We start from the raw sequence: 144,179 nt of genomic DNA on the forward strand, positions 1-144,179 counted from the left end.
CCTATGGTCTCTTTTGACATGGGTTTTTCCTCACAACCGGAGAAGGTCCGGATTCCTTATTTGGAGTCACCAATGCAAGTTTTATTCTTAATAGATGGTAATAATGTTCTAAATTACCGGTTACCGTATATTATTTAACGAATGTCTTTCGTCAATAAATAAGAATGATAGAAAATTCCAACAATTTTCAATAATATAAATTGTTAAAGGGACCACACCAGAAGCAACATTTCAAATAAAAAAAGCAGTTCCAATAAAAATAGAATCATTAGAATCTGTTCCCGCAAAAAGTTCTGAGGTAACGCGTATTCAATCGTCTCGTTTTTACCATCGCACCGCCCGCCACCGGAGTAGAGTTCATCTATTCTACCTGGAGCCATTGCGGTCATCCACAGTGCGTTTCCAGAGGTCTTTTTTGCCACGTACCATCCGGCTATGGAATAAGCTCCCCTTCACGGTGTTTCCCGAGCGCTATGACATGTCCTTCAAACGTGGCTTGTGGAGAGTATTAAGCGGTAAGCAGCGGCTTGGCTCTGCTCCTGGCATTGTTGAAGTCCATAGACGACGGTAACCACTTACCATCAGGTGGGCCGTACGATCGTCTGCCTACAAAGGCAATAAAAAAAAATTGAATTGCCAATTTCGTATATTTTTTAATCTGTCGTCGGGTCCTCGTGACTAGTCTATCTAGTATCTACAACTGTAGCGGAGGACTTCCTTTACCGCTTCAAATTGCCCGACGATGTTAGGGTACTCCTTAGAGCCAAGAGCGCCTCAATCCGAGCCTACGATAGGCATCCTACCGAGGAAAATCGTATTTGAATGCGTGCCCTACATCGCGACGTGAAATCTCGCATCGCCGCAGTCCGAGATGCCAGATGGTCTGATTTCCTGGAAGGACTTGCGCCCTCTGAACGGTCTTACTACTGCTTAGGTCGTGCTCTCAAATCGGATACGGTAGTAACTATGCCCCTCAGGCCGACTAGCGGCGTTCGATGATGACGAAAAAGCAGAGCTGCTGGCCGATGCATTGCAAGCCCACTGCACGCCCAGCACTCAATTCGTGGATCCTGTTCATTTAGAATTAATAGACAGAGAGGTCGAACGCAGAGCCTCCTTGCCACCTTCGGACGCGTTACTGTCCGTCACCCCGATGGAAGCTCAAGATTAGATCGAGGACCTACGTCCTCGCAAGGCTCCCGGTTCAGACGGTATTTCTAACCGCGTTATTAAACTTCTACCCGCCCAACTCATCGTGATGTTGGCATCTATTTTCAATGCCGCTATGACGAACTGTATCTTTTCCGCCAGGTGGAAAGAAGCGGACGTTATCGGCATACATAAACACGGTAAACCCAAAAATCATACGATGAGTTACCGCCCGATTAGCCTTCTCATGTCTCTAGGCAAACGGTTCAGAGACTTCGTCTCATCCAAGGGTATTCTCATCGATGAACAATTCGGATTCCGCGCAAATCAATCATGCGTAAAACAGGTACATCGCCTAACGGGGCACATTCTCGTAGGACTTAACCGACATAAATCATTATACACGGGAGCCCTTTTCTTTGACGTCGCAAAAGCATACGACAAAGTCTGGTACAACGATTTGATTTTCAAATTATTCAACATGGGCGTACCAGACAGTCTCATGCTCCGCAGGAAACCCGCTCCTCACCGCGATCGCTCATGGCTGGAGTCCCACAAGGCTCTGTCCTCTCGCCGCTTCTATTTAGCTTATTCATCAACGACATTCCCCAGTCGCCGCCGACCCAGTTAGTCTTATTCGCCGACGACACGACCGTTTACTACTCGAGTAGAAACAGGTCCCTAATCACGCGGAAACTCCAGAGCACAGCCGTAGCTTTAGGACAGTGGTTTCAAAAATGGCGCATAGACATCAACCCAGCGAAAAGCACAGTGGTGCTATTTCAAAGGGGAAACTCCACACGGATTTCCTCCCAGATTAGGAAGAGAAATCTTACACCCCCGATTACCCTCTTCAGCCAACCCATACTCTGGGCCAGGAAGGTCAAGTACCTAGGTGTCACCATGGATGCATCCATGACATTCCGTCCCGATATAAAATCCGTCCGAGACCGTGCCGCGTTCCTTCTCGGCAGACTCTACCCCGTGACCCGTAGGCGGAGAAAATGTCCCTTTGGAACAAGGTGACACTCGATTCGATACAGATTCATTCGCGAAACAGCTACTCTTAACTTGTTACGTCTCCTCTGGGGGCGCTCGGATAGCCACCTGTTCTGGTGAAACTGACGAGGCCTCCGGGACACCAGTAATCTCGCAAACATAAAAAAAAGGTATGATGTCCTCGGTCGTAAGCTCACACAACCTGCCGTCATAAAAAAAATAAATTACACGATGTTTTTTTTTCAAATTTATCAATAACTTTGCGATTGAACAGTGAATTTGATGTGAAAACAAAAAAAATATTTGAAGGTCCTTAATTAAAATGGATAGTTAAAAATTATCAACAGGTTTTGTCTTAAGATCGATTTATTGTTCGATCACGTTATAGCTTTATCAGTGTATATACATATGCATAGACATACATAATATTTGGGTTCCTCTGGTATACATACACATATATGTGTCTACTGATATTATTTCTGTCGTGAATCAGTCGTGCGTTAGAGCTTGGACGGTAGGACGTTGTGTCCTCTATGGACTCAGATAAACTCCAGATGGGATGTGAGTTCGATTCCGTCTATGAAATAAAATATAAAATTGTATAACAATATAGTTAGAATATAAGAAAGTTGAGCTCATATAGCCTCCACTGTGGTGGCAGCCATGATAGAACACAAATTATTTGACAAACGCCAGAATCTCGTTTACTGATTTCCCTGCAAAAATATTTGGACTGTTCGTCTAACGAGTAACGTCGCCAGATCTATGCAAATATTTCCCTTTTACATTCCAAAACTGATCGTAAGAAATTTAATAATAACGTCTAATTAACAATTACATAAAATGCTTATTTTAGCATTGTTCTCTTTAAGCTTACAACTAATCAAAACTAATCATAAACTAATCAAATGTAGCCAAGTTTTACATATATTTTTTTAATAATTAGCGGTAGTTCTATGTCTATGGGCTCCAGTAGCCACTTAACACCAGGTGGGCTGTGAGCTCGTCTACACATCTAAGAAATAAATAAATAAAGTTTTTATAATTTTGTTCCTAAAGTGAAATTTTGTTATTCTAGATTTTATAATTTTTCACATAATATATAAATATTATGTTGTCACCAATTGCACTGTCGCTTGTACCTATTTGTAATTGAGGTGACAATTATAACGTACCTTTTTGTCAATTCGTCGATGTTCTGAATTGATTTATAGTTGGCCCATTTATTTTAGATAATTAATTGTTTTTTTTTTATTGCTTAGATGAGTGGACGAGCTCACAGCTCATCTGATGTTAAGTGGTTACTGGAGCCCATAGACATCTACAACGTAAATGCGCCACCTACCTTGAGATATAAGTTCTAAGGTCTCAAGTATAGTTACAACAGCTGCCCCACCCTTCAAACCGAAACGCAATGATGCTTCACGGCAGTAATAATCAGGGTGGTGGTACCTACCCGTGCGGACTCACAAGAGGTCCTACCATCAGTAATTACACAAATTATAATTTTGCGGGTTTGATTTTTATTACACGATGTTATTAATTTAACAATGAGATTAATTTAATTTAACATTAAGAAATAATAGGTACTTGATAGAGACGCATGATAGTTATTAACTAAAACGCTTGCTTCTGGAATCTACTTATCTACGAGTTGTAGTGAGGAAACTTATTCTTTGACATTATCCTTTCTGGCAGACTACACTAGGTGCAAAAGTAGGTGAGTGTAGCGTTCGGGGTCACACGTCCGTGTCACGGTCAGAAACCATGTCACATGGTCCCGAGCACGCGAGCAGTATAATGTACTTCAACTATAACATTAACCTTGGATGGTTTTGCAGAAATCGCCAATCCTAGTTGAACAGCGCTTATTCCATTTTATTTTCAGTAGTGCATCACTCACATCAAAAGTTATATTGTATCGGCCTTAGTTTCCCATGAAGTTTGATCGGAACTAACTAAAAACTCACCAGGGAATCAGCAGGGACTTAAAATATATACGAACTAAATAAAAACAATTACTTTAAATCAGATTATTTTTATCAAAGTTTCATGAGAGCCTTCTTACAGTAAATTTAAGTCGTCGCAATGGCAGCTTAGGTTTTCTACTAAAGATACAAAAATAAATCATTATTTTTTTCTTAAAACAACACTTGGAGAATTACTTATAACCGTGTATAGGAAACACATTTGAAAATTGATATGCCGTGACGTAACTGCAGTTAGTGGCTATCGGATTAGGACCCTAAAACTACGGAAACAGAAACTCTACAGCTCTACGGAGTGCCCTCAACCCTAGAGAAATCAACGGGAATTAGTAATATCTTAAGGAGATTCACATGCGCTTCTTCGATCGATCGAGATTGCCGAATGATGCGAGTTCGAACCCTACCACTAGAGTTTGCCAAATCTTCAATATTCCCTATTTTATCTTTTGTTTTGTGAATTTTTTTTGTGTGAATCCTTGTACGTGAATGCCGATATAAGAGAGAGAGAGGAGTAAGAGTTGAGATGACGGCTGATAGAAGAGAATGGAATAGAAAAAATCGCTGTGCCGACTCCACCTAGTAGGATAAGGTGGAGTTAAGAAGATTGAAAAAAGTCTGAAAGAAGTTTGTGAAAAAAATTTACGAATTCCTATGATCGAAAATACGAAAAAAAATCAGCTGGTGAGGAGAAATATATATATTATTTATTCTGATTAATTCTGATTACTATATTCTGATCTGAATGACTTTCGCATAGGTATCTCTTAGTAGTACCTTCTTAGAAGCTTGATCTCTAACATTGTATCTATGTATCGACAACTTAAATACATTCTATTAACTTGAATATTTGTGTAGCAAGGACCAATGATAATACCATTATTTAATTACATTAACTTAATAATCTAACCGGAAAAAATATATTTAAATGTGTTTTTTTTCTGTTTGTTTTGAAACTGTAATTTTCTGATTAACTGTCAGTAAATTTTTCTGTGTCCGTTCTAGTCTCTGACATAGAACTGCTTCTCGTATATAATTATTAAATGTGGATCACAGTTAATATCCGCTAAGTGTGGCAATAGGTGTCTGTGTTTAAAACTAGTTAAATATTCTGTTTTAATATTGTTTGTGTATCTGACCGACGTGCAGTTTCATAACCACGGAAGTACATTGTAGCTTCACATAAAATAAAGGTCTGATTTCAATTTCAGCTTCTCAAATAGAACATTTTAAAATATCATTGTATTTTTTTTAAATTCTTCTATAATTTTATTATAAGAATCTTGGATCTTTAGGAGGAAATCGTTAAGTTGTGTATATATTGTTTTATTTTATTAATGTACTGTCTCCTCAGACTTGAACACGTAATAATTGTGGCTTATTAATCGTTCAGATTCCATGAAAGTGGAAACGTATGGAATAATTAATCAAAACTTTTGAATAATGCTTCCGGGGCTCTTCCAAAAATCCAGATAACTCTCAGTAAATGTCTACCATTTTAATGAAAATTTATTTTTTCTCATTCATCAAAAAAAAATCTTATTGTATTATTTCAGCTTATCTAATTTCATTTAATTTCATTCAAATTAAATCCATAATTAGTTTTCGTTCGATATCACTTTTCAAACAATAAATATGGCATAAGTTTTATTTACAAAAAATACCTGTATGCAATGCACGAATCAAACAAAAAATTATTAATATCGCCTCTACATGCAATCGAGAACCGAGAAAGATATTTTTGTAAAACAAGATACAACTTCACGCTTCTGACTGTCGTGACACTAACGAGAAATGTTGCCAAACAACTGTATGCTAATTTCAAGTAATTCGGACAAGTATTACGAGAAACGGATACGAATGAATGAATCACAAGACTGTTACATTTTGGTATAGGAACCGTTTCGTAAGAGCAGTCTGGTACACAATGAATGATGATGTCATTCGACCACATTGCTATCTCCGTTTTAGGTATTTTTTAATTGATATGTGGATCTTGAATCTGCACTATGACAAGAATTTTTATTGTCTGTTTTAATTAGATTTTTATAATTTTCACGGAGTTGACTGAAAAATGGCACGCCCTGATAGAATATGCCACGTTGTATTTTTTTTACGAAACACAAATGAGGGGTACAACAAGTACATTTCTTGTCGAGTCTCAAACTTTTGACCTCTCAAGCAAGTGTCAGAAATAATTGTTCATTCTGTTTAAATATTTATAGGGCTTTGGTGGTTATTTTTCGCGTTTGAAATCTCCAATTTAAGTAAGGGGTCAAAATATATCTATTTATTTCATGCATTAAAGTATTAATAAAATTATATGCTTTAATTTAGGTAAGCGACGACATTATTGATGGCATTTGAAAAACTGGGTGTGCTCCCAAACTTCTTCGTAAGCATAAAAAAAAGGCAATTTTGAGTAAAATTTTCTAGATTTATTTTTACGTTTTAATTGATCCTAGAGGTCCCGCAGTAGTCGAAATTCGACTATAATTAATTGGAATTGTATGTTTGTACACTATTATGATTGTATTTTATACTTCTATAATCACAAATTTCGTCAAGGCTACTCTATGAAAAAATATTAATAAAGACAATCAATATTTAATCTATTCTCAATTTGACCGCAGACGTCAAGAACAAAAGTTTGACAATACATAGGCGGCACTGAAAATTTCGGGAATTAATGAAGTGACACAACATTACTATTTAAAAATGTATTTATTGCTTTTCGAAGTATTCTCCGCGAAATTTGACAGATTTTTCTATACGATGGAACCAATCATTGAAGCAACCATTCCATTCGGAAGTTGGGGTCTCCAAAATGGCCGTTTTGTAGGCGTCCACAGCTTCTTCAGGTGATGAAGATCTCTGTCCACGCAATTTATTCTTTATTTTAGGGAAAGTATAGAAATCATTAGGGCTTAGGTCGGGGCTGTACGGCGGATGGTCTAATAATTCTATGTTTTCTTGCTCTAAAAACTCTTTTGTTCTGTGCGCGGTGTGAGAACTCGCATTGTCGTGATGGAGGATGATGCGGCGGTTGCAGTTCTCTTTACGGAGTTCAGAAACGACCTGTGGCAAACAAATGCTAGCATACCATTCTGCATTAACCGTTCTTTGTCCCTCAAGAGGAGTAGTCGTAACATGGCCGGTTTTGGAGACAAACGTGTCCACCATTTTTTTGCAACACTCCGTGAACGAACAATTTTTGTTGGCTTTAACTCATTTTCGAACACCCAAACTCGTGACTGGTTTTTTTGTTTCAGGTTCGTACGCGTATATCCAGGATTCATCACCTAATACAATGTTGTATATAGCATTTGAGGATCCTGCGTGGAATCTTTCGAGAGTTCTGACGCACCAAGTAACGCGAGCCGCTTTTTGTTCGTCACAGAGCGAATGCAGTATCCATCGGGAAAACAACTTTTTTACACCTAATTGTTCATGCAAGATTATTTGTATTTGACTCATGCCAATGTCTAAAGTTGCCTGAATTTTGCGGTATGTCACATGTCGATCTTCCTCAATCAGCTTACGCACAGCATCAACGTTTTCTTGGGTGACTGCAGTTTTTGGACGACCTTGACGGGGATCATCACTGAGCTTGACACGTCCACGTTGAAACTCAGCAAACCAGCGATAAATTGTGGTTTTGGATGGGGCTTCATTACCAAATGCAGAAATCATCCGGTCAACACACTGTTTTTGTGTTAAACCACTTCGAAAGTCATAATAAATCATCGCTCTTGAATTTTCTCGAGTCAATTCCATTTTCTCAACGACTAAACAAGTTTGACAAAACCTCGTGACAAGACCGAGAATCTTTTTTTAAATAAATAAATGGTATTCGATTTTTAAAACCAAGGAGTTTTCAATTAAAAAGATTTTAATATGACAGGAACAGTGGAAATATCCCATTCCCGATACTTTTAGTCGTCAAATACATGGTATGTAATGTGTGTAATGTTTTCTTTATTCATTTAATGTATCTTTTATGCATTATTTAAAAAAAATATTAGCATTGTGCACTTCTTCTCTATATTCTCTATAAGTGTGGAAAATTTCATACTCCTCCGTCGGCGCAATTTTCGTAAAAAGGGATACAAAGTTTTTGCTTCACGTATTAATATATAGATGACCCTTTTCTCAACTTTTTAGACATAAAGACAAAAATATTTTAAAGCAAAACACCAGCCAGATGGTCAGACCTAGTAAGAGAAGCACTTGGCGTCTGTACCGTGCGGTCCAAGTCACCCATGATCGAACACAGTGGAAGAACGTCACATGCGGTCGCGATCCTCAGTAGTGAGGGAACGATATAGAAGAATAACGCAGACCTTGTAGTAAATAGTAAGCCTATAATCAGATTTATAACTTATTCTACTACTTCATGGCAATTACTACTTCAAAATTAAAGTGCTTACGAGCTCTCCGCGGGATTTATGATTAAAGATGCAATAGTTTAAGTAGACATTATAATTGGTTGCTTCGGTGAGTTCCTGCACCGGATCGGAGCCGAGCCGACGGCAGAGTGCCACCATTGTGGTTGCGACTTGGACACGGCGGAGCACACGCTCGTCGCCTGCCCCACATGGGAGGGGTGGCGCCGTGTCCTCGTCGCAAAAATAGGAAACGACTTGTCGTTGCCGAGTGTTGTGGCATCGATGCTCGGTGACGACGAGTCGTGGAAGGTGATGCTCGACTTCTGCGAGTGCACCATCTCGCAGAAGGAGGCGGCGGGGTGCGTGAGAGACGTACAGGTCCGAAGCCGTCGAGCGGGGGCCAGAGAGGCGGGTCTCGCCCAAGCCCTGGCCCTCTAAGTGTTTCGGGTCTCCCTCACATGTCAGCCTGGGGACCGGCGAAGGGGGCCTAAGAAGACGACGTGAAAGCTGCTCTGCACGCGTTTTATGCATGAGCATCCGGGTGATGAAAGGCCGGCTATCCTCAACCCATGCTGGTTCTGACCCAGCGGGGTATTCCGTAGGATAGACCATTCTAACCGGCGCCATCTAGGCGGGCTTCGGATAGCCTGCCGACCGAGAGGGCTGGTGGTCGTGGCGCCGACGACCGCCAGTCCGGCGTCCCGAGGGGGAGGGTGATGGGAGAGATGTGCTCCGCACTAAACGCTTCACTTTCCCCCCTTTGCCTTTTCATGAGTTTTGTCTCATGCGAGGTTTGGACGTTGGTTGTTGAGAGACAGGAGGTTTTAGTCGGTTCGACTCCGACATGCCCCGCCCTCCATCCCCAGTGAAGGGCGGAAGTCCGGCGATTTCCTCATGACAAAAAAAAAAAAAACATTAAAATTCGGTAAATATTAGGATTTAATCAATATTTGGGTTGCTCTTAGAATAATGGATACGGAATCCGCCAAGTTTATTTTTATATTTTGGACGTCATTTATTTAGTGGTATTTAGCTACATTTAGGTTTATTTTCTCGGTGTGATGTACGTGTCGTATAAAGCATTCGTCATTGATACGCGGTCACAGAAAATGCTATTATCATTTATAGCTCATGAAACTATGTTGCGAGTAAACTTCTGGCCTTCCAAAACCAAAAATTACACTTGTACATACAAACGGAAAACAATGCGTACTTAGTTACGCCGTATCTGGCAATGTCAATAATTAAAACAGAATTGGATTTGTTTTAAAATCATTTAACCTAAAATAACTGCGCATAGTAACTTTTGACAAACAGTTCAGTTTATTCCTATGGTCATAAACTTGATTTTAAATTATTCGGAAAAACATTAATTTGCAAATTAAATACTAATCTAATCGTCTAATTCTTCTGATTGTGAATAATAAATATGTTAAATATTTGTAACTGGTATTACTGGTTATTAGTATAACTATGTCTGCTGTTAGATAACGGAACGCACACTCAATATGTATAAATTTTCTTACTAATGCTCAGTGGAATTTACGTTACAAATAAATATATACTTTAAGAAGGACGTTGCTAACGTATTTTGATATAAAAAGAGATGTATTTTTGGGTATTTAATTTCGTTGAATATATGAGTACAAAAATCATTGGATTATGTTGTTTCAATTGCATGAAATAAATGTTTAAGTATTTAATGAATAGGAGTGAGTCAACATGTTTTATTTTGTGCATTTCCAAAGTATTACCGATATATGAAAAACAATAAAACAAAAAGCACTGAATGTCAAGCCCAAAGTCATTTTTAAATATACCACAGATAACCGCATCGAATTGTTTCCAAAAAAACACATGCAATTATCTGCTTACTTAAGTAAATGCTATGTTTATAAACGTATATGTGAGTTAATAATTTTATTATAGTTGTCTTTTTCTTTTTCTCCACCTTATCCTACAAGGTGGGATCGACATAGCTAATTTTTCTTCCATTCTCTTTTATCAGCCGTCATCTCAACACTCACTCCTCTCTCTCTCTCTCATATCGTCATTCACATACTCCATCCATGTCTTCTTCGGTCGACCTCTTCCCCCTCTACCTGGCACTACCATTTCCATACATCTCCTAGTCACATGCATATTCTCTCTACGCATCACCTATCCATACCACGCTAACCGCTAATAATTTTAGTTAGCGTCAAAATTTCTATGAAATTAAAAAGTATTTGTACTAGAAATTTTCAAAGCGTTGTTTAATTGCGAGTGACATTGAAGAAGTTGCTCAACCAGCAATACAAGGAATGAATACTTTATGCCTAATTATCATTCAACATTATCAAGAATAAGCGAACAATATTTGGTTTTAGCTGTTCTTTCAATTTCAAAATTACGCATAGCATTTTACGGAATATTGTAGGTAACTGTTTCGTTTTAATAAAAGGAGTCTACTTTTTTTTTTTAAATCAAAGGAGTATTGTTGGCCCGCAGCCCTTTTCAGTTTCACCAGGTCAGAGGAGTTTTTTTATATTCCACAACATCTCATAATAATAATATAATATCTCGTCTCTCTAAAATAATAATCATCAGTCCTTTGACAGTACGATCTTTTATTAAAAATAAATATTTAAAGCTTGGTAATTTTTTTGATTATTATTATTGTGTTTGAGTAAAACTGAAAAAAAAGTGGTAGGGCATAATGTGAGTACTGGTAGGTGTACCATTTTCCCGCCTATTTTTGCCGCGAAGCAGTAATGAATTCTGGTTTTAGGGCAGCCGTTGCTATACAACGGGTACATAGAAATCATGTCAGAAAGTGGACAGTGAGCTCATTCATCAATCTAGCCGATTACAATTTTTTCGACCACTTGAAAATCACGCGTTGAATTTTGTAGAAATGTGAATAAGTCTATAAGTTCTGCTCTAATGACCAATCCGTATGCTTCTTTAGGCTAGACACCACATTACGCCTCTACACACGAAGGAGAATAGTATGTGATAGAATAAGCAAAAATATACTGTATATTTATAATAAACTAGCTGACCCAGCAGACTTCGTAGTGCCTCAGATAAATAAAAGACCTAAACTTTTGTATAAAATAAACTTAAAACAAACAAAAGGAGTCCGTCCGACGGGGGACACATTAAAGGAAAAACAAAATTGCTATTTTTATTTAATTCCTAGCATTTTCATTTTTATTTACCTTTTAAACCTTCTCTGGACTTCCACAAATCATTCAAGACCAAAATTAGCCAAATCGGTCCAGCCGTTCTCGAGTTTTAGCGAGACTAACGAACAGCAATTCATTTTTATATAGGTATGTATACAGATAATAATATATTTATTTTTCACTAGTATCCCAGAAATGTATCTGCAAATTCATCTTTATTTGTATTTATTGACATTTTATGAATCGTTTATTTTTGTTTATTCCGTCTAAGTTTACTAGATTAAATAAATAAAATAGTCTATATTTTATTTAATCCTTACTTAAAATACATACCAAGAGGAGCTCTGTTCCAACCAGGTGTCCTATAAACACAAGGTGTCTTATGACACCTCTCTCTTTTTTTTAATCCACTCCCTATGACGTCTTCGTTATTAATAAAACTGAAACTAAGTAACTGTCAAATTACGTATTGAACTGGATGTTTTAATGACGCCGCAGATGTTACGTGCACAAACTTTGAATGCGGATGTGATCTGTAAGTATGTATGTATTGCATTTACAAACTATGTAGGTATGTAGGAGTATAATCGAAAACGCGTGACAATCATTTAAGGTTGTCATTTTATTTTTACGTAGAGATTCTTTGTTGAAAATGAATAAATTTTGTCCATTCAAATAATTTATAATTGTTAAATTCTTGTTAAATTGTAAAAGTTCCTGTTTGGATTTTCGTTCTAGAAATACTTATATCACACAAATTTTCTGTTGAATTTATTACTATGTTAAATTGTTTTTAACACATTACTACAAATATAACCAACTAATAGCAGGTATATAGTTCAGTGTGTCATTCCGCATATTGTATTGAACGATGACAAATGTTATAATATCGCATTAAAACTTATTTACTTGAATTAAGTCGCGAAATAAGTCGAAATGAATGAAGAAATTCAAACCTCCTTCAATACGTTTGATGAAGTATCCAAATATCAACTGCTGGATATCTTTACATTACTTTTCTTAGAGGAAATACATAGATTTTAACTGTTTTATAGATTTTTCGTAGATAATTTAATGGTGGTAATTTAATGATAATTTCATGGTAATAAATTTAATGGTAAGCAGCGGCTTGGCTCTGCCCCTGGCATTGCTGACGTTCATGAGCGACAGTGACCGCTTACCTTCAGGTGGGCCGTATGCTTGTCTGCCTAAAAAGGCTATAAAAAAAAACATTACCTTTTACTGTTTTAAAGTGTACGATGAAAGTGAAGAACAGCTGTTTTAAATATGATTCACAACAGCTTCTAGATGTTTCATTTCCAGCGTGTTCCAGATCAATGTGTTACGCTATAACTATATTCTGATGTAATATGGAGAAATAATTAATACGAAATTATATAAACAGTAGGTAATGTAATTGAAATGAATGTCATACGACCTTCTTACTTATTTCTGACTCACAATAATGTGTATTGGAATAATAGCTGTTTTTGGTATGTCTTTGTAAGTTTTGTTTCAATTGACAGGAGACATTAAAGGTAATATGTGATGAATTCATTTACCGTCTGATTAAAGAAAAGCACTGAATAGGACAACCCTGAGCTCATCGCGTCAGTTTTTTGTGTGACCTCAAAGACGTCCGGTCTGTCTTAATTTCGATGACTGCCCTGTAATAAGACTATACATATATATTTTTAACTCGATGCATTTTATAGTCTACGATCGACTAACAAGGCTAGCGTTCTAATTATTTAATTGGAAACAATCAAGACATTATTGATCGATGATCAGACAAGAAAAACGACAGTTTATGAATTAAAAAAAATAATAATATTAGTCGTCTACTTCAAAATAATTTAATATATCTTGGCCATGAGCATTTTGTTAAATCAATTGTAACAGTTTAATATGTAGGTAATAGTAAAAAAAAAGGAATTTTTAGCATTAGGCAGAGACTTGATAGTGCCTCTGAGATTGTTCATCTATGTGAGCAACGCTGATTGCTCACCACAAAATAGGCCCTATATTTCAATAGTAATAAAAAAAAAAACAAATATGTATTATAATTTAAGTACAAAGAATACGCGAACAGAAGTGACTCAGCAGATTATGTCCGAAATAGGACGAATTGCAGTACGATGGCTCGAGTAAGGAGAGATGGCAGGACATCGTGAAACGCGTCAAGTCTGCCCCGTCCAACACCACCTGATGATAACGATCGCTCTGTCAAGAGTGACACGATTGAGAAGAAGATGTATTGAAAATCGTCAACTTCGTTTGTCACAACAACAAATGTGGTATTTATAACAGCATCAACAGCAGTGCTTACGTTTTGACATAAAAAAAAGTAAAAAAAAACAAACAAATACAATTCAAAAAAACTTAAAAAATGAATTTAGAAATACGAAAAGAATGACAGGCAATTAAACGAATAGCTTCGAAGTAAAATTGGTAATATGTACGTAGAAATCATTATGAACTAGTATAACATTGTATTTAAAATAGCATAAAGTCACGTTTTCTACATAATGTTAAACGTTTTTATTTCTAAACACATAGTAGTGTATTGTGAGTGAACGATTTTTCACGGAAAATCGGCGGTTTCGTACGACAATGTGTTTTGTTAATCTAGGAGCTCGATTTGAATATTGCAATATGTAAGTAGAAACAGTTGCAGTTTACTGGCCTTCATTTGTACCAGAAATTGTATGTGAATAATGCAACCAAATTAACAGTTATTTGGGGCCTAATAAAACATACCTAATTCTGATTTTTTTGAAATACATTTTCTCAATTATTTGTTAATAACAGCTAGCTAACTTATTTTTTTTTTTATTGCTTAGGTATGTGGACGAGCTCACAGCCCACCTGGTTTTAAGTGGTTACTGGAGCCCATAGACATCTATAACGTAAATGCGCCACACACCTTGAGATATAGTTCTAAGGTCTCAGTATTGTCACAACGGCTACCCCACCCTTCAAACCGAAACGCATTACTGCTTCACGGCAGAAATAGGCGGGGCGGTGGTACCTACCCGCGCGGACTCACAAGATGTCCTACCACCAGTCATTACGCAAATTATAATTTTTGCGGGTTTGATTTTTATTACACGATGTTATTCCTTCACCGTGGAAGTCAATCCTGAACATTTGTTAAGTACGTATTTCATTAGAAAAATTGGTACTCGCCTGCGGGATTCGAACACCGGTGCATCGCTCGATACGAATGCACCGGACGTCTTATCCTTTAGGCCACGACGACTTTTCAAATGGAATAGAGTTTTCACGATAAAACAATCTTGAACTATGAACAAATTTAAATCAAGCAATTGTGAATATTAGCCTACAATAATAATGTATGATGACATGACAGATTAAAAATAATAACGTGTGAAAACACCATAAACAAATGAATTATTCGTATTCAGATCCACTCTAGGTGATTTTATAAGTCGCTTCTCCGATTTTCATCAGTTTTAGGCATATTCAGAACTACTTTTACGACTGATCATCTATTTTATGACTATCATATGATCATATGACATATGATCATCTATTTTACGGACCATGTTCTGTTGGTATACATTTTATTCTGGGCTTGGCGTGTAGGCACTTTATACCCCTTCCATTATTACTTCTTTAGAATATTTTATTGCATCATCAATAATATTGATACAGTGGCATTAAATAAGCAAATAAATAAATACTTTGTTTTATCAGATTGTTCATAGTAAAATTATTATCAACACCCTGTGTAAATTATGCAGAAATTTTCTTTTTGTTCAACAAAAACTGTTCCATTGTTTTTCATAATATGAATATGTGCTTTGTTTTATTGTATTATATTAACCGTTATATACCTACAATGATGTGGCTAAGTGCGTCGTAATTATACTAATAGAAAAATATATTTAGTCATCACTTTTTAACCCTTTTTTTATTTAGCTTAGATGGACTTTTTTTTTTTTTTTTTTTTTTTTTTTTTTTTTTTTTTTTTTTTTTTTTTTTTTTTTTTTTTTTTTTTTTTTTATTATTGCCCTTGTAGGCAGACGAGCATACGGCCCACCTGATGGTGAGTGGTTACCGTTGCCCATGGACTTCAGCAATGCCAGGGGCAGAACCAAGCCGCTGCCTACCGACAGCTGCCTGATGATGACAGGGCACTTTGGTCGTTCGGTGGTATCCTGAATCTTGCCACCCATCTTAATTCAATTACTGTATTTATTTATTGAATATATATACACATATATCGAGGGGTAAAGGCTATTTGGTTTAAGCGCGTATTTCGCTTAGTACGCTAAATACGCTTAATACGCCAATCTTTGTAATTAAAGTTCCGTTTTATTTGGTATTAGCATAAACAATTCGATGTTTTTAATTGAACTTCAATTATGTTAACCACATACAAATAGCTGAAGAAGACTTTTAAGTCATGACATTTTTTCCAAATTTTAAACTTTAAACAGCTTTCCTGTAAAGTTTCAAAAATGTCGCTCATACGAAACTTTCACCTCCGACATTCACCCGTCGATATTATATAGGTATATTCAATTGTATATTGATTAGTTTACTCCTACCGTACTCATATCCAATATCCAATTATGTCACTATGCTGCGGTTCAAGTTCCTCAGGTAAATACTTTTTTTAAAAGAAATACACGCGTGTTCAAAAACGTGGTGGATCATGCTACTTTAGACTAACACGTACACTACCACCAACATCTGTAATTACTAGGACGTACCAACGCTTGCACGGGTGAGAACAAAAATTCTGCTTATTGCCACTCATGCCATCGTCGCCATTGTCATTGATCGACGGTGAATTTAAAGCGGAAACAACGAAAGCAACTATTCCAACCGTACCTAGTATCAATTACGAAAGTAATACTCCGGGACTACTATGGTGCTCGGTGACAGGGAGAGTCCAAAGGTCGCGACTTTTAGCAAATGGTACGATCCATTCGTCCATGACAATGACATTGTTGCCAAAGTAGATAATGATATGCAGAAACGCATACATACCCTGTCAACAGCGGAAAATTTTAACGACACCAAATGACTTCAAGAATACATAAAAAATTGTCACACGTCATTATTAATTGTTCTCGTGCGTATTTATTACATGATGATGAACGAGCATGGTCTCTTTTTCAATACAGTATCATTACAGTTTATTTTTCCGACGACGTTTAGAAGAAAAAGCATTCGTCACACTGTTTGAACAGCTTGTTTCATTACGAACAACAACTTATAAATAATACTTAAATCAGCAGTAGCCGTGTGTGGATTCAGTGCTTTACAGTTTGTTTCAAGAGTACTTTCCTTCCACTAGTCTGATAATGGCGTTTACGAAGTTTCTTTTTGTGGTTACATTAATTACAATCGCGAGCGGTGAGTCCTCATTTTGTTCAGTTTATGTTTCGATAACACTATTTTTCGTATTTAGGTTAATTCGATTATTTTTTTCGCCTAGCGATAAATCGACTTTACATTGCCTAATTATTAATTTCATCTAAATTCACAATGATATTCAACTGCTTATTACTAACTACTAATTTTAACAATACATGTCAGAATTAATTTTAAAAATTAAATTTGGGTTTATTCGTAACCAAATCGTATGCAAAAGTTTTTTTATATTATATTTTATTTATTATTGAATAAATGAGTAACAGTTGACAACCGACCTGAGTTTAAGTGATTATTTACGTTCATAGACATTACAAGGTAAATAGCGTCGAAATGAGAGATGTGTTCAAAGTCTCATTTCTCATGTATAACAACTGTCCCACATTTGAAAACGGTTCACATATAATAATATATAGATTGTGTTAGGATTGTTGCTTACAGTAATAAAACGAAACACTCGCATATCATTTAGCATTGACGTATCTTACATACACTTTGTATTTATGAGCTGTGATTAGGTTTGTTTGATAAGTCACGTTCACTTCACTTCTTCATATCTATATTATTATATTAATACGTGAAGCAAAAACTTTGTATCCTTTTTTTTCGAAAATTGCGCGGACGGAGGAGTATGAAATTTTCTACACTTATAGAGAATATAGAGAAGAAGTGCACAATGCTATTTTTTTTTTAAAATAATGTATAAAAGATACATTAAATCAATAAAGAAAACATTACACACACTACCATGTATTTGACACACACACGCATGCATACTATTTATTTATTGTCAAACTTTTGTTCTTGACGTCTGTGGTCAAATTGAGAATAGAATAAATATTGTTTGGTTTTATTACTATTATCTATAGTGTAGTCTTGGCGAAAATTATAACTTTGTAACTCACTTGACTGTAAAATGAAATTGCATTTAAAATCAAGATAGAACATTTGATATAATTCTACCACAGAAATATTAGAAATGATGTGATAATGATCTTAAATTAAACTAAACGTTGGTATATGTCGACTTTTGTTTATTGTGCTAATTAACGGCTAGTTATAAATAGTTTTAGCTGTGTCTACGAATTGCGAAAACGTTAAACGCGAAAGTTACATAACATAATTTTATTTCGAAATACATATTATTAAGTATAGAAATAAAGTTGACCTGTCAATTTATAATAAAGTCAATAATTATGTAAAATGACATTCAAATTGAAGCAAACGATACGCAAATACACATATCGTATACATATATGTATATATATTTTTATGGCCCTTGTAGGCAAACGAGCAATCGGCCCACCCGATGGTGAGTGGTTACCGTCACCCATGGACTTCAGCAATGCAAGGGGCAGAGCCAAGCACTCCGTACGGTATATTTATTCGTATATTTATGTAGGATTGGTAAGAACGGAACGTATGAAAAGAGAAGGGAAATGAGAGAGGAGAAGAGAATGACAGACAGAATGACAGAGAAAAGTTAGATGGTGAAGACGATTAAAAATGAGCAAGGCGTAATAAAAGTGTTAATTAATTTTTAAGTTATTAACATAACAGAAGATTTTGGAACAGTAGAAGTTTTATTTTATGCGCTGCGATCCCTATTCTACATTTATTTAAAAATACTTTTACTGCTTAATCACACGTTTATTATGCTCAAGTACATTTCATGGTGTGTTTTCTATGGGCTCTAATAACCGCTTTATATTTGATCCGTCGTGAACTCATTGACTATTAGCAGATTTTTTAAATCTAATACAATAAATTTACATTTCTAGCTGGCTTTGTATGGGAGGACGATGACGATATGTTCCCGGGGTGAGTTTTGACATTAACATATTAAATTAAATAGTACAAATTTGAAATCTCATTTCTCTGGATTCTACTAGGTAGTAAAATTGTTTTTTTTTTTAAAAGAATAGCTCGTCATCATTCTTAGCATCATTTTTGAAAATGAAAAGTTTCTTCTATTGAGTCCCAGTTTTATTGAAATATATTTGAAATATATTAGCTTCATTACTAATAATATTTTTATATTGTTCCAGATTTTCAGATGCGGTAAGACTCAATTTTTATACGATAACACATAGAACAGTTCGTCTTTGTAAGCACAACACACTGTCTTTGCCCCCCTTACACAGATCCCAAAGTTTCGCTATTCGGTTCTGTGTTTTCTTTCGTTGGTCTCCCATTCCTATATCCTATAAGCATTAAAAACTTTAGACCACTCTCTGGGCCATCGTTTAGCGGCATTTAGGTGGACATCAGTGAAGAAAGGGGAACTTTGGTTGCAAACATCAATGGGGAAGTTTTCGATAAAAAGAGTACGTATAAGTACCAACTAATACGTACTCTTCAATTTATAGAACATTCTAGACTATGTATCTAAATTTAGTTTATCTATTTTTTGTTGCTTCATCCCGAAATTATTTTTAGGAGTGCGAAGTCGTTATAATGATGTGAGTAGCATGCTGGATTTCTTGAACTCTAAATTAGATTTAGGTTTCAACAAATTTTGGACCTAAAATTTTAAGGCTTTGGACGTAATTTTAAGGTTTGAATATATTTAGATTTCTCCTAATTAAAACTACATACTTCCTTTTTTCGCCTAATTAATGAATAAATGGGAAGAGTTTGCATCTTTTAAGTAATATCCATTAGCTCCCTGATAATCAGCTAATTCAATGTGACGATTATTATAAGAAAATTTTACAACCACGATCGGTAAAGTGCCTTAAAAGGTTCCAGCCACAGAGTAAATCGCGCTGCAAACTGAAACAATGACTAATATCAGGATATATATTTTTTATAAGTCGATAATATTCTGCCGACCGAGCATTCTATATATTTAGATATCTACTTTTTGTTGCTTCATTTAGATTACATTAGATTCCTTGAGTTCTAGTCATTTGCTGGTCTTTAGTAAATTTGGAGACAAAATTTTTTAGACTTTGAACGCAACTTCTTTAAATTGTAACAAATTGTAAACGTTTCCTCATTTTCTTTGGATTCTGTTACTTTCAGTTGGACATGAATCTGACTAATGTAAAAGGTAGGTGTATTTAAATAAAAGTTTTCTGTTTGAGATCAAGGTCCATCTGGTGTTAAGGGGTTATCGGAGCGCATAGACGTGTCATTGCCCATACAGAGAAAGGCTCTTAATTCCTTTGGAATAATGACCATTGTTGCGGAACGTAGGGTTTGCTTTACGACAGAAATGGACATGGCAAAGTGGTGATACAAACGCGATCGGACTTTTTTAAAACAGACAACTGTGAACACGATCACGCACGATCACCATGTCTCAAATTAGGATTCCCTGTGTTATAAATACCAGAGATTGACATACATACTTTTAAACGTTTCAATATATACATAGATAGATAATAAACACCCAGACAAAGAGCAAGCAAGCAGGTTCATTACTCGAATGTTTGCCCGATGTGGGTATCGAACCCACGACCATCGGCGCAACAGTTAGGGGCGCCAACCACTGCACTACTAAGTCATAAATAAAATAAATAAATAAATTAAATAAAACATAAATCACGAATCCAATACTTAATTTATTTATTAAAAACATGTAATAGTAGTTTATTGATTAAATTCCAAGTATTGCAGCAATCATTAAATATAACGTGCATAATATGCATATTATGCATATTATATTATGCATATTATGACAACGTGCATAGCATCTTTTCTTTGGGAAGAAAAGATTGTTATTTTTTATTCGTTTTCCTTTCCTCTATTCCAGTTGCAGCGTACCAGACAAAAGATTTAGATTTAAGTAACCATTTTTATCACAGCACACACGTCCACACACACATTTTAATTTCATATTATTTATATTAATTTCAATTGAAATCAATGGAATAAATTAATTATAAAACTTTAAGGTAATTAAGGTAATTGAAATGTTAAATAAAGACGAACTATGTTGTAAAATACATAATATAAAGTTAATAATATATTCAATCATCAATATATCAAATGCAATCAACACTAACAATGAACCTAAAACAACAAAAAAATATTAAAATAATATTAATAATATTAAATAATAAATAATACATAGCGATTAAATTATCATTGCAAAGTCAGAACGGCTTGTAATATCCAAACTGTTTAATATACATTAAAGTATCGGATTACTTATTATGTCACGACTTTTTCTAAGACATATTGGTAATAATATATTATATTAAATTAAGTAAATTAGATGAATTAGTAAATTCATAATTTTTTTAACCTTACTTGTTATGTTTAACACACTGACATTTCTACTGCTGCAGCTACGCTTCTATTAAAGTTTATTTTATAAAGTCATTACGAAACATTAATTATAATAGTAATTAATAAAATTTAATTACGTTTTGTGAATATTAAAGTATATATTTTTTTTCTACAGTTCAAGATGCCAGAAATGCCAGAGATAAAGTCTCTTGAATTTGATGATATTAAAACTCACGTCGCGGGAGATAACGAGCAATATACCGGAGAGTCTAGGTCGACTTTCACTTCCTCATCCACGGTCAACGGCAAGACAGTGAGCAGCGGCGGAGTTAGCGAGTTGACAAATGACGGAAAAGCCGTCGAAGAAAAGGTCATGGAATACAAAGATGGCGATTAAATAAATCCAGCGATTATTCACGAATAAAAAAATTTAAGTCAAAAATATTATTTCACAAAAGGGGATTTTAAATTGTTAAAAATAAAACGTAAATGTTTTTCATCTCTGCATTGTATAGTCAAATTTACGTAATAGTTCTTTTTTTGTTCAAATTTGTGTTATTTTGTGACTGTTTGTGCGAGAATATAATTTTTTTTTCATTCACAAGTTTTAGATGTGAAGAAAATTAAAGTTAAATCAAGTCATTAATTGTCTTTTTTCAAAACGGACATCATTATTTCAGCAGTACTTACGACCTTTGAGCCGTGTTAGTAAATTAGCTAAGGAATTCAAGAAATGTTATCTGCGTAGTTTCTACTATTAAAATTAAATTAAATATTATTAAATTAAAATTCTACAAATCGTCAATTTTATTTTATTTTATGATCCGTAGCGAAGTTTTTTAACTTATTGTGTCATTAAGCCATATTTTATAGTTTAGAAACGTAGTAACGTAGTATCTTATTCATAATTAAACGCTTATTGAAGGCATAAACTCCTATTAAAAAAAATCGCCATTTACGCCTATCGAAAATGAGAAGTTTTCAGAAGAATTATTTAAGATTATCCCGCCAACTCCTTTTTAATATACTATACTACTTCGCTTTACTACTTTTAATTATTATTTTTGCAACGTACCATCATGTCTTAGAATGAATTTTTCCTGAAATTGAAAGAACAGAATGTTTCCTGAGGACTAAACCATATGCTTCATTTAACGAGGCTTGAGGAGAGACTTCTGCATACGTAGCAGTTTCGGAATGAATCGATATTGTTGACGTCTACGATCGATAGTGGCCAGTGACTATTAGATGGGCCAAGTACTACTCGTCTACCTACAAAGTCAATGAAAAAGTTCGATAAAATTCTGTGTGCATGGTCTTATTCACAATGGATTATCGAAGCTTTTTATTGGTGGTAGGACGTCTTGTAAGTCCGCGCGGGTAGGTACCACCGCCCTGTCTATTTCTGACGTGAAGCAGTAATGCGTTTCGGTTTGAAGGGTGGGGCAGCCGTTGTAACTATACTGAGACCTTAGAGCTCATATCTCAAGGTAGGTCCACCACCTACCTTGAGATATAAGTCCTAATGTACGAATAAACGAATCTCACTATATAGCTATCGAAAAAGGACACGGTGATATTACTGACGGCAAATTTATTTATATGTGAAGGATTTACTCTTTTTTAACCGGGAGAGGCAAACTACATAAAGCCAAGCCTTTGTTCTCTTCGCTGTCCAAGGTAGAAGGAAGCTTTGTTTTCCTACCCTGTATTAAGAAAGAAAGTTCTTGCCGGAAAATTGGACATGGACCGCCAGATTATATTTGCCTGTATACCCTTTAAGTATCTTTCATCTTAACTTCTTAGCAGCTGTTACAAAACAATTCGCTCATATTATAGATGGGGTTTTATGGGTGGTGGCATTTACGTTGTAGACGTCTATGGGCTCCGGTAAACACTTAACACCAGGTGGGCTGTGTGGTCGTCCGCCCACCTAAACAATAAAAAAATTAAAAAAAGCTTAAAAGCTCGTTATAAAAACACTGTCAAAAAATTATATACGTTTTATTATATTATACTTTATATACTTATATTAATAAGCGTTTTAACTTGACTTATATTAATAAGCGTTTTAACTCTATCGATAAAGTTTCTCTATCGATAAACTCTAGTCCGATCGATAAAATTTAAGTAACCATGATTCGTAACCACATAGTCAGCGTTCAAAAAATGAAAATAAAACAACGTGGACTTCGCTTTTGAATTAGTTATGATTGATAGTTGCAACTAGGGTTCCACTATTTGAAAATTAAAATCCGAGACAATGGTCGTTCGGTCACGGGAGACAATTGGAGTTCACCGTAAAAATACTGTTTAAAAGTACGGTTTAAGCTCAGGCTTGCCAAAGAATTAGCAAATTATTATATTATGAAATAACAAACAAAAAAATCGGTTGTCTGTAAAGTCGTTTTACTGACGACAGTTGAACGTGACAACGTCATAAGAAAATACTGATGGAATGGTTTCATTTTTCCAAAGAAAATTTTAATTTTGTTTGATAGATATTTTGTATGGACGATTGACACCAAATTCACTTTTCACTGAACTTCATACTTGACGAAAACATGTAAATATATTATTGTATAGCAGTTGTCCAGGCGGATGCATCGCTCACTGAAGTAGGAGAGAGAAAGAAGTCGAACGCGGAGGCCGATTGCGCCTCTTTATCGCTCGTTGCGCGCTCTCGCTTGCACTTCAAGCCTTAAATGGAACGGCTCAGAGCGAGGTAACGCCGCATGAGTCATGTTTTTTCGTGCGTGCAGCCGGCTCCATCGAATTATAAGACGTTGTCACATCAAAATACAGACGCCATATCGGAATAATATTCATTATATACCGCAAGTCACTCCCATATCTGAGACTAATCTAGTCACAACTTCTATGTGGAGCTCAGTGAAAAGCTTTAGGCTGCACAGCGTGTCAAACATTAAACATACTTTCAGAAAACATTACCATCTTTCGTTAATAGTATACTGTGACGTCGCAACTCGAAACAGACATGAAACATAGACTGAAGGTCAAAATGCCCACATCCGAAGGGATCACCTTCCGAATTCAGGCCCACGCCAATTACACACGTCCTTGACATGCCAGCATGGCCCTTGCGATCCGTGAGCTATTGTGATAGCGAGAGTATAGAAATAATTTCCTCTTCGGAGAACAGTGACAAAACTGTTTCTCGCAACTGCTCCTACTAAACTCGGTGACAAAGAGAATCAATTTGCAAATGTTACGGACTATATATTTTCATTCGATTCAAAAATACTATGTTCTCTAAGTGTATAATGTTAAGTTCCTGAATTTCTAGAAAAAAAAGAGTTATTCTCTCTGCTGCGGAAAATTTTAAGGACACCAAAAAAAATTTACTGGTGAAGGGCCTCTTGTGAGTCCGCACGGGTAGGTACCACCGCCCCGCCACTGCCGTGAAGCAGTAATGCGTTTCGGTTTGAAGGGTGGGGCAGCCGTTGTGACTATACTGAGACCTTAGAACTATATGTCAAGGTGTGTGGCGCATTTACGTTGTAGATGTCTATGGGCTCTAGTACCCACTTAACACCAGGTGGGCTGTGAGCTCGTCCACACAATCAAGCAAAAAAAAAAAAACTAAGAATATAAATTGTTACACATCATCAGCGTTCTCATGCATATGTATTTCTAGAAAAACGAGCACACTATCGTTCCAACACAGCATTAGTACTTCCATATTTCATTACGGTGTTATTTTTCAGACGACATTCAGTGCCCCGCATGAAAAGTATTCGTCACACTGTTTGAACAGCTTGCTTCGTTGCGAACAACAACTTATGAATAATACTTAAATCAGCAGTCGCCGTGTGTGAGTTTAGTGTCCTACAGTTGGTTTCAACAGTGCTACACAGCTCGATTTTTTTATTGTTGAAGCCTTTTAACCGCGTGATAATGGCGTTCACGAAGTTTCTTTTTATGTTGTCATTAATTACCATCGCGAGCGGTGAGTTCTCATTTTTTTCAGTTATTTTTATTATTGTGTTATTTTTGGTGGACAATTTGCTCCAAAAATACAATGAATTAGTACTTTTGTGGGCAAATGGTAACGTTTTAATTTTGCAGCTGCGATAAATGTCTTATAAGCATAATTACAATTCTCATAATAAACTTACTTTATAGTGATAACATGGCTTTGTAGAAATAAATTAGTTTAAAGATGAAAACCAAATTATATATAAGTCTATGATGTAGAGTACCAAAAAAAATAATTAAATCTTGTTGCTTGGACCATCCCTAATCAATACCTAGCCGGTTTTGGTGTTTACCTTTTTTATGATAGTTTCAAAAAACGTATCGATATACCCCGTAGCTCGACCTCTGGGTTGGCGGTAAGTGTGGAAATAGGTACAACCAAAAGGCTTTCTGATGCTGACCAACGCTCTGGTCCTTAAATTTCAATCAAGGCACAGGAGCATTTGTCGAAAAGTTCCGCAAAACGTATTTTTACCCTTACGACACATGTTTTTATTCTTTCAATACGGCCCACCTGATAATGAGTGGTCACCGATATTCATAGATATTAGTAATACTAAAGGCACAACTGAGCCATGAGCTACGGAGCCAAATACAGATGGACATAGCACTCAGGAAAATCCGTGGAGCGGAATTCATCCACAGTCGGATGGTACGTCACAGACGTACGCGAAAAATAGCCAGTGAAAGAATTTCAGACCACATACATACCTTTGTACGCCTTATGCCTTAAACGTATTTGATAGTATACAATATATACTAGGATTTGATTTTTTTTTTTTTTTTCCTACCTATGCTGATAGCCTTGAGAGGCTATTTCAGCTTCGCCCTAACGTTAGTAGGTGAGCTCGCGGGGCTCAACCGGAGAGTTGCTAACACTGACCCTAGCAAGAGCAGTGCTTCGCAGAATCTACCACCGGATCGGAAACGCGACCCACTGAGAAGATCCGGCGAGAAACTCAGTGGGCTGTGTCTATGGGTTAGTTCGCTCGTCGAACCCTTCGTCGCAAGCGACGGGTTCGACGAGGACGGTGACCGGTGCTTGTGGTGCCTAAAAGCACCGTTAATGGATCAGGAGGATCCGTAATGACGTGCTTTGGGCGACGTCGACGGTTTACCATTCGGTCTACTGGGTCGGGTATGTAATTTCCAGCGGCTACGATGAGAGGGTTCTCATGTCGTGCCGCCTTCTCAAAATGGCGCAGCGATGCCGACTGTAGATACTTACTAAGGGAGTCGAGCTCCAGGTCGTCGTGGAGATCCACATTCCTAAGGAACCAAGGCGCTCCGACGGCTATCCTGCAGAATCGTGATTGAATAACCTGAAGGGATTTCAAGTTGGTGCGGGCTGCGTGAGCGAACACTACGCTTGCATACGTCATGACGGGGCGTATACAAGTTTTGTAGAGAGTTACCTTATTACGGAGGGACAGTTTGCTTCGACTACAAAGCATTGGATAGAGTCGTCCTAGAATAAACGCGGCGCGGTCGCGTACCGTTTTTATATGGGGACGGAATGTCATCCCTCTGTCGAGGGTGACGCCTAGATATTTGACCTTCGAGACCCACGGAATGGGCTGGCCAAAGAGAGTGATGGGACTAACGGCGGAGGTGTTTGCGCGCCTACTACGGAGTGGGATGCTCGAAGTGATGTTCGGAGGGCGACCCCTTTTGAAGAGCACCGCTGCGCTTTTCGTGGGGTTGATGTCTATTCGCCACTTCCGGAACCACTGTCCCAGGGTGGCTACTGCGATCTGGAGTCGCCGATGAAGCAGCGACATCTTCCTACACGAGTAGTAGATAGCCGTATCATCGGCGAAGAGCGCTAGATGGGTCTCCGGAGACCGGGGTATATCATTGATATACAAACTAAATAATAACGGGGAGAGCGCGGAGCCTTGCGGGACTCCGGCGGTCAGTTGACGGGGACGAGAACGAGTTCCCTCTACTCGATATCGAAACGAACGGTTCGACAAGAAGTCTCGTATGATGAGCAAGAGTCTGTCTGGCACTCCCATGTTGTACAGTTTATAAATTAAACCGTTGTGCCAGACTTTGTCGAACGCCTTCGCGATGTCGAAGAAGAGGGCGCCGGTCGGGATTTGTTTACGCCTATTTAGTCCTATCAGAATGTGCTCCGTGAGGCGGTGCACTTGTTGTACGCACGAGTGTTTTGAGCGGAATCCGAACTGTTCGTCAATGAGAATTTTGTTCGCGGTAACAAAATCCCAGAGGCGTTTCCTAAGGAGCCGTTCGTAAATTTTTCCTATCGTCGAGAGGAGACTAATCGGACGGTAACTAGAAGTTTCGTTTGTCGGTTTGCCCGGCTTATGTATACCGATAACGTCCGCTTCTTTCCACACCGAAGGAAAGATGCAGTGCGTCATAGCGGCATTTAAAATTGTAGCCAACATTGCTATCAGTTGGACTGGCAAAAATTTTAGCGCGCGGTTGTGGATGCCGTCGGAGCCGGGTGCCTTCCTAGGTTGGAGGTTGTGGATCGCGTCTCTAACTTCGTCAGTGGTAATGGGGGGTAACGCGTCCGAGGGCGGCAGGGAAGCTCTGCGCTCGACCTCCCTGTCGACTAACTCGGTGTGTTCGGGGTCCGCGTGTTGAGTGCTGGTGGTGCACTGCTCTTGCAGTGCATCGGCCAGCAGCTCAGCCTTGTCATCGTAATCGAATGCCGGTGGTTGGCCTGAAGGGCGTACGAGGGGAGGCATAGTAGCGGTAGTTTCGGATTTGAGAGTCCTAGCTAGTCGCCAGTATGCTTGGTGGGAGGGCGCGAGTTGTTCTAAATAACTATGCCAATTATCGTTACGCGCGTCGCTTAAGCGGGAGTGGACTTCGCGTTGTAGACGACGTACCGAATCCGGTTTGAATGCGTGGGAAGACGATCGTAGGCCCGGATTGCCGCGTTCCTAACTCTTAAGAGATTCCTAAGATCGGGGGACAGTCTGATGCGGTGGAAGCTGTCCTCCACATCGACTTCTTTAGAAGATCTAATGATCGCGGAAGATAAGTGATCGGTAATGATGTTTATGGATTCGACGGTGTTCTCGGGGGATAGATTCGAATCCGGGCCGTAAGGGAGGATTGGCGGAGCGGTGTCGGCTAGGCACGTGCCCAGCTTATTCCAATCCACCATGGTCCTCGTAACAGTGACTGGGTTGTGGGGGCGACCGAGCTGCATAACGACAGGTCGGTGGTCTGAGTCGAGCTCTGACATTGCTTCGATGGAACGCAAGCGCAGAGTTACGTTCCTAAGCAATGCCAGGTCTATAGTGCTCGGACGGAGCGCGATGTTATACGGATAACATGTTGGAGTTGGGGGACCGACTATTTCAAAGGTGAGGTCGTCTATAAACGCGTCGAGACGCCTACCGTTAACGTTAGTACGATGGCAGTTCCACCTAGTGTGGTGGCAATTTAAATCGCCTGCCAGGATGACGGAGTCTCCCATGCCGAACAGTGACTCGATGTCACTGCTCAGAAGGGGCTTGTCCGGGGGGAGATAAACGGATGCGATGACGATCGGCTGGTGTCCCGTCAGCGAGATACGGCACACTGACGCCTCGATATGTGAGAGCGAGGGAGTATCGAGAGGGACAACGTGCAGGGCCCGCCTATAGTAAATGGCAGTCCCGCCTTTGGAGGCGGTGAGTCTGTCATTCCTAACCATGACGTAATTCGCGACTTTCGGGTCGCGACGCGAGGGCTTCAGACAGGTTTCCTGCACTAATAGAATATCTACAAGATTATCGCGGAGGAATTCGAAAATTTGATCGCGTTGCCGCGCGAGTCCGTTAGCATTGTAGAATGCTAACGTAAGGGAATACGGTTTTTCTCTACCTTTTTGCGCCATTGGTTACCGGTAAAGATTTTATAACGTACGCGACACGGACTCGTAAACGTCCATGTGATCGAAAGCGGCCGCGAGCCGCTGTTCGGGGGTTACCGACCTACGGATAGTGTCAGCGAACGATCGCAGACGGTCGAAGTTGACCGCGGTGACGAAGTCACGCACGAGCGCGAAGTCGTTGGCGGCAGAGGGTTGCGGGGGACGGAACGCGGGCGCGGGGCGAGGTGCGAGCAGGGGCTGGGGCGCGGGGCGTGTCACGAGCGGGGGCGGGGGTGCGGTTTCCGTTCCCGCCTTCGTATACGGCAGCGGTTTTTTCCACGCCGACACCGTGGGAACTGCAGCCGGCACGAAGGCGGGTTTCGGCACTGAAGGCGCCGAAGTCTTTGGGCCGACGGTTCGGGGGGCTGGGTGGGTCGGACGTTTTCGCGGAGTCCTAGGACATCCACGGTAGTTCGCGGGGTGCCCTTGCTTAAGGCATAGGACACAGCTTGGAGGTTCGGTCGCGGTTTCCCTAACACGCGAGCAATCTAGTGTGGCGTGGTCGCCGAGGCACTTTACGCAGCGGGGGCGCGCGTGGCAATTACGAGCCAAGTGGCCGTAAAGCTGACATCGGTAGCACTGCCCGGGAGTGCCACGCTTATGGGGGGCTTCGATCGAGATCCCGGATAGGCCGCAAATTGTCGTGAGACATGCGATCTTCTTTTTGGCCTCCGGGGTGGGTTCTAACGCCACGAGTATCATATTATAGGGCTGTTTGCCCCGCCCGCTGTGCATCCGGTGCACACTAACTATCGGGAGGGCCTGAGCGGTCAGATCCTCCTTAACATAGTCTATGTCCAACTCCTTGGGGACTCCGCGTACTACTACGCGGAGCTCGCGGTCCTCCTGAAGAGCATAGGTGTGGAAACCTATGTTCTCCTTTCGGAGGTATGCTGAGAGGGCCCTATGGTCGCCCGGCGTTGCGACCTTAATCTGAATCCCATGCGCGACGTTACGCGCATGGGTGTAGTTAATTTTATTTGCCTGAAGGGCCTGGGACACGCGATTCCACGCTGTCTTCTCTTGAAGTATCAGCGGGGGCGGGGCAGCTACTTTGGGAGCGGGCGCGGGCTTGGGACGCGGCGGCGGGGTTACGCGGCGAGCGGAGTCCGACTCCGGTGTCACGACTACCTGCGGGCGGGAGGCGGTCGCGGATTTAGTTTGCTTCGTCGTGGAGCTCCGGGACTCCACGGCGCGAGTACGCTTTTTTCCGCGCGTTACGGTTTGGAACCCATCCGAAGTTCCAGGCTGAGGGCTTGACGCGGATTCGAAATCCATCTCCGATTCGGTATCGGAGCCTGAACTCGAAACGATCGAGGTCGCGACGGATGAAGCGCGCGATGACGTAAACGACGCGGGCGCGGGGGTGGGGGTAGCGTTAGGCGCTACGTGAGCCGCATCGTGGGAACGTGCGCTCGAACTTGACGCGGCGGCGGGGGGCGCGCGGCGTGCCTCCGAGGCACGTTTGAGATATGCGGCGACGGACGCGGGGGGGGAGGTATTGCCACGGGCGGCCCTAACCTCTAGGTACTCGGCCCTAATTGACGGGTACCTATCCCGGAGGAACCCGACAATATCACTAACGTCTTCTTTCTCCATTCTTCGGTCTTCTTGCCCGGGGGGGGCGGCCCCGGGACTTTTGTTGAACTCGCCGAAAGGCGAGGCCCCGGATAGGATTTGTAACCCCCCTGTGCTGCAGGACAGCAAGGAGCAGGGGGGGGGAATGCCTATGCCGTGAAAACGGCAATCGGCGGGGAAAAGGAAAGGAACCCGCTCGGGCTGTATAGTGCTACAGCAGGCAGAATCGCGAGCGGGGGTCTAGTCTTGAAGGATTTGAAAACTATTTTATAACTATTATAGATATTTTTCTCTTTTGCTCAATGGGTGGAACGTATAACATGAAATAGCCTCTTAGGCTACCAGCGAATAGGTAGGAAAAAAAATGTGTGTCTCGATTTCTTCTCATTCGTCATCTCACAAACTGTTATAATTGAAGATCAGATACCAATAAACTTGTTACCTGTTAAAATTATATGATGATTATTAATTAAATTTATCTAATACAATATGTTTCCATTTTAGCTGGCTTTGTTTGGCAGGACGATAACTTCCCGGGGTGAGTTTTGACACTAATATCTCAAATTATAAATCACATAACAAATATTTAAGTTTTCTGGACGCAGTAAAATTATTTTTCATAATAATATATAAATTTCACAAATTATACCATATTCAGTTATGGTTGATGGAAGCAATTTTCTCAACTCTTGAGAATTCAAAAGCTTGTTGCACTAAGTTCAATTCAATTTTAATTTGCTTGCACGCTATGACATGTCCTTTTTCAAACGAGGCTTGTGGAGAGTATTTTAGGGCTTGGCTCTGCCCCTGGGATTGCTGAAGTCCTCGGGCGACGGTAACCACTCACCATCATTTGGGCCATATGCTCGTATACCCACAGCAAAAAAAAATTATATTTAAGTATTTAAAAAGGCCTTGACTTTTTACTTACTATTAACATTTTTTTATATTGTTCCAGATTCCCAAGCAATGTGAGGACCAGCTTTTATTACCATAACATACAGAGTAGTTAGTCTTTGCATACACTATACAACTCTATCTTTGCAGATGTGGCCCTCTATACAGATCCCAACGATTCCGCCATTCGATCCCAAAATTCCTAACTTTGCTTTCTCGTTCCCCTCTTCTGATAACATTAAGAAAACTAAACCACAACCCGGACAAACCTATAGCGGCGTTTACGTGAGCAGCAGTGGAGGGAAGGGAACTATGGTTGCAAACATCAATGGGGAAGTGATCGAAAAAAAGTGTACGTATAAGTTGGTCGTATGCTGCTTATAGAGCTATCTAGACAACCATATATACTTCTTATTATTTCATTCCGAAATAACTTCTTTGAGTGCGAAGTCTTAAAAGCGATGTGATGACATGCTGGATTTCTTGAATTCTAAATTTGGTTTATAGTTCAAAAAAATTTTGAATAAAATTTTTAGACTTTGGTCGTAATTTTAAGGGTTGAATATCTTTAGATTTATCGTAATTAAAACTACATACTTTCTTTTTACGTATAATTAATGAATAAATTGGAAGAGTTTGTATCTTTTAAGTAGTATGCAATAAGTGGCAATAACTTCCTGACAATCAGCTACTTAAATGCAACAATTATTATTTTGCAATTTTATAATTATGTTCTGAGGAATTGTTTGAGATGATCCCATTATCTCGTTTTTATCATCGCGCCGCCCGCCAACGGAGTAAAGTTCATTCATACTACCTGGAGCCATTGCGTTCATCCACAGTGCGTTTCCAGAGATATTTTTTGCCACGTACCATCCGGCTATGGAATGAGCTCCCCTCCACGGTGTTTCCCGAGCGCTATGTCCTTCTTCAAACAAGACTTGTGGAGAGTACTTAACGGTAGGCAGTGGCTTGGCTCGGCCCATAGCATTGCTGACATCCGTGGGCGACTGTAACCACTCACCATCAGGTGAACCGTATGCTCGTCTGCCTAAAAGGGCAATAAAAAAAGTATTATCAGAAAAATTTACAACCACAATCGGTAAAGGATGTTAAAATCATACAGCCCCAAAATAAATCGCGCTGCAAACTGAAACATTAACTAATATGAGGTTAACTTCGTTTATTTTTTAATATTCTTATATTTCTTATTTTATTTGGATAACATTATTTTCAGTTGGAGAGGATTCCAAAAAATCTAAGAGGTAAGCACATTTTAATAAAGTTGGAAGGCAAACGGCCCATGGCGCAACTGTGTCTGGGCGGTAGTAGGAGTGCAAAAACTGAGTGACTATACTGAGACCTTAGAACTATATCTCAAGGTGTTGGCGCATTTACGTTGTAGATGTCTATGGGCTCCAGTAACCACTTAACACCAGGTGGGCTGTGAGCTCGTCCACACATCTAAGTAAGTAATTAAAAAAAAAAAAACCTAAGATCGAAAATATCACCTAATTTGAGGCAATTAATGGCTCTCAATTCGTTTGGATTGGCGACTCTCTTACCATCCAAACCGGAGCGCAGTGTGGAAATTGACAGAACGGGTACTATACAAATCACAAGTGCATCAAAAAATTATATGCAAAATGTTCTTTTCATTACGTCACTCTTTCTTTTGTACGAAAGGAGATTTTTTATAATTACGTAAAATAAAATTTCTCGTTTTTCTGTTGCAGCAAGTCCTAGAAGATAGAAGATTTAAAATTAAGTAACCGTCATTTCTGACACCACACATTTCGATTTAATTTCATTTAAAATATATTTATGTTAACAAATGAATACATTCATTATTACATTACAATACACAATTTTAAGATAATTTAAATGTTATTTGATATAATTGAAATATTTTTTTCCTTCATTCTTTTACCGATGTATTACATAACACATACAAAACCCACACAATTAATTAATAATTTTTTTATTTTATCAACTTCAGGTCTACTTCAATGTAATTTATTATAAAACTCAAATGTTTTTCACCTCTGCACTGTACCGTGAAATTAACGTAATAGTTTTTTTTATTTCATAAAATAGAATTCATGATTTCATTTCAATGCATATTTTTACAACAACATACCATAACTAACCGCTAATGATTTAAATATAATAAAATTTCAAGTAACAATCTAAAAGTTATGAAACGGATTTGAATGTGAACCAATGTACACCTAATTTACAGGAAGAATATTTTTTTAAAAACAAAAATTATTTTTTCAGCAGTACTACAACCTTTGATCTGTGTTATCTAGATTATCACAGGAATTCATAAATTATTAACTGCTAGGTTTCATCTGAGCCTCTCTCCAGCTTTGATTTCAATATTCTAACATTATTTAGATTAGAACATGGTGACTACAAACACAGCAATCATAGATCTCTCTTCCACCATGGCGATTCTGATGTCTACTACGCCCGTGTAATTAAAAGTTTATTGATCGAGGAAAAAGGTCTAATGATGAACTACTATTATTCAGTTCTCACTTAATGTATGGCCATGTCGAATAAATGTGTAGTCAATGTTCGGAAAGTGCGGTTACTTATTTTGGATTTACGTTTTAAACGTCCGATTTCCGGGCTAATTTCAATTGTAATCTTAAATTTTATTTTATATGCCTTTCAAACATTAGAGAAAATTTAACTATTGTAATTCAAATTCCAACAATTTTCATGTATGTAATTTAAGTTCAAAAAGGTTTATATTGCAGTAATTAACATTAATAAATTCTACATACCGATATTATACTTTCATTTCAGTTCCTATAATAGCGATGTTATATTCCAATTGATATGTTTTAGTGTTTAAGATCGTCAAGCTAACGTTAAATATAAAACAATCAAATTTACCTCAAACAAAAATAAGAATTTGCAATTTCGACTCTTTGGTGGATGATATATTATTATATTTTTAAAAATTATATTTAAAAAAAATAACTACATACATACTTAAATTAACAAACTTCTAAAACCACTGAAAAGGTCTATGTCTAAAACAGAAATCGTAGTCAAGTTTTTAGCCAGGCCTTAGTCAAGCTGGAAATTAAAACGCTAATTTCCTTGTTTCGGATAATTAACTTGATGACTCAGTTATATCACATAATTATTTTGAGTCTAAGAAAGGAGAGTACAGTTTTCTTTAATTTAAATTTTGGCATTGCGATAAAATCATAGGCCATTTTTGTGTCTGCCCCGCAAACGTTCTGTCTCATATAGATTCGAACAGGGCTCTTTGATTTTGGCAGTTTATAAGTTCCCCAGAATGAGGCTTAGGTACTACTATCATGAACTATATACGTATATAGTGCCACTTTCTATTTACATATAGAAAATAGCACTACCGATTTTCGGAGATCCCCTGGTTCGGCCAGTACATTGTGCAAATCCTTGGCATTTCCTAACACATTTTTATCGCTGTATATATTGCTAAAATATAATAAGAAGGCACTACGTACATATTATATTGATAAGAAATATTATATACTAACAGGTGAGCTATAGCTAATCGTTTTTTTTTTCTCGTTAGTGATTTTGACTGACTATGTCACGTTGTTCAGTTTCGATTTCAAATTGGAATTAATTAGTGTCAAATATTATTTAAAAGGTATTCGGTATCAGGTATCTGGGTGGAACTGCTTGTCTGTTTGCCTCGTTTGTGTATTTGGTACACCATAAAACGTAATATGTTGAACATCTAGAATATAGTACATGGTATATAGTATTTAATATTTATTGTATATATAGACATTTAGAAGGGTTGAAGGCGACTTTATCTATAGGAAGCATAGTGGTTGTGATCCAAGAAGTTACGCATGCGCATGATCGAAGCCCTTCAAGAATTGTTTGCTTCTATACCATATACTCTTCTAATATATCTAGTAAAAAATTATCACATTGTATTACTTTCGACAACCAGAGATTCCTGAAAATAGTTCTATATAAGGCAAGTGACGGAAATCGATTTAGAGAGGGTAGATAAACTGAAAAAGGAGCGACAATCTTCAGCAATGACTGAATTATTCTCTGGTGGTAGGACCTCTTATGAGTCCGTGGGTAGGTACAGTTCCGCCTCTTTCTGCCGTGAAGCAGTAATGCGTTTTGGTTTGAAGGGTGGGGCAGCCGTTGTAACTATACAGAGACCTTAGAACTAATATTTCAAGGTGGGTGGCGGTATTTACGTTGTAGATGTCTATGAGCTCCAGTAACCACTTAACACCAGGGGGGCTGTGAGCTCGTCCAAACATATAAGCAATATTTTTTTTTTAAAAATGTTGAAGAGGAAGATACAGTCCTTTGTAATAAGCAGTACCTTGCACTGAGCTGTTGAATCAATCGAGAGTAAAACAGTAGTATCTTTAAATATTAAATGCATCGTACTTTTATCTCAAGCTGCTCTCAACGTATAACATATAACGTAACATTGATATAAAATAACTATCTATTTCATAAATATGACTTACTCTTAAGAACCTTTTCGAACAGAATTTGCCTCCATCCAGTTCTTTTACATTTAAATTTAAGTTCAAAAACACATTTTATTGACGGTCTTCTTGTCGTTACCCAAATCCAATGCCTACACACATGGTTATTTTTCACTGATAATTTCTATTGTTAGTTAAATGTTAATAGATATATCTAATTGGCGTAAAGTTTGGCGTGACGTCGTTCCATGAAAATACCCGCATCGATCAATCAATGATACTCATGTTATGAAAAATGAATTCGCAGAAGCTGCTTACGTCAATCCTTGGGAACAATATAGTTTTTAGATGACAGCCATACAATCGGAAGTCTATTATAGTGCATATAGTAAATGTAAGGATTGAGATGAGTTCTTATCTCGTGATCTGGCACGTGTAGATACCACCGCCTTTTCGCCCGCGAAGCCATTATGAGCATTGGTTTGAGCGAGAATGAGACAGCCTCATGTTTCTTGGTAAGAGTATTGACTCTGCGACATATTCAGGTTGTATTACACATAGTCAAATATAGCGCAATTAAAAATTATGAGCTTTGAAAAAAAACTGGTCCGTACTCAGACTTCGAAGTGCTGACTGCTAAGTAAAGGAGGCTTAAAAGCATTTGGTTTTTAACACACGCACGTTCACTGCTGGGCATAGGCCTCTCCCAAGGTTCGTCACAGTAACTGGTCTTGCCTAGTCCGCATCCAGCGGATTTCTGCCACTTTTAGCAAGTGGTTGCCCCACCTCGTAGGAGGCTTACGCTGCGCTTTGGTTCTTCTAAAAATCTCCTCATTCCTGATTCGATTTCGTAGGGGAACTCTGAGCGCATTATTAAACTTCTGCCCGCCCAACTCATCGTAGTGTTGGTATCTATTTTAAATACCGCTATGACGAACTATATCTTTCCCGCGGTGTGGGCGGGCATTATCGGTTTGAAGTGGTCGTGGCCTAAAGGATAAGACATCCGGTGCATTCGTATGTAGCGATGCACCGGCGCGGCGGCCTTCGAATCCCACCGGCAGGTACCAAATTTTTCAATGAAATATGTACTTAACAAATGTTCACGATTGACTTCCACGGTGAAGTAATAACATCGTATAATAAATATCAAACCCACAAAATTATAATTTGGAGTCGAGGGAGACCACTCCTCCTCGCACTCTCTCACGGCTGGAGTCCCGCAAGGCTCCGTCCTCTCTTGATTCCATTTTAGTCTGCTCATTAACGACATCCCGGTCGGCCGCCGACCCAATTAGGCTTATTTGCTGAGGACACGAGCTCTTACTACTCGAGTAGAAAAAAGTCTCTAATCGCGAGTAAGCTCCAGAGCGCAGCCGTAACCTTCGGACAGTGGTTCCGAAAATGGCTCATAGACATCACCCAGCGAAAAGCACAGCGGTGCTCTTTCAAAGGGGGATCTCACCCCGTATCAACTCCTGTATTAGGCGTAGAAACCTCACTCCCCCGATCATTTCCCTGGCCCAGGAAGATCAAGTACCTCGGAGTCACCCAGGATGCATCGATGACATTCCGCCCGCACATAAAATATTTCCGCGACCACGCCGCGCTTATTCTCGGTAGATGTTATCCTGTGATTTGTAAGTAAAATATCCCTTCGGAACGTCGACGTACATGACGACCTTGGCCTCGAATGGACCCGGAAACACTTGAAGTCAGCGTCGGAGCTGTACTTCGATAAGGCCATGCGTCATGATAATCGCGTTTTTCCGATGCCGCCGCTGACTTCTCCCTGAATCCTGCACAAGCAGGAGCCAGTCGCCGTCGAAGCCCTAAGTCCCTCCGTTTTTATGGACCCATCAGATCCAATAACTGTTGTATTAGACCCCTTCAGCTCTAACATAGGTAGTAGGTGCATTCGCAAAGCAGATGTCTTTGAGCTGTTAGGTCTCTTTCGGGGGCGCTCGGGCAGCTGTTAGCAAATCCCACCCCTCCTGGCTGAACCTTTGCTCGCCCACCTGTCCTGGTGAAACTGGAAAGGCCTCCGGGCCAGTAATCCTTCCTTCATAAAAATAAAGCTATAATGCTGAAGAATGCACACGGTCCGGCTCAAACGCTGTGCACGGGATATCCGAACGCTATGTTATGCTACATGTCACTTCAAACGAGGTTAAGATAGGTGATCATGAGCGGCAGGGGGTAGTTAAGGGCCGTCTATCATCCCTCGGTGACAAAAGTACATAAACCTTTTTTTTTTCCTAATAATTTTACCTGTTTACCGCAAAAACGTTTACCTCAAATTTGACAACACGGATCACGGCCTTCAAGTATCCCTGTTAAGATCTTCTTAAAAATCATTGTAAGTACATATTCTGTACGTATTTGTGTGTATTTGAAAGTCATGTAAATTTAGTTCTACTTAATGAATTACTGAGTAATGTTTAAACATAAATAACTTGCCATTTCTATGTACAACGTGATAAACCGAGGTCGCCATTCGTTTATCGACATTCAAGTTTTCGTTTCCGAGAAAAACAAAAGAAGATCGTTCAAACTAATACAATCACTCACTAATTGTATTAGTGTGGACGATCTTCCTTTGTTTCCTCACTCATACACAAAGAACTTTTGAAATTCGCAATTGTTCCAATTTTGAAATATGCTCGTCAGATTTCAGGCAGACAATATTTTTCAGAATGGCAGTGTCCTCTGAAAGGTTGTTTGTCAAAGCGTTTAAATGTTACCAATATTTATTTTATTTCTTTAGAAGGGTAGATGGACAGGCCAGCTGAAGAGAATTAATAGCCAGTAGTAAAGCAATGCGATCGCGTAAAGATGGCTATGGGTCCATCGGTAGCCACTTAACATTAAGTGGGCCGTGCGATTCTTCTACCTTTTGCTTAGGCAATTACAGCGGCCAACTTAGCCCATCTTGAGATAAAGGGCCAATAACATCATTGGTACTCTTATCTCCAAATGAGACATAATTATCGCTCTTACTCGAACATAAGCCTAACGGTGGTACAAATTTCTGTGACTGACACCTTACATCCAGAACTCTGAATAGTAATTAGAGGGAGATATAAGAAGAAATGAAGTGAGCAATTACATCGAGTTTTTAGAGTTGTATCTCTTTCACAATACTTATTGGGTAGACGAATATACCTAATTAATATACTGTGTTTGTATAATTGTTGTTCCACCAACCGAACTGTAATACATGAACTGCATCGTTGCAGAAAGAGGTGGGGTGTGCTACCGTACATCACAGATAAGAGTTTTGCTTCGAAAAATAAGCACTAACTAATTATTCTTCTTGGATTATTCTTCTCAGGTATATTTAAAATTCTCTGACCACAGGCGATTTACTTTAATGAAAGGTTTAAAATTTTAATAACTCTTTTATTTGACATTAGTTAAGCTTAATTTTAAATTACGATACCATTATAATTTAAAATCAATTCGACCAAAGTGAAACATATTATACTATCTTTATTTCAATGATTAATAAATTTGATACTTAAATGAAACTAGCACGTTAATTGTATGAAATAAAAACAACTTTATGCATGGACTCAATTTTGAAAGTAATACGAAAAATTTAATTTTTTCACAAAAAAAAAAAGAGCAATTATAGTATATATTTAGTCAAATACAAAAGAAACGTAATTTAAAGCAAACGAACACTTCAAGACGCGAAGTTTCAGTACAAAAATAATTAGTTACAGATAATCATATTTTTTTCCAAAAAAACAAAAACCCATTCAGGCTGATTCTCCTCTACTGTTTGAATAAGTCGGAAACAAAGCCGCGAAGGTCATCACGAAATATAAAACTACGTACGTTTTCATTCGTTTTTCAGTACTCGAAAATAGTTTGCACGAAAAATACGCGTAATAATTATTTTTGAACATACGCAAATAAATTAATACAATGACGAAGGTTGCAATTATTCTTTTGATTTTGGCTGCCGTGTACGGGTTAGAAGGTATCACTTAATGTGGTTTTAAAGTTGATTAGTTTTTTTGTTTATTTATTATAATAGATAGGTGAACGAGGCCACGATTGTGAGCTGTGAGCTGGGGCTTTATAACCCATAGACATCAACAATGTAAATACCTCCACCCAGCTTGGGACATGAGTTTTACGTCACAGTTTTTGCGACTGCCCCGCCTTTCAAACCGAAAGGCATTACTGCTCGCTGCTATTACGCACGGCAGAAATGGGTAGGTTCGTGGTATCTAGCCGTGCGGATTCACAATATTTCCTACCGTTAGTAAAGAAAAGTATTAGTATTAAAAGTCAAATGTTTTGTAGGTGTGTGACTGAAGTGAGTTGGAACTCATTTCCATATTTTCGGATAATCGTTTTAGAGCTAACATTTTAGTCGATAATCGATTATTATTTAGCTGTCTTTAATTTGTTCTTAATATTTTGGTACTTTTCTCTTAATTGAATAGAATTTACTAAGTTTCGAATTAGTATAAATAGTTACAGTTTTATAAACAATATTATTCGACACTAATTTTACGATTCAATCTCATGTTTATTACTTTCCAGTATTTATTTGACTTTTCAAATAGTCAATCAGTTTTTGTGGTCATTCTTCCGTTAAAAAAGCTGCATTATTTATGTGCCATTTTTATTATTATTTTATTATATCATGTATTTTGTTTCAGGTGCGGCCGTTCCTAACGACCCGAACATGTGAGATTACTTTGGTTTAATTTTAATAGAAAATAACTTAATTGAAAAGGGAACCGATTCCAGGATTATTTTCTCCTATTTCATCTATTAATTCATAGCTTTTGAAGAATCTTTTTCGATAAAGGTTTCGCCATTAACATACTAAAGTAAAGTTATAATAAAGTACTATGAATTCATGTCTATAGACAGTTTGCATTGCATGGCTGTAAGTAATTGCTTAGCCGCAGTTCATTCTCCCATCTTAGCAAAAAAACAAAATAAAGCTAATTTCTCAAAATATGTTTATGTATATCACTGATCAGTTCATTTTATTTCAGATTTCCGATAAACGCTAACAGTTTCTCGCCCGCAAGCTTAATGCAAGTAAGTTGTTTTGATAATACGAAATTTTAAACATTAATGAAAAAGAATCGCAACGTAGGTGAGTGTGCGCTTAAGATTGAAATGCATCAAAACTGTGTTGACCGAAATCAGGGTCTGCGTATAATCATATTAAAAAATTAAATGTGGTGTCGTTGGACACCAGGTAGGAACGAAGTTCCTTCGGTTAATGTAGAATCGACACAATTTACAAAAAAAAAATCGTGCTCAATTTTATGTAGGTTTTCTTGATTTTTCTCTTAAATTTTACTGATTCGTTTTTATTTAAGTACAGGAGAGTATTTAGGAAATTCAGTATTTTAGGAAATAATAAATTACGTAAAATAAAAAAAAAACGTAATTCAAATTATCAATTAAAATAACAAAATATGTCTTTTTATTTTTGTTTGACAACTAAAAATTACATAGAAATAGAAATAATTACAAAAAGAAGGAGAAAGAGAAAGGTATTAAACACTACTCGCTTGTGTATAAGACTGTCGTGCCTACGCACGTCTAATAAGACGTAATAAACGAAAGACGGAATAAAACTGTTAAATATAACAGTTTTATTCCACGGACTTTTTCTTACGGTTTTACTATCACATTTTTTTCAGTTCGGTCGCGAACCAAGCCTGCCGTAAGGAACTTCGTTCCAAATACCTTATGTTATTTCGAAAACGTCTATAAGAACTGCGCTGTCTGTTTACAATTTAGTAACTTAATACAAACACCAACTTAGCACAAAAAATGAGCTTCATATTATCTGTACAGGGCATCTCAAACATCCAGGACATGGCTTCAAAGGCTGGTCTTGGACCTAACATGAACGGTGCAGCCATTTCGACGATTGTTGATAGCGCAGGGAAAAAAATGACGAAACTGCTAATCAGCGAAAACGGGAAGATATCAACCATGGATTTCAACAAGTGAAAACAGCAAATTAATTTTATTTCAAAAAAATAGCCAAAAAAATAGCCAATCCATCAAGAAATTTGCATTATAATGTTATAGATAGATCACTTAAAGATCCTTCCTACGTATTTTATGACTAACGAAAGTTTTATAATATTATGCAAATTTTATTGATACGCTTACATAAAAAGGACCCCGATTGCTTTCTTTAGAGCTTTAGTAAAATTTTTGAGCATTCGCAATTTGTTTTATTTTATTTCAACATAAGCATCGTTTTTAATTTTTTTTTATTGCGCTCAATCCCTCGCAAATTCTGGTTAAGAAGTTTCCACTTATTCCGTAATTCCTTAAGAAAAACATTTATTTATTTTCTATCTATTTTGGTAGCCCACGGGGCTATGCCACCGTAACCAGGTGAGTAGGTGAGCTTAAGGGGCTCTTAAAAACATAATTATAAGTGTTCCTTTTATTGCTGTAAAACATTATGGCTGTGTACTTAGTCTATGGGTATTTTTGCTATTTTTGAATGAGTATTATACATATTTATTAGGAATACAATATAATCGTTCACATGTCATATACTATTCGCCAATGGTGCTTAGTATTTATTTCAACAGACATTGTATTTGATGGTGTGCACCATAGCCGTATTAGTTCTAAGCACAAGTTTCAATGAATGTCACAAAGCCCAAATCGTGGCCTGAGGCGTCCAGATCATGGCTGAGATACAGTTGGAATACTGAGACCTCGCTCCAGAAGGCGAATTCTGACATAATGGTGTAAAGTATTGTAGAGATAACAAGAGAAACTCTACAACGATCTATCAAACTGCCGCAGGATACAAGTAAAAGGTTTTTTTTAGTTTTACATAGTTCACTACAATTACCTTTTATGTCCATGTAGTTTTTGGCAATAAAGTCATTGTTATTCTGGATAGAAAGCGTGTATTATACAAATATCCCAATATCAACTACAGTGGGCGTACGATGGATTTGTGAATGAAATATTACGTTAAGATGAGCAACTCTACGTTATTCCGCCACCTACGTTCGTTCTGCTTCTGTGATATTTTTATCTTTCCATGATAAGTAATGTCGATAAGGGTCGCCCACGTTTTATATTGGAACAAAGGCTATTTATGTAAAGGTTAGTTATTAGAGAAAGTAAATGGCGTGTTAATTATTTTTTGCTGAAAGGGTTGCTATTTCATATTCGCCTTTTCATCGCTTATATTTTAATAGAGCTCACAGCCCACCTGGTGTTAAGTGGTTACTGGAGCCCATAGACATCTACAATGTAAATGCGCCACTCAACTTTAGATATAAGTTCTAAGGTCTCAGTATAGTTACAACGGCGGCCCCACCATTCAAACCGAAACGCATTACTGCTTCACGCCAGAAATAGGCAGAGTGGTGGCACCTTACTCGCGCGGACTCACAAGAGGTCCTACCACCAGTAATTTTACGCAAATTATAGTTTTGCGGATTTCATTTTTATACCCGATGCTGCCTTCACCGTGGAAGTCAATAATGAACATTTGTTGAGTACGTATTTCATTAGAAAAATTGGTCCCCCCTTTGAGATTCGCACACCATTGCATCGTTCAACACGACTGCACCGGACGTCTTATCCTTTAGGCCACGACGACTTCAAAATGTACTTAAGACCCGATAGAGCCGCTCAGGTATTAAATAATTTAGTCTGCCGCATTCCATTGTTTGTATCGAAAGCACTGATTTTGAACCTTGAATATGGGGACGTGTTTAAGGTAGGTTAGGTAAGGTTAAGGACTATAATCTTTGTTCCCATAGCACAAATAATCCTAGTAAAGGGCTACGTCATTTTATATGATATGACCTCTACTATTTATTTCAATAGTAAATATTATACTATACTCCGGGTATCGTATTGGTATATTTATTATTTATATGGATATATTTCAGATGAATTACTGAATAACTCATTAAATACCGAAAGTTTTAAAAAAAAAACCGTCACGCAATTTCTCATTCCAGTGCCTGTTTACATAATATATATTATGTATTTAAAAAATTGTATTGACAATTTGAAATAGTCTAAAACAATATAAATTGATACAATTAAAACTACTTTTACAAACTAATCTCGTATTTCTTACATACTTATATATTATTTCTGATGTTTCGAATTCTTTACCGTTTTCGTGGTCAACATGACTATCGTCGACTATATTCGAAATTTCTATACCAAAATCCAAAGAAAATACCAAGATAAATTGAATATCACTATATCTTATATCCTAAGTATACTATATCTTAAGTATTGCTATTACTGAAGGTTATTTGTACTTTACTTTGAAACAAAATTATTAAATGAGCATCCTTTCAAAACCGGAGCGCATAATTATTTTATTACAGAAAAACACATTTTTTTTGCTAATCCCATACTACCTATCATGAGCAAACGTGAAACTAAAGATATGATAATCATCGTATCACCCGCACAGAAAGCCATGTCTATGAGTTCCGATAACCATATGTTATGGTTATTATGTTTATGTTTATGTTTATATTTATTTATTTATTATATTTATTATTTATTTTATTATTATTACTTATGCGATGTGGAATGGGACCTTGATCACCCATCATTGTAATAAAACCATTGTACCATGGTTCACTTGTGGACTAGATAAAAGTAATAATAATAATGGTTGGTTCGAAGTATGTATCAGTTGAATGGAATATTGTAAATGTATTCAACTGATAATTATTTTTAATGATTACACCGGCCGACAAATGAAAAATTTTTGAAAGTTGTTTGTATTTGAACCACAAATATCACCAATTTATACTATCTTAAACACAAAAACACCTACATATTTGCCCTATCACATCAGATTTTATTAAAAGAAGGAAAAAGCATTCTTTTCAAAATTTAAAGAAAAAATCAATAATCATATTACAAAAACATATATTTGAACATTTACAAAGAAAACATTGAGTCTAAACAATGCTACAGGACTATTTAGAGTGACATCTTTTACGTTTCGCGACAAAATTACGTCTGGGAGTAGTTTTTTTGTGAGTATCTTCAGTAACATCACGTGTCAGTGACCAGCAGTAATCAGCCATCATATTCACATTCCATCGACCTTGGTACCTTGTCTCCATAGTTTTTATGTCCTGATGAAACCTTTCTCCCTGCTCTTTACTGTAATCACCAAGATTATCAGGAAAAAAGTCCACATGTGAATCTAGAAAGTGGAGTTTTATGCTCATATTACACCCCAATTTTTGATACTTATCCAATAAGTTTGCAACCTTATTTTTATAGTCGGGATGTTTATTATTTCCTAGAAAATTGTTGACAACATCTTTGAACGCCAGCCAAGCATCTGATTCAGTGTTATTCATTGTGGCATCAAATTTTTCATCAGCCATCAAAGATCTGACTTGCGGTCCATCGAACACTCCCTTCTTAAATTTTTGCATCAGATAATCTTGGAAATTTTTTACACAGGTATTCAAAATTAGCATTGTTTTTATCCAATACTTTAACGAACTGTTTCATCATACCGAGTTTGATATGAAGCGGAGGTAGTAAAATTTTTTCAGGACTAATTAAATTTTTTCGTGTAACGTTCTTTGTTCCTACTTTGAGATTTTTACGAGGATTCCATTGTTTTTGTACGTAGTGCTTGTCTCGTGCTCTACTGTCCCACTCGCACAAGAAGCATGGAAATTTTGTATATAAGTAAAAAGTAAAACGTAAGATTTTTTTATATAAACACACTAATTTCAGTAAAAATTTTATAAACAAAGTAACTGTAGAGGTTTATTTGCAAGTAAACCTGTTTCGAATGGGTGTGTCGTTGTTGCAACTAATATATTTCCTCATGAGAGGTCGCACAATTCGAGAAAAGAGCGCCAAAATCTAAAATTTAATTTATTTTAATCAAAAAGTTTAAAATAGCCAATATCTTAACTTTTTTAAAAACCTGATGTGATACGATAAAATGAGGTATAATTTCGTGATCAGCACTACCAAATTAGTGGAAAAAAATAATCAGAACTTTAACAAGGAAAATGATGTCGGCCGGTGTTATTTTTAATAATGTATTTTTTATTTGATTTGTTTTGGTAATTTTAAGTATGTTTCAATGATACTATGTACACAAATGGACTTGTTGTTGTTGTATGAAATAAAATAAATCTTTACTGGTGATTGGATCTCTTGTGAGTCCGCGCCGGGTAGGTACCACCACCTTGCCTATTTTTGCCGTGAAGTAGTAATGCGTTTCGGTTTGAAGGGTAGGGCAGCCGTTGTAACTATACTGAGACCTTAGAACTTATATCTCAAGGTGGGTGGCGCATTTACGTTGTAGATGTCTACGGGCTCCAGTAACCACTTAACACCAGGTGGGCTGTGAGCTCGTCCACCCATCTAAGCATTAAAAAAAAACCTTTCATTTATTCAAAACCACAGTAATAAATATAATAATACTAATAATAAAAATAACAGATTCTAAGAAGTGTGTGGACATAAAACCACGGCCACCATATTTTGTCAAACAAATATTTTATCACCGACGAACTAAAGCACTAGAAACAAATTTGTGTGACTAAAAGTAGATTCTAATTGATGTAATAATGTTTGTATTATATGTTGACGCGTTTTATTAGATGTACTAATGGAAAACCCCAACTTCACGATAGTAGAAAATTCGAAATGAAGATAATAATATTATTGAGAAGCCATTCATTTTGTAATGCTAAAAATATAGAACGATGTTTGTAGTGGTGACAATTAAAAAATACGCAGCTAGATGACTACACGTGTACATAGACGACTACACATGTTACACGTGCTATATTTTTAACCGACTTCAAAAAAGGAGGAGGTTCTCAATTCGACTGTATGTTTTTTTTTATGTTTGTTACCTCTTAGCTTTTGACTGGGTGAATCGATTTTGATGATTCTTTTTTTTTTAATTAGAAAGCTGACGCTTTTTTTGGCTTTGGTCCAGTTCTGATAGTGGTGTCCATGAGAAAACCATATAAGTCTTAAATTTCGGGATAATCTGGTCGTTAAATGCGTTTGCGTAATGCGTTTCGGTTTGAAGGGTGGGGCAGCCGTAGTAACAATACTGAGACCTTAGAACTTATATCTCAAGGTGGGTGGCGCATTTACGTTGTAGATCTCTATGGGCTCCAATAATCACTTAACATCAGGCGTGCTGTGAGCTCGTCCACCCATCCAAGCAATAAAAAAAGGAAAGGTGGGATTCGCTGACAGCTACCCGAGCGCCTCCAAAGGAGACCTAAGAAGTCAAGAGCAGCTGCTTCGTGTAGGAATCTACTACCGGATCGGAATCGCGATCCGCTCAGAAGATCCGGCGAGAAACTCAGCGGGCTCATACCTTCGGAGCTTTAATAATATTACGCAACGTCACCGAAATGTCATATTATTTTGACGAAATGCAATGAATTTGGACCATTACGGCTTGTAGCAGCTTTCTCGATATACTTTTAAATCGACATCAATTTCGGATCGAAGTTTTTTTTTAAATTCAGCATCAGAAAAAATGTAGCGGTTTATAAATCGGTTAACTATATGTTACGCAAAATAAATTCATGACTTGAAACGCACACCTGTCACGTACCGACAATAGGTTGAACTAGGCAATGGGGCAATATTTTACTTCTTTTTACATCTCGTCCAGCGCTTAATGGCCGTCTTTTGACAGCATATATTGTAATTGCGTCAACGGCATGTATATATTACAGACTACGTCAACTACAAGACAAATGTAAATTGATTACCGTAATGACTGAAACAATTCCTAAATGGTTACAGTTCCATGAGTAGGTTGTATTTAAAAACACAACTAAGCGTGGATAATGACGAAAGTTAGACTGAAGAACCAATTTTTTTTTGTTCATTAGAAAATAAAGAATAAAACTTCTACTTAGTTTGACTTTAACTAAGTCTAAGTCATAAACTAGCGATAGTTATGTGACTGTCTGTCGCACGTGCTCCTGTTTCATTTTAGATTCATATTCACTGAATATATTTCGAAAGGATTACAAGAAGAAATTGCAAAATGTTTTGTTGCATAAAACCTAGATTTACCAATTAAAATATATAAAAACTGTTTCTAATAAAATTTATTTTTGTGCCTATCATAATAATCATTTATTACGTTGCTATAACATACTTATCGCATTCCTGCAATTCAGTTATCTAACCTTTTTTTTTTTAATTTGTTTTAAGTAAGCTGTAGGGCTCACAGCTGTTTCTAGTTATTATTATTTTGTAACTACAATAATAATCATTTATTACATTGCTGTAACACACTTATTGCATTGAATATATTCACGCAATTCGGTTATCTACCCATAATAATATTGATTCTTTAAAATTTGCTTCAAAGAAATAGAATTGCGCATTATAAGTCCGCACGCACTAGCGTTCATCTACCGCAGAGCAGAGATGCGTTCCTGCTTGAAGGGTGAGACAGTTGTGCGTTTGAGGCATCGACCTCAAGGGTCATCATGCACGGTCTACTCTCTAAGCGTTCCAGTATATAATCAATCAGGTGAACGGTAAAATCATTAATTCATGTAGTGTATAATAATAAAAGTCAAAGTTTCAAGTCAAAAAGAATATATATATGATATTATATTAACGCGTGCCTCGTAAAAATTTTAAGAAAAATACTATTTTAAAATTACAGTGTATTTACCTTAATCTTATACCTTTAAACGAGCAATTCTTGTATATTAATATATAATTATATAATCTGAATCTCGGAAACGGCTCCAACGATTTTCATAAATTTTTGTATACAGGGGATTTCGGGGGCGATAAATCGATCTAGCTACGATTTATTTTCAGAAAATGTTGTTTTATTCGTGTCTTCAATAATGAACTTTATCGATAACCAACTTTATGACTCTTCCCGATATCTATACTCGAATAATAATACTATTTTTCTCAATAGAGAGCAACCAGCTGCTTTAAAGACACAATATTTCATTATTTTATCAATATGTAATTCTAAAAAACAGAATTTATCAAAAAATAAAATACGGTCACTGTCTAGTATAGATTATAGGCGACACGTATTTTAACACACAATATTTTAACAAAGTAATTATTATTTGGTAGGTTTGGTATGTTATCTTTTTCTCATTGGCCTTTTCAGTGGTAGACTATATTTCGATGGTGGTAAGAAACATATAATTTTATTCATATAAAACGATTAAATTATATTATTGAAGATTTAAAGCTATGCTTTTATAATGAAGCCCGATAAGACCAGGTAGTCAAACAAAATTGAAATATAATTATAATTTAATATTCCGGGACAAACAGCATGATCAAAACAGCGTTCATATCCCTACAACCGAAACAGAATCACCTAAAGTCAAATGTACGAATAAATGAATCTCACTATATAGCTATCAAAAAAGGACACAGTGACATTCTTCTTCTCAATCGTGTCACTCTTGACGGAGTGGTCGTGATCGTCATGTAGTGTTGGAAGGGGTAGACTTGATGCGTCTCACGATGTCGCGCCATCTCTCCCTGCTCGAGGCCATTCCACTGCACTTATTTAGGGGACCTCCCACTGCAGTTTTAATTTGGTCGATCCACCGCATTGGTGGCCTCCCACTATATAGTGATATTACTGACGGCAAAATTATTTATATGTGAAGGATTTACTTTTTTTTTAACCGGGACAAGCAAAACCTCATACAGCCAAGCCTTTATTCTCGTCGCTGTCCAAGGTAGAAGGAAGAAAGCTCTGTTTTCCTACCCTGTATTAAGAAAGAAAACTCTTTCAGTACATTGGACACGGACTGCCAGATTATATTTGCCTGCAGACCCTTTAAGTATCTGTCATCTTAATTTCTTAGCAGTTGTTACAAAACAATTCGCTCATATTATAGATGGGGTTTTATGGGTGGCGGCATTTACGTTGTAGATGTCTATAGGCTCCGGTAACCGTTTAAGATCAGGTGGGCCGTGAGCTCGTCCACCCATCCAAGCAATAAAAAAAAATTTTTTTAAATCAAAACTATTTTGTTAAGAAGATGGATCTTCGAAAAAAAAATCAGTAAATAACTATCAACAAAATCCGCTAGCAACGTGACCGTTTCTCATATTAATTCGCACGATAAAAGCCTTGATATCGACTTGTGTGTGAGCATTAGAACGCGTCGAGCCACCGACGTTGGTAACGTGTCATAACTAAATTCGCGTTTTCCAAGATTTTTGTTATTTATTTGATTGTTCTCATTCGCATTAGCATTATGAAGTTGGTTCTTGTAACAGTGCTCATCGTGGTTTCCGTTCAAGGTAAGCTGTATTAAAAACAAAAATAGTTTTACATATAAAATACAGCCCTTATCTTTATATATGTTACCGGAAATGTATGAAATCAAGGAATTGTATACAAATCCTAGGAAATGTGTACAATTCCGATACTATTTAGGAAATGTATAAAATATTGTTTGAAAAACTATTTAATGCATAGATATCCTAGGAAATGTATAAATTTCCTCGGAATTGTATATAATTCCAATATCGTATTAGGAAATGTATAAAGTAAATGCTTTCTGTAATAAAACACGTTGTTAATAATATTTTTTTAATAACACTTATTAAATCAAATCAAATCAAATCAAAAAATATTATCTTACTAATTAAAACTTCTAAAATCAACTATCTATTAACTTTTAACGTATCACAAAATCAACTTATATTTATTCTTATAAAATCAAATTTTCATTTGGCAAGTAATCAGTCTGATTTGATAAATAATTATAAATGTCAAAGTATAAAAGTAAATCTTTATATTATAATACTTTGTCAGTCCATATAGCTATTTATTTTTGCAGGGTAAGCTCGAATGGCATTTAGAAGTACATAATACTTTATTTTTAAAACACAGACATCTTGATGTAGCACAGTTTTTCTTGCAAAGGCACTTCTTAAATCCCTGGCCGGTTCCAGTGGATTGCAAGTTGGCAACTGACCGTAGTGCAAGACTCGTCCCGCTGTCCCCGCGTATCCACCAATATCTTAAATGTTTTACATTTCCGATTGCTATTTAGGAAATGTATAGATTTCCTAGGAAATGTGTAATGTGTAAGTATAATATAATTTATTTCACACATTTCCGTGCGATTTTAGGAATTACATACATTTCCTAGGAATTGTATACAATGACGGATTACATACATTTCCGTTAACATATATAAAAATGAATTGCTGTTCGTTAGTCTCGCTAAAACTCGAGAACGGCTGGACCGATTTGGCTAATTTTGATCTTGAATTATTTGTGAAAGTCCAGAGAAGGTTTAAAAGGTAAATAAATGAAAATGAAAACGCTCGGGATTAAATAAAAATAACAATTTTGTTTTCCCTTTGATGTGTCCCCCGTCGGACGGATTCATTTTGTTTGTTTTAAGTTTACTTCATACCAAAAGTTTAGGTAAAGTGAGTGAGATCAAATCAACACCTTCATCCTTTTATACACGAAAATAGCTTGTACAAAAACTACGTCATTAGAATATATACATATATGGATCTGGTAATATTCATTTGATGCAAGTAGACGCAGGAAGTCGAGCCAGTGTTTCTAAATCAATATTAATACAAATACTAACATGGTAATAATCGATACTATATCGATCGATTGTTTACGAATGAATTCTATAATACGATTAAGGAATAAGGTCGGGTAATAAAAATCGATTACTATAGAATTGAGACCAATTAAAATAGAGCTCAGGTTTTAAGGTGTTTGGCGGTATTCATGTCGTCAATGAGCTCAGTTAACCAATTAAGGCCAAACGTGTCCCGAGTTTATCAGCCGCCATAAAAACATGATAAAAATCTATTAATTCGGATCCCATAAGTCCATCTGCAATATCGGCGTCCTCTGGTAATCTATCTCCAGTACTGGTTAAGGAATGTTCTGTGATGTATGAGTAGCACTTGGTGAGTAAGTGAAATAATAATATGTACATTGTACCGGTCTAGACTTAGTAGATTTGTTTTTCAAAACTGAAAAGACGAAGGCATTATCAACTAAACAGCCTAACATTTTACTAATGTCATTTTGCAACAAACATTATATTATCTAAGTATTTCAAAAAAACATTGATAATAAAAGTGTCAAATGTAAATATTATGTCATAATATGGAATGAATAAAGTTTGAAAACGTATAGCATATCAAGCAAACATGATGTAAGCACGAAAGGAGATTGGCACATTGGCATTCTTTTTACTAAACGTACATATTTATATTGATGAAACTAATCCATGAAAATCTGGATCTTCAAGTAATTAATTATACGGTTGGTTTTTTCCGATAAGTTCTTACATGATATATAGCTACTTTTCAAAATTGCATTAACGAGACGTGTAAAATTACTATTTTTAATATACATTCATTTAAATAGAGACGCTCTATATCCAAAATTCCCGATTAGCAAATTCGTTCCAGCTCTTTGAAGGATAAACATCAAAGACCTGGTTTTCTGGTCCCACCGATACTGGGAAAGCCACCTTCTTCCTCGAGACATGAGCTCGAATTCACAATAATATTATAATAACTAATATGCCCTAATAAAATTGTTCGAATTAATAATAAATAAATAATGAAAAAAAAAACGGAACTGGTGGTACCGTGAGTTCTTCAGAAAATTTGTAATTTATATTTCCTGATTATAAATTATACACTTTCTATAATAGAATATTATTTTATTTTGAACATTGATAATTTTTGTAAAAGAATTTATTATTGCTCAACCATATAACTTCTAGTTTGAATTCTATTGACGTGATCAAGTATTATTATATTATTTTATCAAGTCAGCAATTTTTAATGGAACCAGTATTTTTACATTTTTGCTTATTTCTATATCTTTAGTGTTTGAGTTTTTTTTTTCTCTTAAAAATATTATATCGAAGAATATTTATTAATTTTATATTATTATGAAAATCACTATTGCTAGATTTTTTTCTTGGATATTTGTGGCACTCCTGCAAATTCTAAATACGAACAAATTTGAACATCTCAGTTGATAAAAAAAATTTAGTTCAAATAACAAATACTAAAACGGGTTCCAAATTTAAATACGTTCCATAAAAATATTTTAATAAAACATGAATCGAAATTCACAATAAATTCGACAAAATAGCGTTAACACCACCGGTATGCTAATGCGTTTGATTGAAAACAAAGTGAGCCTTGGTTTTTTTTTTAATGTTTGTGTGTAATCTGTGATTAGACGCAGAAGAATTTGGATAAATATCTAACTACATCGAACATTCGAAAGACATCGAGAACTTAGGAAAAACAAATTTCAAAACTTTTATTATTTGAGAAAACCAAACGTCACATCTATTATATCTACGAGGATTTTGAGAGAATTTCGTGAGACGCGTTCGTGAAATGTGACGGAAATTTGAAAGTATCGCACCCTGTTTAATCTATCTGAAGTCGTCGTGGCCTAAAGGATAAGATGTCCGGTGCATTCGTATGTAGCGATGTACCGGTGTTCGAATCCCGCAGGCGGGTACCAATCTTTCTAATGAAATACGTACTTAACTAATGTTCACGATCGACTTCCACGGTGAAGGAATAGCATCGTAGGAACAGCATAAAAATGAAACCCGCAAAATTATAATTTGCGTAATCACTGGTGGTAGGACCTCTTGTGAGTCCGCACGGGTAGGTACCACCACCCCGCCTATTTCTGCCGTGAAGCAGTAATGCGTTTCGGTTTGAAGGGTGGGGTAGCCGTTGTAACTATACTGAGACCTTAGAACTTATATCTCAAGGTGGGTGGCGCATTTACATTGTAGATGTCTATGGGCTCCAGTAACCACTTAACACCAGGTGGGCTGTGAGCTCATCCACCCATCTAAGCAATAAAAAAAACCAGTAAATTTTCGGTGTGGCCTCCACAGAGCGCTTATGTCGGAGTATCTAGCATGTAAACGAGGACAGGAATCACTTACGTTTTAATAACAGACAGATGAAGAGACAGCTTTAAATAGAATATTGCATAAATGGAAATGTTAAAACAATTATTGGAAATGTTAAATTCATACATGTTAAATTCATTCATACTTGTTATATAAGTAAATCACTGCTGACAAGCGCCGTACGCTGGTGTAATAGTCAGAGAACGCTAATAATCATTCTCCCATTCCTTAATCGATACCCCCAGCAAGACACGGGGTGGGCTATTCTAAGCTGACACTACAAAGCCAATTTACATAACATGATTTTTTTTTAAACTGTTTTCTACCTTATGTCCTCTGCTCTTGGCTGTAGTAATTAAACTAGTTTTTTTTTTCCAACATAATCTATGCATCCTAATTCCATTGGGGACCAATGTTTCGTTGTAATTATGTTAAGTTAATAGCACAATTTACTAAGAAAGCCACAGGAAATCTTCAAAATTTTACTTTCATTGTATGTATGTTTGATACGAAACTGATTCTCCGGTTTACTTAAATGAATACGCAAATTTTATCCGTTATCCTCAAAATTGTACAGAGTTTTTATGTTTGTGGCAAAAAGTCAATAGACATATGTACATATACATATACAATTCTACTAAATTGTTAACAGTGATTATCCACAGACTCGTTGGAGCGGCTCCAAATAATAACATTGTAAATTCAATCTTATTTCCGTAAATTTCAAATGCCGTTTTAATTATGGAGTTCGATCGTTTGTATTAATTTACGACTGGTTGTTACAATGCCGTAAAACTGATGATGAGTTGAATAATATTACTAAATATTACTGACGTGATGATTACATGAATTATTTTGAGAAATATTTCTGTATATACGACGAGACTCTATTGACCACCGTAAAGAAAAAGATTAAGAGAATTTGGAAGAAATTTATACGGACGCGGGTACCACAGAATTAATGAGTATGATGGTATCTCGGACTGACTTTTTTTGGAGTCAGAATTTGATTGAGCGGTACAGAATGACTGCCAGAAACCTGACATTTTTGGCCCAGGGTGTCAACTGGCCTGGTCTTTATGATCGAATTCGAAACTAGAATTTATGGGAGCAATGATTGCTGCCAAATTTCAACTATGATAGTTACACCACTTTTTTTTTTTTTTTTTCTACCTAAGCTGATAGCCCTAGGGGCTATGTCAGCGTAACCCTAACTTTAGTAGGTGAGCTCACGGGGCTCAAACCTGATGATGTTGCTAACACGAACCCTAGCAAGAGCCGTGCTTCGCAGAATCTACCACCGGATCGGAAACGCGACCCACTGAGAAGATCCGGCGAAATACATTCAGCGAAGAATCAATAGGAGCGTTTTCTAATTATTATACCAGATCGCCATTCAGCATTTACCAGTTATAGAGCTAATTATCCGCACAGATCAGTACCATTTCCCTGGCCATTTTTGCCATGTAGCGATCACACTGAAATGTGCGTAGTGCGATACGTTCTAGAATTTAATACGTAAGCATTAAATTCGTTTTGTCTTTAGGCTTTTGATACTAAAATGAAAATGAAAGTGATACTAAAATGAAAAATGCATATTCTTTCAATTGGTATAGCTTACTGGTGGTAGGACTTCTTGTGAGTCCGCACGGGTAGGTACCACCACCCCGCCTATTTCTGCCGTGAAGCAGTAATGCGTTTCGGTTTGAAGGGTGGGGTAGCCGTTGTAACTATACTGAGACCTTAGAACTTATATCTCAAGGTGGGTGGCGCATTTACGTTGTAGATGTCTATGGACTCCAGTAACCACTTAACACCAGGTGGGCTGTAAGCTCGTCCAACCGCCTAAACAATAAAAAAAAAAAAAAAAACTCGATCGACACGCAGCAAACACTACAGCAGTCAAAGAAATGACACTCGTTCGCTCTACCAGATGATATTTAAAAGGTTTAGAAAACTGTACACCATTGCTTGATTTTATACTTAGTTTTATCCGTGTGGTGACGGAGTAAGAATACAATGTGTCACCACCCCTATACTATCCTAGGGAGTCGTAAGAACCGACTATGGAAATATGCACAAGACATCAGTGCAAGAGAAGGAAAACTCGAAATTAAACCCTGTACCAACCCGTCTAGCCAGCGTGGTACAGTAGGCTAAATACCTCCATGAATAGTCAGTTGGAGAGGCCTATGTTCAGCAGTGGACAGCAGACAGGCTGAGATGATGATGATGATTTTGACATATGACTTATTCCGTGAACACGCTGTTCTAAAATGCGCCTCATTATTTCATTATTATTAAGTACGTACATTTGGAACATAATTAATCATGTTGCTAGGAATTCTTAGGAATACAAGGAAAATATTACCGACTCTAAATATTTATTTGTTTTTTTAAAATAGTTATCTCAAATAATGTTTACAAAAACTGGCTGATCTAGGCATCAAACGAGTTTTTGTACAGCACAAAAATCGAATGTGTATATATTTATATTAAACGTAAAATGAATTAGTTTTTAATGGCGAACCTAACCAGAAACTTCTTGATATGGTTGTTAATTGATACTAATCCAATCTTAAGTCCCCCGAACTCTCAGTCATGTATATAATACATATATCGAGGGGTGAAAAGTTATTCGGTTTAAGTGACATTTTTGCAACTTTACAGGATAGCCTAGATAGAATATCATAACAAAAAACTTCTTCAGCTAATTGAATGGGGTAAACCAGGGGGTTTTTTTTTATTGCCTTTGTAGGCTGACGAGCATACGGCCCACCTGATGGTGAGTGGTTACCGTCGCCCATGGACTTCAGCAATGCCAAGGGCAAAGCCAAGCCGCTGCCTACCGGTTCCGAAACTTATTTTGTCTACTGCCCACTTAGAGAATAAATTATTTTTTAGCGCCCCCATTTTTTCACATACTTAATAACAAGAGCTCAGTCGGTGTCTAAGAGTCCTCATAGACGAAATTACAAATCGCCTTCCAAGCTTCTTCACAACGCTCCCATTTTTTTCTGGGTCTGTTACCGCCCCCCTTTAGGCCTGCAGCGCCCACAAGGGGGCGTTATCGCTCACTTTGGGAAAGGCTGGGGTAAACTTAACTGAGTTGGATATTTTTACTTGTAGGTTAGGGACGTTTATAAAAATGTTCAAGGACATCCTCCACATTATTAAATAAATCAAGTAGCGTAATTGTTTATTATGTATATTGTGAATAAAATTATTTTCTTACATTATATGTTAGATTAGTTTTCATTATCGTGTTGTTTTGTCGTATAGATGTAAGGAACCAAAGTAAGGAACATTGTGTACAAATTCAGCACTTTGTCTTTCTTAGTCGTGCGCACATGGCCTATGATAAGTGGCTATAGGTTTTTAGATTTTTGTTTTGGTATTTTTATTTGTCTGTTTTTTCGATCATCACACAAAACTTCCGAAACGAAATTCATGTTGTTTTTTATTTAATAATTAAAAAGTTTCTAAAAAGTTGAAACTTGTTTTCACTATTGCGCACGTGTACCCATATACTATTGTGTTATTACGTATTAATCTTAAAGCCACAAGTTTGCAAGTCTGATTCCGACGACACATATTTTTACACACGAAAAACGTGCTTAATGTGTGTATTTAATTACGACGTATGGTATTTGGCAAATAAAACTGCAGATGAGGTCAAAAGGTATCCTTGAAATTTTTAAAGTTTGATAAATTGAATAACGTCATGTGCCGGCAATGATTTATTTAAATAACTGATCCTTGTCTCATATTTGTTCTTGAATATATGTTAGTATTTTAAATTTAAAAATGGGATTGATGAAGATATCTAGTTGGCTCTGATTTTTTTTTTATTGCTTAGATGGATGGACGAGCTCACAGCCCACCTGATGTTAAGTGGTTACTGGAGCCCATAGACATCTACAACGTAAACGCGCCACCCACCTTGAGATATAAGTTCTGAGGTCTCAGTATAGTTAAAACGGCTACCACACCCTTCGAACCGAAACGCTTTACTGCTTCACGGCCGATATAATGGTTATTCTTCTGAATTGAATATTTAGGTGTGAATCAATATTTTTATGGTAAAGTCGGGTTATTTGATACTGCATATTATAGTTTACGTAATGTTTGTTACTTTATGTTATGTTTATCTACACACTATCATGATGATAAGTTACAACGATTTAGTGGTATTGCAAAAAGCTCACAGAATTAATTAAGTTGTGCTATGCTATGTTTCTAAAAAGCATAGACGTTTCAATATAATTTGAGCGTTTAAGGAAACTTTTAATTGGAAAATGTATTTGTGAAAAATGAATGAAGTTTTTAATGAAGTTGCTAACTAATTAATTTTATAAATTAGTTAATTAAGTGAACTGTAACTTCAAATGTTCTTTTGTGGTTTTTTTTTGTGTGGTTTCTGATATTTCAACTCAAACGTAATTAATTAATAAAAACTAAAGTTAATACAAAAACTGCTAATATTGAAATCTGCTCAAATTATAAGCACTACATTCCACTCCAATAATTTAATTAAAATTAATTAAATTAAATTTAATTAAATTTAAATAAAAATCGTAATTGGTTTTATGGGCATTTCAAGTATGTTTTGACTCAACTCTTTGAGTATAATAAATCAAAGTAGATTTATATTGTTCTGTTTCAGCGGTCCCAAGTTTTCCAATTGGTGATGAGTTGTTTGATGCTGCCTCATCTGGAGATTGGGAAAAAGTTCATGAATTGTAAGTAATTAATCGACAACGTAGATAGGAAGACTTTTCTCCCCTTACCTAATCGTTAGTAGCTTATTCCAAGTACGCGCAGTTTGCTAGATGAGCTCACGGGGCTCTGCCTGGGAGGACCTGATAACACTAGCTCTAATAAGGGTTGTGCTACAATGAATTTACGATCGGGTCGGATCGCGATCCATTGAGAAGATCCGGCGAGAAACTCAGTGGGTTGCATCTATCAGCTAAGTACCACCTCGAACGCTTCGTCGTATTCGACGAGTTCGACGAGAACGGTGCCTGGAGCTTACAAAGCCTTAAAGCTCCGAGAGTAGATCCGGATCCGGATCGAGAATCTGGACGTGAATGGGCAGACGAGCTCACAATCCACCTATTTCTGCATCTATAGCTATGAACAATTGAAATACAAGAAGAAATGGGAAGAAGATAGAGAAGAAATTGAACAGTAATTTCCCTTGTAGAATTCCTAACACATTATATTTAAAAAATACCCATTCATTCATTAAAATAACACTTCGAACAGCTATAGCTTTTAAGGACACCATATTTTTAGCGATTTATATTAAAGAATTTCCTTAATTAAATTGTATCTTCGATGAAAACTTTAAGAATTCAGACATCCTCAGGCACGCATGTATCGTATACCAAGTTCTTATGGCCCTCTGAAGTAGCAAAGGACATCCACAGTGCTTCTGCATTGCTATAGATCCAGAGCTTTACGTTAAAGTTCACTCATTGATTTTCTGCCTCTACTTGCCTTGTGCACAACCACATTTGCTTAAGAAGCTTGCGCCTTCCTTGGGCCTTTCAATCCATCGCCTGTTGGGCCATAGGGTTCGATCCCCTACGAAATGTGTAACCGGTCCTCTTCCTCTCGCGATGCCTCAACCGGAGGCAGATTGGCGTTCCAGAAATTGCGCATAGAATCCGAAGATACAGCGCGCAAATAAAATTGTATTGCGAGTTTCAACTTAATATTAAAGCCGTTGAACGGACTATAAAATTACTTCAAAACGGTGTCTTAAAGACTTACCAGAGTCCATAGGCAGCGCAATATGAAGGCTACTTTGAGACATGAGGTCCCATTACAAGAACTACTGAATTGAGGTATGGCAAAGGGGTAAAGTAAAGACAGTAATTCTCAATCTTAAGGTTGACAGCGAACAAAAATACGATATTGTGATCAGTTTTATTTGTTACACACATAAAATAAACTAGCTTTGTTTTTTTTACAGAATTAACAGTAAAATCAACGAGAACGATAGTTGGAAAGTGAGTAGAATTGAATTTAGATATTTTTTTTAAAGTAGAAATCCGGTACGTCTCCTTGTACATTTCGAAGGGCGACGTGATTCCACATATAAATATAGGACTGTATAGTCAATAAAAAAACAAAGTACAAGAATAGAAAGAGTACTTAATAATTGTAGCTGTGGTATATTTGTGTTTGGCGTGCGTTTGTCGTGGTACTCTTAACCCACAGACACAGCCTACTGAGTTTCTCGCCGGATCTTCTCAGTGGGTCGCGTTTTCGATCCGGTGGTAGATTCTGCGAAACACTGCTCTTGCTAGGGCCAGTGTTAGCAATACTCCCGGCTTGAAGCCCGTGAGCTCACCGTCAAGGTGAAGCTGAAATGGCTTCTCAAGGCTATCAGCATAGGTAGGAAAAAAAAGTGGTACTGTGTCACTGGCGTCACAAGTGCGAGGGCTATACGGGAGCCAACCATTCGACTGGATTAACTTCCATTTTTACAGTACTAAGGCTACCCCACCCTTCAAATTGGCAGGGTAGTGGTATCTACCCCTGCGGGATAACAAAATTATCTGCCACAAATAATTACGCAAATTAATATTTTTGCGGATTTGATTCTTATTACACGAGGTTATTCCTTCACCGTGGAAGTGAACATCGGCGAAGTACGTATTTCATTAGAAATATTTGTACCTCTTTGCGGGATTCGAACACTGGCACAGTCGCATCGCTTGATACGTATGCACCGGGCGTTTTACCCTTCAAGCCACGACGACTTCAAATATAATGAGGCTTGCGATATAATGACATAAACACAAAATATCTGTACTGCGTAAAAGTTACTGGTGGTAGGACCTCTTGTGAGTCCGCGCGGGTGGGTACCACTACCCTGCCTATTTCTGCCGTGAAGCAGTAATGCATTTCGGTTTGAAGGGTGGGGCAGCCGTTGTAACTATACTTGAGACCTTAGAACTTGTATCTTAAGGTGGGTGGCGCATTTACGTTGTGGATGTCAATGGGCTCCAGTAACCACTTAACACCAGGTGGGCTGTGTGCTCGTCCACCAATCTAAGCCATACAAAAAAAAAATTGCAATGGAGTTTGTCTTCTTTCTTGTGTGTTTTCCGCTATCAGTAACGCTGGAGCAAAATTCTAGCTCAAGACATTTAAATATAGAACGATCATTTATATTTACAGCCAGTGTCAGCGGGCAGTGTCAAAAGCTTGAAGCCAATACCCGGAGGCCATGTGTACGGTGAATCCGAGTACACATTCCATTCATCGTCAGACATCAACGGACAGAAGACCGACAAAAGCGGAGGTCACAAAATTATCAATGATGACGGAAAAGTCTACGAGTTCGATTTCAATCCTAAAGTAAAGGGCTATTAAGTTCATTATACATTAAAGTAGTCATTAAAGTAGGTGGACTGCGTTGGGAGTGATGTCAGTATTAAGGATATTTGGGATGTAGAAATAGTGTAAAGACAAGAAGTAACGTTAATAAAAGTAAATGTGGGCGCTAAGTTTTAGACATTGCTCATATTACAAGTAACAAGATCAATGGCAAATTTCAAATCAAATCCATAAGGTGGTATTTTGCTTAAATTACCTTTATTTGGGTTCGGCTGTAAAGTCTAGACTCTTTCTTAGCGTCTTGGCCTCTAGCCTATTTAATAACATAGTTAATTATATAGGGGTATATATTACAGATTGCAATTTAAAAAGCTCTAAGGATAGACATTCGATCATATGGTCCACTTTTGAATTATTTCGAACAGACATCAAGGGATAGGCTCAAAGAGCTTTGTAAGATATAAAAGTTATCCTGAATAAATTTACTTAGTAAAACTAATAGTAGGTTAACGTGATTCGATCGATGAACCAGAAAAAGCTCAAAGCGTGTCCAATCAATTTACGTTATCTAAATGTGAGTAATGATTTAATCACGGCCGATAAATAGATAAGCAGTAGATATAACAATTTTACTGACGCAGTACATCGGAACGTGTTTTAAGATAATTACGTATCAAATCATTCATAATATTAAGATTTTGTTTTGAAATATGTTTTATTTTTATTTTTAATAATCAGTGCTCGGAAATAATAGCATAATGTTTTGTCATAAGCTTTTCATTGTTGATGTTAATCCACGATATGTAGTGCAAACTATTTTTCAATTGCAAAAGGAGTCATAACTTCGTATTAATTTAGGTTTTTAACCATCCACATTTCTTTGTACATTCTGCGGCAATCACTTTTAATTTTATGATAATGGTAACAAAACTGGTGATTGTAATGTATTAAAGTATCAAAAATATATTTTAATTTTTTAGTTACCTGATTATTTGCTTTTGGTGTGAGAATGACTAACCCAATGAATAAATGACTATTACACCGCGGCAGATTTAGGCAGCGATGAATGTATTTTTGGAATATTACTAAAACAAGCATTATTACATTATTCATTAGGCTTTAATCATTGGCATATTATCCTTTAAAGGCCGCTTTTAAATTGGTAGATTTAAAATTAATTGTCTGTAAAATATATATAAAAACTACATTTTAGGCGTTTATGTGTTTTGCTTTTAAAAAGTATCAGGCGCTCTGTAATTTAATAAACTAAAATGCATTTCAAGATGACATATAAAACAGCACACAATTTTTTTTATCACACTACATAGATCAACGTGTTCACAAGTCATCTACTGCTTAGCGGAGCCCACTGGTACCACATCGTGTATGCCCATCCTGAGAAATGAGATCGAAGTTACAATTGTATGGTAATTCTTGTAATTGTACTTGTGTATAGAGTAGGTTCAGAGTACGGGTAAGTAGTAGCGCGACTGGACCCTTGAGTTTGACGTTATCCATGGGCGATGGCATTGGTTTTTGGCAGTTAGGCTGTACTTAACACCTGCCCTTAACCTTTTCAGGCTCTTAATTATTAATAATAAATCATTTTATGAGAAAAATGAATAAGTGGGGTACTACTAGCTGTCAATTATTATTGTACATATTTTATTGACGGATGGATATAATAGGTTGGGAAAAAAGTCTTTTCGCATTATAGTATGTATAAACTTGTAATAGAATCTCTTTGGCTGTACTATTTGTATCTGGCTGGTTTTGGTATCCTTAAAAGTTTAAATTTTAAAGAAGATAATTCCAAATTCAAATTAGGAAAATGTGTGATTTTTATTTATTTTTCGTACTGTCAAGATGAGTGAATCTGATGAAGAAATTCGATACATTTTAAAATTTTACTACAAAAAAGGCAAAAACGCAACGCAAGCCGCGAAAAAAATTTCTGATGTTTATGCACCTAATGCAATGTCTGTGGGAGTAGCACGAATTTAGTTTAAGCGTTTTCAATCGGGAAATTTTGGATGTCAAAGATGCACTTCGCTCTGGTCGCCCTATTACGGATATAATGGAAAATCAAGAAGTTAAGAGAAAGCGGCCGGAATTAATCAACAGAAGGGGTATGATTTTTCATCATGATAAAGCTAGACCTCACACATCTTTAGCCACTCAGCACAAATTAAGCGAGCTTGGCTGGGAGGTGTTGATGCATCCGCCGTATAGTCCTGACCTTGCACCTTCAGATTTCCACCTGTTTCGGTCTCTTCAGAATTCTTTAGGTAGTGTCAGGTTAACATCACGAGAGGACTGCCAAAACCAATTGTCGCAGTATTTTGATCACAAGCCCCAAAATTTCTATAGCAATGAGAACATGTCCCTGCCTACAAGATGGCAAAAAGTTACCATACTTTAGTTAAATGTAAATAAACTATATTAAAAAAAATGTGAATTTTCTTAAAAAAATACGAAGAAGCTTTTTCCCCAACCTATTATATGTACATATTTAAACCTGTATAAGTAATATGTGTTTGTCAGTCTCTGGTACCCACAACAAAGGGAAGCCTAAATTTGGGGCCGCATGACCGAATGGGAATTGTTTCCAATTATTATTATTATTAAAAATAAATTACTTCGAGGGACTTTCACAATGAAGAATTATTACACGAGGTATTTCTATAGGCGAGGTAGGTCAGCCGTTATTGAAACACAATAGAAAAGGCTTTGGCTTCATATGGTGACTTTACTAATGGACCTCTTGTGAGTCCGCACGGGTAGGTACCACCGCCCTGCCTATTTCTGCCGTGAAGCAGTAATGCGTTTCGGTTTGAAGGGTGGGGCAACTATACTGAGACCTTACAACTTATATCTCAAGGTGGGTGGCGCATTTACGTTGTAGTTGTCTATGGGCTCCAGTAACCACTTAACATCAGGTGGGCTGTGAGCTCGTCCACCCATCTAAGCAATAAAAAATAAATAAAAAAAATTATGTCATAGTTGACCTTGACTTCACCAAATGGGCCAACAAATCAGAAAAAACGCGAATAATTTTCCGAGAACAATGAAATTATGTTTTGATATGAGAGCATCGCCGGAATCTGACGTGATGATTTGCGGTCATCAAGATTAATTTGTTCGTGTAGCACGATTATCTCAGTCATGGTAGGTAAACTTTTTAATCCGTTTTTATTAGCTTATGTACGTATGTATCATTTTGTATTTTATTTTACTGCTAAGACGGGTGGACCAGCTTAAGGCCCAAAGGCCAGGCCAATTGCGCTCTTAAACGAATTAAAGGAATTTCTGTCCGAAATCCAGGATGCTGCCATGTTTTCCGATAGTTGGGGAATACTTTTGTCTAAAATAAAGTTATTTTTAGCATAATAATAGTACTTAATAAGTTTAATAATGTTTTTTGTGTTAACGGGTTAGGCGTTTTGGTGCAAACTGTAAGCCTGACTTTATATTGAATGGAATAAATAAATAAATAAACTGAAAAATAGACCGCCATCCACAATTTTTTACAACTTCGTGGGTTGTGTTCTTACGCGTAGCTTCTGTTTGCGCACGTTTAAGAACAAGATAGGCTACCATAGCCATATATTAGAGCGCATGAGAGGCGCGGACATTAGCTTTTAAGATCTTAAACAGAAAATCTTGGTCGCCGTGGCCGAAACCGGCTTGGAACCATAGATGGATGGATGGTTAATTGGTCACTGACGACTATTGCCCGATTACGCTCATCTGAATCTTCAGGATTAATGCTGAAAGCACCGTAGCGTTTTGTGCCAAGAATTATGTGCGTAGCGTGTACACGACTGTTGCTGTCCTTGGATATGATAGCCGTTTCTCTAGCTCCTTCTCGGGAACCGAGCCCTAAGTCCCCCCTAAAACTCCCGCAGTCCCAGTACCTATCGTTGGATAGAAGAACCAACTTGATTATGCTCTATTTTTTAGTACAGCTAGCAAAACAGTCTTATGTTGTTAAACAATAGCTTACAATTGTTTTTGCTATTAACTTAAATATGTATGTGTACATTTATGCGAATTGAAAAATGATTTTTTTTTTTAAGTTACAATTAAACATTGAAAGTGAGGTTTGAAACATTGAGATTTCGGAAATCCAAATCGAAGAACACTTCCTTCGTTCGTTCGATCAACAATAGAACACTTAAAAGTTTTAGAATAACGAATTATTTGTCGAAATATTTTAACCAATCTAATAATGAAGGTGAAAAAAAACAAATTACCACATATTATTTTTACAGATCTATTGATGCATAAAAAAATATGTATACCTATATATATTTAAATTGTGTGGATAAAACAAAATTTAGATCGGTTTTGACCCCGGAAACCGAGATCAATTCCAGATCGTAATCAGTGGTTTTTTTTTAATACAGGGTGGCCCATAAGTCCTTTGATATGAAAAAAAAATTATTAAAATAAATCTAATTACATTATGAATTAAATTTTTATTTACATAAAAAGCTTAAAAAACGGGAATTATTTTTTGAAAATAACATCTCCTAAATGTAATCCGTTGCGATCACGGCACTCTTGCAAACGACGTCTAAAATTGTCGATGACTGCGCGGCACGTCACTGCTGAAATGCTTGTCATTTCTCTGCGGATGTTTTCTTTTAGGGCCTCAATTGACCGCGGGTTTGTGTCGTATACTTTAGCCTTAAGGTAGCCCCACAAAAAAAAATCCATCGGGGTCAGATCTGGACTACGTGGAGGCCAGGAAATGTCTCCTCTCTTAGAGATAACTTTGCCAGGAAAAAGTTGACGGATAACGGGCATAGCAGTGTTAGAGGTGTGAGAAGTGGCCCCATCCTGTTGAAACCACGTCCTGGCATTAAAGCCTGAAAAGTTTTGCAATTCTGTTATGAAAAACTCTTCGATCATAGCCACATATCGCTCCGACGTAACAGTAACTGCGCGCCCTCTGCCATCCTCAAAGAAGTAAGGCCCTAGGATACCATGGGCTGACATAGCGGCCCAAACAGTCACTTTCGGACTATGTAAGGGCTTCTGATGCTTAAGTTTTGGATTGATGGGGCTCCAATAGCGGCAATTTTGTTTACTAACATGCCCGTTAAGATGGAAATGAGCCTCGTCAGAGAACATTATGTTATTGAAGGAAGTAAACCGATTCAACATTTCATTCGCATAATTTTGTCTTTGAATACCGTCAGTTTCCTTTAATTCTTGAACCAACTGAATTTTGTAAGGGTGCATATGTAAATCTTTCTTCAAAATCCGTTGTAACGATGTCCTGGATACGTTTAATGCTCTGGCGCGCTTACGAGTTGACTGTGTCGGATTTTCGCGAATAGACTGTGTCACTGTGTCTATGTTTTGTTCCGTACGTGACGTCCTTGGGCGACCCAACCGCGGTTTATCTAACGTCGAACCGGTCTCCTCGAACTTAGCAACCCAGTTCTTAATCGTTTGAAGAGTTGGAGTGTCGTCAAAGTTGTGTAAACCTTTGTGTTCTCGAAATTTACGTCGCGCAACGGTTGCCGAATTGTCGTTTTTATAAAACTCGCGCACACAAAACGCACGGTCCGCTCCAGTAAAACGCTCCATCGCGACTAAATTCCCAGAAACCGAAGTTACTCCCCCCGCTTCCCCTGCACCGCTCACGCGCGCCCTGTTCGTTTTATTCAAATTTTACTTTTCAAAGGACTTATGGGCCACCCTGTATTTAGTATTCGAATATTTTTATGACACTAAATGAGTTCTCGGGTTCACAAAGAACAGGATGGTGTTAAGTGTTTACGAGCCAATAGACCTTAAATCCTAATTTCAGCCACTCTCATTGAGTGAGACAAAAGTCGAACTTTAAATTATTTTGTTTGTATTGTAAACCAAAAAGTGTGACTGACTGTTTCGTTGCAAAAAATAGTCGTGGTTTTAATATATTTTTTTGTCTTGTAGGTCCGTGGGTATCTGGTACACGTAACTATAAAAAATACTTTTTTAAGATCGTGGTATGAGAGATGTTTAACTTTAATTACTTTAATTAAAATATTTTTGCAATTCAAATACATATATGTATGTATAGAATTCGCTTCAAGAATCATAAAAGCTTCTAACGGCTAAGAAAAACTTCTAAATAACAATGAAACTAATATTATGTAAGCTAATAGAGGAATGATAAAACAAACGGCATTCGACGAGAAATAAGTGATAATTCCCGTAAGTTCCCGTATATCAATAATCAATAAAACCGTATCAATAATTCCCGTAAATTTCGCTTCTCACCATCTCCCTGTCTCTAGACAGAATGATAATGAAAAAGGTGGTTTTGTTTAAATTGATAAATACAATAGATTTCCAAAAACAGAGATATTCATTGTTTTGACGAAAAATCTCACAGCCCGAAATCGAGTCCTGATCGTGCTCTAAGCCTATAAGCAAATAATCTATACTAATATTATAAAGAGGAAAGATTTGTTTGTTTGTTTGTATTGAATAGGCTCCGAAACTACTGAACCGTTTTAAAAATTTCTTTCACTGTTGGAAAGCTATGCTATCCCCGGGTGACATAGGCTATATTTATTACATTTTCAAAAAAAATAGGGATCCTTACTGAAACTCCAATAATGTAACCCAATGTGTAAAAAAATTACCTAAAATTCTTTACATCGCGTGCGCTACTTCCTAAGCGAGGCCGGGGCGGGCCGCTAGTAAAGAATAAATACAGTTAAACCTGATCAAAAAAACCGAAATCACCTTGTCGATTTTCATATTCAATAAATATATTAATGTTACGTAACAAAATAATATCACTAGTGATTGATATTAAGACACGTTCGACCTTCTCATAGCATTTGTGTATCGTATATCAATGTGCCATGACACGAGATGCTCCCTGCGTTGCATTTATAAGATAAAATGATTACGCGCACGCTATTTGTCTTAGTTTACCTCGTCGCTGATTTTGAACGTGTTTTTAAACCAATGTATTCAATAATTTAATTTAATGTGATTGCTGTTTAACATCTCACAATGGGCTATCAGAGTAGAGTGCATTCTTACTAACTGGAACAACTGCGTTCATCCACAGTGCCCTTCGAGGAATTGTTTGAGATTCGGTGGTAAATTCTGCGAAGCACTGCTTATGCTAGGGCCAGTGTTAGCAACACCTCCGGTTTGAACCCCAAGAGCTCACCTACACGCTATGGTATCGCTGATATAGCCTCTCAAGGCTGTCAGCATATTTAAGAAAAAAAATCAATATTCAAACATACATTCAATAATAACCATAGTAGGTAATAATCAAACATTTAATAATAACCATAGTAGGTATAATTATTTTGTTATTTAAACTGTTTCTGCGCATCGACTTAGAATAAACATTATTTAAATGCATACGCGTCATTCCTATCGATGACATCAATTAAACGGGACCAGTTTGAACTCACGACTCATTAACTTAGATCTTATATCTAATAAAACTCATCATCATTAAAAAAAGAAAAAAAAACCGAAACCATTGTTTACAATTTTTGATACAACTATTGTATAGTTATATTATTCAATAGTCAATTTGAATTTAATGAAATTATTATCCTACAAAACGCTTCATTTACATTTATAAAATTTTTAATGCTGTCTTGAACAATCAATTAAGGTTTAATTTGTCGTTTAAAAAACTGTTGTATTTTTCGACTGTTATAATTATACGACAGTACAACGGCTACCCAACCCTTCAAACTGAACCGCATTATTGCTTCACGGCAGAAATAGGCAGAGTGGTGGTACCTACTCGTGCGGACTCACAACACGTCCTAGCTCCAATAATTACTCAAATTATAACTTTGGGTGTTTGATTTTTATTACATGACGTTACCCTTTCATATTGAAAGTCAATCGTGAACATTTGTTAGGCACGTATTTCATTACAAAAATTGGTATTTTCCTGCGGGATTCGAACACCGATGCATCGCTAGATACGAATGCACCGGACATCTTATTCTTTAGGCCACGACGACTTGAAATAATTGAAAGTTATGAGATTTATGAAATATTATGAAACTAAAATTACACCTACTAATGCTTAGCTTAGTAAATGAATAATACTTTCTGTTTATGTTAGATTATTATTTTATTCCCGTTTCATCTTCGCGACTTGCTTTACTCCTATGATGCACAATGAAGCCCTTGCCCAGACTGACATTGCCCCCGGATGCTTACAAACATCTACGTTCAAGAAAACATCAAACAAAACCAACATACGCTACGTAGAAAACATAAGACTCAAAATCGTATAACAAAAATGATGATTTTAAATTGTAAGCATTCCTGATAAGCGAGAGAAAACCATTTATTAGTCTGCAAGGATCCAACTTTAAACACATTTAGTTGGTCTATCGAAGAGGCTGCCCGTGTGTGTCAGTAGTTCTTTATATTCAATATTAGTCATCGTGAATTTTTATGGTACACAACTAATTTGGAAGGTACATGCTTGTGTGAATTAAATATGAGGAATATATTAATGGTTTGTGCCATTTGTTTGGTGTTGGCTGTTGGAAATGGTGAGTTTTGTATGATAATCGATTTGTTGAGGTATGATTTTAAACTGCTTTTTGGGATTATTCGATTTATCCAATGTCATTATGGGCTGATAGAATAGAATAGAAAAAAACTCCATTGTCATAGATCAGTGTTTATTTCGAGATTTCATTAGAGTATCGTAGTTAAGATAATAATATTTATATGATTATTTTTGTTTTGTATTTTGTTCCATTATAACGCGATGGAGACATTTAATTCAGCTTAATAGAAAGATTTAGTTTTTAACTTATATTTAGACTCCTCAGTAGTTTTTTAATCAAAGTTTGCATTTGTTTTTTTTGATGCGTTAAATTTTAATAGGATCACATACATGAAATCATTTTGAAATCATTTTGGTGCTGTACCAGATATCAACACTAAACAAACTACAGAACATTTGTATTTAGAATATGGTGTTAAGAAAATATAATTAATAATTATACTACGGGTAGTAACGTAAAGTGAGAGAATAAAATTATCTATAAATCTTAATTGTGTACTTGAACTAGCTACCGTAAAAACGTAACTTAAGGCACATTATGCTCGTGTCGTAGATATGCTCAGAACAATCCCAAAAATTATAATGAAGACACGCTAAATGAAAATAAATTAGAATTGTAACATCATGCGGAGGCTGTAATCAAATGAATTCCAATTTTAAATGGGCGTGATCAAAATAACAACTGAATAACGAATTAAAATAAAAACCCGTCGAAGACCTTTTAATTTTAGAACGCAACGTAATCGTATACGTTAATACGGAGTACCTGCAACATAATAATAATAAATTCTTCACGGCTGACTTCCACCATGAAGGCAAAACGTCGTTTAATAAAACCGTATACCGTACATATATCACTACATAGTATAAAACAAAGTCGCTTTCTCTGTCCCTATATCCCTATGTTATGCTTAAATCTTTAAAACTACGCAACGGATTTTGATGCGGTTTCTTTTAATAGATAGAGTGATTGAAGAGGAAGGTTTATATGTATAATAACATACATTAAATAGTAAAGAAATCAATAATAAATTACAGTTTCCGAAGCGAAGCGAGGGCGGGTCGCTAGTTTGTGTATATTTTGAAGGGATTGAAGGGTTAGACTGCTGTTATACAATACAATTAAAACTTCGACCTTCAATTCAAAGTTCCGGTAGCATCGGGTGGAAAACTAAATTAACATTTAAATTTTTATTATAATAAAAACAACGTAGATATTATTATGTTCAAAACGATAATGTGCAATTTGAAGTTAGATGAATCGCATTCACGCATACTCTTTGCAGCTCGGTATCAGGTTTGTCTATAATCTGCGCCAATGTTGAGGACAAAGGTCACATCTAACAATAGATTGCTAAACAAAAATATATAATATTTTTTAAGAAATATATGCATTTACTAGATAGTATCTTATTCCTTTTTCACGAGTAGTGAATATAATTAAAATAAAATTTACGGTGCGTCAGATTAAACGGTAAGAACAGTTTTAAGTATAATTCTAGAACGTAATTTAAAAAAATGTAAGTCTTGTAAGCCGTCAGCATATGTGCACATCAGCAGTATTAAAAATTAAATACGCACTGAACTAGCGCAGTGACCCGTAGTGGGTGACCTCCAACAGCAGAAAACACATAGTTTTAAAATACCCATACAACATTCCCTAAATATGTACCACCAGTAATCATTTTAAGTATAAAATAAGCGGATTTGATAGCGAATCGCGGAGCTGATTTTTATTTATCATATCTGCTTCCAGAGCATCGACGTACACTAAACTGCACAGAAACGTTTTGAAGCACCGTTATAATAAGCTTACGTCACAATTTGTCATAAAAATGTAGCCGTCTTCATAATGGAGGGTATCTATAAAACTGGGTCACGATCGTTGACACGACGCAGATAAGTGACCGTGCACTTGACTCTTAGTTGCGGGTGCGGGTCATGGTGTATACCCACTTGTGTCATATAGTGCACATTCAATTTAATAGTATCCTATATTTTGCTTTAGATGTCAGCAATTTCAATGTTCAATGACGTCCACAACCAATACGTTGCCTAGCGCTGAGAGTTCCTTTGAGAGTGTTGGAAGAAGAACAGCATAGGGCTTAGGAAATTTCGTTTCAAGAGTTAAATACAACAATTGAACTAAATATTGGGACAACTCAAAAGTACATTCAGACAGTACATTTAAACATAAATTCTCAAATAATAAATGTAGTCAGCCTACCCTCAAATTTAGATATTTTAAAATTGCTATTTAATTGCCAAAATCCCGAGTTCATTCAACTCTCACGAATCAAGAAGTCATTAGAATAACAATTGCAATAGATTATAGATGTTTTGTTAGAGATTACTCATGGGAACTGATTTAATAATTCATTGTTGAGCCATTGTCGGTGTTCAAATAATGTATTGAGACCAATTTCATCGTCCTCATTAAGCAAGCAATTTTACGATTTAAATCACGTGTTTATTTCATTGATTTAAAATTTCAACGCCACTTAACGCACACATTAAGTGCCTTATACATTCATAAAAAAGGCAATCAATATTATAATAATTAATTCACACGTTATAATAATTAATTCATAAATAATTCAATGAATCTCATAATGTCTGTATATAGGTTTTTTTTTATTGCTTAGATGGGTGGACGACCCCACAGCCCACCTGGTGTTATGTGGTTACTGGAAGCCATAGACAACTACAACGTAAATGCGCCACCCACCTTGAGATATGAGTTCTAATGTCTCAGTATAGTTACAACGGCTGCCCCACCCTTCGAACCGAAACGCATTACTGCTTCACGGCAGAAATAGGCAGGGTGGTGATACCTACCCGTGCGGACTCACAAGAGGTCCTGCCAACAGTAACTTATATCTTATATTATATCTTAAATTATGATACCTAGTTTGCTTGCTCGTAGTAAGTCGGTAGCTTTTATAAATCGTAGGTCACATGTTACACTAAAATGCTCCTTGACACATGAGGTTGATGTTATAGTTTTGAGTAACAACCATCTGGAACTCAAACCGGACCGTATCGAGGTAATACGGAACCTTCACAACATAAATCGATTAGAAATTAAACTTTCGAACAAGCCTTTGCTTTTAGATGAAAACTAAAAGAAACACACCCACTCGTTTAACGGGCAATAGCTTAATTACCATATCAAGAATGTATTAGACACGCGCCTTATTAGGATAGAACAATTTTATTACTCCATCCCAATTTTAAATTTAATTAATAAATATAAAGGAAATAATAAAAACAACAATAAAAAGCTCTTCGATAATTAACGTTTGTTTTAAAAGTTCGTATAACCGTGAAAACGGATTAAAAATTATAAGCGCGTTTGCTTAATATGAACGAGTCATTGAATATTTGTCCGTCACGTCATTGTAATTCCTGTGGAACCAGGATTCACAACTGCTATAACACGAAAGCGGATTTGTCTTAGATACCGCGACAAACAGAAGACAATTGGAGACCCACTAACTTAGATTGTAGCTTAAAAGACACTTAGCCAGAAAGTGAGAAGAGATCACTATAATAATATACAAGAATATACAAGATTTACTGTATCCACGCTGCGAGCAGCCCCCCCTTCATGTCATCCTGCACCCATATCACCCCTGCCCTGTGTGGCAGGGAGCTTCTGCCCGGGCAGTGGGGTTCGCCCCGAGGCCCATTCCGTGTCCCCGTAAGGGGGTACGACGACCCCTCTTGTTTTACTGTATTGGAAAAACTGATAGAACTCATGACTGTCTCGTGGTGGAATTTACGTTGTCGGAGCCTATGGACACCAATAACCACTTAACACCAGGTGAGCTGTGAGCTTGTGTGAGTGCTACTGCATTCAGAATGCAGTCAGCATAGTCTGCGGTAAACGCTAAACATCATGCGAATGTGATCGAGACCTCGTCTACCAATTTCGCCAACACAAGAAATGAATTAAGTACATAAGTGGCACATGATAAAAAGTTTATTAATGCCATTGAAATAAAGTAGAAAATTTCTCGAAATAAGAATATAAATTGGTTTCTTAGTTGTTGTAAAACAAGTTTACTTTCTACAAGTTTCTATCATAAAAGAAGAGACATAGATGATAATGTTATAATTTATTAACCTATAGCTCAGTACAATAAAGACGGATATGTTTTGTATACAATTAATTGTTTAGTCAAATAAATAACGTAGGTACGTTTTATTGATTGACATTCAACAATAATGAATTACGTTATGCTTATTCAATTTATACTATGTTATTTCTATTAACGATATTAACGACATATCAATTTATTCACAACAGTCGATAATTGAATTCCGTGAATTTGCCACACTATTAAATTATTACGAGTACTATACAATAATTATTAACTTAATGCTATTTAATTTATTAAATATCTGCACATACGTATATGACTGTTGAATTAGTGAATTGATTTCGAGATTTTACATTTCTTTTAATTGTGATACTCTTTTTTAAATGAGCAAGGCCTTTGTCCATTAACTCCGTCACGTATTCGCATTAATCAGTAATTTTTCATCCATTTTAAAATAAGACTTTTGCGTGTCCCTATTGTAGCGAGAAGTCATAAAGAAAGACTTTATTTATTGCAAAAAACTAGCAAAATATATTAATATATTTAATTAATGGATTTTAAAACTAATATAGAACATTATATCTCAACAAAAATTTATTTTTAACTTTTAAATCCGTAGAATAAATCATTATATTGATCAATTATAATTATTGATCATAAGCAAAAACAAAACTACGCTTTTTTTTTTGTCAGGAGGAAATCGCCGGACTTCCGCCCTTCACTGGGGATGGAGGGCGGGGCATGTCGGAGTCGAACCGACTAAAACCTCCTGTCTCTCAACAACCAACGTCCAAACCTCGCATGAGACAAAACTCATGAAAAGGCAAAGGGGGGAAAGTGAAGCGTTTAGTGCCGAACACATCTCTCCCATCACCCTCCCCCTCGGGACGCCGGACTGGTGGTCGTCGGCGCCACGACCACCAGCCCTCTCGGTCGGCAGGCTATCCGAAGCCCGCCTAGGTGGCGCCGGTTAGAATGGTCTATTCTACGGAATACCCCGCTGGGTCAGAACCAGCGTGGGTTGAAGATAGCCGGCCTTCCATCACCCGGATGCTCATGCATAAAACGCGTGCAGAGCAGCTTGCACGTCGTCTTCTTAGGCCCCCTTCGCCGGTCCCCAGGCCGACATGTGAAGGAGACCCGAAACACTTAGAGGGCCAGGGCTTGGGCGAGATCCGCCTCCCTGGCCCCCGCTCGACGGCGGCGGGCCTGTGCGTCTCTCACGCGCCCCGCCACCTCCTTCTGCGAGATGGTGCACTCGCAGAAGTCGAGCATCGCCTTCCACGACTCGTCGTCACCGAGCATCGATGCCACAACACTCGGCAACGATAAGTCGTTTCCTATTTTTGCGACGAGGACACGGCGCCACCCCTCCCATGCGGGGCAGGCGACGAGCGTGTGCTCCGCCGTGTCCAAGTCGCAACCACAATGGTGGCACTCTGCCGTCGGCTCGGCTCCGATCCGGTGCAGGAACTCACCGAAGCAACCATGCCCAGTGAGCACCTGCGTGAGCCGGAAAGTGAGGCGTCCTCTGTCACGATTCACCCAGTTCACAAGAACGGGGCGAATCGCCTCGACGGTCCTACGACCAGCCGAAGGATCGACCAGCCATCTGGACCATGACTCCAGCACGGACCGCCGAGATTGGGCCCTCCGCGCTCTGACCACACTGGGGCTGGGACGTGCCACGCCCCGGGCACGAAGGTCAGCCCGCCACTGATAGTCAGCGGCGAGCGCCTCCGCCTCCAGAACCCAAGGCGGCGTCCCAGCCAGTACACACGCCGCCTCGAAGGAGATGGTGCGATAGCCACGGATGACCCTGACCGCGATGGTGCGTTGCGGCCGTTGCAGCAGCTTCGCTACCCCCACGGCCAGGGACTGGCCCCACACGGGCGCCCCGTATAGGGCCATTGATCGCACCACCCCCGTATAGAGACGGTGCGTCACCTGGTCAGGCCCCCCCACGTTGGGCAGAAGCCGGCTTAACGCACCGGCCACCCCCAACAAACGAGGGACCAGGTTCTGAAAGTGAGCACGGAAGGTCCAACGACTGTCCAGAATGAGGCCGAGGTACTTCAACTGCACCCCGACCTCGATACGGACGCCTCCAACCATGATATGGGCATCGACAGGTGGCACTCTCCGGGGCCTGTGGAACCACATGGCCTCGGATTTACTGAGCGCCACGTCGAGGCCCAATCTCCTGATTTTGCCGACGACATGCGCCACCCCAGCGGTGGCAAGACGAGCAGACTCAGCAAAACTCCCCCCCGGGCCACGACCAGCGTGTCGTCTGCGTAACAGATTACGCTTAGGCCCGGGAGGAGGACACCCCTCAGTACCCAGTCATACCCGATATTCCACAAAAGGCGGCCGAGCACCGACCCCTGTGGAACACCGCGCACGACCGGGAACCTGTGCACGATCCCACCGTGTCCGGTACACGTGACCGACCTGTCCTCCAAGTAGGAACCCACCAGTCGGCGAAGGTAGAGAGGCACTCCGTGTCTTTCCAGTGCCGCCCCTATCACGGACCAGGGCAGGGTGTTAAACGCATTGGCGATGTCGAGCGACACCGCCAAGGCCACCCCACCCCTGGAGACGGTTTCTTCCGAGAGAGCCCGTACGCGAAGGATCGCGTCCACCGTTGAGCAGCCCTCTCGAAAGCCATACTGCTCCGCCGACAGATCGGGTCCCACCCCGACCAGATGCTGAATGATGCGGGCCGCCAGAATGCGTTCCAGCAGCTTGCCCACCTCATCCAACAACACGATGGGACAAAACTACGCTTGTTTAATGTTTATTGACGTTTTACATTTGATCAGTCGTTTTCGCACTCGGCGCATTGTGGATAATGGATATTGTTAAGGTTTCGTTGCGACATACCGGCTTATTATATTTTGTTGTGCATAAAATTAAGTATTGGTGTTCATTGAATTAGGTCTGTGTTATAAAGTATAGTAATATAATTAATATTTAAGCTGATGATGATGTTAAAGTGTAAGTGTATTGACAGCAAATAATATGATATAGGTAACCTAAAAATCTTATCTTATTTTTTAAATATCTCTGTATCCCCATGAACAATATTGATTTTAATTTGTTTATAGTAAAAGGAATATATAGTCTGTTATTTAAACTTGATTTCATTACTGTCCTTGAACTTCGTTTAGTGGACCGTGCAATGTATGGAGAGTGGCCCATGTCCTTTATGGTCTTTCGTGTTTATTTTATGTTGTTACGAATAATAAATGTACACAGTTCGATATGTACTTGTAGGGTAAGTACTTTATAAACAGACGTATTGGCGCTAAAATTGAGAATTAGCGTTAATAAAGACAAACCTTTAGTAAGTAATACTTGAGGAAAATTCCTCTTCTTTACTTTATGTTCTTCAATTTTCCTAATTATGAACATCAGATATACATTCAATTTCGTAACATTAAACTGAACTCTTGTTTGTATTTTTGTCTTCAAACCCTATAAAAAAGATTTGCATCAGTAAAATGTGTCACGTTTTAAATTATCATATTATTGGACATGGCAACATTCACACTGAATTTAAAACACGTGATTTTTTTAAACAAATTACTAGTAATAAATCTGAGCGGGTGAAGATAATTAAATTTTTTACATAAACCTTTTCAGAGAACACCGAAAATGTAGTCTTAAAATCATCGACAAAAACAAAACAATAATACTACTTCATTATAACATAAAACAGTGAATTTTCCAAACTCATGAAATTCTTTGCAATATTTTTTCTGTAATTAACAAAAACGCTACATCTTAAAATTCAAAAGTTATCTTAATTACTACACCGAACCGGATGAAAATGAGCATTATGTACCTAGATTAAATTCAATTCAATTTGCTATACAAACCGACTGTTACAGCGGCTAGGTAGTTTTAGTCTACTGGAAGCTTCTAATGAAATTATTGATTAACTTCATTAAAAGAACTATCTTGTGTATATCTGTTTTTATTGTTCGTTCAATATTCGAAGTTCGGCTAGAATCACTGAATCAAGATTGAAATGTATTTATGTATGAGATTTTTTAATTGTCCTATTGATTTTTCTTGCTTATAGGAAGAAAAGAAATGTTTCCTTTTTTTTATAAATTAGCGCTACATCTCGGTGACACAAAAAAAAAGAAAGTCAGTTCACAAACTAACCGTTTTATTAAAAATTAAATAAATAGGAAGAGGAGAGGAAGAATTTGTCTTTGACTACTTATTTTAGTTTTCAATGACCTTAGGTAGCTACAGAAAACAAAAAAAATAGTTTTTATCTCCACTTAACACCAGAAACTAAATCTATAACCAAATAATAAGAGCTCACTTAGAATTAAAAAGTTGCTATGGCCCACAGACATCATAATGTGAGATTAACCATCCAGCTTGATACACGTGGTCTCTAGACTCTAGAGCTTTCAAGAGCTATTATTAGTTGTATTATTAGTCATGCATCCAGCTTAAAGGGTGGAAAAGCTGACTGCTTCGCGACAAATTAGAAGAATGATGTCATTTAGCCGAGCGGGACCGCAATAATAGAGATTAATATATCAGTTTTCATTTAATTACACGATAATTTATTTTAATTATAGCATTGCCAAAAGTAATTACACAAAATATAATTATTGCGGGTTTGATTTTTAATATACGATGATATTTCTGCGCCGTGGTAGTCCCCGGCCCTTTGTGAACGTTTCTTAGTCAGTATTTCATTATTTAGTATCCAAAAAAACTGCTTGTGAGATTTAAACACCGCATAAACCAGTACAATAGTATAATAGCTCGACACGAATACACCGGGCGTTTGATTCTTCAGGCCACGATGTCTTTATAGACATTTAATGTATTTTCCTGGAATTTTTGAGGTATTACATTCAAATAGTTAGACCTTTATTTATCGAAATCGTATCCTAAAATGGTTGCAAAATTTCTAAAACATACCAATACCATTTCGGGTTTTAATTTCGAAAATTATAACTTAATAATACTATTTCACGTATACCATATAGATTATCAGTTTTTTTCTTTTATTAGCAAGCTATGAAATAAAATAAATATATAACTTACTTATTGTCGATTGCTTAAAAACGATACTGGTGTCAAATTATTGGTATTCTGCTCGTGATTCTAGTGAAATTAATTGCAGTACTAGCAAGTAATATGAACGAAACAAAGAATTGGAAATGCAGAGAAGACAAATTAAAATATTAGAATGATTTAAACAAACGACTTGCTAAGTATTTCTAAACACTTTGATTGCGTACGTTGAAACTTGTTAGTCGATATATTATAAGAATGAAAATAATCTATTGAAAAATGACGCTAAGGAATGTTATCAAAAATGTTCTTTATTTTTACCCAATTATATAAATAAAATGTTGTTTCAAAACTAAATGATAACATTATAAAATTTTCATCGGCTTTTGCGAGTCGTTTTTATAATTAAAACTATTTTGTCTCTTCAATCTCGCCTTAATTATTTTCATTTTATTAATTCCTTCGCTTGGAATAATTTACTATTTTCGTCCTGACGGTCGTTCGAATTTTTATTACGTTTCAATATTACAGCGACATTAACTAGCTCATTCAACATTTTCAATTGGTCCTCTTTAATCCCCAAATACTATGTACTTTCCTATTGACCCTATGCTCATTCATATAGCCAGCGTATAAGCCAACTGACAGAGTAAAACATTTAATCAAATAAACATATGAATAAACATAGGACTTACTGGCAAACAAAATCAGAAATAATGCAATTAAAGTGTAATAGAAGTTTGCATGCAAACTATTCCTCCGTTAATAAATTAATTATCTACAATATAATACTATAGAACTGCATATAGATTTAACAGATAAAACAATAGTTCACTTATTATTAATACCAGACTAACATCATTAACGAATTTTACAAATGTATTATTTATTATTTTTTGTGACAAATCGATACTGCGTATTTGCCTGGTCTCATTTAATCTTAGTCATTGCCTTGTCATAGTACATGCACGAGCCGTGAACATTTTCAGTCTGCCTTCGGAGGTTTCGTTGTCAAATCGTCCGCCATTATTTAATTCATCAGGTAATTCCAAATTTAAATTGTTTATTAAAACCTTTATGTTTACCTATACTATGTAACGTATTGGACAATTATCAAATGTCAAACAATTCGTCAGTCATGTCATTTTGTTAACGTTGGTAGGTATAGGGTATTTAAATCGACTCGTCTATAGACTAATAGATGCTCGCGCATTTCTAGAACATTCTAAATTGTGTTTTACAAGTACATTATACACACGACTTTTAGTTAATGTTTTTCATTCCCCGTTTGCGCGTTCGGTATTGTATTCATTGTTCAAGGTGAGATCGGTTACATTACTTATTGTTTACATCGCATTGATTTCATGAATACAGTACTTTCCAAAATATTTTTAAGCCGTAATTATTATAATACCAAAATTTGCTTTAGAAAATTTTTGTTCGTAATTAATTAAATGCAAACAATTACCACATCCGGCAGTCATAAATACTACAACTACGCTAGAATTGTTTGAGATTCGTGATTTTTTTTTAGCAGAAATCCAGTTAAAAAATTTAATATATAATGGTTACTCCCTTATCTAACATAAAATATAAATGACAAAGATCTTGAATTGGCTTGCTTTTCTGGTAAACTACTATCCTTGTTTTCTAGGTTCATTATTACTATTAATACCAATAAGGTGAACGCGATATTTCCCAGACTATTCAAAGTCAAGCAAGTGGTAGGTACGTAGATAGTTAGTTATTTACCTAGCTAGCCACTACTCTTGTGGGACAATCATTATTATTACCACAGATCATAGAAACACAGTGTTTCTTCACACTGTGTTTCTATGATCTGTGATTATTACTTACTTACTTTGTACTTTGTTACTTAAGGCGGAATATGATGTCAGTTGGGTAATAATGAAACTCGACTATAATTCATTGAAATTATAACTTTAAACATACTTCTACAATTACATATTTCGCCAACTACAAGTACTTCGCTACACTACAGACAAATAATAATAAAGACAAACAATAGGTACCTATTAATCTATTTTCAATTTGACCACAGACTTTAAATAAACAAAAGAGTATATAGGCGTACATTGTAGTGTGTGTACTATTTTGTGCATAATTTTAAAATAATATTATCTCTGCACTCCTTCTCTATACATATAAACTAACTGTGGAAAAATGCATACTCCTCCGTCCGCGCAATTTTCGTAAAAAGGGGTAGGTACCTACCAAGTTTTTGCTTCACTTATTAATAATATATACATAGATAAAAACCATGGACAAGTCACACTGTTATCTGGTCGCAAACTAGACATTACCGGTTGTTACATATGAGTCGTCTATTATCAAAGATGGCAATCTGTGCATTTAGACAAAAAATATTATTGATATGTCAATACAGATTGATTTGAATATAATCGTCTCCTTCAAAGAATACGGTTCAAAACATGCATTAAATAAAGGTTAATAGTTAACCTGTTATTTATCTAAGATGTCGTTCCGAAGAGTTTTGTGACTGCCAATGGAATACAAAGTCAATAATTCGTTTTTCTGATTTACCAATAATTATCCAAAAGTCAGATTGCCGGCTTTGATAATAGTCGACTCATATATATGTATTCCTCTCACATTACTCCTGTCCTGTCTTGCTTACTACATCATTTACTGATTGTGCTGTTTTGAGATCCTAAATATGTTTACCAATAAGGTTCATAGTCTGAATGACTCATTTACTAATTGTTTAGTAAATATTATTTGTGTATATATGTATTGCCTTTCTCCTTGAAGCTCAGGAGTTCGACATCAATCTTCAATCTCATAACATCCTAACTTTGTTCGTGTAACATTATATTCTTGTAAATAATAAATAAATTCTGTATGTATTAAAATAAAGTTATTTTTATAAACTACAAGACTGCTTACCGCGTAACACGGTACTATGGGAATCATAGACTGGTTTACATACTTATATATACATATAGGTTCAAATATAATGTATATTTAGATATTAAACACTCAAAAAAAACAGTATATAAGTTAAACTAGCCCACGACCCTCGTAGAATGAGGTAAAAGCTACGTTATATTAACTTCGGGGTCAACTATTTTGACTGATCAATATATCGATAATATTATCTTAATCAATAATCAATATAATCGGATCAAATATTGCCATAGCTTTCTGGCTTTGACATGAAGTTCATTCCTCGTTTGCGTTCATTTGTCGATTTGTTCATTTGTGTGTCAACATTTTCTTTATTAGACGAACCTAAAAAGAGTCCTACATAACCGACAAAGGCAATTACCGTTTAAGAGCCACCGTTACCAAAAAAGTGTGTATTTAAATATATGTATGTAACATCATAAATAAATGATTCAATAGCATTGTGAAACTCATAGAGTTAATAATTACCTACACTAACTCTATGCTTCCACCTCAGCATTCGTGTCCTAGATAATACACATAAATTAGATAAAGATAAGCAACTCAAGCACTCAACAAAAATGTTTACGGGCGTCGGTCACTAGATGGCTTCGCTTCGATTAGTTTCTCATTGCTCCTGCAGATGACAGTAACAAATTAACTATCCTATATTTTATTTTTAGTGAAGTATTTTGTAAATTTTCTGAAACCACAAATTGATAAAATGTAACCAATTTGTTTATAACAAATGAAGACTTGTATGATTTATTAATTTTTTTATTTTCTGTGTTTAGTTATACAATAATTAAATGCCTTAACTTTAACAACATATAAGCTTAGGCGCATCCGTTACAAGATGACGATAGTTTCCATACAAAAATATATTTGACTCAAAGTATCGCAGCTCAGGGCCCTGATTCGTGTTCTCATTTATCTATGGATTTTATAACGGTACCCATTTAACTCCAAATAAAAAAAAAGGTAGCCCGTGATCTAACCCAACCACGCAATAAAAAAAAAAGTTAAAATCGCCTGTCATTCAACATCGACGGCTGTAAAATACTTTTTGTCCTCTTTTTCTATACACCCATTCACAATACAATCAGTCGTATTATTCTTAGTGGAACTTAAATTAAAATTCACAATTGAACTATGTATAAACATTAAAGATGTAGTCGTTTCAATTTGTTTGAATATTTACACGCTTCTGTACAAAAGGCTGCGCGTGAATCATGACTCAATATTATTTTTAAAATCAGACATTAAGTGTTACATTTGATCTACTCGGTCTGTATTTAAGTAGGTGCTTCAACTCGTAGCCTAGTGAAATTGGTTTCTCTCGTATTATTTATTATTATTATTATAGTTGTTTCTCTCGTATAAGATATCGCAAGTTCGAATCTAGGCATTTTAATATTGCTCTGAAACACCTGACGTGAAAGTCGTCGTGGCCTAAAGGATAAGACGTCCGGTGCATTCGTATGTAGCGATGCATCGGTGTTCGAATCCCGCAGGCGGGTACCAATTTTTACAACCACACTTAGCCTATTTTTCCGCTGTTTGTAAAATTGCTGTAACATGTCATAGTTTGTTATAAGAGATTGCTGTACATGCCTGTAACTGGCTTACATACCAGTACATACTTAATTATATACATGTTAATTTTAAGCTTGAATGTTTTGTGTGTATTGCTGTTGGTGTGTCTAAATAAATAAATCAATAAATAAATAAATGTTCACGATTGACTTCCACGGTGAAGGAATAACATTGTGTAATAAAAATCAAACCCGCAAAATTATAATTTGCGTCATTACTGGTGGTAGGACCTCTTGTGAGTCCGCACGTGGTAGGACCTCTTGTGAGTCCGCACCTACCACCGCCCTGCCTATTTCTGCCGTGAAGCAGTAATGCGTTTCGATTTGAAGGGTGGGGCAGCCGTTGTAACTACATATACTGAGACCTTAGAACTTGTATCTCTCAAGGTGGATGGCGCATTTACGTTATAGATATATATGGGCTCCAGTAACCACTTAACACCAAGTGGGCTGTGAGCTCGTCCACCCATCTAAGCAATAAAAATAAAAATGAGCTGATAAGTTGATAGATAGGTACTGTGAAGGCAATGGTTAATTTTTACGGACACAAGCTACGTGAGGGTTTTATAAATTCGATTTCGATTCAAACTTTCACTAGTTAAAATAGATTTTTTCAATGGAATAATGATAATGATTGATAATGGAATAATAATTTAATAATGATTCAAACAATCTATATATTAATACGTGAAGCAAAAACTTTGTATCCCTTTTTACGAAAATTGCGCGGACGGAGGAGTATGAAATTTTCCACACTTATAGAGAGTATAGAGAAGAAGTGCACAATGCTAATATTTTTTTAAATAATGCATAAAAGATACATTAAATCAATAAAGAAAACATTACACACACTACATACCATGTATTTGACGCACACACGCATGCATACTATTTATTGTCAAACTTTTGTTCTTGACGTCTATTGTTAAATTGAGATTAAATATTGTTTGTCTTTGTTAATATTTTTTTATAGTGTATTATAAGTATTATAATATAATATTATAATATAATTTTTTATTTATAGTGTAGTCTTGATGAAATTTGTGATTATAGAAGTATAAAATACAATCATAATAGTGTACAAACTTACAATTCCAATTAATTATAGTCGAATTTCGAGTACTGCGGGACCTCTAGTATATTTTATTTTGTGTTTGTGGGATTAAGAAACGGAATAGGAGAACTATCTCCGAGTAAGGTTGTACAATTGGACATTATTTAATGATTAGGTTTTTAAATTAACATTATAATCTTCTGTATTTTAAGCCTCTCCGAGTCATAAACGAATGAGACAATGTACCGTTGTGAATTGAAACGTAATAAATGAAAAGGTCATATTAAAAAAACACAAATATGTACTACTCTATTTCTATAGAATTGAGAATGCGACAGACCTATTATAGATAGAATGTTCCTAAAACTTTCAAATCCACCGCGTGTGCATTATATGCATTTAAAAAAAACATAACATTCAAAAAGCGAAAAACTGGCCTAATGACGGTCAAAAAATTAGGTAAATTTCGTAAATTTAGAAATTTATTCCCGCGATAATTCATATGTTGCAGCATTAAATATTTAAAAAATTGGCTATCAAGGAAGTAGGTAGGAAGCGACTTGGCTCTGCCCCTGGCATTGCTGAAGTCCATGGGCGACGGTAACCACTCACCATCAGGTGGGCCGTATGCTCGTCTGCCTACAAGCGCAATAAAAAAAAAAGTGATAGGGAAATACTTAGGTTGGACTAAGCGCAGTTTGCAGTTCTTTTTTTTCCCCTACCTGATCGTTGGAAGCCTAAGGGCTATTCCAACTTCACGCGGACTAGTATATAGATGAAAATACAGTTCTATACCACGGTGAACATAATTTTTGTTTTTTTTGTCCACTGTTGGACCGTAAACCCCTTTGCCGTAAAGGCAGTGGTCCACTGTGCACCGGCATTAGAAATGTGACAGCCTAACTAAATGAGATGCAAACCTTTATCAATGCGTTGATTCTTAATGTTTAAATTACACGTTAAATTACTTTGTCGGAAAAAACGTATTCCACAGAACCTACGTTTGGTGATGCCAAGTTCAGGCACTTATTGATTACCAATTATGTGACTTATGAGATTCAAAAGTCCTGGTATTAAAAAAAAAAATGTGTATTGTCGTGGGACACCGGATAAGAACGAAGTTCCTTATTATAAAAATATTCATTTAAAGTTCTATTCGAGGTATAAAGAAAATAAAACTGGAGGTTTCGCAACAACGCACCGTCATTCGGTAACGTGCGAACTTATTGTGGTACACTTCATTCACGGTTGTTTGCATAAGAGTTAGTGTATTGCGCAAACGAAAGCTCTGAGATCGTGGTCAATTAATTTTAAAAAAATATGTTATTTTTTGTACGTTATTACAAAGTTAACTCGTATACTGTGTGCATTACTAATAAAAATCTTACGTTACGGACGTTTTTCCCCGGTTAGGGTACCCCTCCGCATCGTCCCATAAGGAAGGTCGTTCCAAAAAAAAAATCACTACAGAAATTTGTGTATTGATTTACATGACCTATAAGCTATTTGTACAATTATGTACTTTGGATTTCAACTATCTTTCACAAAGATACAGACTCCAACTGAACTTCGTCGGACAGTAAACAGTCTATATCGTGAAACATCAGAACAACCATAAAACAACACAAAATAACACATATCGTTTGGGTTTTCCCGATATGAATGATCTCAGTTTTTCCAAGACAGTGCTATTAGATTAATTTGATTCATGTTTCGAGATCTTGATTATGTTTACACACGAGTCACGTGTGTTTTCGATGCTACATTTGTTTGATTTTAAAATCAAATTATTCATTAATTGTTTTCCATTCAAATACTTTTTACGAAGAAATTGAAACTAACCTGCTGGTTAGTGACAATTCAATTCAACAAAATTAATTTCAACGTGATAGATGGGGGGTTTGGAAAAAATAGAAAATAATAATATGATAGGTAATATTAATTTAGAGATAATATAGCTAGCATAACAAAAAATGCAATTAAACTTTATTTTTTTCCATTCATTTAAATAGTCTCGATGACATTGACAATCACTTCAAAATAAATACTTAACCAAAATACTGCTGTAAAAATACCGTTTTATTCAATTTCGATTCCTAAAATTTAAGTTCTTGTGTAAAAAGCTAAATATTTGTAATAAAATTAGAAACTTGTCGTCAATGACTTAAAATATATCACTTATGTACCTTTTTAGTTGACCTTTTGTTTGACTGTATATATTTTTCATTTATATTCACCGATTTCTTCGTAATTTCTGGACCCATTTAAAATATTTTTATTGTTTAAAAGAATACATTTTCAAGTTCCAATTGATATGTTTAATTAATATATAATGTATTTATTTATTTAAATCAAAAACAGTTTAGCTTTGTAAAACTATAGCAACTGAGTTCTCTTATAAAGAGAAACAACACTTAAAGCTATTGCTTCACCATTATTTTTATCTTTTTATATTTTAATATTGCAAAAATGCTCTTTATAATCATATGTCTAATGTTCTAATGTTTCAATAATCGAAATCCTATTTATGTCATCTATAGAAGAATGATATAAATAACATATTAACCTCTTTAAGGATGAATCGTATAGAGGTTACAAATATATTTCACAGTCACTGAGACCTGCGCTAAGATGACCTCTGGACATTTAGATACCTAATTCATCCATCGTTTGGGATTATGCAAAAAACAATTAACATCTAATTTTTTTTCTTCAGCTCTACCCAACAACAGGGGAGTCGGTGCCTTCGCGTATCAAGATTCATCAGGCAATAGGTACGGCGGTACATACGGCCTGAAAGACGGGGCTGTCGTCGACAAACAAGGCGACTTTCCTCCAAATTTCCAACCCGAGTCCTTCCAAGACTTGGATTATTTCTTCCCTGAATATTTTAGAAACTTCGAAAACCTGTTACGAGAGTAAGACCAATATATTTATATTCAACTGAGGCTTCAGGTGGTGGTAGCCGGTGGTCGGTAATCAATCTTATAATTTATATAGGGCTTAATTCACGATCGCTATGTTTTGGTTTTTATTTGTCCTAAAACTTAATAGTTCGACTCAACTTGTTGCTTATGGAACAAGCCCGAAAATGGCGGTGATGGAAATAACCAAAGTATTTAATTAATTAAATCGTTTTCTTCATTTCACCCAAAACATTTGATATTATTATTAATTTTAATATATGTTTTTTAGACCATTTTTCAGATTCACCCCCATCAGGACGAAGTCATTCTTTCCATACACACCACTACGTTTCGAACCATTCAGACCATTTCCATCATATCCACAGAGGTAAAATTCAAAAAGTTCTTATTAAAATATTAGGCATGTTCATTTTCTATATATACATTACCAATTAACTGGGCTATCTTGATTAGTTCTTGCAATTTTTCTTTTTTATTATTTGAGAGATAGATTTTATGTTATTACAGGGCATTCAGCTCGAATTTCGAGGCCCAAAGGCTGGCGTTCGAAGCCGCTCAAAAAGCGTTCGATTTGACATCGAACCAGGCTGGTTATATTCCCGGTTTTGACAGGTTCCCGATATTTAATTTCCCATCGCCCGGATTCCCGGACGAACAGTTTCCCGCGATGCAGAACTATCCGAATCAGTTCGGCGCGTTCGCCGGAGCCGCGGCTGGCCCGGGTTTCAGTCACCAAGTTGCTTCCATTAATCCCCCTAATCCGGTAAGCTGTGTTGAAACTTTTTACAACGTCTTAATTTACTTTCGTTGCCTTAAAAGCTGCTTTTGTGAATAGTTGATGATACCATCAATTTAATAGTGAGTGATCATCGTCGATCGCAGATTATAGACTTACTCAGGACACATTGTCGCTGTATAGTGTTGAAGAATCTTCTTAGATACTCAATTGAAGAGAGTGATGTACGTCATAAAGCTCAGATAACACTAAAGGGATCGCCGGATGGTACGTTACAAAAAAGATCTGTGGAACCACTGTCTTTAACGCAGTGGTGATGAATGCATGAATCCGGTATTGTAACAGGCAATGCCATGGTAAAATGTATTTAATAAAATACCAAACAAAACCCAGAAGAGTTATCTCTAATACTTGTTTCATTTTCTTCAATTTAGCAATTTGCGTTTTTCTATGAATTAATTAGCCAGTATAGGTTATTTATAAGTGTGATACAACAATGATTAACCTCTAATCGAATTTGTAGCTAGATTATCTTGGCCTATTGATCCGGTGGTAGATTCTGCAAAGCACTGCTCTTGCTAGGGCTAGTGTTAGCAAATTCTCTCAGGTTGAGCAAGTGAGTTTACCTACTAGCTAGGAGCCGGAATAGCCTCAGGCTACCAACGACGAGGTTGGATAAAAAAGATAATACGCCCGGTGCGTTCGTATCGAGCGATTCGGCTATGCCGAAGTTCGAAGGGTGCGGGCAGAGGTACCAACTTTTCTAATGTAATACGTACTTATAAAATTTTCACGAATGGCTTCGACGCTGAAGAAAATAACATCGTATAACAAAAATGAAACCCGCAAAAAAAAAAGTTTGGCAGCCGTTGTGCTCTAAAAACTGAAATATAGAACTCGTATCTCAAGAGGGTTGGTGGCATTTACGTTGTAGATGTCTATGGGCTTCGGTGTCCAATTAACACCGGTGGGCTGTAAGCTCTTCCATATATAGTAACAATAAAATAATAATAATCGATATCGTAATCTGTATGTGTGATCAAGCCCCGTGATATCATGACCCATTGTTTATTATCCTCGTGAGCATCTTATCCTTGCGATTATCAGACACGTCATCTTTCTGTTAAAATCAAAATAAACAACCAAAGGCGTTGTATAAAAACGTTGCTCCTACCCACATTGACTTTGAAGGACGGTGACTACAAAAGCGACTACTGACCATACAATTAGTGTTTTTTTCTAAAGCATTCGTGATATAAGCTCTTCAGTGTTTTATGGATTTCGTAATTACCGTTCAATTGAAAAGTTAAGCCAGATGTATGAAGGTAGCGTGGAATAAAGATGTAAATTCCATAGTACATGAAATCCTTGTTTAAGACTAGATGATATATGCTCAGTTACTTATATAACTATTGCGGTACCCACCCGTGCGGTGCTCTCATTAGTGAAACATTGATAAATCAATCATTTACTTAATATTATTTTTTGTTATTTAATACTGTTCAGGGGCTTATCGACAATATGATAAAGGCTTTTAAAATTTTGCGTTTCTGTCGAAATCACGTAAGGGAACTACTTGAGGAGGGAATAATTAAAGTAGGTACTAATTTTTTTTTATTGCCTAGGTGGGTGGACAAGCTCACGAAGCAGCGAACCTTAACTGGTCACCGGAGCCTATAGATATCTACAACGTATATGCCGCCATCCACCTTGAGATATGAGTTCTAAAGTCTCCGTATAGTTACAACGGCTGCCCCACCCTTTAAACCGAAACGCATTACTGCTTCACGGCTGAAATAGGCAGGGTGGTGAATACCTACCCATGCAGACTCACAAGAGGTCGTACCACCAGTAATTACACAAATTATAATTTAGCGGGTTTGATTTTTATTAAACGATGTTATTCCTTCACCGTAGAAGTCAACCGTGAACATTTGTTAAGTACGTATTTCTTTAGAAAAATTGGTACCCTCGTTGCATCGCTCGATATGAATACACCGGCCATCTTATAAGGCCACGACGACTTCAATAATTTAATTGTAATGATATTATTATCTCCATCTTGTACATACAACATAGTATAGCGTAGCTAATCCTCTTTGAACAGTTTCGGTAATGACAATCACGTATTTTTTTAATTGCTTTGTTCCATATCTTCGTTTTGCATTGTGTTAAGTAATTACAAAATTATTCGTAAACAGACAAAAACGACACGTAACTTCATTTTAATCGCAGCAGATAAATGTAATCTATCTTCTGTGTGTGTTGTTCAATTGTTTATTCGCATACTACCTTTTTAATCATAAATAGGATTTCGACACGGACACGCCGAATAGTCGTGACTAAAACGTTTATTAAATTTAAATGAGCTTCATTTTTATAAACATATTTAATACGATTTAAATGTAGCATATAAATATTAATCGTGGGTTATTCTCGTCTCGTTAGATCTTTGAAAAAGTTAATTGGCGTTACGTATTGTCCTGGTATAGGTATATGTCCTGTATGTTTTTATTCGAAGTACCGAAGTAGATATCTATGGGCTCCAGTAACCACTTAGCACTAGGTGGGCTGTGAGATCGTCCACCCATCAAAGCAATAAAAAAAACATGCAAAGAACTAAGCGCGTCGAAGGCGACGAGTATATTTGATGGTGAATCAGTCATGGCTGCTCTTGAATATCGGTAATAGCAGGAGCATGGCCAAGCCCTTCAATTGCCTCAATGTCTTTTACAAAATTTTACTTCTATCTTCTTCTTTTTCCTGCCTAAGCTGATAGCCTTGTGAGGTCAAACCGGAGTGATGCTAACACTGACCCTAGCAAGAGCAGTGCTTCGCAGAATCTATCACCGGATCTGAAACGCGACCCACTGAGAAACTGAAACTCAGTGGGCTGGACTTCTATCAGACATCGAACGTAGCATCAGTAGCTTAAGAACTCACAACTAGAATGACGCACCTCCTATGCAATTTAAACACTACAGTGTCTTAAATTTTGGAATTTCTCTGATAATCATTTATTTTGACAGAACATGCCCAATGTGAACAAGTACACGAGCTATGCAGGTGCTCAGCCAAACGACGGTAATCAATTCGTCAGTGTCTCGTCTTCTTCGTACTCCTCGTCTGTGAACGACAACGGAGAGGTCAAGAATCACAGAGCCGCAGAAACAGTTGTCAATAACAACGGAAAAGTCACCAAGTATAAAGTCGAAAACTAAACTCACAAGAACTCAAATTAAATTAAATTTCTCTATGCAATTTTCAGCGGTCCACGTTAATTTTCAAATGTTCGCGTAATAAAATCTCTACTACATACCAGCTCCATTTCATTTTGTTTTTAAAATTTTCAAAAATTATGGCTAAACATTTTCTAATATCCAATTTTATTCAACATAATATTTAATTATAAAATTACACGTTCGAATATTTTTTTTAACTGATTGTTTGGATTTGAGAACCCAAAGCTGAAAATTGAATTATAGGAATGAGATAAGAACTAATAATGTTAAACTATGAAAAAACTATAAGGATTTAAACGACCTTACCGGTGTTGTTGTTGTCAAAATCTCGGCCGAATTAAAGTATTTTTGTTATGTATTTCAAATTGGTAAAATATAATGTAATAAAGTATTTTGAGTCTTTGTTTTATTGTAACAACAATATTCTTACTTGAATTACTTTTTCTGTATAACAAAAGAAGATCCAATTCCTTAAACTGTTCTATTATTACAGTTTTCAACACGACTTTGGGTTTTGCAATACTGTCAGCATCGTTCTTAGAAGAACACAAGAAGCTTAATTTGATACAGTTTAGAGCAATTATCTTTCAATGATAATTTGAAGATGGTTTTTTTTATGGCTTAGATGGGTGGACGAGCTCACAGCCCACCTGGTGTTAAGTGCTCCACCCACCTTGAGATATAAGTTCTAAGATCTCAGTATAGTTACAACGGCTGCCCCGCCCTTCAAACCGAAACGCACTACTGCTTCACGGCAGAAATAGGCAGGGTGGTGGTACCTACCCGCGCGGACTCACAAAAGTCCTACCACCAGTAAATGGTGGTAATGGTAATTTAATCTGGCATAAAAAATTATCTTACAAAGCTATTTTATCGTGTGCCAGTAAAATCTTACTTAGCTAACTCCTTTTTAGATATAGACATTCGATCACTTCATTTTTGTGTCAACCAACCAGAAATTGAATCACATGGACTTAGATTAATTTCTTACTATAAGTAAAATTTTTATGTACAATAGGTTATAGTAGGGGCATCTACAGAAATCTAAGACTTCATTTTGCTTCAACAAGACTTAGCGTATGTACATTGTTATATTCTCCATCCATATGCGGTTCAGGTTGTTGACACCTATTAATAACACCTCAACCATTCTTAAGGAGCGTCAAACGCTATTTGAATTCTTAATCGTGGGAATCGCTTCTATTGAAATATAACCGCTACTGTTATTTTTAAAAGCTTGTAAATTCATTGTTTTTGTGATAGTGCGCAATCTTTCTGACATTTCGTTATTAATACGTTTGCTTGAATGGAATACGTTTAAATAGATAAACATCAAGCCTTTGTTCCGTTTGGAATATATTGAAGCCATTTTTGTAGTTGTAGCTGAGTTCAGACTACAACCTTTTTTCAGGTGTTTGAATCACATCCTTTGGTTAATATTAAATTTAATAATTTACAATTGCAATGCACTCAATGAAGTCTATAAATAAGGCAAATATATTTAGAATATAATAGTTTCAATCAGTTGTAAATTTATGAAAAATGTGAGCAATTCTGGTTCAATAGCATTCCGGTCATATTTATCTCATAGCCGTTCGAACTTAGAATGAATTTTATGATCAATCTATGCTTTGGCACCAACGAATCGCAGTACTTTGTATTATTATATATAAATAACTTTTAAGATCACTTTTTTGTGGCATGTATTTTCCAGTTTCAAACTATACCTACCAATGAAATTAAGTAACTTTTTATTTCTGACATTCACTTGATAATATGTGCTCTTAACAAAACGGACACGTAGCGGATTTAAACGACTTAACAAATCCATATTTTTAAGTACCTTAGAGGAATATTTATTTAAGACAGCTGAAAGATCTCACTACGCCATATACATATATGCATATTGAGATTATGCAATAATTTTTTTTAAGCAGATTCGTAACAGTATCTTTCAACAAAACAAAAATCTAGTATTAGGATGTTTGGAGTCCACTTCTTTATCTAAAAACTCCAAGGCCGCAGCTAGGATTTGAGCATTATGTTTGTAGGGTGTAGATGAATTCGGCGCGCACCGCGGTACCGTAAGTTTCGTGTAGTCGGTGTGGTGGAGCTCGATGGGGTTTAGTCGGTAGTCGTTCTGCGGGGCAAGTGCTTCGCGCGCCTTTTTCAAGGCGTAGTCTCCTGTGAGAAATTGGGGGAGGTGAAGGACCTCGGCCCTTCTCTTCTCCCCTTCTTCCTCTCAGGAGGCGCCGGAGTCCGACATAACCCGGTCCGTTACCCCCTCGACCGGGTATCCTTAAATGGATTCCCCAGCGTTAAAAAAAAAAAGGTTGTAGATGAAGAAGAGCTCTAATATAAGCATGTTGCAAAAACTTTCAGTGTACTTTTGACTTTATTTCCTTACAATTACTTTTGTGCGCTCATTAAACAGAATCTGTTACTTCAAATAGTTCTGTGGTAGGTTTGTAGGTTTTAAGAAAACAGGACATCTGTTAGTATCCAACAAGCTTAAATTTGTTAATGTGCTTTTAAAATTCTGCTGGGAAGTAATCTATGCTGCTGTCTTCAACAGGTTGTTATTTTCAACCCAATCCATTTTAAGACAAAATTTTAGGCTTCAAGATGGGTACTAACCACCGTATACACGACGTGTGACATTCTAATCTATTTGTAAATCTGTTTATCGAGACTACAATATGTATTCAATGCATCAGCATAGAAAATGATATCACACACATTTAACATGTGCATTTATTCAACATCCATATCGATCTATAATACAAAAGGAAATACGAAACTGCTTAACAAATAGTCACTAATAGTGCTTAGTACTTGGACTATTCAAAGGTCTTTTAAAATATTTCTTATTTTCACACAATACTATATTTCAAGGAAGAATTTTAATCACTTGTGAACCACAGTCTTCGAAGAAAAACAATATAATGGAGGAAATAAGGATAACCGAACATAAATAATAAAAATACTCAGTGCACAATTACGTACATACGACTCATGATGTACCTGTAGCTATACAACCTCTGCAGCATCTCAAGGTCGACGAGATAAAATCGGTAAGTTTTTTTTCTAGAAACCATTACGGATGCGAGATGAACAAAAACAATGGGACGCATCCATTAGTTTAATTTCGCCAATTTACCGTCCAACTTAATCTTTGTTGTTGTCGTTTCTTGTTTCCAATTATTTCTTTGCTGTGCACATCCTCCTAATCCCAGTCCATTCGACAGTTCCATGCATTTCTTACAATAAAAATCTTTGACGCTATCTTCAGCTATTCTTCTATGCAATTTATTCTCATATGCTGCTCTATCAGCATTTCTACCGATGTTGTAAGGCACGCCCTGATTCCAATTGATGTTATTGTAAATGCTTGAAGGTCTCCACTGCGACGGATTCATAGCAACACTAGGATATAAATCGTATTGATCTCGTATGTTACGATTGACGAGCGTCGATTCTGGATATTCTGTATTTTTATACCTTGTATCAGGCGCTCTAATTTGAGTAGTCTCGACAGCTTTGTAACCGGCTATGATTGGTACTTCACCGCTATCATCTTTCCTTTTATTGTTATTGTCGTATGACAACATCTTGATTACACCCCTATCTGTAAGAATAAGTAGTAATGTGAAATATTACAGGCTTAGGAAAACGATCTGACTATAATTAATATTGGAAATGAAATCATTCAGTTATTAGGATCAACAAGTAAAAGACCAAAATGTAACCATGGAATTGGGTAAATTTTTATTTTAAATCTAATATTATCGATTTCTTTTTCAATTAACGCTAAGCGCTTTCACTAAAAAATATCTAGAGTACGCAAACAATTGGGTATCCCTTTCCCGACGAAAAAGAAAACAGATTTTAAACTAATCAAATCAAGTTAAAAAAATTATTCGAAATAACTAAAAAACTTAGACTTAATTTAATTTGTCTTAATAGGCAAATGAGCATAGGACTTAAACGATGATGAGTAGTCAACGATGCCCATAGACATCAACAGCGCCAAAAACACAGCTGAACTGCTGCCTACCAAAGACCTCAAGAGCTTTGAAGCTTTTAAGTGTAGGGTAAAATTTTATCAATAATTTTCTAACCATCATCAAAACCGTGAATTCCTCTTCTGTTGTTATTCCTCAGTTTAGTTGATACTATAATAGTCTGCTTTACTTCAACGTCTTCGTCTTCTGCTGTACTTGAATTCGTGACAGCTGAGGTTTCCTCTCCGCTAAAGTTCAGTTTTGTTGAAACACCATGACTGGTACCGGAAAATACTAAAAACAACGTAACACACAAATGCTTAAAATAAAAATTACCATAGGTACTTCATCGAAAGATTAATGAAATATTTCACTTTTTTTTTATTTTTATTGCTTATATGTGTGGACGAGCTCACAGCCCACCTGGTGTTAAGTGGTTACTGGAGCCCATAGACATCTACAGCGTAAATGCGCCACACACCTTGAGATATAAGTTCTAAGGTCTCAGTATAGTTACAACGGCTGCCCCACCCTTCAAACCGAAACGCATTACTGCTTCACGGCAGAAATAGGCGGGGCGGTGATACCTACCCGTGCGGACCATCGATATAATGGTGCGGACTCACAAGAGGTCCTACCACCAGTAATTACGCAAATTATAATTTTGCGGGTCTGATTTTTAATACACGATGTTATTCCTTCACCGTAGAAGTCAATCGTGAACATTTGTTAAGTACGTATTTCATTGGAAAAATTGGTACCCGCCTGCGGGATTCGAACACCGGTGCATCGCTAGATACGAATGCACCGGACGTCTTATCCTTTAGGCTACGATGACATTTGTATTATCGGTTTTTATATCGACTTTGAGTGTGTATTTGGTGTTCGTACATTATACTTTCTACTAGTAACAATGATATGCATCTCAGTTAAATTTGTATCTCAGTTAAATTAGGTCATTGAATCAACAAAATCAAATATGTACCCACGTCAAAATGTAGATAGTTGTAGGACAATAAAGTGCGACCTTTACACGACACATTATGTGCACATTTTTACGAGGCATTAGAATCAATGCCATTACGTTATCTATAGATGGATACTCACTTACATATGGTACGTCTTATGGGTGAATTTGGCAAAAGTAAAATTAGCAAAAGCAAAATTATAATTTGCGTAATTACAGGTGGTAGGACCTCTTGTGAGTCCGCACGGATAGGTACCACCACCCTGTCTATTTCTGCAGTAAAGCAGTAATGCGTTTCGGTTTGATGGCTTGAGCAGCAGTTGTAACTACACTAAAACCTTAACTCAAGGTGGGTGGCGGCATTCACGTTAAAGATGCCTATGGGCTCCAGTAACCACTTAATACCAAGTGGGCTGTGAGCTCGTCCACACATCTATGCAAAAAAAAAAGTTGTTCGTTGCGCCATCTTAATAATAATATGTTAATCACGTAGTTTTTGTGAAACACTTCCAAATAATATCACAACACGAAAAACATTATATCATATCATTTATATCTACTGAGATTTTGATTTCAAACATGCCTAGCTCTGTTCATTTCTAACTTTGAAATCGCAAGAACACTCAAAAAAAATGTTTTTTTTTTTTATTATTATTGCATTGATGGATGGACGAGCTCACAGCCCATTTGTATCTATTCATTATGGACTATCATTACATAGTGTAAAATAAAGTCGCTTTCTCTGTCCCTATATCCCTATGTGTGCTTAAATCTTGAAAACTACGCAACGGATTTTGATGCGGTTTTTTTTAATAGAGAGTGATAAAAGAGGAAGGTTTATATATATAATAACATCCATAAAATAGTGGAGAAATCTATAATAAATTACAGTTTCCGAAGCGAAGCGAGGGCGGGTGGCTAGTATATAATAAAAAAACGGCAACCTCACCACAAACAGCCAAACAGACAGACAGAAACTTCGTCATCTTATCACGGAGACGTCACGGGCAAAGATTTCAAGAATCACGCCACACATCTTTTATACCGACTCAAATTGAGCGGCACGATGTCGCAAAGGAAGTACAGTAATTATGAACAGTCTTGGTACGGAAAAAAACGAATAAGAGGACTTAACGTGATTTAATTTAATATTTATAATGTTTTTAAAGTTATATTAGTTACGTCGACGTTTCAAATTGTAGATGCTTTAATCTTAGCGAGCATAACACACGTTCCTATATGCATTATGTTTAAGTAGGTTACACAACGTGTTAATACAACACAACGTGTAACCTATTTAAACATAATGCATATAGGAATTTATTAGCAATAAAAAAAAACGTAACAAGCTCACAGCCCACCTGGTGTTAAGTGGTTACTGGAGCCCATAGACATCTACAACGTAAATGCGCCTTGAGATATAAGTTCTAAGGTCTCAGCATAGTTACAACGGCTACCCCATCCTTCAAACCGAAACATATTACTGCTTCACGACAGAAATAGGCAGGGCAGTGGTACCTACCGGTGCGACTCACAAGAGGTCCTACCACCAGTAATTCTCAAAATGTCCATCTAATGTCCAGTATCTTAATTGCACTTTAATGTTCCATTAAAATAGACAGGGAATTAAAAATAGTCAAAACCGTTTCAATTTTACCAGAACAGATTAACAATTTTACCGAAAGCTTCTTGTAGCAGGCAAATACTTTAAGCGGGTGAACATAATGAAGAACTCATAAAATGTTAAATATATAATAAACTAAAAAAGTTAAGACTCAAAGCAAAATATATTGATACTTTTTAATACTAAACCAAATGATCCTATACCAGTTTATGACAAAGGAGAAAAAAACATTCCTTATCTTTCAGTGAAAATCACATGAAATTATTTTGTGAAATGTTTCATCTTTTCATCATAAAATATTATCATAATAATATTACACATACAAGTTTCATCATAATATTACACAAACAATTTTGAGTAAGAGTACGCTGAGCGTGGACCGTATTTAAATCGCTTATGAGTAAAATCGTTATAATATTATTAAATGATAAATCAATGAAACTAATGTGATACACTTTTGATAAAATCCTAAATAGGTAGCCAATAGCCTACCTATTTAGGATTTTATCAAAAATATTCTATCCTAAGTAGGTAAAAGCGCCATCTAGTATATTATTATAGTACTTTTTAGTTTCGTTTGTTTTTCTAGATGGCGCTTTAATAATAACGCGATTTTATTTTTTTACCAGTAATTAACTAATAAATTAACATTTTATTTGAAATAGTTCACTGAAAATTCACTAGATGGCAATGTATTATAAGTTCGGATGCGGTAAACTCGTAAAGTTAATGCCAAGTTTTATCTACTTATTGCTTATACGGGACAACGAGCTTCTTTTCCGCTTGATTGTAAATGGTTACTGGTTCTTGTGCACTCTGGACGCATTTTTTTTAAATAGCAAGCTTAAAAAATTGACATCAAAAACCAACATGTATCCATAAACATTTAATAAGAATATTACCCTCCGAAATGGAATTACGTCAGAAGTCACACGAGAAATTTTGTGCTCCGAGCAAAAAATGCGCCCAACGTGGGGCTCGAACCCACGACCCTGAGATTAAGAGTCTCATGCTCTACCGACTGAGCTAGCCGGGCAGCCACAACACTAAACGAAATTAAGGTATAAATTCAAAATTTGAAATTACATAATGATTTTATTATATTTTAGCACTTAAAGAACATGTCAATCAAAATAACGCGATGATAAAATATCTTCGGTAAATACCACTTTAATGACCTGATTTAAAAGTCATTTTCCATTACTCTATACGTCAAGAAGTTCACTAACTATCCAGTTCTTTGCCTTTAGCAACGGTTTGACAAATAATCCGCGGGCCGTTTGCCACAATCCCGCGGGATCGACTCCCTTTGAGTCTCTTTGACGGGACGCTCGCAATTTCCAAGTGCAAATACGACCTTATCTTAGGTCGGAAGAGCGTTAGCTTTGTCGATGCATAGTTAGTCTTGCCTTTGGAACGCTATCATCTCGGCACTTGCTGTATGCACATTCTTCGCATAGACATTTCATTTACAGAATATTACACCGACTCATTTTTAAACTACATTTGAGGTACATTCCTCCTCCTCCTTCAGTCGATCGCTCATTACTGAGCATCGTGAAGCGCCCGCCTGTGACGTTTTTTTGTAATTTGTAGCCACTTTTGTCGGTCAGTGGCACAGTGAAGTGCGTGGCTCAGTGACATGTCCAGACACTCTGATACTTGGCCACACCATCTTTTTCGGCTCCGACCTCTGGATCGTCTTCCATTCACTTTACCCGTCACTATGAGTCTCTCCAGGTTGTCAGAAGGTTTTTTTGCTATATGACCAAAGGTACATTACAAATTCTTTAATTTAACGTATTCAAACCATGATTTTCAATATAATTTGTTTGGCACTATATCAGTGTTTCTACTGTCGTCATATACACTGAATAGACCAGGCTGCGGCAGCAATGTGTGTAGCAGGTAAATCAGTCTCTCTGAACTCTAACTCGCCTATATGCATACTCACTACAACTAAGGATTCGACAATGAAATTTAGAAAATCAAACTCAATGACAATTTAAAAAAAAATGTTTTGCATATCTACAAAAAACTCAAAGGGTGTTTGTACCGAAAAGTTTAAACCTATTTGCGTATAGCCATATTCATATACTGTACAAATTATAAGTACTTGTCCTATCTGTTAGACTGTATTATTTTTACAATTGGATACAATACAACATAGAAAATAGATACATACATTAGAAAACCCCACGTTTGTTCAAGACTGCCGATACCGCGTGTCATTATAACTTTAAACTTTGATTGTGTCCGGATTCACCAACTAACAACAGTCTTTGCTAACGGAAACGAGCAGGCAATTAATGCAATTAAAGCCTTACAAGAACAATAAATTAATATATCATTATTTTTTTCTACACCACATTCATGAACGATTCCTGTCGGACCGCTCCCATTTTTTTGCTTGTATTGATAGCTATATTCCGAAAGAACTACTTTTTACAACATAAGCAATTCCCATGAGTACAGTCGTGAATAAAAGTGCAAGTAGACGAAAGAAAAGTGGGGATCATTTGGCGGCAAGGAAAACGGAGACGCTTTCAAATTACGAAGACTGTGCCAGTTCCCGGATCGGTTACACTCTTACGTACAGTCGTGAACGAATATCGGGCCGAAACGTCATTTCGGATCCTCCCGATCCACTAACGGTGCTTTTAGGTACCTCAAGCACCGGTCATCGTTCTCGTCGAACCCGTCGCTTGCGACGATGGGCTCGACGAGTAAATTAACCCACAGACACAGCCCACTGAGTTTCTCGCCGGATCTTCTCAGTGGGTCGCGTTTCTGGTGGTAGATTCTGCGAAGCACGACTCTTGCTAGGGTTCATGTTAGCAACGTCGTCAGGTTTGAACCCCGTGAGCTCACCTACTAGTTAAGGTTACGCTGAAATAGCCGCTCAAGGCTATCAGCTTAGATAAAAAAAAAATCGGGCTGAAGCTTTGAAATTCAAGAGTCGAATTGTCAAACAGCATGTAGCCACGGAGCTGACACTAAAAGTGACATTTGACGTCATCGCGGCCTAAAGGTTAAGACGTCCGGTGCATTCGTATCAAGCGATGATGAAGCAACGGTTTTCGAATCCCGCAGGCAAGTACCAATTTTTCTAATGAAATACGTACTTAACAAATGTTCGCGATCGACTTTCACGATAAAGGAATAATAATTTGTAATAAAAATGAAGCATGCAAAATTTATTGTCAGCGTAATTGGGGAGTGCTCTGAGGAATTGTTCGAGATGATACCAACGTCTCGTTTTTACCATCGCACCGCCCGCCACCGGAGCAGAGTTCATCCATACTACCTGGAGCCACTACGTTCATCCACAGTGCGTTTCCAGAGATATTTTTTAACACGTACCATCCGGCTTTGGAATGAGCTCCCCTCCACGGTGTCTCCCGAGCGCTATGACATATCCTTCTTCAAACGAGGCTTGTGGAGAGTATTAAATGGTAGGCAGTGGCTTGGCTCTGCCCCTGGCATTGCTGCGCTCCATGAGCGACGGTAACCACTCAGCATCAGGTGGCTATACGGCATTAATAATAATAATTACTGGTTGTAGGTAGTCTTTTGAGTCCGCGAGGGCAAATACTATCACACTGCCAATTGTTGCCGTCAAGCAGTAATGCGTTTTGGTTGAAAAGGTGGGATAGGCGTTGTACTATAAAACGGAAACTTAGAAATTACTTCTCAGGGTGGGTGGTGGCATTTACGGTGCTGCTGTTTTCGGTAACCACTTAACACATGATGGGACGTGAGCTAGTCCACCCATCTTGGCAATTAAAACCAAGAAACAAAAAACCTTTAGTGGATTTTTGAATACTCTGATCTGAAAATAAGATTTAAAAAATGTACTTTACTGGTATTCCTTGCATTACGCGCTGTGTATAAAATCAGAATTAAAATCAGTTGTTTCTGCCGGTTTGCACTTAGTAAAACTACAGCACGAACATACTAAAACGACACGATGACGTTTCCCTCAAACGTAATTCGCATTTCGATACTTTCAATTAAACAAAAAAAAAACAAAATGTGTGCAATTCACACGTGGTAGAAGGGAAACCTTCCAAAATTAAAATACAATTATCCTAAACGTCTTAAGTATATGTAAAATTTTGTCATTAGTAAATAATTGTAAGGTAGCGCCCTCTGTGAATTGATATTTTAATTTCACGTATAATCCTAAATTAAAATTCACTACAAGAGCTTTCATACACACGTTAGTATTAAAAAATCTCACAGATGGCGCTGTATTAAATAGTATGTATATTTCTGTCTCGTTCTTTGCTGGCTTCATCCTACACATTTTTGTATTTGTGTCTCTTACCTGTCGTTTTTTCCGTTGCATCCGGTTTAAAATCACAACGATTCTAAAGAAGTTTTCACTTTAAAAAAAAAACTTCACAGCCACTTTCTCTATTGAGTGTACTCAATACGTTGATGCAAATGGCACACGCTTCGCAATCAACGGAGTGCGGCCCGTCTTGGGCACTCACGGTGCTCCTACCTGTACTCCCACGAAGAAAAAGTAAGGTAAGAACACGCTCGGATGCCAATACACATTTACATAAAAGAAAGCTAAACGAATACCATATAAACGTTCGTTTACTTAGCTATTTATAGCGATATTTATGAGGCGAGCCTTGTATAGAAACTGAGAGCCACCAATTATGCCAGTTTTCTTTAATCTATACTAATATTATAAAGCTGAAGAGTTTGTTTGTTTGAACGCGCTCATCTCAGGAACTATTGGTCCGATTTGAAAATCTCTTTCAGTGTTAGATAGCCCATTGATCGAGGAAGGCCACGCCAAGACCAATGCAGGCGGAGCACCAATAAAGAATGTTTCAAAATCGGGGTTCCTCTGCGTGCGCTGCGGAAACGGTTAAAGTTTCGCTAAAGTAATGTATGAGAGAATTGTTCTCCTTTAAAAGATATAAAAAAAAGTCCGTGGCAGCATATGTCTATATGTTAAGGTTGGCTCACTATAACGTTTTTATGCTAACCAAATTTATTCTAAAATAAATCATTATTTGTAAACTATTCCACGTGGACGAAGTCGTGGGCAAAAGCTAGTCGTAAATAAACATTGATACGTGATGGTAACATAGTCCCTATTAATAATGACTTATTTGCTACATAATTATATAATACTTGGATGTGCCTCTGGAATGTTGTAGCCCTGCATGATAGTTCAAAGATAATATTAAGATTATGGACGAATTACTTGAATCATAATGACAAAACTTCGAGTACTTAAAAACGATTATTCTTTGCTAAAATTTGGCATTATGATAGGAACCTGCCTTAAGGTCTGCTGAAAGATACTAAAAATTAAATGCCCGAAAGATTTTAGTCTCTTAAGATAAGTTTGAAAGGAAATGAACAAAAAAAGCCTTCGTACATAATTTCGATGCCTCCAATGAACACTACTCTAACTCCAAATTCGTAGATTTGCAGGAGGAGCGTTTAAACGAAAAAAGTTGATAAAATCTTTATTATTGCAGATATATTTATAGTTTTTTTGTGTAACTAACTGATTTACTCTTGCTCCGAACCCCATCAATAATGATTAAATCACAAAAACTAACAACACCGTTTTCGGCGAATATCACAAAGCATTCGCTCCGAACTGTTTTGATACAAAAAACAAATTAGACTATACACGGAATAATAAACGTTAGCCGATACGAACATGCTCTCCTAACATGCAAACGAGATAGCAATAACAGTCGGCAGATGCAAAGGAATAAAAATACAAAAACGAATTTACTAAATAATTAATTGGACTAATTGTGTGTTTTATAATTGTTACCGGTTGACTTATAGATTTACATAAAATAATCGGTAATTTAATTGAGATGGTTGTTCTGATTATTAGATAACTAGCGGTCCAATCTTGAAGATTGAGTTGAAGTCATATACGCAATAAAAATTGAGTTAACGAAGGGAAATAGTTCGCAGTAAGGCGATGATCCATAAAATTGAAGTCTCTCGGTATATTTTGAAGCAATAAGATACCCAATGACACGAAATAAACTTACTTGTCATCATAACGTACTATTGAATGTATTAACTCTACCACAAGAAGAGCCACAGGTCTTCAAAGATACAGCGACACAAAGTCAACCTCTGCGTGCCTCTTTTCAGTCTTAATTGTATATTGCGAGTACTTTTCAATGGCCTAATGGAATCCTATGTTACGCTGTAAAGTGGCTGGGTTTTATGTACACACATTCGAGCAGGGCATAAGATCAACAGAAGAGCACACAATTCACTTGATGTCAAGTGATAGACGAGATAATGACAATATGAAATCTCTTATCTAAAATGAAAAACAAAAAATTTTAATATAACAATTCTCACCGGATATAGAATACTTTACTGCTACGCTTGAAATTCACAGGATTAATGGGATTGTGTTACTCGGATTGACACGCTCCCATCAAAAAAGTATTCATGCACCCAATTAGTAAAACATCAGAGAAATATATTAGCATGATATCTTTCACATCATTAGCACTAGATTTTATTAACACTAGCTAGTCTAGTCTAGTCGCTAGCGTTATTAACACTAGCTAGTTCTCTGTAAGCGATTTCTAGTAAAGAGTTAGGTACATATATTTTAGCAAACAAACTGAATATAATAGTTTCGAGAATCGAAGTACTAAACTATTTCCAACCATAGACTTTCTAGTGCACGTACTCTATGTTTGTACTTCAACATGAATCCAATAGGTATCACTCAGAATACAGAAAAAACGATTTCGCCGACAGAAATTGTCACGTTCTAGAAATTATTATTCTATTTTAAAACTGTCGACCTATATGGTCTATTTTATGAACACGTCAATAGAAACGTAGTTTTGGACTAGATAGCATTATATATTAAAAGTCCTCATTAAGTCAATTGCGTATATATGGCCTAGCCATGAACATTACATAATTATTACATTTAAACTACTATACAGAGATTAATTACCAATAAACATAACGTAGAGTGAATTTCAATTCAAAGTATTAAGAAATATGTCTAGCAATTGGATAGATTTGCATCACATTAATTAGTTAGCTCCAATCGGATTTTTATAGGCCTCTTGCGATTTTTCTTAGTTTTTTTTCATTACTCTTTTAGGCAGACTAGCTCAAGGCCCGACTGATGATGAGTGGTTACCGTCACTCGTGGACGCCAGCAATGCAAAGCCGCTGTGTAATGTAGCAATGAAGTAACCTTGCATTCATATCTAATAATGCCTAATGCCTAATGTCTTGAATTATTTGTGGAAGTCCAGAAAAGGTTTATAAGGTAGATAAATCTTCTATTTATCTTTTATTTATCGATTGAGGCACTACGAAGTCTGCCGGGTCAGTTAGTCATATTAATAAAATCGCTTCGAACTACTGTAGTACTTGCCTAAATTGAATTTCACAGATAAATTTGTTAACGAGTAGCGTAGCTCAATTTTCTTGTATTATCCGTGTTTTGTTTATTAAATTATACGTCTTACGTCAATTAAAAAAGAGACTAATTTTGCGAGAAAGCACAATTGAATTGCCAATTGAACAATGGCATTCTGAAATTTGAGGCTACCTGTACTGCAATGACTGCGATTAGTCGCACGTTGATAATAGTTCAAACAGCTTTCTAAGCCGTTTAGTGATGTTACGAACACAGTTCATAAAAGTCTCATTCGCTATCCACCACCGTTCAAGTTTACAAGTGACACACATACTTCAAATTGATTTCATACCTTCTATTTTTTATTTATTGCTTAAATGGGTGGACGAGCTCACAGCCCACCTTGTGTTAAGTGGTTACTGGAGCTCATAAACATCTACAACGTAAATGCGCCACCCACCTTGAGATACAAGTTCTAAGGTCTCAAGTATAGTTACAACGGCTGCCCCACCCTTCAAACCGAAACGCATTACTGCTTCACGGCAGAAATAGGCAGGGTGGTGGTACCTACCCGCGCGGACTCACAAGAGGTCCTACCACCATATCGGTATATCTCTGTGCGGTTAACGAGATGTAAAATGTCTAAACCTTACAATGACTCAACTGTTACTTATTTTATGCGCAGCTCATTTAAGTGGCAAGCTTCAGGTCAGAAGTCAACATGTTTCGTTCATCTCGACGTGCGCTGCTAGCTCGTGTTGTTTCGTTTGATAGATTAATAAAAACTCTTTTACCAAATGCTGATGGGCCCGATTTTTCAATCTTACACGATCGATTATTTACACGACGATATACGACAGAAACTAATAAATTATCCCAATAATTATACATGGAATAACATTGTCGTTGCTCTGATATTCCAGATGATCAATGTTGAAGTAATACATATATCGCACCTTTATTTAAGATTGAAGGGGCTTAATCCAAAATTCTTGTTTTTTGGTAAACGCCAAAAATGTAATTGAAGAATTGTAGTTTTTCAGTTTCAATTTCAATGATTTAAGCCTTAAAGCGGATACCTTAAAGTTTAAAGTATCCACATAATTTAAAAGAGACGGTAAGTGCACATGAGAAGCACATGCTGAAACCGACTTCAAAATAATTCAACTTTATAAAAGCAAAATATAATGTGTAAATGTTTTCTGACTTGCTTTTATCCGACATCGAATGTAAAAAAGTTCCAAGTGGGTCTAAGTGAAGCCGCCATCCACGGCACGTCCATTTCATAATCACGATCGTGTTTAGATAAAAAACAATAATAACAAAATAAACAAGGCACGTAATCACCTCATGTGGATGAGTAGGGTGACCAGCTAGCTCTCGGAAAATTAATTTTTGGGGCCAGCTTTAGATGCTCTTTAACAAACTGTCCAATTTCCAAAAGGTGTTTTTTTTTTTTCAAATAGAAAATCACATTAATCTAATATACTATATATTTATGAATGAATTCATAAAACGAAATTTATCGATTGACGCCTGAAACGTTTCTAAGTAACTTCTAAGTAAAAATGAGTATTTAATACTATAGTGGAATTGTATTATAAGTTGGAGTTGTTGTTAATTTACACAATAATATTTCTCATTCTTTTCATATCTAACTAGCGACCCGCCCTCGCTTCGCTTCGGAAACTGTAATTTATTATTGATTTCTCCACTATTTAATGGACGTTATTATACATGTAAACCTTCCTCTTCAGTCACTCTATCTATTAAAAAAAAACGCATCAAAATCCGTTGCGTAGTTTTAAAGATTTAAGGATACATAGGGATATAGGGACAGAGAAAGCGACTTTGTTTTATACTATGTAGTGAAGGGCTGATAAATTAGCCAGGCGCGATTCAAAATCATCAAGTAATTATAACATTTCTTTAACTTTTTTTTTAAACAGTGAAAAGAAATTCTTACTTCTGTTAACTAATCCGGTACCTACTTCAAGGATATATGTGTATGTATGTGTATATAAAAATAATCCTGTACAAGGTATTAAATTCGTTCTCCCCCAACAACAACACAACGATCAGTACGAAAACTCGATTCTAGAACCCGTATATATTCGCTCCCTCTTCTGGGACATGACTCTGTTAAAATTATCCCAAGTCACATTAAAGTTTTGGTCACAATACAAGGTTCCACTCGAGAATCAAGTTTCGAAATACGACATGACGTCTGAGTGACGTCCAAATATTATTTTGTTTAACTTATTATAATTAGTGGTCGAACATTAAATCATTAAGTTTACTGTAGTTTTTTTTGTTTTTTGTCGTTCCAATATTTGTATTGCATTAAGATTAACTACATATATGTGGGTTGGATAAGAAATATGTTTGACTTTATTTAATTCGAATGAATACTGGTATAGAAGTTTTATTTCTTTGGTAAAGGGTAGCCGGATTACAATACCGCTGACTTCCACCTTATCTCTTCGGGTTGGATTTCCCTTTATTAGGGACTCTATAAATTTCTTAACACCAAGGAAAAAAACGACTATTCCATGTAAAGGCAAAATATAAATATAGATGCACATCACAACATTATTTCTCATCGCTACAACTAGAATATGTTTAAGAACATAATATTACAAAACTTTAACAAAAAGATGTGATACCCCTCTGCATCGTCCCATAAGGAACTTCGTTCTAAAAAATAAAATCGACTTTATCAAAATAGAACAAGAATTCCATCAAAGTTGTCTAGCTTAATCAAATATGAATTATCACGGATAACTCAAAAGCGGATAAATAATAAAATGAAAATTAATCAGATCCTGATTAAAATTAAAATTCTTCTTCTTCTCAGTCGTGTCACTCTTGACAGAGTGGTCGTGATCGTCATGTAGTGTTGGAAGGGGCAGACTTGATGCGTCTCACGATGTCGCGCCATCTCTCCCTGCTCGAGGCCATTCTACTGCACTCATTTAAGGGACCTCCCACTGCAGTTTTAATTTATTATTATTATTATTAACGTGGAAAGGAAGAAAATAGACGCTCTGGAAATGTGGTGCTGGAGAAGAATGCTTGGAGTTTCGTGGACCGACTTTCGTACAAAATTAAAATAAAAACAGCAAAATCGGTTTTTCTAAAAAACTCTTCATAGGCAACACACACGAAAAAAGCATGGTCGAATCGAGAACCTACTCCTTTTTTGAAGTAGGTTAAAATTTACAACTTCATGGGCATCGTTATTTCATTTTAAATTTGCTGTAGCTACAATATAATTTACTTAAGGTAATGCCCATTTTTTAATGTAATTTATTGGAAACGTATAGTTTGCCTTACTGATTATAAGTACCTACTTTTTGATTATTATGTGACTATTCTATTACTTTTCTATCTATCTAAATGAATCTATAAAATAATGTTATTGAATTTTGTTTGTTTGTTCATATCATTAACTTAAAAAAATAAATACGAAATTTATAAATACGTGGTGAGGATACATTAAAAGCGATCTAGAATGAAATTCAAGCAGAATGTACAATAATTAATATGGCTACCATATCAAACGATTGCATAAATTTTAATATACATCGTCCACGATATTCCATCCCTATGAATAATTAACATGTCAAACAGTAATCCATTTATTTCAGTTCTTGTAACTTGACTCAGAGGGGTCTGTAGAACATCTGCGCCAAATGCATTTCAGCACTAACAAAATTATATTTGCTGTTGACAGACAATTCTAATTTCTAATACAATCGTTGTAAAGGTCAAATTTTTGAATTACGGGAGCATCAAAACGTTTGTCTAGGTGTGGTTTTAAGTTGTTGCAACGTATAATGTTTTGGCCTAATACCTTTTGCGATCCCTTGGATTATAAGAAGCGATGCACCTGGTGTATGAGTCCAAGTATTATGTCTTGGAATAGCAATCTATATCTCAATCCTTTAGACGCCTTAAGGCTAAAACGTGACAAGATTCTTACTACGGTGTGAATGAGTAACAATGATTATTATGAAAACACAAACAAAACAAAGATTTTCATCTAAACAAGCAATAGGCGATTGCTTGGCTGTGCCCCCAGCATTGTTGATGTTTATGAGCGACGCTGACTACTTATCTTCAGATGGGCCGTATACTCGTATATCGTCGTTGTCAAACCAAAATCTGCTATGTGCACTTTTTGAGATTTTTACTTTTTGACCTTTTCGTATAGTTCATAGCCCTATCTACCGTATAAAAAAACTGTTATGTGTCTATAGCTTTAATATTTATCTATAGCTTTCATTTGATATAGTTCTTAAAAATTCACTTTCATATAAAATTTTATACGAAAATGTTTTTACTCGTTAATTCAAAATAGTGTTTTTGCACATAGCAGATTTTGGTTTGACAGTGACGATATAGAGAATTACATAGAAAATATCGATAATACGGAGTAGAATTAAAAATAAAAGCACTCGAATATGTAATTTTTATCACAACAAAACTTTAAATATCATGGCACAAAAAAAATTCAATGACACTAACTGGTTATAAATGCTTATTGTATTTTTGCAAAAAGCGATTCTCCAATGATATTAAAACTTGATTTATCAATGGACAAATTTCCGAATATCACAGCCGAAAATATCCTGATTACATTCCGCTGACCATAGGTTATTTAAATGAGGACCTAAATGATGAGGTCTGAAAATGTTGTCATTTTGCTGAATATTAACAATCCGATTGAATTACAAGTAATGATTTGAATCAAAGCGATTGCAATTGATATCGTTAAATATTAAATGCGACCCGCAATTTCATTCGGGTTAAATTTGTGATACACAAAAAATAAAATATTGCAACAATGCAATTTGTATTTTCCCGAAGTAAAGAGTTCCTTGTGCTATATCTCTCTGTTATATAGATTACCAGTCGATTAATAGATGCGTGGTTGAGTCTCATTACAAACACTCTGTCGCATTTACTATAGCAGATATATCCGACGTTGCCCGAGTCATGTCATAGACACAGCCCACTGGGTTTTTCGCCGGATCCTCTCTGTGGGTCGCAATTCCAATACGGTGGTAGTTTCAGCGAAGCACTGCTCTTGTTAAGGTCAGTGCTGACAAATTCTCTCAGGTTGAGCCCTTTTTTATGATTGAAAGATTACTGGTGGCCCGGAGGCATTTCCAGTTTCACCAGGACAGGTGGGCGTGCAAAGGCACAGCCAGAAGGGATGAGATTTGCTAACAACTGCCCGAGCGCCTCCGAAGGAGACTCAAGTCAACTCAAGGGCAATTGCTTCGTGAATGAATCTACTACCGGATCGCGACCCGTTGAGAAGATCCGGCGAGAAACTCAGCGGGTTGATGCATGGTTGGTTAGGTTGCACGTCGATCTCTTTGTCGATTTCGACGAGTACGGTTACCGGGTTCCCTAAGCCTGCTCCTAGTATTAGAGCTAAAGGCGTCTAATGCAAAGGTTATTGGATCTGGTGGATCCGTAAGCACGTGGCCGTGAGCTCACCTACCGGTCCGTGTGTAGCCCTTTAGGTTACCAGCGATTAGGTAAGAAAAAAACATGTCATTGACCATGATAAAAAGTATAATTTAGGTTAATCCAAGCCATAAATTATCTTTCTAGGAAACTTCATTCAAATCAACTCTTAAATAGGTGCTTCTAGTTAGAAACAAAACACGTAAACATATAGAAGGTGTTAAAAGTTATATGGGTAATTCGTCATTTTGAAAGGAAGAAGCGTGTAATTAAAAACAACGGTTTCTTTAAAGTTCAGTTTCTGTATATTAATAGTTTTGGGAATATTATTATTCATGTTATTACACAAACATTATAATGGACTTAATAATAGTGTGCATTAGGTACTCTGACTCACCCGCGCGAAGCGTAGACAGGTCGCTAGTAATAAGGCAATGAATTTATATCGACAGGAATTCATGTAATCTATTCTCGTGTAATAATAGTCTGAGATCACTCCAGGATAACATCTTGTTTGTTTTACTCATCAGTATCTCAGCATGTATGTTTAAGAAATTACCGATCAGATATTTGGCTTGACTTATTGATTACTTGAGTGGTTACAATCAATTTCATAGACAGACTATTCAGTTGAAATTTATATTATTGTGTTATATTGTTTAATCGTTTATGATTAGCTTGTTTTATTTGTTAGGATTAAAGTGTAAGTAATTGGTTGAATGAGTGACTTTAAATATTTTCATTTGTATTTATTTTAGACTATAAAATCCCTTTTTGTTTTATCTTTCTTGTTTGTTGTACACTTTTGTGGCTTCTTTTTAGCTATGAAGGTAAGGCAAATGCCCACTGAGTTTCTCGCCGGATCTTCTCAGTGGGTCGCGTTTCCGATCCGGTGGTAGATTCTGCGAAGCACTGCTCTTGCTAGCGTCAGTGTTAGCAACTCTCCGGTTGAGCCCCGCGAGCTCACCTACAAACGTTAGGGCGAAGCTGAAATAGCCTCTCAAGTCTATCAGCATAGGTAGGGAAAAAAAAAAAAAAAAGTAAGGCAAGGTTCAGATGACTGAATTTGATTTAAGTTGAATTAAGTTTTAAATTGTACCTTATGTGTACAATCTTTCGGTGTACTTGAACGAATAAATAAAAAATAAAAATTACAGCTATTTTTGATTTGCTCACAATAAAAATATTATTTGCAAATAATATTTTACTTACTCATATCAAGATATTAATTATTCTATATATATTTTTGTCCTTGTCATCATCGGAAACATTCACCTTACTGTCAAAAGCAGCTCTCTGTAAATATTTTAAAATATAATATTACTAAGAAATGAGAGCCCGAATAGGTAAATGGGCAAAGTATTGTTAGACATTCTGTTGTCTATTTGTTGTATTGAAGTCTCCTTCAGCCAACAACTGCTACAACAGCCCACAATTACGATAATGTTACGTTTACGAAGCAATTTGCTGGGCGTTTTTTTCTTTTATTTTTTTTATATGGTGCTTCAGTAAATTATCCTGTGGAGCTACGTATCAAGACATGTTCGTTTTTAAATTGATAATTATGAATGCTGAAATTTTAGGGAGTTGTTTCATTGCAATTATTCCATTTCATTTCATGTTGCATTTCATATAATATATTCCTTATATTACAATTCTACAGGTTTTTTTTCTTCATAATACTTTGACATACTTAAATAATTGTATGTCATAGCTTCTTCGTTGGCTGTATGTCCAAAGCCCTGTTTTAGATTTCGCTATTAGCGAAAATAGCTCTAGTTGTATCAACTTATTAAATATATTAATTTAAACCTCTTCGTTGGTCCTACTTTTATGTATTATAAAGAGTTAAATAAAATAACCTTTATTTTCAAACAACGGTCATGCAATTATTTTTATTCATTAAATATTGTTATATTAATATTTAACTAGTAAACAGCCGTGGCATCAATACTGGTACAATAATAACGAATACCATAGTAAGGGCTCATAAAAATGCCATGTAGATAAGTGAACAAAATAAATAAATATAATTAGTACAAGGGAGGCGTCCGCGACGTGGGAACTAACCAGAGGGTATGGCAGTGTACTCACAGCGGGAATTGTATTTATTTTATCATTATTTGTAGTGTAAATATAATATTTTTTATGATTCAAAATCGAATTTTGATTTCTAATTTACGATCTATTTTTCGACTACTCTATGGATTGTTTTAATACGAACTTAATTTATTTCGTATATAGCTTTAGGGTATTTTAATGAAGTAAGAATTACTGGTACGACGGCCTTTCCAGTTTCACCAGGACAGGTGGCGAGCAAAGGCTCAGCCAGGAGGAGTGCCTATTTGCTAATAGCTGCCCGAGCGCCCGCGAAAGAGACCTAACAGCTCAAGGACTGCTCCTTCGCGAATAAATCTACTACCGGATCGGAATCGCTACTTATTGATCGAAGCTACCCGCTGAGAAGATTCGGCGAGAAACTCAGTGGGCTGATGTATGAATTAGGTTGCACGTCAAACTCTGCCGAGTTCGGCGAGTACGGTGAAGCTTTGAGGATAAATTGCAAAAGGCAGTAGAACTTGGCCGGTCGACGATCAAAATATTGTTGTCCGGAACATGTATATTATATGCTAACTTAATTGAAAAAAATATTAGTGCCATTGACGTGTCTGTCAATTTTGTTTTAAATTCTCTTACAAAAAATACAAAATCAAAAATTCTCTGAATTAAAATGTAATGTAAAATCATAATATGTTCAATTTAAATTAATAACATTACCATTACATAATATTAAAAATAACAGCGATTAAAATTCTGCAAAGCTACGTAACGTATTCGAGTTGACACTATCACATTTTGTACAATACAAAATAACTCGGAGGTTTCCAACTAAAATCACGTGTGAGTATAGCACTGACGTGGCGCATTTCGAAAATGACAAGCATATTTTGCACGAAAGATAGAGCTACGAATAAATAATAAGTACTTAGACTATTATTTATTCGTAGCGATAGAGTACCTAACCGACTTTATTTCTTTCATTAATGTATGTAGATTGTAGACTTTTTGGCGGGAACGCGAGGAGTGAAGTTTTGTGATTTGTTTTATTTTGTCTATTTAGTGTTTCTTCAGGTTTAGATGTGTAATAACGGTGGTTTATTAACTGTTTAATATTTGTGAAAGTGCACAAATTTTAATGTGGTAAAATGAAACAAAGCCGCTGGACGTAACTTCTCGTGATCCTCCAAAAAGTCCACTGAAAAAATCTCAGAAAATGACCACCATTTTACTGAGATTATATTTCATCTCATATCATTTCATTTCATTTCATTTCATTCCAGATGATTAATGTTTCAAATCAATCATCTTCATTTCATTTCACTTCATATTATCATTTTTCATAAAATCTATACATATACCTAATTAAAATTGGAGTGTCTGTTTGTAATATTGAAATAACCGCTTTTTACTACATGCATATATATACACCAAAATAACATTTTTTACAATTTTTATCTGTCTGTCAGTCTGTCTATCTTTTTTTTTATTTTTTTATTGATTAGATGTGTGGACGAGCTCACAGCCCACCTGGTGTTAAGTGGTTACTGGAGCCCATAGACATCTACAACGTAAATGCGCCACACACCTTGAGATATAGTTCTCAGGTCTCAGTATAGTCACAACGGCTGCCTCACCCTTCAAACCGAAACGCATTACTGCTTCACGGTAGAAACCTACCCGTGCGGACTCACAAGAGGTCCTACCACCAGTAATTACGCAAATTATAATTTTGCGGGTTTGATTTTTATTGCACGATGTTATTCCTTCACCGTGGAAGTCAATCGTGAACATTTGCTAAGTACGCATTTCATTAGAAAATTTCTGTCTTCTATCTGCCTGTTTTTTCCGGCTAATTTCTGGAACGGCTGGACCGATTTTGACGAGACTTTCACTGATAGGTAGCTGATGATATAAGGAGTAACTTAGGCTACTTTTTTAGACTAGCTTCGCCCCGTGGCATCAGCCGCGGTACGACAATAATCGCAGGTAACATCGCGGGACTCAGCTATCAATAATAAAATTTAATGTTTCCGAAGCGAAGCGATATAAATATATTATGTAATACTAGCATGTAATTTACATTCCCGATCCTGCGGACAGAATGGAAAACAGTCGACATCGTCAAGCATCGGTCATCGTTCTCGTCAAACCCGTCGCTTGCGACGAAGGGCTCGACGAGTAAATTACCCCTCAGACACAGCCCACTGAGTTTCTCGCCGGATCTTCTCAGTGGGTCGCGTTTCCGATCCGGTGGTAGATTCTGCGAAGCACGGCTCTTGCTAGGGTTCGTGTTAGCGACGTCATCAGGTTTGAGCCCCGTGAGCTCACCTACTAGTTAAGGCGACGCTGATATAGCCTCTCAAGGCTATCAGCTTAGGTAGGAAAAAAAAAGAATATTTAAATGTAGTCATAAGCGTATGACTATTTACTTTACAAATGTAACCTTTGACTTTGACTTTATTTTTTACGTTGTACGAGGTCTCGCGTTGTTGAGGTCCCGCGTTGTATGAGGTCTCGCGATGTATGAGGTTTAGTGTTGTATGAGGTCTCGCGTTGTATGAGGTCCCGCGCTGTGTGAGGTCCGCATTGTATGAGGTCGCGCGTTGCATGAGGTCCCGCGTTGTATGAGGTCGCGCATTGTATGAGGTCTCGCGTTGTATGAGGTCTCGCGTTGTATGAGGTCTCGCGTTGTATGAGGTCTCGCATTGTATGATATCTCGCGTTGCATGAGGTCTCGCGTTGCATGAGGTCTCGCGTTGCATAAATTACAAACTAATTATTCAAAAGAGTATAATAATATATGCGACCTTTTTGTGTCGATTTTAATATATTCCTTCGTTCGAATTATCGAAATACCCCATCAAAACGTAGAATTAGTTATTTCAATGCCTACCTATATTTCTAAACCTTCAATCAAACACCTCATCTATGCTATTCCAACAAGTTTTGATACGAATACAATACATTTGCACCACACTAGATGCACCATATGTACTTCGACCACAAATAAACTTAAATGTACAAATCGCAAAACCTAAACATAGTGACAAACAACAAATATTCCCAAACGGCGACCTCCATATACGCAATCTAACTTTGCATGCCTGCGTCACGATGATTAATGGCTGTAACGTTTCCAGCATGAGTCTACAGCGGTGTACAAATCCTGTATAATGTTAAGGGACACGACGTACAAACGAGCGGTAAAACGCCTTCACACCCTTCACCCGGCTTCGCCTTCAAACATGACGTGGCTCTTCTGTACAAAAAAACTCATGTTTACCCTAATTCCAGTGCCGATAACGACGCGAGAAACTCGAGAAGTGTTCGTGCGTGAAAATTTAAATTAAACGTGGTAGCTACCACCGTATTTAGTACGTAATGAAATTTCCGATGGACTGTAATTAAAACTAGTGGTCCTGCAGTAGTCGAAATTCGACTATAACTAATTGAAATTATAAGTTGGAACATTATTAAGGTTCTATTGTCAAAGACTATTTATTATACTTCTATAATCACAGATTTCGCCAAAACTACACTTTAGACAAATATTAACAAAGACAAACAATCTTTTTTTGGCTTCTGCGCGTTTTATGGGATCGGATTTTTTCTTTTTATATTTAACTAGCGACCCGCCCTCGCTTCACTTCGGAAACTGTAATTTATTATTGATTTCTCCACTATTTAATGGATATTATTATACATATAAACCTTCCTCTTCAATCACTCTATGTATTAAAAAAAACCGCATCAAAATTCGTTGTGTAGTTTTGAAGATTTAAGCATACACAGGGTGTTCCTTGCTGGATGTCTTATTGTACTCTTCAATGAAACGATTTGGCTCGTATTTACAAGTATATTAAAAGATAAAAACTGAAGAACAAATAATAATGAAGTTGAATATTGTAGTAGATAATGTATGTAATCGTTAAAGATGTATATGCGTTCGCGATCGCTTGATGAAGTGAAGCTCGGTGGTGGGCGAGAATAAAAACTTGCTTGGAGGGGGATTTAGAGATCCTTAACATCCTCCGGGGCCTTGGAAGCATTTGCTTCCAATGAAGAATCTTCTGCAGTATCCAATAGAGGACAAAGATATCGAAGTCCACGCCGATAAACGCCAGTCGAAGTTTTGATTTCGGCTACTCGCACGATATTGTCCTTTCCTGGAAATAGGTTGATGACTCGACCTGTCCGCCATTGCATCGGTGGAATATTCTCGTCCTTCAGTAGAACTAAGTCACCATTCTGGATTGATCTTGCTGGTACGCGCCATTTGTGTCTTTGCTGTAATTCGTTCAAGTACTCTAGCTGCCATCGATTCCAAAAATGTTGACGAATCTGCTCCAAGTGTTGGTATCGGCTCAATCTAGAGGTACTAAGTTGCATGTAGTTAGGTGACGGCAACGACGTCAAAGGTCTTCCAATGAGGAAGTGTCCGGGAGTCAGAGGAGCAAGGTCATCAGGAGAGGAAGATAAGGGACATAAAGGCCTGCTATTGAGTATGGCTTCGATTTGATTAAACAAAGTAGCTAATTCTTCAAATGTGCAGTGAGTGTTATCGAGAATTCTTTTCAAATGAAATTTGGCTGATTTGACTGACGCCTCCCATAGACCCCCGAAATGTGGTGCATATGCCGGTTGAAATTTAAAATCAATCCCTTCACTAGAAAGGAATCCACCGACGCCATCAGCATGAGAGTTCACAAATTCTGTAATCTCTTTGGATGCAGATACGAAGTTTCTGCCATTATCGCAGAAAATCTCCTTCGGCTTACCTCGGCGAGAGATAAAACGACGCAACGATAATATGAATGCCTCTTTGGTGAGGTCGCTTACGGCTTCTAAATGCAAACATTTGTATCTGAGGCAGACAAAAACGCACATATAACATTTCGATATCTTACACCCTCTACCCTTCCTATCAGTTATTAAGAAAGGTCCACAAAAATCAATACCAGCACTTATAAAGGGGAAGTCAGGATCAACGCGTTGACTGGGTAATGCGCCCATCATAGGTGCAAGCATCTTAGCACTTGCCCGCCTGCATACAATGCATTGTCTCACAGTAGCACGTGCCAGATCTCTGCCCGCTATGGGCCAGACGAACTCTCTGACAGTGGACAGTAGTAACTGTGGGCCAGCGTGCATAAGACGTAAATGTTCTTGCTGGAACAATAGTTTTGTCAATTTATGCTTCGCATGTAGTAGCATAGGATGACGTTTGTCGTAAATCTGACAAGAATAGTTTAAACGACCACCTACACGTAATATACCCTTATCATCAATAAACGGGCTTAAGGAAATTAAAGGATTGTTCGGACTCAGCACGCCTTTATTATCGATTGTGGCTAGTTCAGCACTAAAACTATCCTTCTGAGCTAATCTCACTAAAGTTTCAAATGAATTGATGAGCTCATCAGGCTGCAATATACCATTCTTTCTATTGAGTTTGTTTCTGCAATTTAAAACGAATCTTAAAATATATGCACAAGCTCTTTGCAATATGCGCAAATTAGAATACCTATCAAAATGTATTAATGTCTGTATCATGTTTTTAGATGTTTTCACTAAATTAATCTTTATTTCCGGCATATCATCAGTGGGATGGCGGTGGTTAAACAATGCTGGCCACTCATTTTTCCTTTCTTTCAAGAACTTTGGGCCGTTCCACCAAAGTTCCATCTGAGGAAGTGCAGACACATCCAAACCACGTGAAGCTAAATCTGCAGGATTACACGACGTTGGCACATGACGCCACTCAGAAATGTCAGTCGATTCCAAAATAGTACCTACCCTGTTTGCCACAAAGGTTTTCAGTCTATCACATCTCATACTCAACCAGATCAGCACAATAGATGAGTCAGTCCAAAATATTTTGTGGGAAATTGCGCATCGCAATGCGCGACACACGGCACTCACCAACTGTGCGCCCAGGACGCACGCGCATAGCTCGAGTCTTGGAATAGTCATCGGATTCACAGAAGCTACTCGAGCTTTGGAACATAGCAAGCGTACGCGCACGTTGCCTTGCGCGTCGTGAGATCTGAGATAAATGCATGCTGCGTAGGCAGACTGTGAAGCATCGCAGAAGCAATGCAGCTCTGTGTTAATCGACTCGGGACATAAGACATGTCTAGGAATTCGCAAGTGTTGGATTTCAGACACGCTGCAAAGAAATGATTGCCAGGCTCTGCTTATGTCGGCGGGAACAGGTTCATCCCAATCGATTTTAGTCAGCCAAAGTCTTTGCAGTATGATTTTAGGTTTAATTGTGAATAAACTCAGCAATCCAAGAGGATCGAAAACTTTACATGAATCTGATAAAATTGATCTTTTGGTAGGAATATTTTTTGTAATTTTGTAATTGCTAGGAAAGCTAATGTAATCTTCGTTGGGGTTCCAACCTATCCCTAAGGTATGTGACGATGAACTAATTATGAGTTCACGTTGAACAGACTGCGGCTCGATCAAGAGAGATGGTATATTGGAACGGTACTTACGTAGATTGAAACAGCCGGCTGCTAATGTACTCTCTACGGTTTTTTTAATATAATGTAGCTCAGTCTCACTGTCACTTCCGGTGAGCATGTCGTCCACCAGGAAGTCGTTCTGAATAATATTTTTAATTTTAGGTTCACAAGAGTCCTCGCCCAACTGCCACAGACAACGTGTGCTCAGGAAACTTGAACTAGAAAGGCCATGGGTAACTGTATTGAGCCGCAGTGATCTTAGTGCCTCCGTACTTGTATCACGCCAAAGTATCATTTGCAAATCGCGGTCATTGTTTTGTATTTGTACTTGTCGGTACATCTTTTCTATATCAGCTGATATTACGTAGGTGTATTGACGAAATCGAAGCAAAATGTTAAAAAGTTTATCTTGTATATTTGGGCCAACCATTAATAAATCGTTTATGGAAAATCCAGATGTTGTCTTCGCACTACCATTAAATACGACGCGCAGCTTGGTTGATTCGCTAGATGGTTTCAGTACCGCGTGGTGAGGTATAAAATAAGATTGCCGAGGAATCAATATCTCCGACTCAGACAAATGGCCTAGCACAGAGTATTCATGTATAAACTGCGAATATAAATTTTTAAGGTCACTGTTTTTTGACAAACGTCTCTCCAATGACAAGAACTGGTTTCTAGCTAGTGTGAATGAGTCGCCTAAGCAAGTGGGCTCTGAAACTAACGGCAATCTCACACAAAACCTGCCTTCATCATTACGATATGTGTTAGCAACGTAATGATTTTCATATTCTATTTCTTCGTCTGTTTTGAGGGAATCGTATTGAGGTACTTGCTCAATTTCCCAAAACTTAGCTAGTTGCTCATTAAGAGACCTATTTGAAACTCTCGACTCGCGCGATTGAATAAAAGCATAATTACAATGTATAGAATTCTTGTGATTGTTTTGACTGGTTGAGATTGGACCAGATAATATCCAACCTAGTTTGGATTTATGCATAACGGGCTTGTTGGTTCCTAAAGAAATTTGTCGCGGTTCAATTAAAGTCCAAAAAATATCGGCTCCTATTAGTAAATCAATAGGTGCCGAATAATTGAATTTAGGATCTGCGAGTTTTAAATGAGATGGAAGTTGTATTTCTGAAATATCTACTGTCTTATTAGGTAGGTTGGTTGTAATTTGAGGCAGCACTAAACATGAAGTTTCAATATTATAATCGTTACACTTTGAGGCCAACACTATGTTGCAACGATTCAACGACTTCAAGCATGTGTTTTGATTACCAATCCCTATAATGTTTAATTTAGTCGGTAAAGAACTTAACTGTAATTTCAATTTTAAATTCTCTGTAATAATGGACGACTGACTGCCGCTGTCTAGAAGTGCACGAGCCGTGACATGATGTCTTGTGTTTGGATTGTATATTTCGACCATCGCCGTTGAAAGAAGTACATTTGATTTGGAACCCACTGACATACTGACAGCGCTATTGCACGTAGCCTGCTCACCCTCAGACCCCGCTTCGATTGTCGAGCTTTGTGCTTGAACGTTGGATATATTTGCAGCCTGAGAATTATCCCTATGTAGTAGGGTGTTGTGAAATAATTTGCAAATGTAACAAGGACCTAACCTACATTGTTGTACTGAATGCCCCTTGCGTAGGCAGTTAAAACATAGTCTTAACCTCACCACCTCGGCGGTCCTGTCAGCGATTGATTTTGCCAAGAAGGTCGCACAATCATATAAGCGATGATCACCACCGCACAGGACGCATATGGAAGTCGACGAGGAGGAGGATTGGCCAGCTGAAATCACAAATGATCTTGTTTGAGGCCGTTGACCTTTGCTCAAATCGAAGGAATTTAGCGGACGTTTATTAACTGAAGCACGCTCTGTCCTATTCAATTGTATTGATTCCAAAATATCGGCTCGAGCTTTCAGGAAACAAAAAAAATCTTTAAGAGAAGGTGATCTCTTGAAATTGCTCCTGTGCTCCTCCCACTTAAAATTAGTGCTACTATCGAGTTTTGAAGTGACCAGATGTATTACTAGCGTATCCCACGACGCTGTTGGTTCGCCCAGGGTGTTGAGAGCCCGTAAGTTTTTCGAAATGTGATCGATTAAAAATTTTAAATCTTTAGATGAATCGCGAGACACGGGCTGAAGATTACAGAGCGAGTTTAAATGATTGCTTATCAGTTGCTTTTCGTTGTTGTATCTCTCGCAAAGAAGTTGCCAGGCTTCATCATAATTGGCAGAACTAACTTCGAGATTGCTGATGACGTGAGCAGCCTCTCCTTCAAGATAAGAGTTGAGGTAATGAAATTTATGTACTGATTCAATTCTGTTGTTGCTGTGGATCAATGAAGTAAAAGTGTCTCGAAATTCTAGCCATTTAAAGTAAGTGCCGTCAAAGTTCGCAATTTTTATAGTAGGCAATTTGAAGCCTGATATATTATTATGTTGACTTGGGTTTGAACAATTGGAACAAATCTCAGAATTTGCGGGCCTAAAGTCCTCGCGTTGCGTCTGATTAGCCTCCAAAAATAATTGAGTTTTTGCAATAAGTGATGAAAAATCTGTCTCAATATCATCTCTTATATCTAGTTCAGCTTCTAGATTAGCAGTGTTCATTATTTCTATCTGCGTCTGCAATTCATCAAACTTAGAAAACATATCTCTCAAAGTTTCATATCTTTGATTAAGCATACACAAATCAACCTGCAAGGCCGGCTGCGTTTCTGAGATCTTATTAAATAAATTTTTATATTTAGTAATACGACCCTTGACGGAACTACGACGAGCGTTGAGTTCTTTTAATGTGCTTACTGTGCTTGCACTGGGGACATCTAGTTTAAGACTCCCGATTGGCGAGATAGATCTCTCAGTATGAGACATAATGGCAAAGTAATGAGCAATACAAAATTGAAAGCAAACGAGAAAAATAAATAAAATTAAAATAGAATGTTACGTAAATTATGCAATCCGGTCAATGCCCTCAATTAACAATGGGTCAAGGTCAGCGCAGTGTCTTATAAACTGTAGTCGGCCAGATGCGGGAACGAACGGCTTTGAAATGACACACGTAGTGCGACACGAAGCGTTTACTGGAATGCAGAAATTGAACTATTCAAAACAAATGTTATGATTAAATGAATGCGTATGATGAATAATTTAATGTTAAATTTTTACGCTTGTTATTAAAGAATTATTTCGAAATGTATTGTAACAACTCGTTGTACTGCAATCTCAGCGTTAACAAAATGTAATATTATAATAATTTGTTGTATTTAATGAAGTATTGATTACGAAATGATATTTGACTTTATTAATGTGTAATAATCAACTTTTGACTAATGTATTTCACTCTTAGTTATTAAGATGGAGGTAGTTTGTTAAAGTTTAAAGTACATTAAGCTAACTTTCGTTCGAGTCTAAGGCCTATGGATGAATTAATGGATGATTTATGATGAGAATAGATATAAATCAGGAATGGACACTTCCCTGCTGTTTGATGTTGATCACGTTGATCACGTCGAGGTCACCAATGTTCCTTGCTGGATGTCTTATTGTACTCTTCAATGAAACGATTTGGCTCGTATTTACAAGTATATTAAAAGATAAAAACTGAAGAACAAATAATAATGAAGTTGAATATTGTAGTAGATAATGTATGTAATCGTTAAAGATGTATATGCGTTCGCGATCGCTTGATGAAGTGAAGCTCGGTGGTGGGCGAGAATAAAAACTTGCTTGGAGGGGGATTTAGAGATCCTTAACACAGGGAGAGACAGATATAGGGACAGAGAAAGCGACTTTGTTTTATAATATGTAGTGATGTACTAACGTCTCGATAACAACAACAACGTAACAACAACGATAACAACAGCGTTACAAACACCCTCTCATAAATGCAATTCTCATGCACATATAGAACCGTGTCGGACTGCAATTGTAATGAACAAAATTAATTTGTAAAAATTTAATGTACTAAACAGCTCAGAACTTAAATATCTGCCATAATACTCTGTAATTTTGTTATTTATTCTACATTTACCCTATAGGACGAGGTATCTTATCACAAACATCCTACACAGCAAAAAATATATTTTATTTTTAATCTGTATCCAGCCTCGACAGGCGTCTGAGCAAGCAGACTCGTCCCAAAACAAACAAACACCACTGCGGTCCGACATGTTTAGACATCGTCGGTCGTCACTTCACAAATAAAATCGATTTTGTCCCGACTTTATTTTAAACAGTTTACGCTTTCCTAATTGCGCAACAGAAAAAAATAATAAACGCATTTAAACTGACAAATTGTGACTAAATGCATGAGCAATTGATTTCATTAACGCGTTTTTGCACGTTTATATGATATATGAGCCTGGTGGTAGGACCTCTTGTGAGTTCGCGCGGGTGGGTACCACAACCCCGCCTATTTCTGCCGTGAAGCAGTAATGCGTTTCGGTTTGAAGGGTGGGGTAGCCGTTGTAACTATACTTGAGACCTTGGAACTTATATCTTAAGTTGGATGGCGCATTTACGTTGTGGATGTCTATGGGCTCCAGTAACCACTTAACACCAGGTGGGCTGTGAGCTCGTCCACCTATCTAAGCAATAAAAAAAGGGTTCCGATTATCGTAAGTTTTTGTGTTAAACACTAGATTATTTATAGGTATTTAAGAGCTACTTTAGCAATCACGCGTTCCGGTTTCAAGGGCTTCATATCCGAAGGTGTATAACCGATTACCTTAGGTAGACCGTGAACTATTTCACCGATCGATGCATTAAAAAAACTTACCTTCTATCTTACTAAGACAGATTTACTCTTCAACTAACTTTTGTATACATTTTCAAAAGCAGCATTATCAGACTGCTGACGTTTTAAAGTGGCTTAATTGGAATTAAAAGTAATAGAAACCGAGATAATGCAACACTAATTTAGAAATATTATTAAAAGTAAGAATCATGAAATTCACAATAGAACCAAGTTCATCATTTTTATTAGCTGCGATGCTTTTCTAGATTATACTTTTCGATCATTTACATTAAACTATTATGTGTATTCAAATAATCTTATTTATTTATATTATAATTCGATTATATTCTTATCTAAGAGAATAAATCACAACATTATAAAATATTTATTACTATTCAAACATAATTATCGTAAACACGAGGGGGCATCAATTAGGACGTGCACACACCGGTAGCGTGTGCCCCGATTTTAACGTAAACAAACAACGGGACTACGATTACAATTTAATATACAGCTTTATCTATTATATCTCAATAGCTTAGTCGTATTTGTATGTCACAAATTACATAACCAAGGTTTTTTTTTTTATTGCTCTTGTAGTCAGACGAGCATACGGCCCAGTTGATGGTGAGTGGTTACCGTCGCCCATGGACTTCAGCAATGCCAGGGGCAGCGCCAAGCCGCTGCCTACCGTTAAGTACTCTCCACAAGCCTCGTTTGAAGAAACACATGTCATAGTGTGCGGGAAACACCGTGGAGCGGAGCTCATTCCAAAGCCGGATGGTATGTGGCAAAAAAGATCTCTGGACGCACTGTGGATGAACGCAGTGGCTCCAGGCCGTATAGTAGTATTTAGTATTGCTTGAGACGAAAATTCGGCCGGTTGACTTTGAAAATAATTTTTTTCATCTGTCATGCAACAGACACATGTTGGAATATACAATATTGTGGCAGACAATCTTTACACGAAGTCTCTTAAAAGCACAATCATCACTTTCTCGTCTATGCCCATAAAATATACAAAGTAAGACACTAGTACAATAATAATTTTAACTGGTGGTAGGACCTCTTGTGAGTCCGCGCGGGTATGTACTACCACCCTACCTATTTCTGCCGTGAAGCAGTAACTATACTTGAGACCTTAGAACTTATATCTCAAGGTGGGTGGCTCATTTACGTCGTAGATGTCTATGGGCTCCAGTAACCACACCAGGTGGGCCGTGAGCTCATCTACCCATCTAAACAATGTGTACACAAAGCTCTTAAATACGAGGTAAGCAATGAACTAAATTTTCAATTATAATACATATTAAGAGCAGGGTAAAAGTCCGCTATTCCTGTATTCATATTAACCCCAAACTAATGTAAATTTAGAGTAAAAGCACTAGCTAATATAAAATCTTTACCATCCGATAGGCAGACACTGCCGATCGATATTAAAATGAGCTGCAATTTGTGCCGCCGGCCCGATACCGGAACGATTAATCTCCCGGACTGAAAACACATCCTGTATGTACACAGAAGAAAAATATGTGGAGACGATATTATTCTACAATAATTTCTTAATAGTGAGATCTATATATTAATACGTGAAGCAAAAACTTTGTATCCCTTCTTACGAAAATTGCGCGGACGGAGGAGTGTGAAATTTTCCACACTTATAAAGAATATAGAGAAGAAGTGCACAATGCTAATATTTTTTTTAAATAATGCATAAAAGATACATTAAATCAATAAAGAAAACATTACACACATGTATTTGACACAACATATTTAAATAAATATACTCTTTGTTTATTGTCAATTGTCAAACTTTTGTTAAAGTTTAAAGTCTGTGGTCAAATTGAGAATAGGTTAATATTGTTTATCTTTATTAATATTTGTCTATAGTGTAGTCTTGGCGAAATCTGTGACTATAGTAGAAGTATTTGACAATAGAACCATAATAATGTTCAAACTTCAATTAATTATAGTCGAATTTCGACTACTGCGGGACCACTAGTATTTATTGGTGGTTGTATTATCTTGACAACGCTTATACCAATGATTTTCTAATGTCTAATATGAGCAGACGCCTTCACGTTTCACAGAGTCGGTTATACTCACGCTTATCATTGTATACCATACTTAACTTCATTGCTCCAAGATCTCTACTACTTTACTTTGTTTTGCTGCCGAAATATTCAGGAAGATGTTGACGGTGAAGCTAACAATGACAGGTAAGTTCTAGGACCTCGAGACAAATACCTATAGTTTGTGGTTAATAGCATATGCTTATTTAATTTTATAATTGCTCTCAAATTCTAAATTGAAAACAATTTTTGTAAAATGAATATAATATCAATTCGTAAACAGTTTTTATATATTTCTTTTAATATGTCTACACTTTTTTTGGAAAAACCCAATAATTCTGAAATAAAACTTTATGATGCATATCGTCTCCTAATATTTTCTGTTCGTAGAGCGTTATTCAAATAAGAAACGCTGCGTATCGTAGGCGACTTGTCGCCTGATTGATGGCTCTCTTACTTTTTTAATCATCCCAACAAAATACATTCTGTATTCGAAACTTTGTATTTTATGATTATAGCTTCTTCTTATATTACCATTTTGCTTATGTTGATTTTGCAGTTATCGAAATAAGCTAGTGTATGTAATATTTCACATGGAATATATATATTTTTTTGATTTCTTAATTGAAACCTTTGAAACTTTGACAACTAGTAAGAGCTAAAGCAGAAGTAGTAAGCCGCGACTTGATGTGGCCCTGCCATTGCTGTCTTCCGTGAGCACCGGTAGCTACTTATCCATAAGAAGGTCATATTCTCATCTGCCTACAAAAACAATAAAATATATGTAGAAAAACCGAAATTATAAAAACAATAAAACTATTGGCAAAAACATTTATCCACTCAGAATTAACAGTTTTTTTTTAATGTAAGTTGGGTGGACGAGCTCACAGCCCACCTGGTGTTAAGTGGTTACGGGAGCCCATAGCCATCTACAAGTTTAATGTGCCAACCACCTTGAGATATAAGTTCTAAGGTCTCAGTATAGTTACAACGGCTACCCCACCCTTCAAACCGAAACGCATTACTGCTTCACGGCAGAAATAGGCAGGGTGGTGGTACTTACCCGTGCGGACTCACTAGAGGCCCTACCACCAATAAAACATGAACGTATTTAAACATATTTAGATATGTAGACAGGTGAACATGTTTAGATACTTAAATTATTACAAACCCGAAATTCCATACTCTTATTATGAGGCAATTATCTAATCTGCGCCACTCAACTAGATTAGCAAATGGCATTGACGAATGAATAACGTTTCGAACAAAAGGCCTCCATTCCATTGTTCTAACTCAACACGGTAGCATCCTTTAGTTCTTCTCGCGACAAAACACTCCATTAGTTACATTGTGCCACTCAATACATGATTAATAGCTGGTTGGCTCAAAAATATATCCGTGGGAACACTCTCGAGTACAATACGAGTTATCGATATTTTCCGCACATACCGAAAAATACTGTTTACCTTCGCTCGATTAGGCATAGAGGCTTTGAAAAATCGACAAACGTACATCGCTAGAGATGGTCGCGTGCCTATACCCTAAAACGTATCTGACGATTATAGTCTTTCGCCCTTAGAAAATACAGATCAAAGTATTTTCTTTTAGTCTCACCCACGTTCAAATGCGCTACCGAGCGTGGCAAACGTGTTGTTTTATTGGAAACGGATAATTTATTTCGTGTAGTTATTTGGTGCTCTATTAGATAACGTGGGAGTCTATCAGCGATTAGCATTATCGTTAACATTTGTTAATTAAAAACAGAAAGTTAAAGTTTAACACGATTAAAATAATTAAACAAGCTAATGTTTAACGGTATTGATAAATTCAAGTTTCATGTGCTTCGGATTTTTTTTTTAAATGTAATTCACCCTCGGGATCATTCAAACATCATCGGGTCCGGCTACTTGTTTTTAATTCAAATGTTTTTTTGTCTATGGGCCATAGATTATCGAACGTTTAAAAGTCATTTCGGTCTTCAATTTAAATCAATCACAATTGGCGGTATAACAAAGTATATGGTGATCGTTTTGTCTATTCCTACAATGAAGCATTCATAGATAAGATCTGGTTTCGGCATTTACAACTGTACATTTTTATATCACTAGGTAGATGTGTCAGTTCAGGGCCCTTCTAGGTTACCGATGCCCATGGACATCACACTATACGAATGCCGCCACCCATAACGGCTAGATTAACTCTTAATCAGGAAGAAGCGTGGATTAACCCGCGGCAAAAGTAGGTAGATTGGTAGTAACAATCCGTGCGGACTTACGATACGTCCTTCCACCTATTAAATGCCGATGGGTGATCGTAGAAAGCTGGTATAAAATCATAAAATCCTGATGCCCATTCTCGCTTCACACACAGTATGTTGATATTATTACAGTACTGATTCCATATCTTTAGATTGATTTCAATCGGAGTACAAAATTAACTTTAAAACTTTTCTAACTGACCTAAAAGTAGTTCGATTAAAATTCTAATCGAAACACAACGCTACATTCAAAGCCACTTCTAAGATATTCGGTTTTGTGCAACGTCAACATTCGGTTTCTATTGTTCGGGATCGGGATAAACTGTTAGTAATCCGGGGAGATTTCCGCTTTCCCCGGAAATTAAGCTCAGTCACACAATCCACAAACATTTTCCGGTGTAACTTCGACTCATACAACTTCTTGTACGAGCATCTCGGTTGGATCTGATACGCGATCATTACAATTTGGTCGTATACGCCGCCTATACAATTTAACTGCGGATCGACTTGAACCTTTTCCTTACGAACAGGAAAAATATGGAGACTCCATGCCGATTAATATCCTGAATTATTCAAAGCCTAAATCGAGAATACCTGTGCTATACAATTTGTTTGAACATTCAGGTCTTTTTGGTATTATATTTTTTTGATAGTATTTTAGGCCCTATCATCTAAATGTCTTTTCTGTACTCTCGCCTAAGCGCCCGGTCTTTCCCGACTTCAGAATGCCCCAGTAGGTCAGAAGCAGCCTGCTGGTTCGGGACACGATACACCACCGACAGGTCGCTTTTTTGACGATGACGTTACTCCTAAGCCGACGTGCCATAATGCTGGTAGCGCGCCGCGCAGCCTCGACCACCCCATGATGCCCCGTGGCCTTTACCGGGGCAGAAACCTCCACATTCAAGGGCCAGGACGAACGCTCATACGGTCTCCTACGGCACCCGGATCGTCGCTGTCTGATGGATGCGGAGAGGGAAGAGCACTCCCCTCTCTCGTTCCGTCGCCTCGTGTTGTGGGACGGTGGACATGCAAAAGTCGAGCATCGGCTTCCTAGACGCGTCGCTACAGAGCATCGTATGAGCATGACGGTTGTCAACAACAGGTCCTTCTATAACCGCGACGAGAGTGGCACCTTGCTCCGCCCAGGCGGTGCACTACTCAAGCATTTACTCTTCTTAATATTAAAATATATTCCATTCATATTTTTAATTCAATTCACAGCATATGCTGACAATGAAAAAATGTGAATTTTCATTAATTGTGACATTGAGTTGCAACTTGTTTGTCACATCAACATCTAACAACCTAGAACATAAACATTACATATTATCTCATAAACAATCGAAAAATAATTTTGAGAAGCGTTGCTCCAATTCTATTCTTTCCAGCTCGTCCCAACGAATAATCATTGAACTAATCTCGAGGGCGGGCAGCTTACGCAAATGTCATTCTCGCGACCCCACCACGCCTGACGCATCTAGTATAACCTGAACTCTTCATTGGAAGAAAAAAGAGACCTAAATCCAACCTCGACGTATCTTTGTTAGCTGGGAGGTAGATATGTGAGGATTCTGGGATTTTCGGTATTATCCTTCGTGATTACGATAGTTCCATTTTCTGATTCGCTGTAATCGCTTAGTTTTTTGGGGTGCGATGAAGTTTTTATTTTCAAGTTTATTGAATACCAAATGTTTACGCATATTAACTCAATTTCGAATATTTTTGGAAATCGTACACTTTTAATGCGAAAAGGCGACTTCTACAACTCTAAATAGATCAAATCATTGCATGAATGTGTTTTCTAAAACACACAACAAGGTCGAGATGCTAAAATTATTTCCTATTTAATGAGCACGGTATATTTGAGAAATCAGTCGTAAAATTTTAGAACTTTTCAGGTAATTTGACTAGCACCTAAAACAACATAAGGAACCGCAGCAAAATAAATCAGAAATTTCAACAATTTGTACAGTATTTCATACAAAGCGAACTTCGCTTCCGGCACAACCGCATTCAAATATTTCATACAAAATTCTCTGTGGAGTTCTACATATTAAACTAACCATACAAACTTTACATTAACTGAATACCGAATAACTCTTCAAACTAAAATCTAACAATACCAGCTGTTACATATTATTATGTAAATAGTTTGCCTTAAACTGAAAGATAAATTTACAATAACCATTGAATTAAGAGTTTTGAAAAATACTGACAATACTGGTTTAATCAAATTGAACGTATTGGGGACCGTTAAGAAAATGGAATTCGACTCTTATACATATAATAATAATATGTTCACAAAACTATTTCCGAGACAAATGCATCAATCCAACCTTTTATGAGCAGTAATATCAGTTAGGATCAAATTTATGCTTTGGCTCATCTGTGTTGAGCACACGGAAAGCACTTGACCAGAGGGTGTTGCTAAAACGGACTGCTATCACATAATTAACCGGACCCATTGTTCACCGGACCGTGAGGGGACACCGCGATAAAATGGCACTCAAATTAAATCGACCAATTCCACCATCACTCGATTATAGGCTGTCTGTCTTGATTCATTCGTTTCTGATTCCTCTGACTTTTAGTTTCCGTCATTAGGCAATTGGGGTAAGGCGCGTTAGGTATAAATTACTCGTTTTCTTTAGACTCGAATTAAGCACGGATGAAGGTAGTTAGTAGTTCGTGTCCAGTTTTATTGCTAAGGGAAGCCACGCGAAAGGGCTCCGTAATTGATTCTGTCGGATTAGCTTAATCTACGTTGCGACGCAAACTTTGAACGTTAACTACTTACTGTGTTTCTAGTGAAATCCGTGAGTTTGGATATGGGGATTACCTTAAAACCACGCCTACTGATCCATTTACGAATTACAAATAAATTAAATAGGTCATTAATTTTTAAGCAACCTTTGATTATTGACATTAGAATCAGCACTGAAAATTTACAAGGGTACAGAAAAGCATAGAGTAAATTTATGACAAGATCATAATCTTTACTTGAATTTGACATAGTTAGCTTCCGTAAATCCTGAAATTATTTTATAGAAACTTCAAATCGTATAGTGACATTGACTCAATTAACGAATCACGCTATTACTAAGAAATTACTATGAAATTCTCATTAATACGTGAACAGAATGATTACGATCGTCATGTCATCTTTCTAAATCGTATGTCAAGTCATATATGACCCTAGCATTATTCATGAAGAAACATGCATAGTTTTACAAAGTTCCCAGGCCATTACGCATCCGGGGGCAAAGTAAACTTATTAATATTCCACTCGGTTGCGGTCAGGGCTGCTATACATGTTTTCAAGCGCACAGAATTTTTTTTTTGCTAAGATGGTTGGACGAGCTCACAGCCTACCTGGTGTTAAGTGGTTACTGGAGCCCATAGACATCTACAACGTAAATGCGCTATCCACGTTGAGATATAAGTTCTAAGGTCTCAAAGTATAGTTAGTTAAAATATAGTCTTAATTGAGCGTGATCGTGAAATTAAGCAAGACTTCTATAGATTCGGACAGGCAGTATGTTGTCTTACAGTTATACAAAAGCTCACTACATTCAATCTCCACAGCGTACATAAATAAAATGAGTGGAAAAAGAAACCACTATATTTAACCAGTAGGTATTTAGATCTAATTTGTGCATCAGACGTTCTACCAGACAGACACGAAATTTGCAGACATTGTGTATGTTCTGTTTTGCGACCTCGACCTGCGAGTTAGAGAATATTTTTATAAGTTACACTGTTCATTTTATTTAAAGTTGTAGTTTTAAAATTGATATGGACTCCGGCAGCCGCTTATTAAGGCACGCTTACACATTGAAGCAAGAAAATAAAAAAGGAATAGAGAAGTTGTTGATACGAGAACGTATATTTTTAAATCGCATAAAATCAAAAAGACCATGAATTAGCTATTAAAAATAATTTCTTAATCATGTATCAATAATATACTTTACGTCTCTTGGTCATGTTTGTTAATCATTGAAACGAAATATATGATTTCACAAACAATTATTTAATAATAATAAAATAATAATAATAAAATAATAATAATAAAATCATTAATTGCCTTTCACACAGATTTAGATTAATCATTTCGATCAATAAAATAAAAGAAAAAAAGGCAAAAGGAGGTGGCTCAGCTAATGCTATTAAAATATTTACTAATGCTATTAAGTTCAGTACACACAGTAGAGATTTAATCTTGAATTTTTATACTCAATATATTATGTTCCGTTAATATCATTCACGTGTTCTTTTTATTAATTTTACAGAAAACGTAATACAATAGGCATAACTGAAAAAGTATGTACAAATGGCGACCTTAAGAATCAGAAGTTTCATTATTGATGTTGACATGAAGAAAAAACAAACAAAAGTTTTTTCGTTTTGATTATGTATATGAATAATGATGATAGCATATAAAAGCCACTTGCCCACCTTTCAACGTAGGCTGCAACATACATGAGACTTTAAACACTCGTTTGCCTTTTTTCAGTATTTGACAGCCCTACAGAAACCACGTTAACAACACTTATGCATGTACGTGTCCGTAATGCAAGTCGAAATGTTGTTTTAATTGAATCAACAGATATTATGCGGCCACAGTACTTTTTACGATTGCATTAGTGAAATTAGGCAGATGGTAATCAAAGCTACCGAATAAACTTCAGTTCGTTTCGTGAACACGATACCAAAAATATATGGGGTTCTATTTCCTACGCCTTCCACGATACTACAGGTATTAAGGCGTGGTAAGTTACCATAATATTGTGAACAGCGAAATCGACGTTTTTAATTTGTTTCTTATTACAATTCATGTAAATTAAAAGTAAAAAATAAAAATTAGGAATTCAAATGCCAAGCACTTCAATGTTCATGCAAGTGCATAAGTTGTACCGGGTACGGTGGGACCCTTCATCGTTTTCCGGTCGTGCGTGGTGTTCCGCAGGGGTCGGTTCTCGGCCCCCTCTTGTGGAATATCGGGTACGACTGGGTGCTGAGGGGCGCCCTCCTCCCGGGCCTCCGCGTTATTTGTTACGCGGACGACACGTTGGTCGTAGCCCGGGGGGATGATTATAGGGAGTCTGCCCGTCTCGCCACAGCGGGAGTGGCCCTCGTCGTCGGAAGGATAAGGAGGCTGGGTCTCGACGTGGCGCTCAATAAATCCGAGGCTCTGTGGTTTCACGGGCCGCGGGGGGCGCCACCCGTTGACACCCACATCGTGGTTGGAGGCGTCCGGATAGGGGTCGGGGTGCAGTTGAAGTACCTCGGCCTCGTGTTGGACAGCCGGTGGGCTTTTCGTGCTCACTTTGCGGAGCTGGTCCCCCGATTGATGGGGACGGCCGGTTCTTTGAGCCGGCTGCTCCCGAATATTGGGGGACCGGATCAGGTTGTGCGCCGCCTCTACGCGGGGGTGGTGCGATCGATGGCCCTGTACGGTGCACCTGTGTGGGCTGAGCCGCGCAACCGGGCCACTATGGCTCGGTTCCTGCGCCGGCCACAGCGCACCGTTGCCATCAGGGTCATCCGCGGATATCGCACCGTCTCCTTCGAGGCGGCGTGTGTTTTGGCGGGGACGCCGCCATGGGAGCTGGAGGCGGAGTCGCTCGCTGCCGACTATCGGTGGCGCAGCGAGCTTCGTGCTCGGGGCGTGGCGCGTGTCCCCGAAAGTGAGCTGCGGGCGCGGAAGGCCCATTCTCGGCGGTCCGTGCTCGAGTCGTGGTCGAGGCGATTGGCCAACCCCACGTGGGGGCTACGGACCGTCGAGGCGGTTTGCCCGGTCTTTGATGACTGGGTGAATCGTGGCGAGGGACGTCTCACCTTTCGTCTGGTGCAGGTGCTGACCGGGCACGGATGCTTCGGGAAGTACCTGCGCCGGATAGGGGCTGAGCCGACGACGAGGTGTCACCATTGTGGACACGACCTGGACACGGCGGAGCATACGCTCGCTGTCTGCCCCGCTTGGGAGGTGCAGCGCCGTGTCCTGGTCGCAAAGATAGGACCTGACTTGTCGCTGCCTGGCGTCGTGGCGTCGATGCTTGGCAGCGATGAGTCATGGAAGGCTATGCTCGACTTCTGCGAGTGCACCATCTCGCAGAAGGAGGCGGCGGGGCGAGTGAGGGAAAGCTCTCCTCACTACGCAGAAACCCGCCGCCGCCGAGCAGGGGGTCGGGACCGGGGTCGTATCCGTGACCTGGCCCCCTAAGAGCTAGGGGTCCCACCCGTTTTGTGCGGGGAGGGACCCAGACGAGGGGTGGCGTGCTCTGCACGCTCACCCGCAATAGGAAGCCGGGTGATGGTAGACCGCGTTCCCCCGACCGCTCTGGGGGAAGGTGTAACGCGGCGCCATCAAAGCGGGCTCTCGGCCCGCTGAACGAGGGAACCGGTGGTCGTGTCGCTGGCGGCCACCGGTCCGGCGTCCGTGGGACGGTGGGATGGATGTAATGTGCTCTGCGTCAACCCTGTCCCGCCGTTTCAATAGCCCCGACTGGGCTCCGGCCCGGTCCGAGGTAGGGCGCCGGTTGTGAGCGGCAGGAGTTTTTAGTGAGGTTCAACTCCCACATACCCCACCTGCCGCGCGGGTGGGGATCCGGCGATTTTCTCCTGTGGAAAAAAAAAAAAAAAAAAAAAAAAAAAAAAAAAAAAAAAAAAAAAAAAGTGCATAAGTTATTTTAGTGGCAATCACTAAAGCAAATAAGAACATATTGTATCAAAATTTATTATTCTGAAATCAAGTAGGTTCATGAACGAATTTTTGTGCTTACTTGTAGACCTTTATAATGATGCTTTACTATTATTAGTTGCGTTTATTAAAACTGTTATTTGTTAAAAGAGCGACAATAGGACTCACTGCAGAGTTGACAGCAGCTTTCTCTTTTGCTTTTTCTTTTTTATTATACCAACATACTGTGATCACCAACCGATATTTTCCAGATGGTAGGCAGCGTTGTGAACTTACAAACTTAGGTACCACCATCCGGTTCCTATTCTATTCAATTTCCTATTCCTATACCTTCCTATTTAATATACCTTCCTATTTGCTATACCTTCCTATTTATTATACCTCCTATTTCCTATAGCTATTAATTTTTCTATACAAAATATTAAATCCATGGGCTTGTTCACTCATCTATGCAACTATATTTTAAAAAGTGCTACTTTTCAGTGACCTAATTAAGATTATCTTAAAATCAAAAATCAAAAAAATCCGAAACACAATTAGCATTGTATACATAACTATGTTTATGTATACTCAAACGGGTATTAAAAATATATGTTTTTCTAATTGTTTTTTTGAGACTGTAACAATTAACCGATCGAGTTTCACAAGTCAACATACTACGTACTATCAAAATTAGTATTGCATACAGCACTGGCTCCCAAAACGAGAATTGATTTAAAAAAGACCACCGATGTCTTCTAGAACGTCGATCTTTTGTCAATAGAGGATCATAAATATGTAAATGCTCATCACAAAGTTCCATACACGAACGTATCTCGAAACTTTTAAGTCAAACGTACATAACTACATATTCGTATCTCTGATTTACAATGGCTTATTTGACTAACAAACAGAATCAAACCCGATTATCCTACAGTATCGTATCTGCATTATGCATGAGACGTTTCCGCTGTCCCTTGAAGGTTGAGGGGATTTTGATACCGTTGTTGTTTAATATTTTTGGAATGACGGCGACGTGGAAATTATATTTTTCTTTTGTATCGCATTTTTCTTATCATAAACAGATACAGTCATCTGTTCATTATTATTATTCTGCTATATTTATTTAAAATCTTATTAATTTTTATATATAAAAATGAACTGCTGTTCCTTAGTCTCGCTAAAAATCGATAACGGCTGGACCGATTTGGCTAATTTTGGTCTTGAATTGTTTGTGGAAGTCCAGAGAAGGTTTAAAAGGTAGACAAATATAAGAATTCTCAGAATTAAACAAAAATAACAATTTTTTTTTCTCTTTGATGTGTCCCCCGTTGGACGGATTCCTTTTGTTTGTTTTAAGTTTATTTTATACAAAAGTTTAGGTCTTTTATTTATCGATTGAGGCACTTCGAAGTCTGCCGGGTCAGCTAGTTATAGAATATTTCTTAAAAATATATTAAAATCCAATTTAAAAAAAAAACTATATAAATATATATTAGCGGTGATGGTGGATTTGAAGAATATATCTCTAATGTTATTTTTACCACGAGTGTGACGGTATTTACGTCATAAATAACAATCACAAAACCAATGTAAAGGTACTACGTTTTACGAGTATTTCCCAATAATTTTATCGTCCACTTCACCATCGGTAATCATACAAATTGCCGGGTAATGGGCATTTTCACTCGATGTTAAAGACCATTAAAGTATTAACGAGTGTGACAGACGGACAGACGGACGTTATTATTACAACATATCGATGTGGGCGAGACAGGCAATGGATACTGTTAAATTGCGTCATAAAATATTTAATACTAGCTGACCCGGCAGACTTCGTAGTGCCTCAATCGATAAATAAAAGACCTAAACTTTTGTATAAAATAAACTTAAAACAAACAAAAGGATTTGTTGTTATTTTTATTTAATTCCGAGCACTTTCATATTTATCTTACCTTTTAAACCTTCTCTGGACTTCCACAAATAATTCAACACCAAAATTAGCCAAATCGGTCCAGCCGTTCTCGAGTTTTAGCGAGACTAACGAACAGCAATTTATTTTTTATATACAGAAGAAGATAGAAGATTGCATTTATTTCGATTTTTACGTAGTAATTTTTACCATATTTACAATTTTACCTGTATCGAGTTCTGAATTAAAAATATAATTTCCATATACTGTCTTAAAAAAAATTACAATTCCATTTAAACACCTCCGCGACGTATCTGGATGCTTTATCTATTTTCATTAATAGGAAAATAAAATTGGGTCGCGTATATTTTTTACGAGGCTATAATTTTTGATTTAGCGCCGCTCACGATGCGACATAAGGAACGAAGCTGAATCAGCTCACGTTTAAATTCCCTTTCTTGTGTTTAAAATAAATAAATAAATGGTCTTCATGTTTAAAGTCCGTGACATTTATGTCCATTCCGAACATTTAGAGATTCTTTGAATAGCTGCGGACTGATCTTGCAATAGCACTTTCTTTTCCAGATCCGTACTCAATTGTTCGTTGACTTCGCGACTTCTGTAAGAAGAGGATAACGTGCTATTTTAAGAAAAACCAAAAGTTATGTTTTTTTTTAAAAGCAACATGGGTGGACGAGCTCACAGCCCACCTGGTGTTAAGTAGTTACTGGAGCCCATAGACATCTACAACGTGAATGCGCCACCCACCTTGAGATACAAGTTCTAAGGTCTCAGTATAGTTACAGCGGCTACCCCACCCTTCAAACCGAAACGCATTACTGCTTCACGGCAGAAATAGGCAGGGCGGTGGTACCTATCCGCGCGGACTCACAAGTGGTCCTACCACCAGTAATTGCGCAAATAATAATTTTGCGGGTTTGGTTTTTATTACACGATGTTATTCCTTCACCGTGGAAGTCAATCGTGAACATTTGTTGAGCACGTATTTCATTAGAAAAATTGGTACCCGCCTGCGGGATTCGAACACCGTTGCATAGCTTCAACACGAATGCACCGGACGTCTTATCCTTTAGGCCACGACGATTTTATGTCAAGGGCTGGGTGTATACTTGGCGCTTACTTTGTACTATCAAAGAATTTAGCATATTATTATCGAGAGATGAAAGGTATAAGGGACATTTCGGTTAATACGCGACATTTAAGTATCTTTGTAATTAAAGGGGCGTTTTATTTGGTGTTATTATCAAGAATTCGATGTTTTTTTAATTGAATTTCAATTATATTTACCACATGCAAATAGCTCAAGAAGCTATATTTTGTCATGTTATTTTTTTCCAAATTTTAAATTTTAAATGGCTCTCCTGTAAAGTTGCTAAAATGTAGCTTACACCAAATAGTCTTTTACCCGTCGATATTTATTGTCTACTAGCGACCCGCCCTCGCTTCGCTTCGGAAACATTAAAACGCACATGAAACCAAAAAAAATAAATAAAAAAAAAATAAAAAAAAGTAGCCTATGTTCATCAGGGACAATGTCGGCTTCTAATGGCAAAAGAATTTTTCAAATCGGTCCAGTAGTTTAGGAGCCTATTCGAAACAAACAAACAAACAAATATTTCCTCTTTATAATATTAAGTATAGACTAGCGACCCGCCCGCGCTTCTCTTCGGAAACATTAAATTTTATTATTGAGGGCTGTGCCCTGCAATGTTACCCGCGGTTATTGTCGTACCGCGGTTGACGCCGCGGCGTGAAGCTAATCTAAGAAAAGTAGCCTAATTTACTCCTTATATCATCAGCTACTTGTCAGTGAAAGTCTCATCAAAATCGGTCCAGCCGTTCCAGAGATTAGCCGGTACAAACAGACAGACAAAAAAGAAAAAATATATTTTGGTATCTGTACTGTGGTATACATACTTACGCATTTAGTAAAAAGTGGTTATTTTATTATTACAAACAGACACTCTAATTTTATTTATTTGCATAGATTATTACTATTAGAATTAATTATCAAGTGCTTATCTATTAAATACGAGCCAACAATATAACATCTTCATATCACATTATTGCAGTTCGATAACATTTTTTTCCATTGTGATACATGAGTAGGTAGGATTCCCAAAAGACCTTCTCCGGTATCAGTTTGCCGTCCTTAAAACTATTTCGTTATATCAAAATGTAAAAGTTCAATCACTAACAACTCGAAGTATAGTGTACTTGTTTAATTTTTTAAAGCTGTAGATTATTCTGGTGATAAGCGTTTGCTAGAATGCCCATAAATATCCTTAAAATCGAAACCATCCAACACTTTAGGTCAAGAACTTAATCGAATTGTATAAAAACTGTCCAATTTTTTGAATCCGGATTACAAAGCTGCTTAGCGGCAACCAATGGAAATAATGATATTGGATACGAACATAAGTGATAATGCAATTTATATTATTCATGTCTTATTTTTATTATGAATACAGATGGATCCACTGGTGGTAGGATCTCTTGAGAGTCCGCGCGGGTAGGTACCACTACCCTGCCTATTTCTGCCGTGAACAAGTAATGCGTTTCGGTTTGAAGGGTGGGGCAGCCGTTGTAACTATACTTGAGACCTTAGAACTTATATCTCAAGGTGGGTGGCGCATTTACGTTGTAGATGTCTATGGGCTCCAGTAACCACTAACACCAGGTGGGCTGTGAGCTCCTCCATCCAACTAAGCAATAAAAAATAAAAAAGATAGTATTTTCTCTCAAAAATTTATCACAGTGATTGAACTCTGCTATCAAATACCTCGATAAGCCCAGCCCTATTATTAAGACCTTAAAAAGGTCACGGACGCTTTAGAGTACTTAGGATCGGTATTGTACCTAATGACAACTTACTAAATTAAATACGAACATTACAATATGATTTTGAAAAGTAAGAAAACATTATACTATTGCAATTTTAAAATTTAATATCGTCGTCTCCCGTAGTAGCTTTTTAACCCCTATAATCCATTAAGCTTAAAGCATTTTCATTTAGCTTTGTGTAGTAAAGTTGTTTGTCAAATTGATATCAGGTTCAATTTCTCATTAATATATTAAAAAATGCCAGCGAACATTGATGAATCAGTCTTGTTTGTTTATCATTGTTCCATTTCAATGATTACCTTGTTGAGAATCACGCAATTTAAATACAATATTTACATACAATGTAATTACATACAATGCTAGTAGGGTTTCGAATGAGACGTATACGATTGAAAAATCGTAGGATATTATGGGTGAGTTCGAATTTAAATCATAACATTTATGACTTTAGGCCTATATTGACATTACACTCTGGCGTGATAAACAAATATTTCTATTCATAGTTTAAAATTATATTAAGTACTAGCGACCCGCCCTCGCTTCGCTTCGGAAACATTAAAACACACATGAAACAAAAAAAAATAAATAAAAAATAAATAAATAAAAAGAAGCCTATGTTCATCAGGGACAATGTCGGCTTCTAATGGAAAAAGAATTATTCAAATCGGTCCAGTAGTTTCGGAGCCTATTCGAAACAAACAAACAAACAAATCTTTCCTCTTTATAATATTAAGTATAGATTGAAACGACATACGGCTAAGATAATCGGAATATACCGGAGTTTAATTTTTGAAATGACATACATATTTTTCTAATAATAATGTACAACAAGAAGTAAATATGTCTTCTACTGTCAAAGAATATAATCGTGTAATATAAAATAACAATTTAAGGAATACGCTTATGTAGCTAGATGAACATGAAAAAGTAGATAATTTTCCTCCATAGGTTTATAAAAAAATGTGTGATTAAGAAAAAAATCATTTCATATTAAAAAGCTTGGAGTGCTTTTTAAGATATATTTTATTGCCTTTACTTTTACCAACATCTGTCAATAAAATATCCACAATAATATGACATCTAGCACCGCACGCGTTTTATTAGTACGTGACACTTTCTACTTCTTCTCCTTGTCCCATTACGTGCGGTCGGTGCATCGTGTCCTCTTTTTCCATTCAGGCCTATCAAACGTCATCTCTCCACTCAGACTCTTCTCACGCAAATTCCTTTCTACACAATCCAGCTAGGTCTTTTGAGATATGGTACATGACACTACGGAGTTTTAGTCCGTACCGTCGTTAACCCTGAAGATAGACACCACCCTGTTTTAATAGTTGTTAACCCTGAAGGTCCTGATTAGGACAATCGGAAAATTTTATTGAATAATTTTATTGTCAGCGTTATTTGAAAAGTCTGCGAAGTTTCAAATCAATCCGTCGCTCTAAAGTAAGTGAATATCTCGTTCAAAGATTTAGTTACATAGATACATACCAAGTGGTAAAGTCAAATTCAATGCATTTTTTTGGTTTTTTGCGTATTGTAATCACTTAAAGCTAGGTTGAAGGGTAAAACAGTCGTTATACAATAAGATTGTGGCGTCCATCTCATATCCCAAGGTGGCAAGGTGATATATATGGGATCCCCTGATCGCTTAATACGAGGAGGTTAGCTAGATCAATCGCGCATTGGCGAGATCGTTCGGACAATACGTCCAATTCATGGTTTAAAACAGTTTACGTGATAAATGTGTTTTGTAAAAGAAATGGTTTTTCGTTATTTGTCGATAAAATCATAAGATCCTAATAATCATAATCCTTTTTTATCCCACTCTGTATAGAAACGAGTCGTACTCAGCTACGAAAACAACTGAGCAATTTCTACATTCAAATCAATTGACACCACATTTCTTTTAACTATAATTTGAAAAGGGACGTACGAATTGCCATTTGCCATATTATACACAGCTGCAGAACAAGAATATATTGCATTCGATTCCACTCTCAAGTTACGAGATATTCGCGAAAAAAAATTCAAATTTATGAAGGGTTTCGGTTTCTATTCGAGATATATGTGGGTTTATTTACGCTTATCTTCGGATCTAGTCGCACGTGTTGAGAGGGTTATGGTGTGGTCGTAGTGTTGGAGCGTCAACGGTTAGCGATTTAAAATAAAATAAAGTAAATACAAACTTTTGCGTATGTTACTACTTAGTAATTTTGTTTTTTAGTTAGAAGTAACCTCAAAAATTTACTAATTAATTATCATTAAGAAACATCCGGTAGATTAGTATGTGGCGGTAGCTATCATACAACGCAAGATATTTGACAGATGCCTGAATTTCGCTTACGACAATTTCAAGATAAGCTTATATATATACAAGTTCCGAATAACAACATTTGGACAGTCAGTCTACCGAGCAATATCACCCGCTCGGTGGAAGATCTTCCTTTCGTCGTTATAAAGCTACCTTACAAGTAATAAATTTTATTTATAATTACCTGATTATTAAATTACTTATTTGCTATCAAGAATTGAATTGAAAAAGGGCCGAACGTCGATTGTCCTAGCTTCATATCATTATCCATAAAATAGGATAGGATCTGAAAACATAAAAGAGGGCATAAGAGCCCTCTTCTATGTTTTCAGAGTATAATCAAATCGACCAAATCAAAAAATCAATACGACCATAGTGTAGTGACACTCAAAGATAAAACGTACAAAAACATAATGCATTTTTGAGTACTTATTACCCCGCTTAAACTTAAAACTTTTTTTAACCTTAATGATCACAATTGAAACTATATGACGTAGGCTTTTTTTCAGTAAATTGTGGTAGTCGTTTATAACAAATAGCGAAAATCGCAAGTAAATCAGAACTGCCTCAATTGAAACAATAAAACCCTATTAGGTTTGATTATAATCGTAGTGTTGCAAGCAAACATAAATTGTAACTGACAGCGACACGAACAAACTATGTCCATTAGACGTAATAGTCTTTAATCTGACATGACATTTCAGTACCGTTAATGAAAAAGAGTTAGAGAGAGAGAGAGAGAATACACTTTATTGCACACCAAAACACAATTTACATTTAAAAAAGCAGTCAAAAATCAGATACATTTGTACAATAGGCGGTCTTATCGCTAAAAGCGATCTCTTCCAGACAACCGTTTAATTCACAGAAATTCGGGAAAATATAAAAATATAGCAGGTATGTTGCGGTATACTATAGACAAACTACAGACAATATAATATGGAGTTAGCTGATCTTAAATAATGAAAATACACAATAAGTTTACTAGCTTAGTTAACTAACTTAACTAAAATAACTAGTATATGATTAGAAAGCTTTTAATTTAATATTAGAATTTATTAGAGTCCATAGTCATAGTCGATAACCGTTTTACATTTCTTGTCGCTTTTGCGAGCACTAAGCGCAGCCTTATTATATATCGCGTCACAAGATATTGAAAAATTACGGGTCGTGTCGTAGGTAAAGCTATCCTTTTTCTTACACGCTAATAATGTCATTCTGGCAGTTTCAGTTTTAGCTTAATATATATGTATATTTTTGTATACAACGTTTCAATGTACGTATGCACGATAGAATAAGCGTAGTCGGACTTTACCGACTCGAAAAAAACGTCAATAGTCAATAGTGAAGTTCTTTGACCCAAACAACAATTAAATATGTTTTTGACGCACCATTATAATATTGTTTTAATGCGAGAGGTGATCAGAACTAAAATTCAAAATAAGCCTAGCTATGTTCTTTTAATGAGGCATGCATTGGCTTAGAATGGCAAGGAAAACAATACGTACAAAAATTTATCTGAATATATTGTATCATTTTTTGTATTATTGCGTAAACGGGTGAACGAAAA

At 36.9% G+C, this 144,179-nt stretch overlaps 6 protein-coding genes, 1 long non-coding RNA gene and 1 other non-coding gene across 12 annotated transcripts; 5 read left to right on the forward strand and 3 right to left on the reverse strand.

Annotated features, from left to right (window-relative positions):
- The first annotated feature begins 16,922 nt into the window (after window positions 1-16,922).
- Window positions 16,923-22,144, forward strand: LOC114244870 (uncharacterized). The gene is made up of 4 exons (XM_028176807.2): window positions 16,923-17,082; window positions 18,882-18,921; window positions 19,149-19,161; window positions 21,515-22,144. The coding sequence occupies exons 1-4, from the start codon at window positions 17,031-17,033 to the stop codon at window positions 21,734-21,736; spliced, it is 327 nt and encodes a 108-aa protein (XP_028032608.2). The 5' UTR covers window positions 16,923-17,030; the 3' UTR covers window positions 21,737-22,144.
- Window positions 22,145-25,163: 3,019 nt separating this feature from the next.
- Window positions 25,164-34,509, forward strand: LOC114244869 (uncharacterized). Its single transcript, XM_028176806.2, has 6 exons — window positions 25,164-25,309; window positions 31,319-31,352; window positions 31,773-31,785; window positions 31,862-32,063; window positions 32,949-32,976; window positions 33,448-34,509. Exons 1-6 carry the CDS (start codon window positions 25,258-25,260, stop codon window positions 33,455-33,457), a joined length of 339 nt encoding a protein of 112 aa, XP_028032607.2. The 5' UTR covers window positions 25,164-25,257; the 3' UTR covers window positions 33,458-34,509.
- A 5,513-nt stretch (window positions 34,510-40,022) lies between these two features.
- On the forward strand, window positions 40,023-42,408 carry LOC149502877 (uncharacterized). The gene is made up of 4 exons (XR_016323055.1): window positions 40,023-40,177; window positions 40,869-40,896; window positions 41,214-41,259; window positions 42,031-42,408. It is a non-coding gene; the product is annotated as an uncharacterized LOC149502877 (long non-coding RNA).
- A 7,946-nt stretch (window positions 42,409-50,354) lies between these two features.
- Window positions 50,355-62,682, forward strand: LOC114244906 (uncharacterized). Its single transcript, XM_028176857.2, has 4 exons — window positions 50,355-50,517; window positions 58,828-58,903; window positions 60,145-60,181; window positions 61,359-62,682. The coding sequence occupies exons 1-4, from the start codon at window positions 50,472-50,474 to the stop codon at window positions 61,551-61,553; spliced, it is 354 nt and encodes a 117-aa protein (XP_028032658.2). The 5' UTR covers window positions 50,355-50,471; the 3' UTR covers window positions 61,554-62,682.
- Window positions 62,683-69,879: 7,197 nt separating this feature from the next.
- On the forward strand, window positions 69,880-92,129 carry LOC114244864 (uncharacterized). 5 transcript variants are annotated; one of them, XM_028176798.2, is made up of 5 exons: window positions 69,880-70,072; window positions 87,544-87,745; window positions 88,023-88,121; window positions 88,262-88,517; window positions 91,520-92,129. In XM_028176798.2, exons 1-5 carry the CDS (start codon window positions 70,018-70,020, stop codon window positions 91,709-91,711), a joined length of 804 nt encoding a protein of 267 aa, XP_028032599.2. In that variant the 5' UTR covers window positions 69,880-70,017; the 3' UTR covers window positions 91,712-92,129. The 5 variants fall into 5 exon arrangements, with proteins under 5 accessions (XP_028032599.2, XP_028032602.2, XP_028032601.2 ...); XM_028176801.2 differs by having other exon boundaries at window positions 87,544-87,601; XM_028176800.2 differs by having other exon boundaries at window positions 69,881-70,072; window positions 88,367-88,517.
- A 2,731-nt stretch (window positions 92,130-94,860) lies between these two features.
- Window positions 94,861-97,790, reverse strand: LOC114244874 (uncharacterized). The gene is made up of 3 exons (XM_028176810.2): window positions 97,653-97,790; window positions 95,854-96,030; window positions 94,861-95,360 (listed from the first exon to the last, which is right to left on the reverse strand). The coding sequence occupies exons 1-3, from the start codon at window positions 97,687-97,689 to the stop codon at window positions 94,870-94,872; spliced, it is 705 nt and encodes a 234-aa protein (XP_028032611.2). The 5' UTR covers window positions 97,690-97,790; the 3' UTR covers window positions 94,861-94,869.
- Window positions 97,791-99,290: 1,500 nt separating this feature from the next.
- Window positions 99,291-99,363, reverse strand: TRNAK-CUU (transfer RNA lysine (anticodon CUU)). Its single transcript has one exon. It is a non-coding gene; the product is annotated as a tRNA-Lys (tRNA).
- A 17,800-nt stretch (window positions 99,364-117,163) lies between these two features.
- LOC114241349 (uncharacterized) lies at window positions 117,164-122,767 on the reverse strand. Its single transcript, XM_089727237.1, has 2 exons — window positions 121,435-122,767; window positions 117,164-118,440 (listed from the first exon to the last, which is right to left on the reverse strand). Exons 1-2 carry the CDS (start codon window positions 122,641-122,643, stop codon window positions 117,283-117,285), a joined length of 2,367 nt encoding a protein of 788 aa, XP_089583363.1. The 5' UTR covers window positions 122,644-122,767; the 3' UTR covers window positions 117,164-117,282.
- Between the last annotated feature and the right edge of the window lie 21,412 nt (window positions 122,768-144,179).

The sequence above is a fragment of the Bombyx mandarina genome, chromosome 05, assembly GCF_030267445.1.
Source record: "Bombyx mandarina strain Sakado chromosome 05, ASM3026744v2".
NCBI classification, from domain to species: domain Eukaryota; kingdom Metazoa; phylum Arthropoda; class Insecta; order Lepidoptera; family Bombycidae; genus Bombyx; species Bombyx mandarina.

Bases quoted from the DNA above. Each gene is read 5' to 3' on its own strand.
- LOC114244870 (XM_028176807.2), top strand. From the start codon at position 17,031: ATGGCGTTTACGAAGTTTCTTTTTGTGGTTACATTAATTACAATCGCG. The intron at 17,083-18,881 runs GTGAGTCCTCAT...TTACATTTCTAG, and splicing joins ATTAATTACAATCGCGAGCG to CTGGCTTTGTATGGGAGGAC.
- LOC114244869 (XM_028176806.2), top strand. From the start codon at position 25,258: ATGGCGTTCACGAAGTTTCTTTTTATGTTGTCATTAATTACCATCGCG. The intron at 25,310-31,318 runs GTGAGTTCTCAT...TTTCCATTTTAG, and splicing joins ATTAATTACCATCGCGAGCG to CTGGCTTTGTTTGGCAGGAC. The intron at 32,064-32,948 runs GTACGTATAAGT...CATTATTTTCAG, and splicing joins GGAAGTGATCGAAAAAAAGT to TTGGAGAGGATTCCAAAAAA.
- LOC114244906 (XM_028176857.2), top strand. From the start codon at position 50,472: ATGAAGTTGGTTCTTGTAACAGTGCTCATCGTGGTTTCCGTTCAAG. The intron at 50,518-58,827 runs GTAAGCTGTATT...GTTCTGTTTCAG, and splicing joins CATCGTGGTTTCCGTTCAAG to CGGTCCCAAGTTTTCCAATT. The intron at 58,904-60,144 runs GTAAGTAATTAA...TTTTTTTTACAG, and splicing joins TGGGAAAAAGTTCATGAATT to AATTAACAGTAAAATCAACG.
- LOC114244864 (XM_028176798.2), top strand. From the start codon at position 70,018: ATGAGGAATATATTAATGGTTTGTGCCATTTGTTTGGTGTTGGCTGTT. The intron at 70,073-87,543 runs GTGAGTTTTGTA...TTTTTTCTTCAG, and splicing joins GGTGTTGGCTGTTGGAAATG to CTCTACCCAACAACAGGGGA. The intron at 88,518-91,519 runs GTAAGCTGTGTT...TTATTTTGACAG, and splicing joins CCATTAATCCCCCTAATCCG to AACATGCCCAATGTGAACAA.
- LOC114244874 (XM_028176810.2), bottom strand. From the start codon at position 97,689: ATGACGAAGTTTCTGTCTGTCTGTTTGGCTGTTTGTG. The intron at 96,031-97,652 runs GTGAGGTTGCCG...CGTTGTTTTTAG, and splicing joins TGTCTGTTTGGCTGTTTGTG to TATTTTCCGGTACCAGTCAT. The intron at 95,361-95,853 runs GTTAGAAAATTA...TTATTCTTACAG, and splicing joins AATTCACGGTTTTGATGATG to ATAGGGGTGTAATCAAGATG.
- LOC114241349 (XM_089727237.1), bottom strand. From the start codon at position 122,643: ATGTCTCATACTGAGAGATCTATCTCGCCAATCGGGAGTCTTAAACTA. The intron at 118,441-121,434 runs GTGAGGTTAAGA...CTATTGTTCCAG, and splicing joins CTGACAGGACCGCCGAGGTG to CAAGAACATTTACGTCTTAT.